This window comes from Pecten maximus, chromosome 11 (genome assembly GCF_902652985.1).
Source record: "Pecten maximus chromosome 11, xPecMax1.1, whole genome shotgun sequence".
Lineage (NCBI taxonomy): Eukaryota > Metazoa > Mollusca > Bivalvia > Pectinida > Pectinidae > Pecten > Pecten maximus.
In genome coordinates, this window is record NC_047025.1 from 2,958,116 (window position 1) to 3,085,920 (window position 127,805).

Here is a 127,805-nt window from a genome sequence, read left to right on the forward strand (position 1 = left end):
GCGAACTTTGGCTTTCACCTCCACTACTTTAAATTTTCACTCCGGAAGAAGTGATACAGCACGGAGATAGCATTCCAGACAGGCCATCGGACAGGTAGCAGTCATAAATGAGAATAAACACCTTCCTTTCTCAAGATGGCTTTATTTCCACTCAATCAAAGGATGACTGCTACATGCAATTAGTTAAATACATACATTGTTAACTCTTTGAAAGAGAAGGTTACTGTAACAATAGATGAAAAAATATCTGGAATATTGTTTAAAATTCGAGTAAATGTTTGACTAGTTTTCTTTTAAAAGTGTTAAAATAGTTGGTTTCCGTGAATTCACGAGGTAAAACATTCCAGTCTTTGATGCTAGATATAATTATATAATTATATTTTCATTAATTAAAATAACATTTACATTTACAGAACTCCTGATACTGAACAGCATGGATTTATGTGGTAGTAATAGTATTATACATTTATGTGTATAGTATTATGATATAAATTGAACATGAGTCGGTAGTAATTAGAACATGGCTGACATGGAATCACACGAGCTCTGTCTGATAGACTCCGGGATCAGCTCCCTACAACAGGTGCCCCTCAGGCCTCACCTCCAGAGCATTAATCTCCATGGAAACTACATCCAAGTTATCAACAATTTGACTCACCTGTACAACTTGAAGCATCTAGATCTGTCATCCAATCAAATCAATTTTATTGCAGGCTTGGAAGGACTGGACTCTCTGAGGACATTAAATTTATCATGTAACTTTCTGACTGATGTTAGAGGCCTGGCTGGACTGAGGTTAGTAAAAGGTTTGAAAAGTAGATACAAACTGAAAATGTAAATATTTCGAGAAATATTGGCCAGGAGATTACAATAATCTCTATGGTGGTCCAATGGCACCATGGTGACACACTTGCCTTCCACCTTGAATTTGCAAACAGGGTTCTCTTCCCTGGTCAGATATGAAAAAGTAAGTGGTCCCCTGCTTGACCACATGGGTTTTCTCCAGGTACTCCAGTTTCCTCCCACAGAAACAGCCCTCGAGCACTTCCATCCGGGCCAACTCGGGTGATCAGTATGCCTTTGTATAGTTTGTTTCACAATTGTTGTAAAATAAAATAAGTTTATTATTATTGTTTCAGAGTTCACAAACTTCAAAGTTTATATTTATCATAATAATCTCTGAAGATTCACCTCCTTTAAATATTCTTTTCTAGATAGATAAATTATATTTTTATTTCTATTCATTTACTGACATTTGTCTTGTTTGATTTTTTTTCTATCTTTAGAAGAACTTTCAAACTTTATTTTCTTTTTTTTCAGATCTTTGGTGAAATTGAATTTGAGCTACAACCAAATAACAGATATTTCTGGGTTTAAGTCTGTGACAGGTCCAAATTTCAAGCTTACCCATATAGAATTACAGGGAAACAAATTGTCATCATCTCAACATGTGTCTGAGTGTTTATCTGGCTGTGTCAACTTACGACAGCTAAGTCTCAACGCTGATGGCTCATCCAACCCTCTCTGTAACCAGGCTGGTATGTGAGAACTGTTAGAAAATTTAGTTTCCCTGTTAATTTTTTTCCTGGTGACACCTATAGTAATTAATGATATCCATAATATCTGGTATTCATCGATCTTTAACACCTGATAATCAGTGATTTATTTAATCTTTAAATTAATTATCTGCCTTAACTTTGATACAAGATAACCTCTGATCTCTTGATCAATTATCTCCCTTTGACACAAGATAATCACTTTATCTTTGTATTAAATATCTCCCTTTTACACCTATTAAACAGTGATTTCGCCATTAATAATCTCCCTTTGACACTTGTTAGTCAATGATTTCCCTATCAATCATCTCCCTTTCACACCTGTTAAACAATGATTTTGCCATTATCTCCTTTTGACACATGTTAACAATGACTTCACCATTGATTATCTCCCTTTGATGCTTAGTAACCATTAACCAATGATCTCCACACTATTTTTCCTCCATTGACACTTGTCTTAAAAAATGTGAATTCCCAACTGATCTCCCTTTGACACATGTTCACCAGTGATATCTCCAGAATTATCTCCCTTTGACACATTTTAACTCGTGATTTCCCTTTAATTAAAATATCTCCCTTTGACACCTAGCATTTCATCAGTGATTTCCCCATAAAATATCTATTTGACACCTGTTTAATCAGTGACTTCCCCATCAACTATCTCCCTTTGATACCTGTTAACCAGTGATGTCCCAAAAATTATCTCCCTTTGACACCTGTTAACCTGTGATTTCCCCACCAATTACTGTATCTCCCTCTAACACATGTTAACCAGTGATTTTTCCCATCAATTATCTCCCTTTTGCACTTGTTAACCAGTGATTCATAAACTATCTCTCTTTGACACCTGTTAACCAGCAATTTTCACATTAATTATCTCTATTTTGACATTCTGTTAACCTGTGATCTACCAATATAATTACAGGTTATCGGGTTAACATCCTGGGCTCACTACCTCAAGTCCAGGTTTTGGACAACATCAGTCGTGATGGTCAGCGAGCAACAGGATTGGACGTCTTGGCAGATATTCCTGGTCAGTAGTCCCAATCACAATATACATTATTGTTCAAACAGACAAAAAGTTCAAAACACACTCCTATTCAGTCAATAGTTGTGCTGTGTATGAATAACAGTCCCCAATCAGCACACGTCCCACGGTGCTCTGCACAGATATAAATTTATTCATGAAATAGTGAAAGTTATATACTTCAGAAATTTTAACCTGAACACAATATAGAATTGTTTTAGATCATGTTGTTTTAATGTAGTCTCTTAGATAGGACTAAAGTTTAAGCTGCTATTTTTGTTAAAAACTAAATAAGAAATAAAAATGTCATAGAGGGAATTCAGGATAAATAAAGCAAAATAAAATTACAAAATATTTTCAAACTTTTCCATCATTATCATCTGTAAAAATTATTGAACAGTGAATTTGTGACAAGGCTATTATATTAGTAATGATACTTTTGACGAGCCCCTTTGATTATTTGATTTAATTGGAAAAATTCTTTTAATTACTCGAGTAATTGTAAAATAGTTCAGTTAGGCTATATACATATTTTACCATGATAATATGTAGGAAAGAAATTGAATGTCTAGGCTTTAATCTGATGCCTTTTATTATTGACCTTTGCACTAAATCATTATTGTCAGTACAATTTTTTCTGATTCAGGCCTTGAAGATTACATGGACTATCTTCTCTCAAACAGCGAATCAAACTCCAACTCATTTGTGGTAAGTTCTCCGTGGTTGATGAACATATTCCTGACATACAATGTATTAATTGTACATTCGAATATAAGATTCCTTTACAAAATAAGTCGCCCCCAAAATATATTTTGGTAATTATAGATACACAATGTATGGATAACAACCTACTTGATGTCCATGACCACTATGCTAATAATGGTCTATCGCCTCAGCCTATTGACCTATCAAATCAAGTGTTTCATAAAGTTATGCTAAAAGTATTATGTAGTTATTCAGGAGCAGTAAGCCATGTCTAGTTATAAGCCCATGTATTGAATAAGCCCATGTCTTGTAATAAGTTCATGGCTGGCAATAAGCCCATATCTTGTAATAAGCCCATGACTGGTAATAACCCCATGCATTCTAATAAGCCCATGACTGGCAATAAGCCCATGTCTGGTAATATAATAAGCCAATGTCTTGTAATAAGTCCATGACTGGTAATAAGCCCATGACTGGTAATTAACCCATATGTCTAAATCTGGTAATAGAATAAGCCAATATCTTGTAATAAGCCAATATCTTGTAATAAGCCAATATCTTGTAATAAGCCCACCTAATTCTCTCTCTGTTTAATAAAATTACCTGCAAATAAGATTTCCTTTTCCTGTAACATGCTTGTACTTTGAGTCAGATATGATGTGATGGCAATCAAGTTAATTCAAGTTGAATATGCTAAATGTTCAATTTGTTTTACTTGTATTGAATTTGAACCATGGGAAGGAAAAGAAACAATTTTTGTCTCCAAATATGGCATGAAGTTGTCGTTTGTAGGAGGGGAGACCACTGGACCTTGTGACACCTAAGATAGACAAGGCCTTAGAACAGTTTAAACGGAAAGTCCTTGCAGTCCAGCTCTGACACAAGTAATGCACCGTTGTCCGAGTCGGAATTTGACAAGAGTACAGACAAACAGGTATATAGATTGACTGTGTGTGTCAAATATTGTGTAGTTGTAGTAGTATTGGTATCTTAAACTACGACTTTTATTGTTACTAAATTACGTCACAATTTTACAAAAATTTGAAAGCATCCTATGAATTGTATCCTACATATACCCTATATGTTCTCGAAAAGATCCCGAAGTTCTGATCTTTGGTTAGTTGATGATTAATTACCTTGAATCACAGTAAAACTTGCTCTAATGACCCCCTGTCTATAATGACCACCTGTCTATAATGATACCCTGTCTATAATGACCCCATGTATATAATGCCCCCCTGTCTATAATGACCCCCTGTATATAATGACCCTCTGTATATAATGACCCCCTGTATATAATGACATCATGTATAACGACCACAAGTATATTTGTTCGTTGTTTGCGCCTCCAACATCAAATGTCAATACATACTATTAGTTGCAGTTAAGATAGTAGCATTTGATCATTTAACAGATACCTCTTCGCTGATGTTTTTCATTTATCTCCTACAATAGGATGTATAATGGAGGTAGACATTGTTATGTCTCAATATCCATATCAATAATTATACCTAAAATGAAATTAAAGGTCATATCTGCTATTTGGTGTGCAATTAGCAAAATTGTTAAATTTTAGTTCCAAGCATTTCAAATAGTTGTCAAAATCAATTTCAAAGTCTTATAATTAATTTTTCTTTGTTTTCATGGAAAATACTCAAATGTGATTGGTCGAAAAATTCTTTTCATTCTTCTATGAAAGAAATTCTGAGAATGGCGCGGAAAATGTGACGTCACAATACGACAATTGACGTTTCGTATTGATTTGAGAAAAAGAATCCCATTTAAAACCAGTAAAATTGTACATAAAACATGTTTTAAATTAGAAAATCATTTTCAAAAATTAATTATAAGCGTTGATGTCAATTTTTTTTTAGTTTCATCGGGGTATGAAACAAATTTTGTTTGCAAACTTCTGTAAGAATCCGCGTCTTAAAAATAGTTGTTGCCTCTATGACTGATTCCAGTTCCATATATTGACAAATCCAAGTCCTGATGAGTATTTACGAATTTCCAGTCTGCAGTATTTTTCTGTAGTTTTTGTGAATTGCCTGTTGTTCTGGCTCCTATATATGGTCAGTTATATACTGGTGGTAATTCTATTGTTATGAAACTTGTTCATAATTTTTTAAACGTTTATTGTATCTCCTCTCCATCTCCTTTATGTAAGTGTTGGGATCCCCAGCTTCTTCAAACAGTCACTACATGATAGATCTTTGGACCAGGAGTTAGCTCTGTCGCCGTTCTCCTCACTCTCTCGATTAATGTCTTTCACCTTATAAGGATTCCATACACTTGTGGCCTATTCCAAATGCGGGCAAACTAATGCCTTGAATAGAATAAAATTATCTATTATTAGTTATTATATAACTATTTGACTTTGCCTTGAATAGTTGTATAAAATTATCCAAGTAGACAAAAGATTTTTGAATCAGGTCAATAACACTATGTGTAAAAATTAAGTCCTTATCAACCAATTGCAAAATTCCTATATATCATTCTCGGATGTTATATTTTCTAATCTCACTTTTATTTCTGTCCACAATGTGTGGTAATCTCCCTTGAAATATAGATTCCCAATATAATATATTCATATCTCAAGGTTTTTTTCAAAAAAGATTTTTTTTTTACAGATATCACCTATTCCATTCATCACTTGAATAGTCTGTAAAAAGTTAAAATTGGATTATCTCCCCTTACTCACTTTTTTTCGGCATAGCCGTATAATTTTCTTTTGGCCCCGGATATGACGCGACAGGTGGCGTTATTGGTCAAGATGAAGTATGTGATTGGTCAATGTAGCGGTAAATGCAAAATGCAGATATACAGTTTAAAACGAAACAAAGATAAGATTGAATGCAAGCTGAATAAGTAGATTATCTTTTAAATGACACATTAATAAAATTATATTCCTGATTCAAATGCAGTCTTATTATTACCAAAAATGATTCAAACTGATATAATTTTGTTATTCGTACTAAAACGCTTTAGTTCGTTAATTTATTTCACCATCAGTTTTACATTATAACCACCAGCATTAAAACTATGCCTTTTTAAAGATATTTCTTGTTCTCACTTATATGTACTATGCTTAATTGATGAATAGCTATATATACATAATAAGTGAAAGTAATTATTACATAGATATATAAATATGATATTATATATAGGGTCTAGTAAGTAATAACCATGGTTTGGTCCAATATAGGTACTGGATCCTAACATAGTGTTGTATAGGGTCTAGTTAGTAGTAACAACGGTACGGTCCAATATAGGTACTGGATCCTAACAAACAGATGTTTGCTGGATGAGTATTACTAATGGGTCTGTAGTAATAACGACAGTACAGACAAGTAAATTGTCAATTTTTTGAGGTGAAGGGACAGATTGCATACATATAAATATCTGCTGGTGGAATAGAATATTTGTACTTTTAATGGCTTAAAAAAATTTGATGAGTATGTACTCATAGTTATAGTTGTGGTAATAATCACAGTCATAGTAAATGAGTTTACAACAGCTTGAACCAAACAAGCAGAATCAGAAAAAAACTGATGTCAAAGTAATGATGTATGACAATCTTATCATACATTGTCACTAAATGGTTTGGAAGTTTTTTTCATTAAATCAACTTTGATCTGATGATATTTAACTATGAATTTAAGGTTAAAGTTTTATTTAGTTGGTAAAATATTTTATTTAATATTGCAGCATGAAATACAGCACAAAACATGAGATGTGTATTTATGAGAAAGATGTTTTCTGAAGGATTTCACTATTTTATTACAGAATACCAGTGCCGTGTCCGAACAAAATCGGCGTCTGATGATCCTGGAACAACAGATTGCGAACCTGCTGCAGCCATCAAGGTCAAAGGTCAGTGTTGCAATGCACTTTAACAAAAACATCTTCCTTAGCAATAGTGAACTTGTATACAGCTGAGAAAAGTTACCATACTAATTTACATAAGAACAAAAAGGTAGTAAAAAGTGGTATATACATTTTTACCAGTGAAATATTGAAAAACATTCATTTTATAAAAGTGATATTTATATTTTTCAAAATATCACTTTTTATATTTTTTTTTCACTAGTGAAAAATATCACCTTTTCTATTATTTTTTTTCACTCGTGAAAAATATCACTTTTTCAGAATTTTTTTCACTAGTGAAAAATATCACTATTCCCGGTTTGACCAATCAAAACACTGCTTTCCAATGACAATGGGGAAAAATAAAAGCTGAACTGGTTTATATTGCTATAAAAATGTAATGAACAGAATATCTAAAATGTCTTCAGTAATACCAAATATATTTCCCTCACGAGACTAATATTTTGATATTTTTCATGAGTGTGCAGCATGTGTGAAAAATATCAAAATTTAGCCCCACTCGTGAAATATATTTGGTATTACTGAAAACACTGTTAGATATCCTCTATACATTAAGACAGTCTATAAACCTTCTCTAGAAACTCTGTTGATAGCTGTTTATTCCTGTGAAGCCATGTTAGATGCTTATCATCCTTTTCTGCTGCCAAAAATGTCTAGTTAATGATGTTATGCATCACCTTGAAATGACATTGAATTTGAAAACATCTTTAATCAATAGCTACATAGGCTAGTTCCCTTTTCTCAGCATACAATTAATAACATCATGATCTGTTAATTTCTCTTTTAAATTACCAACAAAATCCTGTAAAATTCTCACTTAGTCATGTGATAAAGAAATTATTTTATTAAGATAAAAGCATTTTGATGAATGAGAGATTTTTATTGTGTGGGAAAAATGCATGAAAAGTTATTTTCGGCAAATTTTTATTGACTGAATTCTTGTGGCATCCTTCGGAACTGTATAATGAAAATGAAAAAAAAACCAAAAAAAAACAACTTACAAACCTACATTGCTAATTGCAAACAACAGACATTATATACAGCAGAAACATGTTGCTTTAAGTGTTTTTTAATGTCAAGGATTTTTTTTCTCTGAAGTAAAAACCTTTGGTCTCCTGGCTTTATAATGATGATACCAGTTCTTCTTGTGTACATGTACATTGACATATTGACTTATGTGTCACTTTTGGCCTTCGTCTACAAGCGTAGTTAAAATCTTCCGAGCTTAAAACATTCTATGCTTTAACCTCAGTTATTTACAATATAGCTTATGTCATTATATTGCTTACTGTCTGAGTATTGTGTTTCATAATTATGTAAATTATAAAGATTGCTCTGGACGACGGATAGATGATTTTAAACAGTAGTCTGTCACTGCAGAGTAATGTAAACAAGATACGATAAATAAAGATATTATGGATTACGAAACAATGAAATGCATAACAATGAAATGCATACGGTGTATGTATGTAATTTGGTTGGTGCATTACTACAAGCCAACAGAGAGATTTCAATACAAATGCTGTAATTTGGCAATATGGCCGACAAAGGTCACTTCAAGAGGTATACTGTACATCATGTCACTTGATTTTTATTGTCTGGTGATGCTATAGTGATTTCCTATAGTGACACACTGTTTGATATGCCGGAGTCAGATTCAAGAGTCCCACAGTGTCCAAAAGCGTCCAACTATGTTCTGCAGCATTCCACAGCATTTTACAGTGCCCCACATTGTCCCACAGTGCCCTCACAGTGCCCTCACAGTGCCCCACAGTGCCCTCACAGTGCCCCACAGTGCCCTCACAGTGCCCTCACAGTGCCCTCACAGTGCCCCACATTGTCCCACAGTGCCCCACAGTGTCCGACATTGTCCAAAAATGTCCAACAGTGTTCCACGGTTTTAAACAGCGTTCTGCAATGTTCCACTGTATTCTATAGTGTTCAATAGTGTTCCACAGTGTCCCACGAAGTCTCACTGTGTTCCAGAGTATCCTACAGTGTCCCATTGTTCCGATGTTCCATAGTATCTCACAGTGTCCCAGTGAATCACAATATCCCACAGTATCCCACAGTGTCCCAGTGTATCACAGTGTCCTACAATACCCCACACAGTGTCCCATAGTATCCAACAGTATCCCACAGTGTCCCAGTGTATCACAGTGTCCTACAATACCCCAGACAGTGTACCATAGTATCCAACAGTATCCCACAGTGTCCCAGTGTATCACAGTGTCCTACAATACCCCACACAGTGTCCCATAGTATCCAACAGTATCCCACAGTGTCCCAGTGTATCACAGTGTCCTACAATACCCCAGACAGTGTACCATAATATCCAACAGTATCCCACAGTGTCCCAGTGTATCACAGTGTCCTAGTGTATCACAATATCCCAGTGTCCCAGTGTCCCACAGTGTCCCAGTGTGTCACAGTGTCCCAGTGTGTCACAGTGTCCCAGTGTATCACAGTGTCCTACAATACCCCACACAATATCCCACAGTGTCCCAGTGTATCACAGTGCCTTACAATACTCCACAGTACAGTATCCCACAGTGTTCCACAGTATCCCACAGTGTTCCATAGTATCCCACAGTGTCCGACAGTATCCCACAGTATCCCAACAGTATCCCACAGTGTTCCACAGTATCCCAGTGTTCCATAGTATCCCACAGTGTCCGACAGTATCCAACAGTTTCTCACAGTATCCCAAAGTATCCCAGTGTTCCACAGTATCCTACAATATCCCACAGTGTATAACAGTATCCCACAGTGTTCCACAGTATCCCACCGTGTTCCACAGTATCCCACAGTGTTCCACAGTATCCCGTGTTCCACAGTATCCCACAGTGTTCCACAGTATCCCACAGTGTTCCACAGTATCACAGTGTTCCACAGTATCCAACAATATCCCACAGTGTATAACAGTATCCCACAGTATCCCACAGTGTACAACAGTATCCCACAGTGTTCCACAGTGTCCCACAGTATCCCACAAGATCCCGCATTATCCCACAGTATCCCACAGTGTCCCAGTGTATCACAGTGTCTCGGTGTCTTACAGTGTCTCACAGTGTCTCACAGTGTCTTGCAGTGTCTTGCAGTGTCCCACAATTTTCCACAGTGTCTCAGTGTCTTACTGTGTCTCACAGTGTCTTGCAGTGTCCCACAATTTTCCACAGTGTCTCAGTGTCTTACAGTGTCCCTAAGTGTCCCTAAGTGTCTCACAGTGTCTTGCAGTGTCCCACATTGTCTCACAGTGTCTCACAATGTCTCACAGTGTCCCTAAGTGTCTCACAGTGTCTTACAGTGTCCCTAAGTGTCTCACAGTGTCTTAAAATGTCTCACAGTGTCTCAGTGTCTCACAGTGTCCCTAAGTGTCTCACAGTGTCCGACAGTGTCTCACAGTGTCTCAGTGTCTCACAGTTTCTCAGTTTCTCAGTCTCACAGTGTCTCACAGTGTCTGAGTGTCTCACAGTGTCTCACAGTGTCCCACAGTGTCTCACAGTGTCTCAGTGTCCCACAGTGTCTCACAGTGTCCCACAGTGTCTCAGTGTCCCACAGTGTCTCACAGTGTCTCAGTGTCCCTAAGTGTCTCACAGTGTCCGACAGTGTCCGACAGTGTCTCACAGTGTCACAGTGTCTCACAGTGTCTCACAGTGTCTCAGTGTCAGTGTCTCACAGTGTCTCACAGTGTCTCACAGTGTCTCACAGTGTCCGACAGTGTCTCACAGTGTCTCAGTGTCTCACAGTGTCTCAGTGTCTCACAGTGTCTCAGTGTCCCATAGTGTCTCACAGTGTCCGACAGTGTCTCACAGTGTCTCAGTGTAACAGTGCCTCACAGTGTCCCTAAGTGTCTCACAGTGTCCGACAGTGTCATACACTGTCTCAGTGTCACAGTGTCTCACAGTGTCGCAGTGTCTCACAGTGTCCCATAGTGTCTCACAGTATCTCACAGTATCTCACAGTGTCTCACAGTGTCTCACAGTGTCCGACAGTGTCTCAGTGTCACAGTGTCTCACAGTGTCTCAGTGTCTCACAGTGTCCCATAGTGTTCCATAGTGTCACATAGTGTCTCACAGTGTCTCAGTATCTCACGGTGTATCACAGTGTCTCTCAGTGTCCCATAGTGTCTCACAGTGTCTCAGTGTCTCACAGTGTCTCACAATGTCTCACATTGTCCCACAATGTCTCACAGTGTCTCAGTGTCCCTAAGTGTCTCACAGTGTCTCACAGTGTCAGTGTTCCACAGTGTCTCAGTGTCTCAGTGTCCCACAATGTCTCACAGTGTCTCAGTGTCTCACAGTGTCCCTAAGTGTCTCACAGTGTCTCACAGTGTCTCACAGTGTGTCACAGTGTCTCACAGTGTCCGACAGTGTCTCTCAGAGTCTCACAGTGTCCCACAGTGTCCCATAGTGCTACAGTGTCTCACAGTGTGTCACAGTGTCTCACAGTGTCTCTCAGTGTCTCACAGTGTGTCTCAGTGTCTCAGTGTCCCACAATGTCTCACAGTGTCTCAGTGTCTCACAGTGTCCCTAAGTGTCTCACAGTGTCTCACAGTGTCTCACAGTGTGTCACAGTGTCTCACAGTGTCCGACAGTGTCTCTCAGAGTCTCACAGTGTCCCACAGTGTCCCATAGTGCTACAGTGTCTCACAGTGTGTCACAGTGTCTCTCAGTGTCTCACAGTGTCTCACAGTGTGTCACAGTGTCTCACAGTGTCTCTCAGTGTCTCACAGTGTCTCAGTGTGTCACAGTGTCTCACAGTGTCTCTCAGTGTCTCACAGTGTCTCTCAGAGTGTCACAGTGTCCCACAGTGTCCCATAGTGTCTACAGTGTCCTACAGTGTCTCAGTGTCCCACAGTGTCTCAGTGTCCCACAGTGTCTTACACTGTCTCAGTGTCTCACAGTGTATCACAGTATCTCACACTGTCTCACAGTGTCTCACAGTGATTCACAGTGACTCACAGTGTCCCACAGTGTCTGATAACAATTCTTCTGTTGAATCATTTGGGAATCATGCATCCAAAGCGCCCTTTCAAGATAAGAAATACACTGAATGACATGCACGCTGTATCTGTATCTATTATCGAGTAAATATATGTATAATATACAGTATTTATCAATTAAGAGGAGTTACAATAATCAAAAAAGGATTTCAATCTGTTAAAATTCTATTTGAAAATTCAATCAATGATTCAATTCAAATTAAATACAATTCTTATGTAAATGAATTTAATTAAAAATGAATCAATTTAAATCATTTTGAATTAAAAAAAAATAATGATTTAAGAAATTTTAATTGATAAACTTTCAGAAAACTAGATATAACTGATAATTGTAACTGATCTGAGATTCTCATTTAATTCAAGCTTCCTCTGAACTCAACACCAGGTTTTAGACATTATTTTAAATAGATGTCTGATCATTACATCCAGTTGTTGATTCCGTTTAACAACTCATGTGTATGAGAATTTGAGAAAGGGTTATAAATCCTTAATTTTTTTACAGGCTGTATCTGATGGAGAGAATAGTTCATCAGGGACTATCACAAGACTTGTTGCTGAGAGAGGTAAGGATGCAGCTATCGGCTGTTTCTGATTTGACACTTAAACTTAAATATTTAATACTATCCTGCTTTATGTGTGATTAGTATTGATACATATGGTCAACAGGAAATTCAGAATAATTAAATGATAAAATTTCCTGATTAAATTTACTGCAAATTTATTTTAATTCTCTTCGGGAGATTTGATATTGTGTAGTTATCATACATTTTGTATGAAGTTATATTACATGTGATGGAGTGTACTGACTGGTATCATATTACAGAAAATATCCCTGTTCTGGTATTACTGACTTATCTCCCTTGGTTTAATCAGATATATAGTTCAGACTTACTGGTTTCTGTTAATCAGACTTAATCAGATATTTGTCAGACTGACTTTTCTCCCTTGATTGATAAGATATTTAATCAATTAGCGGTAAGACTGACTTATCTCCCTTTATTTTATTAGACATTGGCCAGACTGACTTATCTCCCTTTATTTTATTAGATATCGGCCAGACTGACTTATCTCCCTTTATTTTATTAGATATCGGCCAGACTGACTTATCTCCCTTTATTTTATCAGACATCGGTCAGACTGACTTATCTCCCTTTATTTTATTAGACATCTGTCAGACTGACTTATCTCCCTTTATTTTATCAGACATCGGTCAGACTGACTTATCTCCCTTTATTTTATTAGACATCGGTCAGACTGACTTATCTCCCTTGATTTATTAAATGTTATACAGACTGACTTATTTCCCTAATTTAATCAAATATCAGTTAGACTGACTTATCTCCCTTTATTTTATTAGACATCGGCCAGACTGACTTATCTCCCTTGATTTAATCAGATATCACCCAGACAGACTTATTTCCCTTGATTGATTATTTGTTATACAGACTGACTTATCTCCCTTGTTTTAATCAGATATCAGTCAGACTGACTTAACTCCCCTTAATTTTATTAGACATCGGTCAGACAGATGAAAGTGATGATGCAGGGTCAGGGAACTCTCAAAAAGGTCAAACAAGCAAAGGTCGAAAGGGCAAGAGGTCAAGGAAGTCCCGTATCCCTAGCTACCGTAAACCTACAGCATCATCTCGGGCCAAAGTCGAACCCCCAGAGACATCCAGGTAAGGAAAGTAATAGATTTCTATATATAAAGATGAACTTCCTCAGGCACTGTAGTCTGGCTGAAGTGATTGATAGAGTTATCTGAATTCAATTAAGTTTGGTATGTAGTAGTGTGTCAGCACTGCTGTGTTTCCTATTACCAACCTTTACTATAGAGTATAGGGGGACTTATCCTGTAGCCACTTCTGTTATAATTGGAAATGTTACCATATTGGTTTTAATTTATGTGGGATCATTAAATATCAACCAATTGTTTTCTGCATAATCAAATAGAAGTTACACAATGAGTGGCTGTTGGATATGGAATTTATTTCACACGAGTAAGTTATTTTTTTTATAAGTTACAAAAGACATGAGTTTTAGCAAGTGTCTTTTGTAATTGAAAAAAAAATAAATAGTGTGAAATAAATTCCATATCCAAAAATCAAGAGTCGTGTGACCTGTTTCTACCACAATAATATTGGCTTGATTCAAAGGGAAACGTTGCCAAGTCTTATTTCGCGTATAGAAATAAGTTGTACAGATGATGGCCGAGACCCGGTGATGTGACGTCATTTGATTATTGATGACATCAATTACAACTGCAGCTGGGGTCAAAGTTCGAATTCTTGACCAATCAAAAGACCAGAAGGTCATATTCCACTAGTGGTATATAACATATATTTATCCAACAGTCGGGACATTTATACAATGGCTTGAGAGTGGACTAACACAGGGTATTGTGGTAGAATGATAAGTATTCAGTTAAAAAAAAAAAAAAATAATTAAAACATTTTTTAAAACATTTTCTTTTTAAAAGAGCTGATTTACTGTCCTCTGATTTTGGTTGGCCAATAAACCCAGCAAACAAATTAAACTGTTTTAAAATGATGCTGAAAACAACAAAGGTGCGCCCAGATATACAGCTTCAGTTGTATACATGTATAAAAGTATCGAGGTTGATTGTGAGATTACATGACATTTGGCCATCGTCGTTCACATTGTCATACATTCACTTAAACCGTTTTAAAATTTTCCATTTAGCTATTGGTTGAGCTTAATTTCTCACTTTTTTATGTTTGAAGTAATACATCATGGCAATAAAATCTTTTATCTTTTTTCTCTTTCATATTTTTTCATGTAATAACAACAATGAATATAATAAAATAATGTTGACTAAATCTAAATGTTATGAGAAGCGGAGACGTACGAGACATATACAATTATGTATAATTCTTGTTTGTTAATATTGATTACGGTACATTGGCTGACATGTGATCAGCAGGTTTGATGATACGGTTCTGTATGTAGTATTGATTGTAATGTTGGAACTCGTATTTGCTAAAACCTAAAACTAAACCTCCATTAATTGCGATAATTGTTTATAATTGAATAGACAAAAAAAACACAAGGAAAAAGCGTTTAGCTCTTAAAATAGCAGTTGAAAAATTGCTTCCAACAAAAAAAAAACCCAACAAAACAAAACAAAAAAAAATAACTCTTTAAAACAGCAGTTGAAAAATTGCTTCCGACAAAAAAACCCCAACAAAACAAAACAAAAAAACCCAGAGAGATATGATGTTGTGAAAAAACATGTTAATTGCCTTTGGGTAGAAAGCAGATACATGTACAGCTGTATGTGAAATGTATTTTTAAAGTAAACGTCATGAATGTTTAAAAAGATAATGATGTTGAAGCAGTATCCTGTTTACAAGGCAATGATTTGACGCCTTCCTGTTCTGGAATGTCTGACTTATATCGAGACACCTAGAGACATTTAGACACCATTCTCTTGTTGTTTTATGTTTCTTTGGAAACTGAGAAAGAGGCCGGTCTGTGCTGTCATGGTTGTGTCCTTAGGTAACACGCTTCACCCTAATTACTTTGGATGACAAGCAACATCCCGTATGTTGTTTAGTGAGGTAGTCACCAACTACTACAAGGATACCCTGACTCAAAATGACCCTGGCTGATTAGAGGACGATAAACCCAGCAAACAAACCGTCATTACTGGGACTAGGTAATGCTCTGGATGACATGGAACACCCCGTATGTTGTTCAGTGAGGTAGTCACCAACTACTACAAGGACCCCCCCCCCCCCCCAATTCCAATTCAAAATTACCCTGACTGTTCAGGGGACAATACCCAGAAAACAAACCGTCATTACTGGGACTAAGTAATGCTCTGGATGACATGGAACACCCCGTATGTTGTTCAGTGAGGTAGTCACCAACTACTACAAGGACCCCCCCCCCCCCCCCCCCCCCCCAATTCCAATTCAAAATTACCCTGACTGTTCAGGGGACAATACCCAGAAAACAAACCGTCATTACTGGGACTAAGTAATGCTCTGGATGACATGGATACACCCCGTATGTTGTTCAGTGAGGTAGTCACCGACTACTACAAGGAGACCCCGGCTCAAAATGACCCTGACTGTTCAGGGGACGGTAAACCCAGCAAACAAACCGTCATTACTGTGACTAGGTAATGTTTTTATTATAGACGTCAGCTGTCTTACCTAACTACCTACTGTGTATGGGTAGCATATTTGTCACAGTGCCTGTTTCTGTAAAAGAAATTTTAATTCAACATAAGACATTTAAGAAGATAAATTGATATTGTTTAAATATAGATTGTTTTATGGCATAAAATATGATGAAATACTATATTTATGAGGTAAATAAACTTGTATGAGATATGTATGCACAATATAAAAATTATAATTCAGGGACTTCAAATAAATATTTATGTTCTGAACATACCTTTCAGAATTTAAGAAAATCGTACTGAAAGCTATGGCCTACACAATGAAATACATTGATAGAAAAAGGAGTTCTCTCAAGACCAAGCTTTGAGTGTAATCCACTGCCAGCAATGGATGAGCTTGACTGTGATGCTCTGTCTGATAGCCGTGGTAGATTAACTGGTGCTAGAATGTCACTGTTATAGCAATATTCTCCTTGTGACTTGCTCACTCAGATCCTGAAAATTGATTTAAGTGTACACGTGTATGATATTTCGTCAATTTTGATCAGAATAAAAAAAAATATTATTTATTTAAACATAGCATTGATGAGTATTCAATACTTAAAAATGTGGTAATTATACAATTAATTTGAGGGCCTTTTAACCCGGTGTCTCCTCTTGAGCTCCCTTTCATTCTTGATTTTCCATAAACTGTTCCAAGCTATGACCAGATAAATTGTCATTACGTGTTGACAGCACTTCAACAGCTTTATTTCCATTTTAGAAAATTTGGTTGTGAGTAATATTGTATGGTGTTGTTTGTCTGTGGGATGTTTAGTGTTTGTCTACAGAGATCTTCTCTTTCAGGTTTTGCCTAATCTCTTCATGTAGAACTTAATGTTTTCTTGAACAGTATATTGATGATTTTTTTTTGAGTTTTTGAAATTTTTTTATTTCAATATTTAAATTCTGTTCAGAGATCTTTGTTTTAAAGGAATCTCTATGATTATGAAACTTGGTTGGATTGGATACACTGAGATGTTATAAGCATCATTTTGATTGAAGAATCATTACTGTTAGATATGCAATTTGATGACCATAACTGTCATGTAGGTTATGACCCCACCACAGTAAAGGTCAGGTGTTGGATACAACCCCACCACTGTAAAGGTCAGGTGTTGGTTACGATCCCACCACTGTAAAGGTCGGGTGTTGGTTACGACCCCACCACTGTATACGTAAAGCTCGAGTGTTAGTTACGACCCCACCACTGTAAAGGTCAGGTGTTGGTTACGACCCCACCACTGTAAAGGTCAGGTGTTGGTTACGACCCCACCACTGTAAAGCTCGGGTGCTAGTTACGACCCCATCACTGTAAAGGTTGGGTGTTGGTTACGACCCCATCACTGTAAAGGTCGGGTGTTGGTTACGACCCCATCACTGTAAAGGTCGGGTGTTGGTTACGACCCCATCACTGTAAAGGTCGGGTGTTGGTTACGACCCCATCACTGTAAAGGTCGGGTGTTGGTTACGACTCCACCACTGTAAAGGTCAGGTGTTGGTTACGACCCCACCACTGTAAAGGTCGGGTGTTGGTTACGACCCTACCACTATAAAGGTCGGGTGTTGGTTACGACCCCATTACTGTAAAGGTCAGGTGTTGGTTATGACCCCACCACTGTAAAGGTTGGGTGTTGGTTACGACCCCACCACTGTAAAGGTCGGGTGTTGGTTACGACCCCATTACTGTAAGGTCGGGTGTTGGTTACGACCCCATTACTGTAAAGGTCAGGTGTTGGTTACGACCCCATCACTGTAAAGGTCGGGTGTTGGTTACGACCCCATTACTGTAAAGGTTGGGTGTTGGTTACGACCCCACCACTGTAAAGCTCGGGTGTTGGTTATGACCCCACCCACATGTAAAGCTCAGGTGTTGCTATGTAGAGTTAGTAATTCACTCATTAATAGTGATAAAGTGTTTGATATGAAAGGGAAGAGACATCAATATTGTACGAATTGGATTTATTTCGACATTATTAGCTTTTGACGATGTCTGAAATTTTGTGTGTAGCTCCATTTCCATCAGAGCAGGACACGGGGCTAACATTTTCTTACAAACATATATTTCTAACCATACTAGTATCTATATGTCACATTAACATCAGACAGGCATGCATCGTTACACCTTGCGATACTCGTGTGATGTCGTAATGGATTTTTCCATCCTTCTGTTCGGCTCATCCCTCAATGTATTTAACAAATATTTCGCTGTTACATTAACCATCCCATAATTCTCTTATGTGAGGATAACATAGTTTGATTTGTGTGGCAGGTCTTCTGTGTGAACAGTAAATGACGTTAGCCATAGCAGTGGAGGACTTTATGTCGCTGATTGATTGGGAGGTGACGCCCGAGTCCGTACAGTAATCGGGTGTAATGGCATTTACTTATAACTCGGCCTCGGCCTGTTGTAAAACATCCTTGTTCGGCGACATTTGATAGGATTTGTTCATAAATACTCGTCATATGAACCATATGAATTAAATATAGTGTAAGGCATATTCTCATTCTGACCGCTGACAGACCGATGGCTCTACTTCACCCGACGGAGGGTTTGACTATACAGACTCAAGAACCTTCCTGGTACTTCTCTCTACTCGTACAACAGCATGATTCTATAAACTGTATATCCATGCTTATTGTGTTATCATAATGAAAATGTGCTTTTCAGTTCCAGGACTTTTAATCATGTCCCTAAAATTAACGATTCAGTGACTTGAAATAAGACTAATGTCTGCGGGGATTCCACTTAATGTAATATTCTACTAGTCTGAGAAAAATATCATAATACCAGGGATATTATAATAACTTGTCAAGCAATTATATATACATGTATACCCCAAGAACCGAAAGTCCGAATACCATCATTGTAAGAAGAGATTGAAAAACACGGAATAACACTACGAAAAATGTGTGTTACAACTGAAATGAATATGTGAACAATTTGGTGTTTTATCTAGAAGTTGATTACCAGTAATTTTGCATTTTGTCAGAATCACTACAATGTAAGTTTCAGCAAATTTCTACTTTCACTTTTATAGTCTCCTTCAGATATGACATTAAAATGAAGTCAGCGAGCAATTGTTATGTAATATTCAGTTGAACTAATGAATACCGAATAAAAAGATGCACAAATTATCAGATTGATGATTTGTTGAGTTTCCGACTAAAATATCTAGATCTGTTACCATGCTCTTATAAATAGGATCATTAACTTAAGGATATAAGAGTTTAAATTTGATATGACAAAACCACACACTATTTTTAACAGTGTTAGACAAGATTAGCTTAGAATTACAATTCTAGTTTCTTGTCTCTGATTGAAATGTACAAAGTTGATTAGTTCAACTATTTGTTTAGTTGATTATTTCCATGTACCTGGTAAACAACAAGTTTTTTGTTATAAAGTAAAACTACTGGTGAGCGATGCAGGCCCTCTGGGCCTCTTGTTATATAAAACTTAATCCTGGAAATGAATTAAGCAACAGTATTCCTGTGAATACTTTAGAGTAGAAAATTACTTCCTGAAGAAGTGTAATCATTGTTCGTAAATCATAGAGAAAACTCAACTGCCGGAAAATGGATGTGAAATCTGTATACTCGGTGTTGTATATCTGTCTGGGAAACCTTATTTGGGAAATGTTTATTATCTCCGGGATCAAGTGGTTGGCTTAAAGGGACAATGCAATTGAAACATTTGATGTGAATGTCTCATAATGGACAGAATTGTGATAAAATTATATTGTTGAGAAAGTACATAGCTTCTGTCTGGTTTAATCAACAACCAATCATGTTGATAACTAAATAAATGTACTTTCAAAATGTGAGAATTTTTGGTATTGTAAACAGTTCATAGAGTTAACCAACATATCACTTCATTTTATTCATTCCACTTTCTTCATTACCTTTTATTGATTCTTCATTTATGGAAATTTTAAAAGCTGAGGTTTTGGAATTGTCATATGATTTCCCCAAAGTTGTTGATACTAAGATTAAAGTTTGATTAAAACATATCCTCAGCCGTACCCGCAGAACTATCGTGAAATATCACTCCCTTAAAAAATTATATGTGATGGGGAAAACATACATGATCAGTAGATGATGAAGAGCATGGATTTTATGATGGCAGCAGCCGTACCAGGCACTGAAAACAAAGAATAAGAAAGTCCATTATTGTTATTGCTTAACATGTGCTTCAATAAATTCTGTACCAGCCGTCAAGGAGTTTCCTATTTAATGTTATCAGTTATGACTATTGTGACAGAAATGTTCAAGCGTCGTAGAGTTTGATCAATGTTATAACAGTTATTGCATTATTTGTATAAAACACTCGTCTGGGGCAGGTGGCTGTCACAGTGATGCTGAGACAACAGAAAAAACAACAATTAAAAAGTAATTATTGGTATAGCCAAGTTATCATTAGGGCGTAAGAGTTGTACCTCCTACTCTGTTTGCATTATCGTAGGAGGCAGCTAAATTTGGGCTCTTATCTTTTTTCTCTTTCTTATACAACTTTCTCTAATCTGATGTCTCCCTTGACATTGCCTTACTTTTGGCATTTGGTGAAGTGTTTGCCCTGTGATGAAGGCTTTGTTTTATGGCCCCTGAGCAAGAAAAGTCTCTAAAAATGGTAGCTTCTATTCTGCCTAATGCTCAGCAGGAGTGGGATGACTGGTTCGCTTATCGTCTGCATGATTGAGTATAATGTAACAGAATGGAGTGTCCTGCTGGGTGTCTTCAGCATGTGACAGGATGGGGTGTCCTGCTGGGTGTTTTCAGCATGTGACAGGATGGTGTGTGTCCTGCTGGGTGTCTTCAGCATGTGACAGGATGGTGTGTGTCCTGCTTGGTATCTTCAGCATGTGACAGGGTGGAGTGTCCTGCTGGGTGTCTTCATCATGTGACAGGGTGGGGTGTCCTGCTGGGTGACTTGAGCATGTGACAGGGTGGAGTGTCTAGCTTGATGTCTTCACTATGTGACAGGGTGGGGTGTTCTGCTGGGTGTCTTGAGCATGTGACAGGGTGGGGTGTCCTGCTGGGTGTCTTGAGCATGTGACAGGGTGGGGTGCCCTGCTGGGTGTCTTGAGCATGTGACAGGGTGGGGTGTCCTGCTGGGTGTCTTGAGCATGTGACAGGGTGGGGTGTCCTGCTGGGTGTCTTCAGCATGTGACAGGATGGGGTGTCTTGCTCTTTCTGGGTGACTTTAGCAACATGCTTATCAGTTCAATGCTATCACTATGAGGCAAACATACTGCAACCTTCGAAAACACACACATACACTACACATAGTATATACAGCTAACATACGTACAGGGGAGGCCGTCCTTAAATGCCATAGCTGCTGGACATTAAACAAAACACAACTAAACTAAAACCAAAATCAGTTGAGGGATTCAGGCTTAAGTACAATGAAAAAACGTCAAGCCTTTTGACAGACATTTTCTTTTAAACTGCATTCAACTACATGTAGGTGATGCAAATAACATTTCAACACAAAATAGTATATAACACTATGTGTATATGGCATTGAACGGGCGTGTTATCATATTGTTCCGCACCATGGTTACTCTTGTTGTTTCGTGTATAACATTGGGGAAGTTCAAGTATAATCAATGATGTATGAATCTTGATACAGACTATAGCTGCTTTGTAAATTGATGAGGCCATTAAAAATTGATATAAGAATCTTGATAAGACTATAGCTGTTTTGTATATTGATGAGGCCATTAAAAAGAATCTTGATACAGACTATAGCTGTTTGGTATACTGATGAGGCCATTATAAAGAATCTTGATACAGACTATAGCTGTTTGGTATACTGATGAGGCCATTAAAAGAATCTTGATACAGACTATAGCTGTTTGGTATATTGATGAGGCTATTAAAAAGAATCTTGATACAGACTATAGCTGTTTGGTATATTGATGAGGTCATTAAAAAGAATCTTGATACAGACTATAGCTGTTTGGTATATTGATGAGGCTATTAAAAAGAATCTTGATTCAGATTATTGCTGTTTTGTATATTGATGAGGCCGTTAAAAAACTTAATATATTGACAAAGTACATTCATTGTGTTGATGAAAAGTTCATGGCTTTACACAAAGCTGTAAACAGCACAATAAATAAATGCACAAAATCAACACAAAGTTTATGATATTGTCATACAATTTACTCAAGCTCAAATTTAATAAATATGTTATTTTAACTTCAGCATGGATACAATTACTGAACACTGATAAGTAATTTGTCATTTGTGGTGTGGATACATACTGAACACTGATAAGTAATTTGTCCTTTGTGGTGTAGATACATACTGGACACTGATAAGTAATTTGTCCTTTGTGATGTAGATACATACTGGACACTGATAAGTAATTTGTCCTTTGTGGTGTAGATACATACTGAACACTGATAAGTAATTTGTCCTTTGTGGTGTAGATACATGCTGGACATGTACACTGATAAGTAATTTGTCCTTTGTGGTGTGGATATATACTGAACACTGATAAGTAATTTGTCCTTTGTGGTGTAGATACATACTGGACACTGATAAGTAATTTGTCCTTTGTGGCGTGGATACTATTACTGAACACTGATAAGTAATTATATATAATTTGTCCTTTGTGGTGTGGATACATACTGAACACTGATAAGTCATTTGTCCTTTGTGGTGTAGATACATACTGTACACTGATAAGTCATTTGTCCTTTGTGGTGTAGATACATACTGGACACTGATAAGTCATTTGTCCTTTGTGGTGTAGATACATACTGGACACTGATAAGTAATTTGTCCTTTGTGGTGTAGATAGTAGATACATACTGGACACTGATAAGTAATTTGTCCTTTGTGGTGTAGATACATACTGGACACTGATAAGTAATTTGTCCTTTGTGGTGTAGATACATACTGGACACTGATAAGTAATTTGTCCTTTGTGGTGTAGATACATACTGGACACTGATAAGTAATTTGTCCTTTGTGGTGTAGATAGTAGATACATACTGGACACTGATAAGTAATTTGTCCTTTGTGGTGTAGATACATACTGGACACTGATAAGTAATTTGTCCTTTGTGGTGTAGATACATACTGGACACTGATAAGTAATTTGTCCTTTGTGGTGTAGATACATACTGGACACTGATAAGTAATTTGTCCTTTGTGGTGTAGATAGTAGATACATACTGGACACTGATAAGTAATTTGTCCTTTGTGGTGTAGATACATACTGAACACTGATAAGTAATTTGTCCTTTGTGGTGTAGATACATACTGGACACTGATAAGTAATTTGTCCTTTGTGGTGTAGATACATACTGAACACTGATAAGCAATTTGTCCTATAACCTGTGGTGATGTGGATACATATTTAACACTGATAACCAATTTGTCCTTTTACCTACACATGGATATAATTATACGAGTTTAAAGATATTCAGTGAAACAGTTTCACCACAGTGTTTTCAGAGGAAGGTGCTTTCTGTGTCGTAGATTTTGCCGTTGCCGTTGGGTTTTTGCACACCGCCTCCCCGACTATTCATTGTACTTTCATACATGACATATCGGTACTGATTCTTATTTTTCTTGCATGGAATAAACATTTTAACGAAAACGCGACGGAAACGTTTACCGAACAGACAGTATATAACAAAGTTGATGGCAGAGTTGATCACGACCATCAGATTGCTCAAAGTCGTGAATCGGATGTAGTGAAGCGAACAGTTTAATACGGTCACGTCAAAAATAGTCCACAGGATGTTGTCAATTACCGATGGCAACTGACACACAAGGAACACCATGACAACAGCAATCAACATTATAGTAAGGTTTGGCTCCTTGGGGGAAACTTTGGGTGTTTTTGAGTTTCCCACGCTCATCTGGCGTCGATTCAATTGTGCCACTTTGACTGCACGGATAAGCTGGAGGTTAAGAACAGCTAGGAAGGAGAATGGAAGCAAGAACATGATGAAAAGTTGTAAGTAGATAAAGTATACCTCCCGGTAGGCTTTACTTGTCCCCAGCTCCGTTTGTTGGATGTGAGGCTCCGTACGATTGTAGTAATCGTTCCAGACTTCGGTGGTCTCCGACTCAAGGAACCTTGGTATGTTGTATATCACACAACACAGAAATATCAACACTATGACGCGCTTTGTTCGCGACCTGGTGCAGGTATTGGCAGCCTGAAGAGGGTGACAAACGGCGATGTAGCGCTCAACTGTGAACGCCAGGGTGGTGTAGATAGTGCCAGTCTGGGCGACAAGTGCGATAGGGTAGCAGAACGGATGCATGTACTTGTAGGCGTAGTAATAATCTTTGAGAAATCCCTTCTCTAGGTATAGCGTGGGAAGGGCGAGAAACAAGCACATGGACAGCAACACTCCAGTGTCATAGACGGCCAATGATATCAGGTAGATTGATGTTGAGCTGTCCATCATCCGATGTCGCAAGACCAGTATGGACAAGACATTTCCCACAATGCCATACACCGTTATTATATTCGCTAGGACACCCCAGGTGTAGAATTGAAATGTAATGGATGATTCAGTGTCGCAGTCATATTGACCCCCAATGTTTTCTGACCTGTTGAGGTCAAAGATCACCGTTGTGTTGTAATCTAGGTCAGTTAACCCATTGTCGTCCATGTTGGTTTGTTTGGACACCCAGGTTACCAATCTGTAAAAATCCAAAAGGAGAGAAAATTGTCACTGCTCACACACATATGTACAGTAGGGATTGTTTGGATCCATTTAATCATTAATGCATGTATAGAACTTTTGTGATTTCCAAACCTGAATAAGGAGGTGAAGAGCCAGTAAATGTATGCTATTAGGCTATTATTAATGTCAATTCAGGTCGTAAAAACACGGTAAAATCATGCATGTTACAAATAAGTTTGTTGACTTGCTCTATTGCCGTTGTTATCATGAACACTTCTAAGTTTCCAAATCTGCACGCCTACTTTATCAGAATAATAAGCACTACATCAACAGTGTCAGAAGAACCTGGGAAAACCCTCAATTTAAGATTTCTAGGGAATGGTTCTCAACAGCGAAATTTGATTCTTAATCTCCATTAAATGGTGATGACATGAAAAGCCATTGGGATGTTGTAATCATTTAGCATTATACCGAAGCCTTATTGGTTTCCCATAATAAGGCCCGCTGTCAGGCAATACAATACAATTAGCCCTGGGAGCAGGATCATTGTTAATAATAACATTGTCACAAAGTGCTGTAATCACTCGTTAAAATAACCTGCCAGTTTAAAATTATTTTGAATTCCTTTTATTTTTTGTCTGATGATAAACTGGGTGATAATGTGTGATTACTTTCAAACTTAATCTTGTCTATAACCTTTATTAAACTAGCTGGTCTTAATTTTGTTAATCTGGTTTGTGACCTTTGTTAATCTGGTCTGTGACCTTTGTTAATCAGGTCTGTGACCTTTGTTAATCTGGCCATGACCTGTGTTAATCTGGTTTGTGCCCAGTGTTAATCTGGCCATGATCTTTGTTAATCTGGCCATGACCTTTGCTAATCTGGCCATGACCTTTGTTAATCAGGTCTGTGACCTTTGTTAATCTGGTTTGTGCCCAGTGTTAATCTGGCCATGACCTTTGTTAATCTGGCCATGACCTTTGTTAATCTAGCCATGACCTTTGCTAATCTGGCCATGACCTTTGTTTATCTGGTCCGTGACCTTTGTTAATCTCAGGTCTGTGACCTTTGTTAATCTGGCCATGACCTTTGTTAATCTGGTCTGGGACATTTGTTAATGAGGCCATGGCCTTTGTTAATCTGGTCTGTGCACAGTGTTAATCTGGCCATGACCTTTGTTAATCTGGTCTGTAACCTTTGTTAATCCAGCACGTGACTTTTGTTCAACTGGTTTGTTTGAAATTTGTTGATCTGACCTTTTTGAATATAGCTTAAGTGACCTTTGCTAATATTAACAGTGACATTTGTTAAAAGTTTTTACTCTTAACTGGTAAACATTTTATTATGACAAAGTATGCAAAGTTGTGGAAGGTCAAAATCTTTGGATCAAAGGTCAAGGTCACTGGGTCAAATGTCAAGGTCAAATTTTGTATCTTTCGCTAGGTCAAATGTCAAGGTCAAATTTTGTATCTTTTATACTGATTAACTTTCTGTTATAACATTTTGAAGCAGAATCTGTCAAAATGAAATAAGGAGTCACCTGAGGAAAGGTCAAATTTTGTATTTTTTTACCAGGGTTTTTTCTAAAGTTTTTGTCCCAGGTGCAAGATCAAATGAATTGGTAATGCTGTCAAATGTGAAATGGCGAATAATCGGGCAAAATGAATAATTTGTAGATTTTTCAGTTTCTCTTAAAAAATTATTTATTTAAATTTTACCTGTTATTTTGAGAAATTGTGTTCTTTGAAATTCGATTTTTTTTCTCATAGCCTAGGACTAGCACATAGTTAAAACTTTAGTACATCTAGATGTATAGCTTATAGTACAGGCTTGTTAAAAATTCAAATAGTCAGAATGAATTTTTACTAGTTTATTATACTACTGTATATCAAATATGTAGCTAAACAAAACTTTGATTTAATTTTGAATTCAATTACCTACCTAAACCTAATTTAGTGTGAAAAGAGAGAGAAAATAATCTAATTCAATAAGCATACTAATGACCAACACTAAAAATGGTAACAGTGACCTTGACCTTGACCCTAAAATACTGAAACTTAATGACCTTGTCTGAGAAATTATGGTCTTTTTATCTTCTGGGAAGTTTGATTTTTATCTTCTGGGAAGTTTGATCTTAATCTCGGTGAAGCGTCTCATACATACAAGATGGATGGATAGAGAAAACCTAATGTCCACTAAAAGGGGACAAATAGAAATAGAAAAATAAATTTTAAATTCTGGATTCTATCTTTGGATGTTGGTCCTTTTAGAAAACAAACTTGGTAAGAATGGCATCATTTTTGAAGGATATGTCAACTTCAGTACTTTACCAAAAAATCCTACATGAAAAAAAATATATTGAATGGGTGACAAAGATTTCTACAGTGATGGTTATTTATCACTTTCCAAGTGATACATGCTGTATATTTTTTTTTCTTCTGCCTTGATCACGGTCAAGCAACACAACAACTGTTACTAAAAATAGCGATGTTTTACGACCTCATTGCAACAGAAAAAACCTGATAATATTCTGATGTACACTTTGGAAATTAAATTTTGAAAGGATTTAAATATTCTTTTTACAAGTTTTCTTAATTTTCACATTGAGCATAATTAAATGTACATCTTGCAAAAGCAACCATCCAATTTGGAAGTTTTCGATTTATATTATATCATTGGCAAATTTGATATTTTAGCAAGATTTTCAGACATGAATATGTTTGGTTCATTATTCAGCACCTGTTTCTACTGTAGGGAAATATCTAATGAACATTTTATAAAGAAATTATGAAGCAAATATGGTCAAAACTAAACAAGAAGTCAGCTTTTCAAAGATCAAGGTCACTGGGTCAAAGGTAAAGGACATTTGGTTCCAAAGGTCAAGAAGTACAATGAACGATTTTTTTACTATGACCCTGATTCTTGGTGGGGGAGGTGTTTAGAATTTAAATAAAATAAATTAAATCTAACAATTAGAGTTTGATACTGGTATTTTCATTTCTGTTAGCACAGCCGGATCTGATGTGTATGATGTAAATTTTGCTCCTTTGCCTCACGACGGGGTCCTTGACGACTATCATTGTCTGCTCATCTGGCCAGTGACTATATTGTTAAGGTTAATCTTGCCAGTTACCAGTTGCTATGGCAACATTTTTTTTCTTATAATTTTGGAAACAAAATGAATAATTATGAAAAAAGTTTTCAATTAATTACACCTAATGTATAGTGACTGATTTTGCTGATAAAATAATGTTTATTGTAGATAATGTTAAATGTTTCACAAAAGTTTGACGAATTGTCAGCTGAGTTCTAGGTGAATTTGTTATAACTCGGGCAATATTTGTATTTATAGGAGTATAATCATCTAAAATAGACTATTTTATAACATATGAATAATTAATTGCTCATTTTAAGATGTATATAAAAATTGCATCTAATACAAAACAAATGAAAATGAAAAAAGCCCTGAATTGAAAGAAAAAAATCTGATCTTACCTGTTAAGAAAAATTGATGTCTCTGCAGATCACAATTAAATGTTAAGATGGCATATTCCTCACAGAGTAGTGACACAAATTTTGTAAGTAGGCTCCTGTAAGTCTAGACACAGTTTGAGTGAGCTGCTCTGAGTCTAAAAGACACTTTGAATGAGCTCCAGTTAACCTTAAGACACATTCAGTGAGCTTCTATAAGCCTAGGCTTTATAAGCAATGTCCTGTAAATCTATCCAAATCTGGTGAGCTTCCATGAGTCTAGAGACACTTTGAGTGAGCTCTTGTGAGCCTAGTGACACATTTTGTGTGCTAGGTACTTTATGATTGAGCTCATCATATTATATAATGAGCCTGGAGACTTTTGTAAGCGAGCTCAGATTTTATGTGCAAGTTTCTATACCTGTAAATCTAGAGACACTTTGAGTCATCTCCTGTGAGTCTAAAAACACTTTGTGTGAGTTTCTGTATTCCTGTGAGTCTAGTAACACTTTGAGTGAGCTCCTGTACCTGTAAGCCTGGAGACACTAAGTGAGTTCCTTGAGTCTAGTAACACTTTGAGTTCCTGTATTCCTGTGAGTCTGAAGACACTAAGTGAGTTCCTTGAGTCTAGTTAAACTTTGAGTGAGCCCCTGTACCTGTATCTCTGGAGACAGTGAGTTCTTGTGAGCATGTAAAGTTGCTCTCTTGTCATGACAGCTCCTCTGGAACAACCCTACCACATCTCACTAAGCTGTCCACCAGCTCCTAATTCACGACCCTACCACATCTCAGTAAGTTTGTGTATGCTCCAATCTGATATAAAGTTTGCTAGGTATGATATTAAGGGCACTGACCAAATCCTGGCAAATCTTACTGACCAGTCTTACTGACCAATCACAGTGCTGTGCCTTGCCTTAACAGCTGTCAAATGACAACAAGCTCTCTTGTAATATTGATCGGATCAGGGCCAGTAAGTGTAGAAGTGTGTCCTTATTGCCTTCCAATGCGCTACATTGAGATATTTGTGTATCCTCCCTCCTCTCTATCTGTTATTATTATTGGCCTAACCTCTATGTATCGTAGGGATTGGTCCGTAGGGTTGCTGGGTCAGAGTTGGGTGCTAAGAGATAACAAGCAACTTTAACAACAGTGATACATTGTATTGCCGTTCATTCACACTTTCCTATCAATGAAAAAAATTGTTTATTTACTATTAGTTGGTACTGACAGAACATCGATGAACAAATAGTTATTAGAGCCCCCGCATCTCACAATGTCCAATTCTCTATATAGTAATCAGGCTGTCTGTCTGTCCAAATACATTTTTGACTTTTTCTCAATAACCAAACTAGCTATATATACAGAGGCCCATGATATTAGACTAATAACATGCTTGGATGAATGGCTACCAAGTTTGTTCAAATAAATGACCTTGACATACTTTGAAGGTTACAGGGGTCAACTGTGTTAAACTCTTTAAACATAAGTTCTTCTCTATAACCATGTGACCCAGAGTCATGATATTGTGCTAGTAGCGATGGCTGGGATGAAGTACTGCCAAATTTGTTCAAATGAAAAATCTTGACCTTTAATATATTGGTTTAAAGTCAGAGGGGTCAAATGTGTTCAAATGTTTAAAAAAGTTCTTCTCAATAATGAAGCGACCCAGAGTCATGATATTGTGCCAGTAGCGATGGTTTGGATGAAGGGCTATCAAATTTGTTAAATTAACCTTGACATGTACTTTCAAGGTCATAGGGGTCAAGTTTCCTTCTTCTTCCCTATAACTAATGGGCTTTAGAGTATTGATATTAAGCTAACATCATGCTGGGATGAATGGCAGCACAATTTGTACAAATTGATGACCTTGACCTACTTTCAAGTTAAAAGGATTCAAATGTGTTGAAATATTTAATTGTCGTCTTCACAATAACCATTAAAAGGCCTATAGGGTCATGATATTGGGCAATTTACATACTGGGTTGGATGGCTACTGAAATAATTCAAATAAACAAACCTTGATACACTAAAGTCACAGAGGGGAATTTGTGTTAAATCTAAGTTTAAAAGCAGAATATCAGAACTGAGGTGACATCACCTGAAGGCCCATTAGGCAGTGAGGTTCTTGTTCGGTTTCAGCACAATATGTCAAGTTTGTGTTCAGGCTGTTGCACTCATGAAGACACTTTCTAGTGCTTCCTTGAAGAAAGTGCTTACATGGAGAAGCTTTACGTGCTCTGAGGTTAAATGTCAAAGGTCAAGGTCACTGTTAGTCTTTTGTTGTGAATACATAAACAGTTAAGCATGCTATCTTGAGGTATGTTACAGTAAGTGATAATTGCACATTAAGCCTTGATCAAGTGCAAAGAAAGAAAGTGTTTTTTTAAGGATAGCTTTTCAGACTGGAAGGTTAATTAAGTGTCAATGCAAGCCACGTTTAAGATCATGGTTACTGAAAATACTGAACCCGGAGGAACATGCTGTCAAAAATACATCTTATAAGGCCTTAACAGAGGGCCAAACATTTTGAAATTTCTTGAGGGTGTCACCGTGATATACAGATGTACAATAGGTCTTTAAACATGTAAACCCTATCTGTGATTTTTTTCCCTCACAAAAACATTGTCTGGGTCGCAAGTTCAAAACACATGAGGCAGTTGCCTGGTACTGACCATAGGCCGGTGGTGTTCTCTGTGTACTCCGTCTTCCCTCCATCTCCAAAACCTTGCAGGCACATCCTTAAATGATCATGGTTGTTGATAGGACATTAAACAAAATAAACAAAATAAAAATAAAAATGACTCTGGTTGTGGATAGAACATTAAACAAAATAAACAAAATAAAAATAAATAAAAAAATAAATAAAAAAGATCAATGGTATTGTTGAGTTGTCCCCTTTAATTTCTCTTCTTAAAGGAACATGTTGTCAACAATTCTACGACAGAAATATTAAAAGTTCGAATCAATATCCTGATACCAGGTTAGTGAGGGTATCAATTGAGGCTCCTCGATCCATTACTGGTTATAAGATGACGTGGTACTATTTTTGCGTGATCATTAACTGCTCGGAGTGTACGTGACAATCAGTGGGCAGTGTAACTGAGACATAGCACCTGAGGAGATACTGGCTAATTGTATATGTTCATATAATGGATCCAGTTTCTATAAATCTCCACGTGTTTCAGAGAATCGGATAATTGGATTCGCTCATTTCACTGTGACATTGTATGTAAAGAACCATATACATGCTTTCTAAAACATCTGATAAGGACCGTTGAAAATGTTTATGGCCGTACTGATTTGCGACAGATTTCTCTGCTTTCTGATAAAGGATACCATGCCAGGATATTCTGCACCCAGCTATATATAGCTAGCCACATCATGTTTGCGAGGTCGTCAATAGATGGCTTTCTTTTTCTGTTGTAGTTTTCCTTTTAGATATATCAAACAAACTTTACATATATGGTGCTGTGTGTTAAATATTTGATGTAAAACTCAAGTCCTCAGGGATGGAATTTTGAAATTTTGATTAAAAAAATCTCCCTAATTTTTACATAAGAACTATTAACAAATTTGGTATTCCTGTCAGTGCATAGAAAATGTGCATATGTGATAATAAAAATTCTGAAGCAAAAAAAAATCTGTCAGCTACTAACTTAAAATGATTACAGAAGGGATTCCAACAATAAAAATGTAATATTACTGTCCAAAGGAAACTGCATGGCTGATCGCCAGATTGTTATGCTGTTGTAAATATGCTGTTGTTACCGTTTTACTGGACATTACTGGACATTATGGACATTACTGGACATTACTGGTATCAGTTAGGTGTGGTTCGATACCTGTATGATAGTGAGCTTAACACCCACAGTCCAGCTATCATTATTGAAGTAATAGGAACAGCAGGATTTTTTTTACCTCAGTTGTTTACACTCCAGAAACAATAGGAACGACAGGCACTTATTACCTTAGTCACTTACACTTCAGAAACAGCCAGAACACCTGAAACTTCTTACCTCCGTTGTTTACACTTCAGAAACAACGGAAATAAAATACATTTCTTACCTCAGTGACACTCGATCCAGAAACAACGAGAACAACATACATTTCTCACCTCAGTCGTTTACACGCCATCAGAAACAACGGGAACAACAGGCACACATTTTTGGCAATCTAACCTCAGTTGTTTATTTTCTCCAGAAACAACAGGGACTAATTAATTCTTACCTCGATCAGAACATGGAATGTTAATTGGTGATGTTACAGGCCAAAGTAATCAAAATAGACATCAGAACCGGGAGTGTCAATGGGTCATTTCACAGGCCAAAGTAATTAAAATATATACATCAGAACTTGTAATGTTAATTGGTGATGTTGCAGGCCAAAGTAATCAAAATATACATCAGAACTTGTAATGTTAATTGGTGATGTTGCAGGCCAAAGTAATCAAAATATACCTCAGAACTTGTAATGTTAATTGGTGATGTTGCAGGCCAAAGTAATCAAAATATACATCAGAATTGTATTGTTGATTGGTGATGTTGCAGGCCAAAGTAATCAAAATATACATCAGAACTGTATTGTTGATTGGTGATGTTGCAGGCCAAAGTAATCAAAATATACATCAGAACTTGTAATGTCAATTGGTGATGTTGCAGGCCAAAGTAATCAAAATATACATCAGAACTTGTAATGTTAATTGGTGATGTTGCAGGCCAAAATATGTATCATAACCTTAATGCTAATGGGAATCTGGTACTGTAGGATCTAAATTCTGGGATCGCTGTACATATTAATATAGCCAAAGACAATACTGATTTTATAGCTGGTAACAGTTTTTGTTTATAACCATTTTATCTGGTATCATAAAGAAAATTGAATATGTGTGTATATGGATTCAAGTTTCATGGCAGAGACAATTAAGGAACAAAAGATAATGAAAAACCCATATATTTTTACACATCTCATTAAAATGTGATGGAAATTTTATGGTATTTTACACTTAATTCTTATCATGGAAGTGTGGTACATGCTGTATTTTATGGCTTTGTCCTTGTATTTTAAAAGTTTATCTCCGATTCAGTATTCGTAACACCTAGTACGACAAGAGAGTCGGTAAATATGACAAAACCTAGCAGGGATATGTCCGTCAAATTCTCCGTCAGTACGGAGTAGGAAATATCTTTCCAAGGTCAACTCTCCAATTCCAATATGTCAGACTTCTTTGCCTCCAGTAGCATTCTGGTTCCAAACACTGATCGTTTGATACAAGAAAAACGTGATTTGAATTTTCTCTGGACATGCCATTCCGACACTTGCAAGGGTAAACTGGAAATAATGGAAAACTGAACTCAATTCCAATCTGCCAAATAAAGAGAATCAGACGGAATTTAAGAGAAACCCTAGCCTTTAATGGTGATATGTGTTTCAGATCAGGCTTCTCATATTCTACATAGAAGTTATAAGGACCCGCATCAGTGATATGGTTGCCCTTAACTGATATAGTACAGGTGCCCTAAACTGATATACAGGTGACCTGTGACCTATAGTAATCACTCTTTCTGTCCGTCCATTCATCTGTTCATTCGTCCACACATTATATTCCCAGCTGATAATTTAGGTATTTATATGTTGACCAATTTACATGGAATGTGGTCAAGAAGTCCAGTTTGAAAAAACAAATATGTACTGAGGTCACAAATCAAGGTTAAAAGTCAAGGTCATTAGATCCAAAGGTCAAAGATGAGCATTTTGTTATGACCATATGAACGTAAGAATTAAACAATTCAGGTAATTAACAACTGACTAAAGGTCATGATCACTGGGTCAAAGGTCAAGGCCAAATTTTGATTTTTTTTTTTACTGATAAACATTTTATTATTATGACATTATGAATCAATGTTGGTCAGTATTGATTAGGGATGCTTGAAGGAAAAGTGTTACCTTGGACTGTTATGGTTGGGGGGTTGGGGGTTGGGGGGGGGGGGGGTTGGGTTCGTTTGGATGGGGTTTGTTGAAACCTGTCAGTGTGGTTGTACAATATCAGTATGCGGTGTTCATGAGTAAAAACATAAGGGGAAATCTGTCAAACCAAGGTTGAAATAATTATGTGCCAATTTCTTCCATCACCAGAATCTATATAAATGTGTTCTATAGTAAGGAAATACAGGAATTATCAGGTTACTGGCCATCTCGTCCAATTACTGGGGGAGGGGGATTGCTTGTGTAGCCAGATAATCAGCTGTTCCTGGTGGATCATTAATAATTGTCCAGGCAGACTTACCCTCCAGCATGTAGATACAATTTTACTGATGTACTTCATAACCCCAGACAAAAAATAGAGAAGAGAGTGATGGGGTAAAATATATCATTTGCCCCTTATACCTAACAGGAGTTAAGACAAGCTGTAGGTGGGAGGACTGGACTGACGGTAAAATATATCATTTGCCCCTTACTTAACAGGAGTCAGACAAGCTATAGGTGGGAGGACTGGAGTGTACTGAATCAACTTAAAAATTCACATGATTTCAATATTCTTTTTATTTATTTAAAAAGCCATAGAACAGATGCGTGATACAGGCCCATTGGGCCTCCTGTGTTTAACTCTTTCCGTACTTTGTGTTCCTTCCGGGTTCCGTACCCGAAGTAGTTATTAGGCTCGCCCCCAGAAGTTAAAACAAAATGGCAGACTACATGTGCATATTTGGTGTGTTGTTTTTATGTAGAAACCCAAAGTGTTACATTTGTATAAAATTAAGAAATATTTAACTCAATAAGATCTAGATGTCAGATTGAACATTTTGAAACATCCTAGACACTGATATCTAAAATGCAACTGTAGGAAGCCGCCATATTGTTTACATCAACAACATATTGAGAAAATATCACATATTACTCTTAACGGAAAAACATGTAACCCAAACAAAATAAAAACAAATTTATCAACCAAAATGTTTGTTTCAAAACTTTTGAACACTTTTTATATGTCATTGCATTGGATTATTGTATATGTATGGTGATGTTTTCAACAAATCAACACTTCAATAACGTCAACCAAGCCTGTCGACTATAGTCGACAGTGAGGAAGAGGGAGCTTAAATTATGTCGACTATAGTCGACATCAGGGAAGAGGGAACACATTTTTATGTTGACTATAGTCGACAACGGTACTGAAAGAGTTTTGTTTGTCTAATATGGCTGAATGTCCTAAACTTTATTTCTGATTGGTTACAGTGGTACGGGAGTCGAGGACCAGATAGGACCGGCCACACACCAGGCTATCCTAAAGCAGCCTTCAGCCTACTGTATCACAGAGGGTCAGATGAGGGAAGATGTCCAGTCTACATATGTGGTAAATTAAGTCTTTGACCACACTGACCATTCAATTTTCCATAAACTTTAATTGACCATTCACCACACAGACCATTGGCCTTCTGGATACTGACCCACCCATAAAGTTATATAGTTCCCAATAACATTGATTTGCCTTCAGGACAATTTCCCTCAGTATTTTAGTCCCATACAACATTGGCCCTCTGGATATTGGCCTATACACTTACTTCGATCAGCATTGACTTTCAGGATACTGGTCCACAAATACAGTCTTAATTAGTCAACCCACAACATTGGCCTTAAGGATACTGACCAACCAATACAGACTTCAAAGTCCCCCACAACGTTGGCCTTCGTGATACTCATTGGCCCACCCATAGGGTTTTAGTCCCCAACAACATTGGCCTTTAGGTTACTGGCCCACCCATAGGGTCTTAGTCCCCAACAACATTGGCCTTTAGGTTACTGGCCCACCCATAGGGTCTTAGTCTACCACAACATTGGCCTTTAGGTTACTGGCCCACCCATAGGGTCTTAGTCTATAACACAACATTGGCCTTTAGGTTACTGGCCCACCCATAGGGTCTTAGTCTACCACACCATTGGCCTTTAGGTTACTGACCCACCCATAGGGTCTTAGTCCCCAACAACATTGGCCTTTAGGTTACTGACCCATCCATAGGGTCTTAGTCCCCAACAACATTGGCCTTTAGGTTACTGGCCCACCCATAGGGTCTTAGTCCCCAACAACATTGGCCTTTAGGTTACTGGCCCACCCATAGGGTCTTAGTCCCCAACAACATTGGCCTTTAGGTTACTGGCCCACCCATAGGGTCTTAGTCCCCAACAACATTGGCCTTTAGGTTACTGGCCCACCCATAGGGTCTTAGTCCCCAACAACATTGGCCTTTAGGTTACTGGCCCACCCATAGGGTCTTAGTCTACCACAACATTGGCCTTTAGGTTACTGGCCCACCCATAGGGTCTTAGTCCCCAACAACATTGGCCTTTAGGTTACTGGCCCACCCATAGGGATGTCTTAGTCCCCAACAACATTGGCCTTTAGGTTACTGGCCCACCCATAGGGTCTTAGTCCCCAACAACATTGGCCTTTAGGTTACTGGCCCACCCATAGGGTCTTAGTCTATAACACAACATTGGCCTTTAGGTTACTGGCCCACCCATAGGGTCTTAGTCTACCACAACATTGGCCTTTAGGTTACTGACCCACCCATAGGGTCTTAGTCCCCAACAACATTGGCCTTTAGGTTACTGACCCATCCATAGGGTCTTAGTCCCCAACAACATTGGCCTTTAGGTTACTGGCCCACCCATAGGGTCTTAGTCCCTAACAACATCGACCTTCAGGTTACTGGTCCACCCATAGGGTCTTAGTCTACCACAACATTGGCCTTTAGGTTACTGGCCCACCCATAGGGTCTTAGTCCCCAACAACATTGGCCTTTAGGTTACTGGCCCACCCATAGGGTCTTAGTCTACCACAACATTGGCCTTTAGGTTACTGGCCCACCCATAGGGTCTTAGTCTACCACAACATTGGCCTTTAGGTTACTGGCCCACCCATAGGGTCTTAGTCCCCAACAACATTGGCCTTTAGGTTACTGACCCACCCATAGGGTCTTAGTCTACCACAACATTGGCCTTTAGGTTACTGACCCACCCATAGGGTCTTAGTCCCCAACAACATTGGCCTTTAGGTTACTGACCCACCCATAGGGTCTTAGTCCCCAACAACATTGGCCTTTAGGTTACTGACCCACCCATAGGGTCTTAGTCTACCACAACATTGGCCTTTAGGTTACTGGCCCACCCATAGGGTCTTAGTCCCCAACAACATTGGCCTTTATGTTACTGGCCCACCCATAGGGTCTTAATCCCCAACAACATTGGCCTTTAGGTTACTGGCCCACCCATAGGGTCTTAGTCTACCACAACATTGGCCTTTAGGTTACTGGCCCACCCATAGGGTCTTAGTCCCCAACAACATTGGCCTTTAGGTTACTGGCCCACCCATAGGATCTTAGTCCCCAACAACATTGGCCTTTAGGTTACTGACCCACCCATAGGGTCTTAGTCCCCAACAACATTGGCCTTTAGGTTACTGGCTCAACCATAGGGACTTAGTCCCCAACAACATTGGCCTTTAGGTTACTGGCCCACCCATAGGGTCTTAGTCTACCACAACATTGGCCTTCAGGTTACTGGCCCACCCATAGGGTCTTAGTCCCCAACAACATTGGCCTTTAGGTTACTGGCCCACCCATAGGGTCTTAGTCCCTAACAACATTGGCCTTTAGGTAACTGGCCCACCCATAGCTATAGGGTCTTAGTCCCCAACAACATTGGCCTTCAGGTTACTGGCCCACACATAGGGTCTTAGTCTACCACAACATTGGCCTTCAGGTTACTGGCCCACCCATAGGGTCTTAGTCTACAACAACATTGGCCTTTAGGTTACTGGCCCACCCATAGGGTCTTAGTCTACCACAACATTGGCCTTTAGGTTACTGGCCCACCCATAGGGTCTTAGTCCCCAACAACATTGGCCTTTAGGTTACTGGCCCACCCATAGGGTCTTAGTCCCCAACAACATTGGCCTTTAGGTTACTGGCCCACCCATAGGGTCTTAGTCTACCACAACATTGGCCTTTAGGTTACTGGCCCACCCATAGGGTCTTAGTCCCCAACAACATTGGCCTTTAGGTAACTGGCCCACCCATAGGGTCTTAGTCTACCACAACATTGGCCTTTAGGTTACTGGCCCACCCATAGGGTCTTAGTCCCCAACAACATTGGCCTTTAGGTTACTGGCCCACCCATAGGGTCTTAGTCTACCACAACATTGGCCTTTAGGTTACTGGCCCACCCATAGGGTCTTAGTCCCCAACAACATTGGCCTTTAGGTAACTGGCCCACCCATAGGGTCTTAGTCTACCACAACATTGGAGTTTAGGTTACTGGCCCACCCATAGGGTCTTAGTCCCCAACAACATTGGCCTTTAGGTTACTGGCCCACCCATAGGGTCTTAGTCCCCAACAACATTGGCCTTTAGGTTACTGGCCCACCCATAGGGTCTTAGTCTAACACAACATTGGCCTTTAGGTTACTGGCCCACCCATAGGGTCTTAGTCCCCAACAACATTGGCCTTTAGGTTACTGGCCCACCCATAGGGTCTTAGTCTACCACAACATTGGCCTTTAGGTAACTGGCCCACCCATAGGGTCTTAATCCCCAACAACATTGGCCTTTAGGTTACTGGCCCACCCATAGGGTCTTAGTCCCCAACAACATTGGCCTTTAGGTTACTGACCCACCCATAGGGTCTTAGTCCCCAACAACATTGGCCTTTAGGTTACTGGCCCAACCATAGGGTCTTAGTCTAACACAACATTGGCCTTTAGGTAACTAGCCCACCCATAGGGTCTTAGTCCCCAACAACATTGGCCTTTAGGTTACTGGCCCACCCATAGGGTCTTAGTCTACCACAACGTTGGCCTTTAGGTTACTGGCCCACCCATAGGGTCTTAGTCTACCACAACATTGGCCTTTAGGTTACTGGCCCACCCATAGGGTCTTAGTCTACCACAACATTGGCCTTTAGGTTACTGGCCCACCCATAGGGTCTTAGTCCCCAACAACATTGGCCTTTAGGTTACTGACCCACCCATAGGGTCTTAGTCCCCAACAACATTGGCCTTTAGGTTACTGGCCCACCCATAGGGTCTTAGTCCCCAACAACATTGGCCTTTAGGTTACTGACCCACCCATAGGGTCTTAGTCCCCAACAACATTGGCCTTTAGGTTACTGGCCCACCCTTAGGGTCTTAGTCCCCAACAACATTGGCCTTTAGGTTACTGGCCCACCCATAGGGTCTTAGTCCCCAACAACATTGGTCTTTTTTTTACTGGCCCACCCATAGGGTCTTAGTCCCCAACAACATTGGCCTTTAGGTTACTGGCCCACCCATAGGGTCTTAGTCCCCAACAGCATTGGCCTTTAGGTTACTGGCCCACCCATAGGGTCTTAGTCCCCAACAACATTGGCCTTTAGGTTACTGGCCCACCCATAGGGTCTTAGTCCCCAGCAACATTGGCCTTTAGGTAACTGGCCCACCCTTAGGGTCTTAGTCCCCAACAACATTGGCCTTTAGGTTACTGGCCAAACCCATAGGGTCTTAGTCCCCAACAACATCGGCCTTTAGCTTACTGGCCCACCCATAGGGTCTTAGTCTACCACAACATTGGCCTTTAGGTTACTGGCCCACCCACAGGGTCTTAGTCCCCAACAACATTGGCCTTTAGGTTACTGGCCCACCCACAGGGTCTTAGTCCCCAACAACATTGGCCTTTAGGTTACTGGCCCACCCATAGGGTCTTAGTCCCCAACAACATTGGCCTTTAGGTTACTGGCCCACCCATAGGGTCTTAGTCCCCAACAACATTAGCTTTTAGGTTACTGGCCCAACCATAGGGTCTTAGTCCCCAACAACATTGGCCTTCAGGTTACTGGTCCACCGATAGGGTCTTAGTCCCCAACAACATTGGCCTTTATGTTACTGGCCCACCCATAGGGTCTTAGTCCCCAACAACATTGGTCTTTAGGTTACTGGCCCACTCATAGGGTCTTAGTCCCCAACAACATTGGCCTTTATGTTACTGGCCCACCCATAGGGTCTTAGTCCTCAACAACATTGGCCTTTAGGTAACTGGCCCACCCATAGGGTCTTAGTTTAACACAACATTGGCCTTTAGGTTACTGACCCACCCATAGGGTCTTAGTCCCCAACAACATTGGCCTTTAGGTTACTGGCCCACCCATAGGGTCTTAGTCCCCAACAACATCGGCCTTTAGGTTACTGGCCCAACCATAGGGTCTTAGTCCCCAACAACATTGGCCTTTAGGTAACTGGCCCACCCATAGGGTCTTAGTCCCCAACAACATTGGCCTTTAGGTTACTGGCCCACCCATAGGGTCTTAGTCCCCAACAGCATTGGCCTTTAGGTTACTGACCCACCCATAGGGTCTTAGTCCCCAACAACATCGGCCTTTAGGTTACTGGCCCAACCATAGGGTCTTAGTCCCCAACAACATTGGCCTTTAGGTTACTGGCCCACCCATAGGGTCTTAGTCCCCAACAACATTGGCCTTTAGCTTACTGGCCCACCCATAGGGTCTTAGTCCCCAACAACATTGGCCTTTAGGTTACTGGCCCACCCATAGGGTCTTAGTCCCCAACAACATTGGCCTTTAGGTTACTGACCCACCCATAGGGTCTTAGTCCCCAACAACATTGGCCTTTAGGTTACTGGCCCACCCTTAGGGTCTTAGTCCCCAACAACATTGGCCTTTAGGTTACTGGCCCACCCATAGGGTCTTAGTCCCCAACAACATTGGTCTTTTTTTTACTGGCCCACCCATAGGGTCTTAGTCCCCAACAACATTGGCCTTTAGGTTACTGGCCCACCCATAGGGTCTTAGTCCCCAACAACATTGGCCTTTAGGTTACTGGCCCACCCATAGGGTCTTAGTCCCCAACAACATTGGCCTTTAGGTTACTGGCCCACCCATAGGGTCTTAGTCCCCAACAACATTGGCCTTTAGGTTACTGGCCCACCCATAGGGTCTTAATCCCCAACAACATTGGCCTTTAGGTTACTGGCCCACCCATAGGGTATTAGTCCCCAACAACATTGGCCTTTAGGTTACTGGCCCACCCATAGGGTCTTAGTCCCCAACAACATTGGCCTTTAGGTAACTGGCCCACCCATAGGGTCTTAGTCCCCAGCAACATTGGCCTTTAGGTAACTGGACCACCCATAGGGTCTTAGTCCCCAACAACATTGGCCTTTAGGTAACTGGCCCACCCATAGGGTCTTAGTCCCCAGCAACATTGGCCTTTAGGTAACTGGACCACCCATAGGGTCTTAGTCCCCAACAACATTGGCCTTTAGGTTACTGGCCCACCCATAGGGTTTTAGTCCCCAACAACATTGGCCTTTAGGTTACTGGCCCAGCCATAGGGTCTTAGTCTAACACAACATTGGTCTTTAGGTTACTGGCCCACCCATAGGGTCTTAGTCCCCAACAACATTGGCCTTTATGTTACTGGTCCACCCATAGGGTCTTAGTCTACCACAACATTGGCCTATAGGTTACTGGCCCACCCATAGGGTCTTAGTCCCCAACAACATTGGCCTTTAGGTTACTGGCCCACCCATAGGGTCTTAGTCCCCAACAACATTGGCCTTTAGGTTACTGGCCACCCATAAGATCTTAGTCTAACACAACTTTGGCCTTTAGATTACTGGCCCACCCATAGGGTCTTAGTCCCCAACAACATTGGCCTTTCGGTTACTGGCCCACCCATAGGGTCTTAGTCTACCACAACATTGGCCTTTAGGTTACTGGCCCACCCATAGGGTCTTAGTCTACCACAACTTTGGCCTTTAGATTACTGGCCCACCCATAGGGTCTTAATCCCCAACAACATTGGCCTTTAGGTTACTGGCCCACCCATAGGGTCTTAGTCCCCAACAACATTGGCCTTTCGGTTACTGGCCCACCCATAGGGTCTTAGTCCCCAACAACATTGGCCTTTAGGTAACTGGCCCACCCATAGGGTCTTAGTCTACCACAACTTTGGCCTTTAGGTTACTGGCCACCCATAGGGTCTTAGTCCCCAACAACATTGGCCTTTAGGTTACTGGCCCACCCATAGGGTCTTAGTCCCCAACAACATTGGCCTTTAGGTTACTGGCCACCCATAGGGTCTTAGTCTACCACAACATTGGCCTTTAGGTTACTGGCCCACCCATAGGGTCTTAGTCCCCAACAACATTGGCCTTTAGGTTACTGGCCCACCCATAGGGTCTTAGTCCCCAACAACATTGGCCTTTAGGTTACTGGCCCACCCATAGGGTCTTAGTCCCCAACAACATTGGCCTATAGGTTACTGGCCCACCCATAGGGTCTTAGTCCCCAACAACATTGGCCTTTAGGTTACTGGCCCACCCATAGGGTCTTAGTCCCCAACAACATTGGCCTTTAGGTTACTGGCCACCCATAGGGTCTTAGTCTACAACAACATTGGCCTTTAGGTTACTGGCCCACCCATAGGGTCTTAGTCCCCAACAACATTGGCCTTTAGGTAACTGGCCCACCCATAGGGTCTTAGTCCCCAACAACATTGGCCTTTAGGTTACTGGCCCACCCATAGGGTCTTAGTCCCCAACAACATTGGCCTTTAGGTTACTGGCCACCCATATGGTCTTAGTCCCCAACAACATTGGCCTTTAGGTAACTGGCCCACCCATAGGGTCTTAGTCCCCAACAACATTGGCCTTTAGGTTACTGGCCCACCCATAGGGTCTTAGTCCCCAACAACATTGGCCTTCGGGATAAGGTACCTATCAGGGTGCCATGTTCAAAGTCATATAATATGATCATATAATAAAGTGTGCTTTGTAACTATATATATAATGCTGAATGTACAAGTGAGTCTGTCAGTGTTAGAAAGTGACCTTTGATAACATTAACTTGGCCCTGGTATGAAGTGTGAGTGAATGTTTTGTAAGCCCTTGCCTGTTGATTAGCCCATCCTTATACATACATAAAACAATTCAGTGGAAATGACAACTGATGTCACTTATTTGTCCTGCAATAAGCTGATTTGGCCCCCGGAGCTTATTGCCTGATGATTGTGGCAAGTTTATATATTTGACAGTTGAGGGGATTTCTATCGATTGTAAATTAGCCTGTAGGTACAGTACATCAAATTTAAGTTTAGAATGAGTGATCTTGTTTGACATATTTGAGAATTATTTGGTTGAGCGAGTTTTTTTCTCGTGAAAGTGCTAGAAACAAGATAAAAATCAGAATCCTATATACCCAAGTAGTTTGCTTTCAATTTAGATTATTTTCTGGGTGCCGATAACTGAACCATACCTTAAAGTAGAAATGAAGTTGAATAATTAAATTACTCAGCTTGGAAAATCCTGTTTAAATGTGCAACAAATCAGAAGGCTGCCCTAGGGGAGAAATGATGTAACCTTTTCTCTGGTGATCGCTACAGCTATCTGATCTTTCAGCTAGTACAGCAAATCAAATTCCGGCTACAAATCTTCTAATTTGTGTTAGATAGATATTTATTGTGGTGTTTAGATTAACACAGAGATCATGCTATCTTCCCGGTACCTGGTTATTTGTACATTAGATGGATAAAGGTCACAGAGTGGAGAACCTTGTACCAAGTTAACACTGTGGTCGATCACTCTCAGACAACCAGAGTCGGACAACCACTCTCGGACAACCACTCTCAGACAACCACTCTCGGACAACCACCCTCGGTCAACCACTCTCAGACAACCACTCTCAGACAACCACTCTCAGTCAACAACCACTCTCAGTCAACAACCACTCTCAGACAATCACTCTCAGACAACCACTCTCGGACAACCACCCTCGGTCAACCACTCTCAGACAACCACTCTCAGTCAATCACTCTCAGATAACCACTCTCAGACAACCACTCTCAGACAACCACCCTCGGTCAACCACCCTCAGACAACCACTCTCAGACAACCACTCTCAGACAACCACTCTCAGACAACCACTCTCGGATAACCACTCTCGGACAACCACTCTCCGGCAGTCACTCTCAGACAACCACTCTCAGACAACCACTCTCAGACAACCACCCTCGGTCAACCACCCTCGGTCAACCACTCTCAGACAACCACTCTCAGACAACCACTCTCTGACAACCACTCTCAGGCAGTCATTCTCGGACAACCACTTTCAGACAACCACTCTCAGACAACCACTCTCCGGCAGTCATTCTCAGACAACCACTCTCAGGCAGTCATTCTCGGACAACCACTCTCAGAAATCATTCTTGGCAACCACTCTCAGGCTCATTCTCAGACAACCACTCTCAGACAACCACTCTCGGACAACCACTCTCAGACAACCACTCTCAGACAACCACTCTCAGACAACCACTCTCAGACAACCACTCTCGGATAACCACTCTCGGACAACCACTCTCCGGCAGTCACTCTCAGACAACCACTCTCAGACAACCACTCTCAGACAACCACCCTCGGTCAACCACCCTCGGTCAACCACTCTCAGACAACCACTCTCAGACAACCACTCTCTGACAACCACTCTCAGGCAGTCATTCTCGGACAACCACTTTCAGACAACCACACTCAGACAACCACTCTCAGGCTCATTCTCAGACAACCACTCTCAGACAACCACTCTCAGACAACCACTCTCAGACAACCACTCTCAGACAACCACTCTCAGGCAGTCATTCTCGGACAACCACTCTCCAGCAGTCATTCCCAGACAACCACTTTCAGTCTGATCCTCAGACAACCACTCTCAGACAACCACTCTCAGGCAGTCATTCTCAGACAACTACTCTCAGGCTCATTCTCAGACAACCACTCTCAGACAACCACTCTCAGGCAGTCATTCTCAGACAACTACTCTCAGGCTCATTCTCAGACAACCACTCCCAGGCTCATTCTCAGACAACCACTCTCAGACAACCAGTCTTACCATTTCTAATTATTTCATAGTCTTAATACATGTATTAGGTATCATAGAATCACTGGAGATTTATACTGGAAATATATATTGGAGATTTATACAGAGATTCATACAGAGATTTATACTGGATATTTATACAGAGATTTATACAGAGATTTATACATGAATTTATACTGGAGATTTATACTGGATATTTATACTGGAGATCTATACAGAGATTTACACTGGAGATTTATACAGAGATTTATACTGGAGATCTATACAGAGATTTCTACAGATCTATACAGAGATTTATACTGGATATTTATACATAGATTTATACTGGAGATCTATATAGAGATTTCTACAGAGATTTATACTGGAGATTTATACAGAGATTTATACAGAGATTTATATTAGAGATTATACTGGAGATTTAAACAGAGAATTTTACAGATATTTATGATGGAAATTTATACAGAGATTTATACTGGAGATTTATACTCAAGATTTATACAGAGATTTATACTGCAGATCTATACAGAGATTTATACAAAGATTTATACTGGAGATTTATACAGAGATTGATACTTGAGATCTATACAGAGCTTTATACAGAGATTTATACAGAGATTTATATTGGAGATCTATACAGAGATTTATACTGGAGATCTATACAGAGATTTATACTGGAGATTTATACAAAGATTTATACTGGAGATTTATACAGAGATTTATACTGGAGATCTATACAGAGCTTTATACAGAGATTTATACTGGATATTTATACAGAGCTTTATAATGGATATTTATACAGAGATTTACACTGGAGATTTATACAGAGATTTATACTGGAGATCTATACAGAGCTTTATACTGGAGATTGATACTGGAGATATATACAGAGATTTATACTGGAGATTTATACAGAGATTTACACTGGAGATTTATACTGGAGATATTTATACAGAGATTTACACTGGAGATATATACAGAGATTTATACTGGAGATCTATACAGAGATTTATACTGGAGATCTATACAGAGCTTTACACTGGAGATTTATACAGAGATTTATACTGGATATTTATACAGAGATTTACACTGGAGATATATACAGAGATTTATACAGAGCTTTAAACTGGAGATCTATACAGAGCTTTACACTGGAGATTTATACAGAGATTTATAGAGCTTTATACTGGTGATCTATACAGAGATTTACACTGGAGATTTATACAGAGATTTATACTGGAGATCTATACAGAGCTTTACACTGGAGATTTATACAGAGATTTATACTGGATATTTATACAGAAATTTATACTGGAGATCTATACAGAGCTTTACACTGGATATTTATACAGAGATTTATACTTGAGATCTATACAGAGATTTATACTGGAGATTGATACTGGAGTCTGCAATACTTTAATTGGTCTGAATACTGCCTAATTATAGAAATACATCCTTATAAGGATGGCACGTTTATGTTAGCTTTAAAATGCCCCTGGAATTGAAGCAATTGTTTTAACCTTGGAATTTCAAGGATACCAATAATCTCAGTAAATTGGATTCTTTGCCTTTTGATGAGATGGGATTGCTTTTTTGTGTGAAATACACATTTTAACTGTCTATAGTAAAGTGGAAGTAATTAGCTTGAAGTCAATTTTAGGTTCTTGTGAATATTTCAGGAACCTAAGTTAATGGTAATTGAAGAACTGTAATGTAATTGTTGAGGTTAATTGTATCATTCATAGTCATCATTGTCTTTGTAATCGTGTATTGATTCCTCACATCTCAATAATGATACATTTAATTAGTCTTACACAGCAGAGGTTGATAATAGTCAACAACACTGAATGAAAAATAAAAATATAAAAATCTTTTATTTCTAAAATCTAAACAAAATATTTAATTAGTCTTACACAGCAGAGGTTAATAGCTAGTAGTCAACAACATCGCAGGAAAAAATAAAATTTAGAAATCTTTTATTTCTAAAATCAGAACAATACATTTAATTAGTCTTACACAGCAGTAACAAGTGGAAAGCTTAAAAATTCATTTAATTGATTTTCCTTAAGATTTAGGCCCTTTAAAACTTCTCTGTAACAAATTTTAGATACAATGGTTTATAATGGATCTGATGCAATGCCTTTGTTTATGTATATATAGTATACTTATGTGCAGAACAAAATAATTATATTCTTAATTAAGATTTAAATTGATTGATAAAGACAAGCAATGGTTTCTTATTTTATGCAGCACAACATGTATTAGGTCTAGTTAACATTAATAATGATAAATATGTATATCAATGTAAAACACTTGTACATTATCCAAACCTTGGCTGAATGTTGTTGTAACCTCTGGAGGCTGATTGATAAGATGTCTATTACAAATTGTAATGTTTATATATGCACAGATGTATAAATGTCATCTTCATTCTTGATGCAGAATACAATAAATGCTTTGCTTGTCTCCATAGCAACTGATGAAAGAGCTGGAAAATGAACGAGAGAGAAGATGGAAGTCCGAGCAGGCAAGCAAGAAACTTGTGGACCACATCAAGTCTCTTCAGACCAAAGGTTAATATTGTCTTAATTCTCAAGGCCTAAGTTTGATATTGTCTTAATTCTCAAGGCCTAAGTTTGATATTGTCTTAATTCTCAAGGCCTAAGTTTGATATTGTCTTAATTCTCAAGGCCTAAGTTTGATATTGTCTTAATTCTCAAGGCCTAAGTTTGATATTGTCTTAATTCTCAAGGCCTAAGTTTGATATTGTCTTAATGCTCAAGGCCTAAGTTTGATATTGTCTTAATGCTCAAGGCCTAAGTTTGATATTGTCTTAATTCTCAAGGCCTAAGTTTGATATTGTCTTAATTCTCAAGGCCTAAGTTTGATATTGTCTTAATTCTCAAGGCCTAAGTTTGATATTGTCTTAATTCTCAAGGCCTAAGTTTGATATTGTCTTAATTCTCAAGGCCTAAGTTTGATATTGTCTTAATTCTCAAGGCCTAAGTTTGATATTGTCTTAATGCTCAAGGCCTAAGTTTGATATTGTCTTAATTCTCAAGGCCTAAGTTTGATATTGTCTTAATTCTCAAGGCCTAAGTTTGATATTGTCTTAATTCTCAAGGCCTAAGTTTGATATTGTCTTAATTCTCAAGGCCTAAGTTTGATATTGTCTTAATTCTCTACAGACTTAAAGTTAATATTGTTTTAATTCTCTCCGCCTAAGGTTAATATTGTCTTAATTCTTTACAGACCTAAGGTTAATATTGTCTTAATGCTCAAGGCCTAAGTTTGATAAAGTCTTAATTCTCTACAGACCTAAGGTTAATATTGTCCTAATTCTCTACAGACCTAAGGTTAATATTGTCTTAATGCTCAAGGCCTAAGTTTGATATTGTCTTAATTCTCTACAGACCAAAGGTTAATATTGTCTAATTCTCTCAGCCTAAGATTAATATTGTCTTAATTCTCTAGACCTAAGGTTAATATTGTCTTAATTCTCTACAGACCTAAGGTTAATATTGTCTTAATTCTCTTGGCCTAAGTCTGATATTGTCTTAATTCTCTACAGACCAAAGGTTAATATTGTCTTAATTCTCTACAGACCAAAGGTTAATATTGTCTTAATTCTCTACAGACCTATGGTTAATATTGTCTTAATTCTCTACAGACCTAAGGTTAATATTGTCTTAATTCTCTACAGACCTAAGGTTAATATTGTCTTAATTCTCTAGAGACCTAAGTTTGATATTGTCTTAATTCTCTACAGACCTAAGGTTAATATTGTCTTAATTCTCTAGAGACCTAAGTTTGATATTGTCTTAATTCTCTACAGACCTAAGGTTAATATTGTCTTAATTCTCTACAGACCTAAGGTTAATATTGTCTTAATTCTCTACAGACCAAAGGTTAATATTGTCTTAATTCTCTTCAGACCTAAGGTTAATATTGTCTTAATTCTCTACAGACCTAAGGTTAATATTGTCCTAATTCTCTACAGACCTAAGGTTAATATTGTCCTAATTCTCTACAGACCTAAGGTTAATATTGTCTTAATTCTCTAGAGACCTAAGTTTGATATTGTCTTAATTCTCTACAGACCTAAGGTTAATATTGTCTTAATTCTCTAGAGACCTAAGTTTGATATTGTCTTAATTCTCTACAGACCAAAGGTTAATATTGTCTTAATTCTCTTCAGACCAAAGGTTAATATTGTCTTAATTCTCTACTGACCTAAGGTTAATATTGTCTTAATTCTCTAGAGACCTAAGTTTGATATTGTCTTAATTCTCTACAGACCAAAGGTTAATATTGTCTTAATTCTCTTCAGACCAAAGGTTAATATTGTCTTAATTCTCTACAGACCTAAGGTTAATATTGTCTTAATTCTCTACAGACCAAAGGTTAATATTGTCTTAATTCTCTTCAGATCAAAGTTTCATATTTTCTTAATTCTCTACAGACCTAGGTTTGATATTGTCTTAATTCTCTACTGACCTAAGGTTAATATTGTCTTAATTCTCTACAGACCTAAGTTTGATATTGTCTTAATTCTCTACAGACCAAAGTTTGATATTATTTCAATTCTCCAGACCTAAGGTTAATATCGTCTTAATTCTCTTCAGACCAAAGGTTCTTAATTCTCTACAGACTTAAGGTAATTAATAAATATTGTCTTAATTCTCTGCAGATCTAAGGTTATTATATTTTCTTAATTCTCTACAGACCAAAGGTTAATGTTGTCTTAATACTCTACAGACCTAAAATTGATATTGTCTTAATTCTCATCAGACCTCACTAAGATAAATTTTCTTCAGAAATTATCTTGCTACACTCTTATCCCTCCAGCGAAATCAGGTTGTTTATTTTGTGGCATTTTTTCAATGTCATCTCAACACGGATATGTCGTAATTGATTCCAAATTAATTCCTTTGATTTGGAACCAGGCCATGTGAAAGAGGAAACGGTAAATTGGTATCTTAATAGGCCTGGTGCTCCAGCTAAATGTACACTCTGCTGGGTAGGAAAAGGATGTTTGTTTGGCTAATGTGTACACACAGTCCTTCAATGTTTGTTATTGGTGATGATGTGTGATGGGTAGCCCTATTGGCCAACGGAATGGGGGACAAAATGGTCATCGCAGCTCTATTTGTTGTGTAAATCACGACATTCTGGGTGAGATTGTGACATAGTCAACAAAAAGAAAGTTCGTGTCAGAGCTAATGTAGATTTATCTTGACCATGAGTGACCAGAAGGGTCAATCCACGCTAATAGATTAGCGGTATTGCTTTCTGTGTCACGCTTGGCTTCCTATAGTATGAACGGATCTGATGAAAGGTACGGAGAGTTCAAAAGCCGGGGTCGGTATTGATGACCCCTCACTATAGATTAGCTACCAAACAATTGATTTTGACAAGAAAAAGAAACCAAATTTCTGAGTTTTTAGATTTGTAGCCTCATTACAGGAGCACGCACATGCAATCAGGATAGCTGATAAAAGTAATGTTACAGATGACACATGTATATGTTTGTGACGTTAATAGGATACAGATTTTTTCTCAGTTTGTCTGAGAATCTTTTTGTGCATAATTTAATATTCAATGTTGAGAGATATGAATATAAGCAATTAACGAAGCTTTGTTATCACAATGACAATATTGAGGCCTTTGATGTTAATGACAATATCATTTATATTTCCAAGTGAGAGTTAAATATTTATTGGTCAAGTTCAACTTTGTAGAAAAATAAATGTATGCTACATGCATACTTGTTTAATTATCAATCTGTGTGACTAAGGACATCATTGAAGTTGCAAATTTGTTGTTAAAAATGCCACTACAAAGTAAATGGTCATTTTAAAGTTTAAATATTACTACAATTAAAATGGTCATTATAAGTTAAAATGCATTACAAATCAAATGGTCATTAAAAGTTGTTAAAAAATGTCACTGCAAATCAAACTATCGTTAAAAGTGAAAATATCACTAAAATTTAAATGGTCATTAAAAGTTAAGATATCACTACAAATTAAACTGTCATTAAAAGTGAAAATATCACTAGAAATTAAATGGTCATTATAAGTTGAAATGTCATCACAAATTAAACTCATTAAAAGTGAAAATATCACTAGAAATTAAATGGTCATTAAAAATTAAAACATCACTACAAATTAAACTGTCATTAAAAGTGTAAATATCACTAGGAATTAAATGGTCATTACAAGATAAAACATCACTATAAAATGAATGGTCATCAAACTTTAAAATGTTGCTACACATTGAATGGTCCTTACAAGCTGAAGTCACTGCGTATGTGTATAATGGTCATTAAAAATAAAAAGGTCATTACAAATGAAAATATAAAAAATCATAACAATGAAAATGTGCTACTTAATTATACAATAACTTTATGTTTGTACAGCGAAGGACGGTGACCAGCTCAAGGACACGGCTATAGAGGCCACAACACGACTCAAGCAAGCCTTGACCAATGAAAGGGAAGCAAAACTAAGGCTGCAGGATGATCTTGATAGGGCAAAGGTCAGGTTTATTAATTATTTGAGATATTCATCAGTTGTTGCATGACCTCCCAGTAAGTTGAGTGGAGTTTTTTTCCATCTGTACATTTTCCATGTCCAGTTCATTAATATTTCGAATTACCCTGGTACATTATAATTCTTCGCTACTATAGTCAACAATATACATGTATATGAATATTGTTGATCATGAATCCTATAACCGGCTCAGATTTAAACTTTAAAAAAATAAAATGTGTTCATCAATCATAAAGCACTCTGACATATTGATCAATCGCTATGAAAACGTTTTTTTAATGAACACCACTTTTCTTTCAGATTCATCTACAGGAAGAGTCTAGACAGCTCTCAGTTGCCAAGGAAACGGAAGAAAGCTTGAAAAAGAGTCTCCGTAACTTAGAGGAAGTCACTGCCAAAATGGAACGCGAAAAACTGCAGCAACAGACACACGAGGTAATTAGTGGGATATCAGTTTCAAAGTACTGTATGTTTAAAAGCATCAACAAATTACCGTCAACAAAGTGTTTGTTGGTACCTTTAAATATTGATTCATAGTTTAAAAAATCATGTACATAGATAAGAATTAATTGAGAACACAAACATTTTTAAACAGATATTAATTGGATTAAGGAGGAAAAAATGTTTTGATAATTTGTGTTGACACCAATTTGAAGATGTGTTGTGATGTCACAGGTTCATTAGGGACTTCTGCTGTACTTAGTTTAGTGACAGGAGATACGGTAATGTGTCCGTCCAACACAACAGAGGCGGTAGTTTAGTGACAGGAGATACGGTAATGTGTTCGTCCAACACAACAGAGGCGGTAGGGGATAGTTAAAATCATAGCCTATAGGCTTGTGGCATATCAAATTATTGAGCTGGTTTGATGAATTCCATATGACATAGCCACTCATGTACGATCCTCTATATCTAAAATGGACAGTTCTGTAGGGAGATAGTTATAGCTATCTACAGAGGACAGTAGGGGGATAGTTATAACTATCTACAGAGGACAGTAGGGGGATAGTTATAACTATCTATAGAGGACAGTAGGGAGATAGTTATAACTATCTACAGAGGACAGTAGGGGGATAGTTATAACTATCTATAGAGGACAGTAGGGGGATAGTTATAACTATCTACAGAGGACAGTAGGGAGATAGTTATAACTATCTACAGAGGACAGTAGGGAGATAGTTATAACTATCTACAGAGGACAGTAGGGAGATAGTCATAACTATCTACAGAGGACAGTAGGGAGATAGTTATAACTATCTACAGAGGACAGTAGGGAGATAGTTATAACTATCTATAGAGGACAGTAGGGGGATAGTTATAACTATCTATAGAGGACAGTAGGGAGATAGTTATAACTATCTACAGAGGACAGTAGGGAGATAGTAATAACTATCTATAGAGGACAGTAGGGAGATAGTTATAACTATCTATAGAGGACAGTAGGGGGATAGTTATAACTATCTATAGAGGACAGTAGGGAGATAGTTATAACTATCTACAGAGGACAGTAGGGGGATAGTTATAACTATCTATAGAGGACAGTAGGGAGATAGTTATAACTATCTATAGAGGACAGTAGGGGGATAGTTATAACTATCTATAAAGGACAGTAGGGAGATAGTTATAACTATCTACAGAGGACAGTAGGGAGATAGTTATAACTATCTATAAAGGACAGTAGGGAGATAGTTATAACTATCTATAGAGGACAGTAGGGAGATAGTTATAACTATCTAAAGAGGACAGTAGGGAGATAGTTATAACTATCTATAGAGGACAGTAGGGAGATAGTTATAACTATCTACAGAGGACAGTAGGGAGATAGTTATAACTATCTATAGAGGACAGTAGGGAGATAGTTATAACTATCTACAGAGGACAGTAGGGAGATAGTTATAACTATCTACAGAGGACAGTAGGGAGATAGTTATAACTATCTATAAAGGACAGTAGGGAGATAGTTATAACTATCTATAGAGGACAGTAGGGAGATAGTTATAACTATCTACAGAGGACAGTAGGGAGATAGTTATAACTATCTATAGAGGACAGTAGGGGGATAGTTATAACTATCTATAGAGGACAGTAGGGAGATAGTTATAACTATCTACAGAGGACAGTAGGGGGATAGTTATAACTATCTACAGAGGACAGTAGGGGGATAGTTATAACTAACTACAGAGGACAGTAGGGAGATAGTTATAACTATCTACAGAGGACAGTAGGGAGATAGTTATAACTATCTATAGAGGACAGTAGGGAGATAGTTATAACTATCTACAGAGGACAGTAGGGGGATAGTTATAACTATCTACAGAGGACAGTAGGGAGATAGTTATAACTATCTACAGAGGACAGTAGGGGGATAGTTATAACTATCTATAGAGGACGGTTCTGTAGGGAGATAAGTTTTTGTATCTTAATCAAAATATCTTTAGTCAGGACTAATTTGTTGATGGCTGTACTGTGTACAAACCAGTGCTTGACAGATCTCCATACTTAAGGAATCCATTACCGGTATGAGACATCCCATGCTTTTGTCTGGCAACAGCTTGAGACGTTTGACGTCTTTTTCTTTGCCAACAGTTTGAGACACTGTTTCTTGTCTGCCCAGGGTCATTACTCACAAGTATTGGTAGATAATGTTTCATTGTCCTGCGATATCTTGTAATTGTAAATGGCTGTCGGTCAGTATGACTGATGACGTTATGCCGGCCAGTCCTGGTGTAAAGCCCTTAAGTAGATAATTAGTGTGAAGCGTCCCAGCTGTTACGTCAGGCTATGGGTACTGGTTCATAGATTAAGCTTAATCTTGGCTATGTAATCAGATTTCCTCTTGGAGAGACTTACTGCATTTGTCTGCGATTTTAATGTTGCCATTTACTAGCCGCAGCGTACTTTGTGGGAGAGAAACATATTTGAATAACGACCATTTCCTACATTTCCAGATTTCATAGCCATTAATTGTCTGGGATTCATACTCCTTAAATTGTCAGATCAGGAGATTGTGCAAATAAAATGACAGTTAATCATGGGCTGTCGATTAGGTCTGGAATTCCGTCATACTGCATGGAAATACCTGAAATTCTTTCATTAGAACTACACAGCAGTTATCACTAATACATATATAGATGGACCATGACATTCACAAATTAAACTGTAAACTGAATTGTTACTAAAAATTTAGCATTTCTAAAGAATTATTTTCAATTTTATTACCTTATATCTGGCTCAAAGGGCCATATTTCTTTTCCTTTAAATGACTTCCTCTTTAAAACCAAAAGGCCTATAATCATTTTTGGCTGGTTGGTTCCTGGGATGGATCCCCAAAATTTGCGAAAAAATAAATGACCTTGATCCATATGCAAAGACACAGAGGTAAACAACTTCTTATTTACTTAAAGGCATAGAATCATTAAAAGCATATGGTTGGTAGGTTCCTGGTGACACCCAAAAAAGTTTGTTAAAGTAAATCAGAACTTGACCAAGGATATATAAGTCATAGGTATCACATTTGTTTTTCTGATTATCTGAAAGGCAAAGAATCAATATAATGATTGAAGTAATATTTAAACATTGATGGGGCATCATTTCTTTGTTTGTAATGGATTAATGTCCTCACAGTAGCCAGGGTCATATGAGGATGTTTAAATTGTCAAGGACGGACACCAACAGCAAGGGTCATGTGGTGACAGTTAATCTGTCAAAGAGATACCAACAGCAAGAGTTATATGGGGACAGTTAAAGTGTCAAGGAGACACCAATATCCAGGGTCATATGGGAACAGTTAAATTGTCAAGGAGACACCCACAGCCAGGGTCATGTGGGGACAGTTAAATTGTCAAGGAGACACCAACAGCCAGGGTCATGTGGGGACAGTTAAATTGTCAATGAGACACCAACAGCCAGGGTCACATGGGGACAGTTAAATTTTCAAGGAGACACCAATAGCCAGGGTCATGTGGGGAAAGTTAAATTGTCAAGGAGACACCAACAGCCAGGGTCATGTGGGGACAGTTAAATTGTCAAGGAGACACCAATAGCCATGGTCATGTGGGGACAGTTAAATTGTCAAGGAGACACCAACAACCAGGGTCATGTGGTGACAGTGAAATTGTCAAGGAGACACCAATTAACAGCCAGGGTCATATGGGGACAGTTAAATTGTCAAGGCGACAACAATAGCCAGGGTCATATGGGGACAGTTAAATTGTCAAGGAGACAACAATATCCAGGGTCATGTGGGGACAGTTAAATTGTCAAGGAGACACCAACAGCCAGGGTCATGTGGGGACAGTTAAATTGTCAATGAGACACCAACAGCCAGGGTCACATGGGGACAGTTAAATTTTCAAGGAGACACCAACAGCCAGGGTCATGTGGGGAAAGTTAAATTGTCAAGGAGACACCAACAGCCAGGGTCATGTGGGGACAGTTAAATTGTCAAGGAGACACCAATAGCCATGGTCATGTGGGGACAGTTAAATTGTCAAGGAGACACCAACAACCAGGGTCATGTGGTGACAGTGAAATTGTCAAGGAGACACCAATTAACAGCCAGGGTCATATGGGGACAGTTAAATTGTCAAGGCGACAACAATAGCCAGGGTCATATGGGGACAGTTAAATTGTCAAGGAGACAACAATATCCAGGGTCATGTGGGGAAAGTTAAATTGTCAAGGAGACAACAATATCCAGAGTCATATGGGGAAAGTTAAATTGTCAAGGAGACACCAACAGCCAGAGTCATATGGGGAAAGTTAAATTGTCAAGGAGACACCAACAGCCAGGGTCATGTGGGGACAGTTAAATCGTCAAGGAGACACCAACAGCCAGGGTCAGGTGGGGACAGTGAAATTGTCAAGGAGACACCAGCAGCCAGGGTCATATGGGGACAGTTAAATTGTCAAGGAGACAACAGTATCCAGGGTCATATGGGGAAAGTTAAATTGTCAAGGAGACACCAACAGCCAGGGTCATGTGGTGACAGTGAAATTGTCAAGGAGACACCAACAGCCAGGGTCATGTGGTGACAGTTAAATTGTCAAGGAGACAACAATATCCAGGGTCGTATGGGGAAAGTTAAATTGTCAAGGAGACAACAACAGCCAGGGTCATATGGGGACAGTTAAATTGTCAAGGAGACAACAACAGCCATATTTAAGGTTATGGAGTCAATGTTGTTTAATTGTCAAAGGAACTTGTATTGATCTTTGGCTTGTACTAGTGTCTTAATGCTTCATACAATGCAAACAAAGTTGTTTTGAAGACAAGATTACTAGAATCAAACACAATTCATTGTAAATGTCATGAATGTGGTATTTGTTTGGAAACAGCATTAGCTGTTAAGTGCAAAATCTTGCTGAAGGTGTATTTTGATGTGTATATTGTCTAAGTAACTGTAACATAGTTACACAAATGACAAAGGAAAACAATTTTATGATATGGCATGCCCTCAGCTGCCTGGCCGGGCCTCCAAATGGCGATCTACAGTACTTTATCGCCTAGCCAGAAATACCTGCAGCTTATACCACTGTGTCACATCCAATGCAGTATTAGACAAGAGTCTGCATGAATACGTCCCTCCCTGGCTATTGAAATTTGCAAAAATGTGCAACAAAATGCTGTTTCATTGTTCTGTAAGAAAAGCCCACCACTAGCTTTCTCAAAATGTATATACACCCTTTGTTCTTCTATGATAAATACGGTATTACTCATAATCATATTGGGAATCTACGTTATAACAAGTTAAAACGAAGCTCTTCTGAAATTAGAATCGAGTTATGACAGATTTATTGAGTCATTAAGTATTCATAAAAACAAATGTACATGTAGATTTTAAAAGCAACAGCAAAATTAAACTGAATTTACCATAAGGAATCAGAAACAGATACAAACTTCAATTCGAGTTAATGGTTTAATGTTGATTTGAAATTGATTGATGGGTGTAAATTTGAATAACGTCACTACATCCGTGGGAATGGATAACTATAAATCATTGAAAGCCAATGTGCATTTAAAACAAAACCTGCCGAGTAAGCAATTAAAACAGTGTGGTAATACCCTCCTAAAGTTGGACCAAAGGCGACATCATCATATGTGTGGGATCCTCTTCAGAATTTAATCGCTTTGCATTACATGTTTGCCAGATCTCCTGGGGTCTATGACCAAATGTAGAGGACATTGATACTTTAAATAGCTGCCGTTACAGGAAATTGAAAAACTGTTAATGCTATATGATCAAGTCCTCAGACGTGAGCATCCAGTCGGATCTTTGTAAACATGATTATAGCCATATATAATTCTCATATTATTTATTGACAGAACAGTTAATTTTGTAAGTTGCAAATAAAATTTTGCAGTCGTTTGGGTTCTTCTAAAGTTCTGTATCTGATGCTCAGTTCACTTTGCCTTCAAGTCCTTTATCTCTTGAGATGTATTGTTTAAATCTATTTATATTGTTTTTGGACGTGAAGTGCTGCTTCAGCTGCTGTTATTTCTCACCTGAAAAGGTTGTACACTGTGTAACGGTCCAGGTGAAAAACTGTTCAACATTAGTCTAATCGGAGTTCAGGGGAGACCACTCATACTAGAGGTCGTGAAAACTCCAACTCTTGCCATTTTTAGGTCACCTGAGACAAAGTCAATTAACCTATTGCAATCACCTTTTGTCCAGCGTCGTGCGTCATAAACAATTTACGTTTTCAACTTCTTCTTGATAACCAAAAGGCCCAGAGACGCAATATTATGTCTGTAGCATGCTGGGATGAATGGCTACCAAGTTAATTCAAATGGATGTCCTTGACCTTCATTCAAGGTCCCAGGTGCCAAATGTGCTAAAATATATAAAAACGTTGACTGTTAATTAAGGCCCATGGGCCTCTTGTTATTCAAGTCTCATAGGTTCTGTGACATTAACATGAAGGTGATAAGATAAATTTGAAAAATATATTTCATTTTTTTTGTTTTCATTCTCATAACTATAATTAATATTGACAATTGTTTTCTGCCAATTCATTGTCAATGATTATCGGGCAAGTAGTCACCAATATTTAATTATCCTGGTGTTAAGAGACCAAAATCTACTGGCCCTAGGTCATCGGATCTGGGATTTTTTTTTGCCCAACTTCACACTTTCTTCAAGATAAAGTTGGACCAAGGAATTCTTTTGGAACTTGAACTGAGAGAATGTAAGTGATTTCATATTTCATCATTTTTTTTTTTTTTTTTTTCCGTCACAGCAAAAGAAGACTCATGATGCACAGATGCGAGCATCTGCTTTGACTCGTGAGCTAGAGATGTTGAAATTGACAGCAGAGAAACAAAAAGGACAGATACACCAACTCCAGGAACTACTGGCTGGTCGAGAACAGCAACACAGGTAAGGGTCTGAGTGGTCAGTACAGGTAAGGGTCAGTGGTCAGTACAGGTAAGGGTCAGTGGTCAGTATAGGTAAGGGTTTCAGTGGTCAGTGCAGGTAAGGGTCAGTGGTCAGCACAGGTAAAGGTCAGTGGTCAGTAGAGGTAAGGGTCAGTGGTCAGTAGAGGTAAGGGTCAGTGGTCAGTAGAGGTAGGGGTCAGTGGTCAGTACAGGTAAGGGTCAGTGGTCAGCACAGGTAAAGGTCAGTGGTCAGTACAGGTAAGGGTTTGAGTGGTCAGTACAGGTAAGGGTCAGTGGTCAGCACAGGTAAAGGTCAGTGGTCAGTACAGGTAAGGGTCAGTGGTCAGTACAGGTAAGGGTCAGTGGTCAGTGGAGGTAAGGGTCAGTGGTCAGTACAGGTACACTGTAAGGGTTTGAGTGGTCAGTTCAGGTACACTGTAAGGGTTTGAGTGGTCAGTACAGGTAAGGATTTGAGTGGTCAGTACAGGTAAGGGTCAGTGGTCAGTACAGGTAAGGGTCATTGGTCAGTACAGGTAAGGGTCATTGGTCAGTACAGGTAAGGGTCAGTGGTCAGTGCAGGTAAGGGTCAGTAGTCAGTACAGGTAAGGGTCTGAGTGGTCAGTACAGGTAAGGGTCAGTGGTCAGTACAGCAGTACAGGTAATCAGGACCAAATTAACATTGCGGGTGCCCTATAGTAAAGCACAGTGTCTGTTAGTCGATCTCCAGACAGCTAATTTTTTTTTGAGACTTAACAGTGTTATATTATGTTGTTCGATAGTGGTATAAAAAGTTCCTATAAGTGTCAAGTTCAAGGTTGCTGTTACTAAAGATAGAACTGGGTTTGTAAGGGTCAAGGTCGCTATACTAAAAATAGAAATAGGACTATATTGTTAAAAATACAACATGTTCACTGTGTATATAATGCAGATATTTCTATCACTTTTATAAATTGGGGTGGGTGTCCTTCAAGGTTAAAGAGTCAAAGGTCACACAAAAAGAATTCTTGATTTCTTTCGCCATGATTTGTTAACATCAAAATAATATGTATGTAGGTAAGTAGAAATTAAATATCATTGTAACAGTCAGGGTAAGTCAGGTCTTCAGACGACAGGTGACGGAGCAGCCACACTGCTGTGTCAGTTAAATCTGAATTATAAGGGTCACGGAGGGTCGGCAGAGGTCTATACAGGAAATGATAAGATTTGTGATACGGGAAATGTTGGCCACTGATTGATTTAAGAGGAATACTGATAACCTCCAGTTGACCACGCCCCAAGTACAAGTTTGTGCCAAGTATCGGAATAATTTTTACTTAAAGGAAACATACATTTTCATTATCTTTAAAAGTTTTCTTTCTGATATTGATCGAGTACGTCTGGCCACCTACGTATAAATACACAACACTAATAATGGATGTTTGCCGTGGATGTACATATCATTAATCTTACAATATAAAGTGCTGAAATGCTGAAATATTAAAATTGGATTTTAGCTGATTTTGGCATTCTTATTATTGATCGCCTACTGGTGAGACTGTGGGGGACTATAGGTTCCTGTACTTGACCATCGACTTACAGTCAGTACAACATCAAAGTTTGTCAGCGTTCTAGCAGCTTCATTCCTTGAGGGATTTTGATAAAACTTCACACAATAATAAAGAACTGTCTGGTACAGGTTTTGAGTTTCAGGGATTTGGGGGTCTAGGTCAAGGTCACTTACTATTTTTAGCATGGGCTGGTAGGGGATATGTGTTGTTTTAGAAATACTTAGTGTGCTTGGATATCCGCAATTTTTAAATAATTGTACAGTGTAACCTGTCTAAACCGGATGTCACTGTGACCAGACAATTTGGCCGGTTTACACAGGTATATATTATAGAGATTGGTATAATTATACCACAATTTAGTATATTTTAGAAAAACTATTGGAATTTCTCTATCTGATCTTTATATAGATGCTGTTCTCTGTGATTTCTTTCCTCCCTCGCAGTTTTTTTGGTTGCTCGATGCCTGAAATTTAATGGTTTTGTTTAACGAGAGGGACGCGTTATTACAACTGATATCTGTCAGGATACAGCGCTACAGACAGATTTCTATTACAAAATCTCACGGAAGAATGCAACTGGAAAAAAAAAAACATTTCTTAGATTTAAATACTTCACTCATGTGAAAGTTTTGGTACAGAAAAAAAATGGGTTGGGAAATGGATTCATTCAGTGTCAAATGAGTTTGCATAGGAGTAATGGGTTTGTGAAACATTATAGCTTGAACACAGTGTGTGTTCATTAAGTCAAAGTACCACCAATCAAAAATAGATACTGTAAACCAGCCTTTTTTCACGTACCATTTATTTTCGAGAATTTCAAAATCAGGACAAATTTGCGAAAATTAATCGCTGTGAATTCAAAAAATTTTTTTTTTTTTTTTTTTTTTTTTATTTTATTTTTTTTTTTTCAGAAGTTTTCATACAGTGTAAAGTACATAGTATACAACTGTACTCAGAAGTAATAATCATTATTACAGTATCATAAAATTGTAGAAGATCTAACACACATACACACACACCTTACTCCACATTCATAGAATCATTGATTATCTTTTGATGAATTTTCCAAATATTACATTTACACTATTTAAAGAGAGGAAGAAAGCAGAAAAGAACATGTTAAGCAAAGAGAAAAATTATAACGATAAAGAAAAAAAAAAACAAAAAAAAGCCTGACCTTGAGTAAGGTGACCTTTACTCGCAATCGTTTAAATGATTTCGTAATCAATTGCTAAAAAAGCATTAGTCTATTTTTCAACAAACTTGGTATATTATATAGATCACATAGTCGACATCTCAACACAACCTTCATTTATGGAAAATCAGTCAAAATCTATGGTCCAGCAGCTCTGGCTGGCACAGTTGACGTCTTTCACTTCTGTGGCCTGGGTTCGATTCCCCAATTGGACATAAACAGGTTTGGGGTCACAGGAATCGCCTGACTTCCTGTACTCCAGTTTCCTCCCACAGAAAGACACCTTCATACACTTCCATCATGGTCTCAGCTTTGCATCTGATTATAATAACTAGCCCTCCTGGCCCCATCATCAGCTGTGATAATGACCCCCTATGTATTACCAGCATGACTGACATGTAGGAATTATGTATATGAGCTCAGATGATTTAATAATGCTGTTAAGTTTGCTTTTATATAAACTGTTTCATCACAAGTTAGGAGGGATCAATATTTTATGGGGTAGGTCATTATTTTATGCATGAAATACTGACACCCTGGTCGGTATTTTATTAGGGGTAAAAAATTTATATGACACCGACCATCAAGGCTGCATGGTCGATATAAGTTAAGGTATAACTTGAATTGTGTCACAATTGTTGTAAAATACCTTACATAGGCATTTTTATTGATGTTTAGCTCTCAATTTCGCAAGAAGTATATACTGTATATACATGTATATATATGTATAACATAGTAACAAAAATGAAGAAGGAAGGCATCTTTTTGGCTCGTGCCCTGACCGGGCCTTGAATTCACGATCTACAGCACCCAAACGCCTAGCCAGAAATACCCGCAGCTTCTACCTTGCTGTGTCATATCGGCGTTATTAAAAAGAACGTTTCAATGGCGCAGTGATGGTCGGCCCGATACCCTGACATGATCATTGTGGAAGTAAACCAAACAGGTGTTTCATCATGGGTATGAACCCTCTTAACTTCTGATCAACATAAGGGAGATTTGGAAGTCTTAAAGATAAATACTGAAATAATTAAAACTGCAAGAAAGGTGGATTTTGGGAGTTAGCAATCGTTTGAGCTATCATATTTAGTTTCCAATCAAGGATTTCTAATTGCATGTGTGCAATCTTCAATAATCAATGTACTTTAACACAAAGTTGTTTCATATATGGCTCATTCAATTATTTTTGCTGGAATTTTTATATGTTTTATGACTGGGTCATTTTTTGAAGATTAAGGGGACGACAGCGAGACGTACTGTGCTATGGAATTCTTGTTTGGAAACCCCCAAGGGCTTTCTTCTGAATAATTACGAGATCTGCATGAAGTTGTCGTATTTATTCTGTGCTTTGGTTTGAAAGATTACCCATGTAAAATATCAGCTTTTCTCATTTATTGATCTTTTAAAATCATTTAAAATCACCAGTCTGCGGATGATGCTTGCATGACATCCTTCGAATCTTTCCCTGTAGGTTCGATTAGTTGACACTAGTAGAGAAACCAAACGTAAATAGCTTTCACTTAATTCTCCAATTTCCATTTAAAATATGAAATTCCTTAAATAGTTTTTTAATTATGATATTTAGCAGTTTTCTGCCGACAGTCTTATGGCGATAAATTTGCTAGAGTTTCTATAGTCATCATAATTATGATCATGTGATCATATTATCCTGCATGATCATGTGACAATTATATATTGAATATGTACAGTATGTACTTCTACAGTTGCAAAATTGACAACTGACTAGTATTTATTTTTATTTTTTTCCTTTTAAAAATTCAGTAGCAATCAATATTCGGTATGAGTTGTGAAGATATATATAGAGGTTACACAACGAGTGGTTGTTGGACATGGAATTCATTTCACACTCGTAAGTTATTTTTTTAAAAGTTACAAAAGACACGAGCTTTAGCTAGTGGTATATAACATATATTTATCCAACAGTCAGGCCATTTATACAATGACTTGAGAGTGGAATAACACCGGGTATTGTGGTAGAAACAGAGATAATATCACCGTGCCTGGATAAATCCTTCTTTTTGTCTCATGTGAGTGCTACTATTCCAGCGTCGGCCACGTCAACATTTCCATTAAATTTTTCTCTAAGAACATATAAGCTATCATAATGGCACCTGTAATACACTTGTATCTATATAAAACCATCTAACACATTTCACATTCAGAATTTCAATTAAAATCTTGTTAATTGGACTTTGTTAATTAATTTGGCCATGTTAAAGTTTCCGTTTAGCAAGCTTGGGGTTTCTCACAAAGTAATTGTGCTGTCATTATTAAATCTTAGGTCAATAATGCATGGGTATCCCTATAGACACACAGTTTACCATTAATTGCATGGACTTCGTTAATTAATTGTGCATTATATGTTAAAGTTTTCTGATTAGCTGGGAGTTGAGATTTTTTATAGGACTTCTCAATTTTTTAGCCCACCATCATCAGATGGTGCATGCTATTCAAATCACCCTGAGTCGGTGGTCCGTCATCCGTCCGTCTGTCCATCCCTTCATAAAAAAACTCTTGTTATCACTATTTCTCAGAAAGTACTGGAGGGATTTTTTAAAATTTCATATGTAGGTTCCGCTTCAGATGCAAGGCAGCCATCTTGGATTTTGGCAATTGAAGTTTGTTACAGCTATAGTTTTCAGAAAGAACTGAAGGGATCTTTCTAAAATTTTATATGTAGGTGCATGGTCCCCTTGGTACCCAGTTGTGCATATTGCATTTTGGGACCAATCAAAAAACAACATGGCTGACAGGCAGCCATCTTGGATTTTGACAATTGCTGATTGCTCCAGCTATATAAAGTTATATAAAGTTATTAAATGTTTTGAAGGAAGGGATGAAAGAAGGGAAAAGAATAGAAAAGATCAGTCTTTCATTTGACTGATATGGATCATTCAATGGTGGGGCGCCAAGATGGATCTCTTGTTATGTACTTCAGGAATGAGTTGTATGTATTTTGGGGATGACGTTAAAGTAACTTTGTTTTTCAGGGATGAAATGAAGCTGTGTGTCCGTCCAAACAGTCAAGAGATGGACAGTCTCATACAGCAGGAAAAACGCCGGGCCGAGAAACAGTATGAGAGTGAACTCCGCACCCAGCAAGACAAGTAAGCTAGCTATAGGTTTACTTTGAAAGTTAACTCGTTTCTAACTTTTCTACAAACTTCGAGACAAACTCATAGCATCTGATCCTCGGTGACATGATTACCTGGGACTTGATACAGCACAGCTAGCTCCTCGTGAGTGTCAAGTTGTCTCCCCTTCTCTCAGTCTGGACATCATGCAGTAGCTAGCTATATATAAACAGGACTTATTCTGAGGGCTGTTTGGGACAGATAATGGGCCCCATTCCTACTGAAATTATTTCATATTTAAACCAAATGACCCAAATTTGCAGCATACTCCCACAAGTGATTCCCAATTACTACTTTTCTTTTGAAAATGAGGCTCCGTGTACCCTCACTACAACAGCAGAATAAATTGAACTTCGTCACTGCCGAAAGACTTGAAACAAGTGTCTACAGTACAGCTGTTTGTATCTTCTATATATACATAACAGTGATGAATTTTTATGAGACTTGAGAGTGTTGTAGACCCTAACTTCAGAAGTTATTTGGATGTGTCTACAATTTACTGTAACTATTTGCTAGCCAACATATATTGATTCCCCGTGGTATGCGGTGGAAAATGGTGATCAATTCTTAAAGTTCAATAGGGGGTACATTGTTATGTAGCATGGATTTAAAAATATATTTCTCTTGTCTACAGGAAGATTAAACATTAAGTTCTTGTACGTGTGGAAAAGTATTATTTCTTAGACCCACCCAAGTTATTCCCTAGAGAACAACATTGTTAGAAAAAATTCAACAAATATGAAGAATTTTGAGCAAATGCAAGTATAAAAATAAAGATGTCGGAAATTGTCTGATTATTTAATTCGAAAGTAAAAATTGTCTCTGTGCTGTAAAGTGTAAAAGTCTGGCTTCCACTATAAATGTTTGGATTAAGTGGACCTACATCCAATAAAATGTCTGATGACTGACACTGTATCATTGCCAACTTTAACCCACAAAGTTGATGGACACTCAATTTTATCAATGGTGCAGTTGGCTAGTGATACTGGACTGACGAGTCATGGTCAAGATTTATGCTGGTGCTTTTACGATTCATAAAATCGTAATACAAAAATTGGCCGTTGTATCAATGGTCTCAATTTGTTCTGAGTTTACACGGCTTTTATCGTAAATTATGACACACATTCAGAGAAAATCCTGCGTGCAGCAGACCATTTGGATTAGAGGAATGGGACGGCTATGATTGGTAGAAATAGAAGATATGGAAGGAAACGGAGAACTTCCCATCGGAAATAGGACAGTTTATGTAGAACAGTGGATAGACAAACCTAATTCAGGAGACAAAAGTCTGGAAATACAGTTCACTTTTAAGGCAATGGAACTGTGTGACTATATAAACAGTTTACGAATTATTAGATAATTCTTTTTATTAATTTTCAAGTACTTATGATGGATGGGGCTGTGATAGCTCAGCCGGTTAGAGTGCAGGATGGAGCTCTGATAGCTCAGCCGGTTAGAGTGCAGGCCATGTAACTTCAGGTGAAGATCTGAGGTGCCTGGTTCGATGCTCCCTACCTGTGTTGGATTCTGTTTCTCTGGAAGTTGAGAAACAGGCCGGTCTTTGCTGTCATGGTTGTGTCTTTCGGCTTTACCCTTATAGCTTTGGATGGCATATCATGGGTCGCCCATATGTTGTTCAATGAGGTAGTCACCAACTACTACAGGAATACCCCCACCTCAAAATGAGCTTGCATGGCTGTTCACATGGTGATAAACCCAGAAAACAAACAAACAAACAAACTGTGTATCTTATAGTCTGCTAGAAAGCATACATTTTAATTAGGAGTCTGTTTTTTGTGTGAAAAGTCAACAAAGTTTAAGAAAGTGAAGACCACATTTTTCCTATTGCGTTGGTACCAGACCAAGAAAATTTTAAACTGATTCACACATGTTAAATAGTCTTGTCCCGACATATATTTTTATCTGTATTATAACACTGGCATCCATCATTTGCCTGTTAATTCTTCAGACTACAAAACTGTGCTGTTGTAGTTGTTTTAATGGAAAAAAAATTAACTGTCAGAAAATTTGTCGCACATTCCTTGCCATTTAATATGAAACTGCAGCAAAATTTGAAATGCATTGAAGTGATGTTCTGATCTTTGACGACACATTAAACCTGAGGGTTCAGAATTTTCGGCAGTCACGGCCACAGGATTGACAGGATTGACAGAGGAATATGACAAATGGTCCGCCTACTTCTTCTGCATCGTCAAATTTGACCTAGTTAAAGTTGATTGACAGACAAGATTTTTATTGCATTGTCAAAAAGCCAAAATCAGAACCTGAAGACAGGTCTTGACAAAAATTGCCAAATTCAATCAGGTCATTGTGGAAAATTTTAGACTTTGATATCATGTGGAAAATTTTAGACTTTAATATCATGATAGAGCAGAAATAATCCTATGGAACTCACAATAAATACATCAAAACTATATAGTCCATATTCCAACAGTGAAAGACAGTATTTTATATCCTTTAGGATGATAATCATCATGTGTTCTTTTGAGGTAAGTTATAAAGGATTGTCTAAAAAATGAAAATATATAATGAATATATTGAATTTTGACAGTATGCCTATCAATATGTATAGACATAAAAAATTTTTTTTTAGAGCAAACTCAGGTTAACAAATGCAGCACTTACATTTGCATGCCCACATGTCCGTTTTTGGTCGATATATCTACAGACCGATTAAAGGGTAATTATGTATCAACTTCAAGCTTAATCATAATTCAATTTACTAAAATAGAAATCTTAAATAAATATTTGATTGACAACTTAACAGCCTGAATTTGTTTTTCTGTGGTACAGTATCACAAGGTTATATTAGGTCATCTGATTTGTTAAACAGGCCTCTGGTACATGTACTGACCAAAGGCCGGTGGTTTTTCTCCGAGTACTCCGGCTTTCCTCCGACCTCCAAAACCAGGCACGTACCCCTTAATGACCCTGACTATTATAGGACTTTAAACAAAATAAGCCAAAATGTTGAACCAGTTTTTTTTAAACAGGAGTTACTTAACAGAATACAGGAGATGAAATGTGACCTAGGTTAATATTTTTAACGGGTAATTATATACCGTTAAACCATTGATTAAAGTGTATGGATGTGTGGCATGATCTCCCTATGATACTAGTAATTAATCCATGCACTGTAATCACATAATTATTAGCGAGACTCCACTGAATAATAAAATCAGTCCAATATCTCAAGCTATTAGTTCTCCCTTAATTTGGAACTTACAAGATAACCTGTGACTTTTTGTATCGCCATGGCAACAAAATCCCTCACGGATACCAGTGTCATTATACAATCTACCTGAATGGCTACGACACTGACAGATAGATCTAGGAAAATTAACTGTATCCTCCTCCTTTCAGATTGGAATCTGGGTCAGTTGTTAATTAAGTGGACTTACTTTTGTCCTCATTTATGACTGGCTGTGACACTGTTCAGGTGATGTGGAACGTGTCGAGAAGGTGAGGTCATGTATTTGATGTCAGTCCTGTCACTTAACTGTTTTCTCTTTAGTTCACATGTTGTGAGAAAAGGGAAGTTCAATGAAAGACATCACTTCAGCTTCTGATCATATATGTTGTTAAAAGTGTGATAAAATTTCCATAACACTAGTATGATAAATCTAGGGTAAAAAAAGGATTAGGTATAGACAAAATAGTTGTGTACACCCTCACTAGTTAATGGTACAACCCCACCCATTAATGGTACTCCCTCACCAGTTAATGGTACACCCTCACCAGTTAATGGTACAACCTCACCAGTTAATGGTACAACTCCACCAATTAATGGTACTCCCTCACCAGTTAATGGTACACCCTCACCAGTTAATGGTACACCCTCACCGGTTAATGGTTCACCCTCACCAGTTAATGGTTCACCCTCACCAGTTAATGGTACACCCTCACCAGTTAATGGTACACCCTCATCAGTTAATGGTAAACCCCACCAGTTAATGGTACACCCTCACCAGTTAAAGGTACACCCTCACCACTTAATGGTACATGCTCACCAGTTAATGGTACTCCCTCACCAGTTAATGTTACACCCTCACCAGTTAATGGTACACCCTCACTAGATAATGGTACTCCCTCACCAGTTAATGGTACACCCTCACCAGTTAATGTTACACCCTCACCAGTCAATGGTAATCCCTCACCAGGTAATGGTACACCCTCACCAGGTAATGATACTCTTTCACCAGTTAATGGTACACCCTCACCAGTTAATGGTAAACCCCACCAGTTAATGTTACACCCTCACCAGTCAATGGTAATCCCTCACCAGGTAATGGTACACCCTCACCAGGTAATGATACTCTTTCACCAGTTAATGGTACACCCTCACCAGTTAATGGTACACCCTCACCAGTTAATGGTAAACCCCACCAGTTAATGGTACACCCCCATCATGTTAATGTTTCATCCTCACCAGTTAATGGTACACCCTCACCAGTTAATGGTTCAACCTCACCTTTTAATGGTATACCCTCACCAGTTAATGGTACACCTCACCAGTTAATGGTATACCCTCACCAGTTAATGTTATGCCCTCACCAGTTAACGGTACACCCTCACTAGTTAATGGTACACCCTCACCAGTTAATGGTACACCCTAAACCAGTTAATGGTATACCCTCACCAGTTAATGGTACACCCTCACTAGATAATGGTACTCCCTCACCAGTTAATGGTATACCCCCATCATGTTAATGGTACTCCCTCACCAGTTAATGGTACACTCTCACCAGTTAATGGTAAACCCCACCAGTTAATGGTATACCCCCATCATGTTAATGTTTCATCCTCACCAGTTAATGGTACACCCTCACCAGTTAATGGTTCAACCTCACCTTTTAATGGTATACCCTCACCAGTTAATGTTATGCCCTCACCAGTTAACGGTACACCCTCACTAGTTAATGGTACACTCTCACCATTTAATGGTACTTTCTTGCCATTTAATGGTACACCCTCACCAGTTAATGGTAAACCCCACCAGTTAATGGTACACCCTCACCCATTAATGGTACACCCTCACCAGTTAATGGTACACCCTCACTAGTTAATGGTACACCCTCACCAGTTAATGGTACACCCTCACTAGTTAATGGTACACTCTCAACATTTAATGGTATCCCTTGCCATTTAATGGTACACCCTCACCAGTTAATGGTACACCCTCACCAGTTAATGGTATACCCTTGCCAGTTAATGGTACACCCTCACCAGTTAATGGTACACCCTCACCAGTTAATGGTATACCCTCACCAGTTTATGGTACACCCTCAACAGTTAATGGTACACCCTCACCAGTTTATGGTACACCCTGAACAGTTAATGGTAAACCCCACCAGTTAATGGTACACCCTCACCCATTAATGGTACACCCTCACCAGTTAATGGTACACCCTCACTAGTTAATGGTACACCCTCACCAGTTAATGGTACACCCTCACTAGTTAATGGTACACTCTCACCATTTAATGGTATCCCTTGCCATTTAATGGTACACCCTCACCAGTTAATGGTATACCCTTGCCAGTTAATGGTACACCCTCACCAGTTAATGGTACACCCTCACCAGTTAATGGTATACCCTCACCAGTTTATGGTACACCCTCAACAGTTAATGGTACACCCTCACCAGTTAATGGTACACCCTCACCAGTTAATGGTACACCCTCACCAGTTAATGGTACACCCTCACCAGTTAATGGTACACCCTCACCATTTAATGGTACACCCTCACCAGTTAATGGTACACCCTCACCAATGAATGGTACACCTCACCATTTAATGGCATCCCTTGCCATTTAATGGTACACCCTCACCAGTTAATGGTTCACCCTCACCAGTTAATGGTACACCCTCACCAGTTAATGGTACACCCTCACCAGTTAATGGTATACCCTCACCAGTTAATGGTACACCCTCACCAGTTAATGGTACACCCTCACCAGTTAATGGTACACCCTCACCAGTTAATGGTATACCCTCACCAGTTTATGGTACACCCTCAACAGTTAATGGTACACCCTCACCAGTTAATGGTTCACCCTCACCAGTTAATGGTATACCCTCACCAGTTAATGGTACACCCTTGCCTTTATATTTCTCACTCATTGAATTGCGCCTAAAATGATCAGTGATATTACATGTATCTAAATATTGAGCCGTAAGTTTAACAAAATCTTTCTCAGTGACAATTTAACAAGACAGACGTGATTTAAACAGTTTACATCGAGAATATTGACATGATATATCTCCTGGGCACGAATACTAGATGAATTGGGACATTGTATGCCATCAATGGTAAGGCTTCTAGGATTAATTAGCTAGCAGTTATAGAGGGCTCTATTTATTCTGTCTGGTGGAAGTGATGAACACCGTTGATAAAAACCTCCTAAAAACATCAATTTAGTGTCGTGATTACATTGAGGCAACTGTCGAAACTGGACTAGCTTGACCTACATCTGTAGTGTGTCAGTGAGACTTTACTATCATGTAAAGGAGTGTTAACGATGGAGGATATTGTGATTGGACAATCTACCGTTTTACTGGTGCCGGCTCATCCTGGTTTCAGCCAATAATACGAAATGTTACATAGTCTGGTACGAATCTTAATTAACCTACTTCACATTAAGTATTTTCCCCAATGGGAATTTTCTGCCTGAACATCAGTCTAAATCACTTTACTGTCTCGGTTCACTGAACATTATTTACAGCCATATAATGTGAAAAAAATTTCCAATTCTTTTTCCTGGAAATTGATTGAGAGTCCTATAACAGCCAGACAAGGTTTAAGCTCATACCGATGATTAATGCACTGACACTAATCTGCCTCACAGCTCCCTCATTCAGGTTGATAATCTTTTATTTCTTTGGTTTGGTTGTTTTTGTTTAACGTCCTATTAACAGCCAGGGTCATTTAAGGACGTGCCAGATTTTGGAGGTGGAGGAAAGCCGGAGTACCTGGAGAAAAACTACCGGCCTACGGTCAGTACCTGGCAACTGCCCCACGTAGGTTTCGAACTCGCAACCCAGAGGTGGAGGGCTTAGTGATAAAAGTGTCGGGACACCTTAACCACTCGCGGCCCCAATCTTATATTTCATGGACAATAAAAACCACAATAAATCCCTTACTGTCAACATGGTTATTTTTGCGTGGGATTAATTTCCCGATTTCAATATGTAAACTTATATACGTGTGGGGGTATTTTTCGCGATCAATCCACTTTCGCATGTAGTTCAAGATTACGTAAATTGATATCAAATGATACGCATGAGGGAAATTTTCGCGAACTATTACGGAGTCCATGTAATTAGCGTAAATTTCCCCCTCACTTAAATTTCAATGTTTACAGTATTAGGGTATTGTGGTAAAGATATTCTTGTCTTTGTCTTGTCCTTGCCTAGGTTTTGAGTGGTAATTACATTCTGCCAAATGACTGTTTCCTAATTGTGTTTCATAATTGTTTTTCATAATTGTGAATATTTTGGATAAGTTCTAACAATTGGCTAAAAAAAAAAAAAAAAATACAAAGGACATTCAATCATTATATTCCTTTGGCTGTTTTCCTATTTTTTTAACAGGAGCGTACCAGTATAGATGTGTTGTTAAATAAACTATATAAACATGAGATCTGTCGGAAAGAAATTTGGATTGGCGGCCCCTAGAATTAATTGATTCAGGGATTAAAGTCTCTGAAGTTTAGCTCAGGGATTGGCCTCTGGAGTTTTCAATGGGCCCTAGGAGTTTTGTCCAGGGATTGGCCTCTGGAGTTTTACCTAGGTATTAGCCCCCAAAGTTTAGCCCATGGATGCAATGGGCCCTAGGAGTTTTGTCCAGGGATTGGCCTCTGGAGTTTTACCTAGGTATTAGCCCCCAAAGTTTAGCCCATGGATGCAATGGGCCCTAGGAGTTTTGTCCAGGGATTGGCCTCTGGAGTTGTCTTCATTGAAGAATATTACTCCTTTGGTAACAGCTAGCACAGTTAAAATTCCATCATGCATGCATGCACACATAAAAACACTACTTAATAACCATGCATGTGCAATTGATGGACATGTAGAGATGAATGAACTCATGCTTTCACTAGATTATCTTCAGTCAGTGGGACCTGCAGAAATGGTGTATATAATTACTAGACAAAACTTTATTCATGTTATCACCAGATTTGCTTCCTTAGACAATATGTCTACATAAAATTGAAATCCCATAGCCCAAGTCATTTTTCCATAGACCTGTTTTGTAAACATATTGTTGAAAGTAGCATAACTGTCACACAAATGCTTGCATCATCCAGTAATAGCACGCCATTATGGGTAAAAAAAACCTCTATTGTAAGCTCTGATTTTATATGATCATTTGTCAGAAAATATTGGAATGTTGTTTACATGAATTGTAATGTATGTCAGGACTCAAACTTTTCATAGCCAATGGGGCAAACACTTTTTACAAATTTAACATAGACCTACTAGGTGTTCTATAGCCTCTGGCCATCGGACCACCTTTACTTTCGAATACTGCCTCCATCCACCATATATCAATGAACTGGATGCTATATATGATTACCCTGAGATCCTTCCTAGCCTGACGACGACCCTCAAAGACCCTTCTTTGCCTGAGGTTGACCCGTAGAGACATTTCCTTGCCTGATGGCGAACTTCAGAGACCTTTCCTGGCCAGTGATGACCCTCAGAGATCCTTCCTGGCCCAGTGATGACCCTAAGGTATTTCCTGGCCCAGTGATGACCCTCAGAGATCCTTTCTGGCCCATTAATGACCCTAAGGTATTTCCTGGTCCAGTGATGACCCTCAGAAATCCTTTTTAGCCCATTAATGACCCTAAGGTATTTCCTGGTCCAGTGATGACCATCAGAGATCCTTTCTGGCCCATTAATGACCCTAAGGTATTTCCTGGTCTGTTGATGACCTTCAGATCCTTCCTAGCCCGGTGATGACCCTGAGATCCTTCCTAGCCCGGTTATGACCCTCAGAGATCCTTCCTGGCCCGGTGATGACCCTGAGATCCTTCATGGCCCGGTGATGACCCTGAGATCCTTCCTGGCCCGGTTATGACCCTCAGAAATCCTTCCTGGCCCGGTTATGACCCTAGAGATCCTTCCTGGCCCGGTGATGACCCTGAGATCCTTCCTGGCCCGGTTATGACCCTCAGAGATCCTTCCTGGCCCGGTGATATCCCTGAGATCCTTCCTGGCCCGGTTATGACCCTGAGATCCTTCCTGGCCCAGTTATGACCCTCAGAGATCATTCCTGGCCCGGTGATATCCCTGAGATCCTTCCTGGCCCAGTTATGACCCTGATATCCTTCCTGGCCCGGTTATGACCTTCTTTCCTGGCCCGGTTATGACCCTGAGATCCTTCCTGGCCCGGTTATGACCCTGAGATCCTTCCTGGCCCGGTTATGACCCTCAGAGATCCTTCCTGGCCCGGTTATGTCCCTGAGATCCTTCCTGGCCCAGTGATGACCCTGAGATCCTTCCTGGCCCGGTGATATCCCTGAGATCCTTCCTGGCCCGGTTATGACCCTGAGATCCTTCCTGGCCCGGTTATGACCCTCAGAGATCCTTCCTGGCCCGGTTATGACCCTGAGATCCTTCCTGGCCCGGTGATGACCCTGAGATCCTTCCTGGCCCCGTGATGACCCTGAGATCCTTCCTGGCCCGGTGATATCCCTGAGATCCTTCCTGGCCCGGTTATGACCCTGAGATCCTTCCTGGCCCGGTTATGACCCTCAGAGATCCTTCCTGGCTCGGTTATGACCCTGAGATCCTTCCTGGCCCGTTTATGACCCTGAGATCCTTCCTGGCCCGGTTATGACCCTGAGATCCTTCCTGGCCCGGTTATGACCCTCCTTCCTGGCCCGGTTATGACCCTCAGAGATCCTTCCTGGCCCGGTGATATCCCTGAGATCCTTCCTGGCCCGGTTATGACCCTGAGATCCTTCCTGGCCCGGTTATGACCCTCAGAGATCCTTCCTGGCCCGGTGATATCCCTGAGATCCTTCCTGGCCCGGTTATGACCCTGAGATCCTTCCTGGCCCGGTTATGACCCTCCTTCCCGGCCCGGTTATGACCCTCAGAGATCCTTCCTGGCCCGGTGATATCCCTGAAATCCTTCCTGGCCCGGTTATGACCCTGAGATCCTTCCTGGCCCGGTTATGACCCTCAGAGATCCTTCCTGGCCCGGTGATATCCCTGAGATCCTTCCTGGCCCGGTTATGAACCTCCTTCCTGGCCCGGTTATGACCCTCAGAGATCCTTCCTGGCCCGGTGATATCCCTGAGATCCTTCCTGGCCCGGTTATGACCCTCCTTCCTGGCCCGGTTATGACCCTCAGAGATCCTTCCTGGCCCGGTGATATCCCTGAGATCCTTCCTGGCCCGGTTATGACCCTGAGATCCTTCCTGGCCCGGTTATGACCCTCAGAGATCCTTCCTGGCCCGGTGATATCCCTGAGATCCTTCCTGGCCCGGTTATGACCCTGAGATCCTTCCTGGCCCGGTTATGACCCTCCTTCCCGGCCCGGTTATGACCCTCAGAGATCCTTCCTGGCCCGGTGATATCCCTGAAATCCTTCCTGGCCCGGTTATGACCCTGAGATCCTTCCTGGCCCGGTTATGACCCTCAGAGATCCTTCCTGGCCCGGTGATATCCCTGAGATCCTTCCTGGCCCGGTTATGACCCTGAGATCCTTCCTGGCCCGGTTATGACCCTCCTTCCTGGCCCGGTTATGACCCTGAGATCCTTCCTGGCCCGGTTATGACCCCGAGATCCTTCCTGGCCCGGTTATGACCCTCAGAGATCCTTCCTGGCCCGGTTATGTCCCTGAGATCCTTCCTGGCCCCGTGATGACCCTGAGATCCTTCCTGGCCCGGTGATATCCCTGAGATCCTTCCTGGCCCGGTTATGACCCTGAGATCCTTCCTGGCCCGGTTATGACCCTCAGAGATCCTTCCTGGCCCGGTTATGACCCTGAGATCCTTCCTGGCCCGGTGATGACCCTGAGATCCTTCCTGGCCCGGTTATGACCCTGAGATCCTTCCTGGCCCGGTTATGACCCTCCTTCCTGGCCTCAGGACTCATGAGATAGTTCATGAGACATCAGCTGAAGTTATTGAGATTACAAAAGAATTAAGACATATACAGGCCCTGTAGACCTGTTGTGTATATTTTGACACTTTGTAAGCTTTCAAGGTTGATTAATGTCTTTAAGTTTTATAATGAATTTTTTTATAGTTATCAAAGAATTCAATCTCTCCAAAATTGCCTGTTCGGTATTCTTATCTGTCAGTGAAAAGATCCTATCTGTGTAGAATTGATGATGGGGAAGAGTTTCAACACTGACCAATAGATAAATGACCAATGTGTCATTCCAGAGCGGTTTGGAGGCTTTCAGTGGGTCTAATAATTGACCATGGTGGTGATGGAGTAGATGTTTCTCTACTCTTTCCATATGGCCATATGCTGACTGGCAACTTAGACCCAGCTTATCAATCAATGAGATCATTACAGGGCAGAGTGGATTTTGAAATTTTTCAGATTGAACATCTATCAGACGCTAAAATGCTCTACTGACGGGGTGTCTAGGGCTAGCTGCTTCTAAACCTCGTTTCATTGTGGCTGCATGAGACACCTACTAAATCAAAGTCTCCGTTTGTGTGTGAAAAACGACAAGTTTTCGGGAAAGTTTGCAAGGTAGACTTATGTCATTGTTAATTTCTCAACCATAATTGTTTACGTGTATGTCATGCAACTGACACAGTACTATAACGATTGATACTGACACAGGCCATGTGAGGCCAAACCAGACAGAAATGTGATGTCATTTCTGCTCCGTAAACAGAATTCTGGAAAATTGGCTGTCAGATCCAGGCCTTATCTGAAACATGTTCTGGTATTCTATGAATAGACATTTGTAAAGATATGTCTGTTTTCTGTGGTCAAGAAGGTCATGGGATAGCTTGGTCAGGCTTTATTATTGTATTATATGTAGATGTGTTTTATTGAGCGACATTTCCTTTTGACAGTTTTTTATGTCTCGATCCGCTATGAGATGGGGGGGTGGGTGGGGTGTGGGCTTATAGTGTTACCTATGTCTGTCCTGTTGTGTCTTGCACCGCGGCATCCTGTCCAGTTCGGATGCAATGTAACTAGCTTATCTCGGGAACTGCTGATGCATGCATGCTATCCTCACCAAACTTTCCAGGGTGTCAAGTGGCAGAATTAAGGACATCTATGTCTTACAGACATTTTTTAGTTTTTAATCTCCATGGCCATTGTTTCATTATTTCAGTCTTGTCCTTAGATCTCAGTTTTTAACCAATCCTGTTTACACCTTAAGACTTTTTACCATCATGTTGTGTTTTCCTGAATGGCATTTTCATTTCAATATTTTTAAAAGAATTATTGCTCTTTGTTGATTTTAGTATTTTAATCCTGTCCAGAATGAGATCAGGGCCCAGTTGTTCAAAAGGTGATTACCTTAATTACTTCATTAGTGAAAATCTCATTTTGCCTTAATTTCAAATCCTCCGTGTGTCTATTCCTTAAAATATGCAGATAGGAAGAAACTGAGGAGTGTTTTAGTTTCATAAAATGTGGTCATATTAATTTTACCAGAAATGATTTCATCGGGATTTTTAAATCATTGTTAAACTGTGATTATAAGCTTAATCAGACCTTTTGAACAACTGGGCAATGCTTTTGTTTTAAACTGATTTCTATGGAACTTGGTAGGATTTGAAACCATGATAAATAGTTTCTAAGCCAGCTCTTTTGATTGAGCTATTCATCTTTGTCATATTTCTATTTCTTTTGCACTTTGCTACAAGAAACTATGTGACTTTGGCATCAGATGGACATGTGTTGGGGGCCGCGGTGGCCGAGTGGTTAAGGTGTCCCGACACTTTAACACTAGCCCTCCACCTCTGGGTTGCGAGTTCGAAACCTACGTGGGGAAGTTGCCAGGTACTGACTGTAGGCCGGTGGTTTTTCTCCGGGTACTCCGGCTTAAATTTCCTCCACCTTTAAAACCTGACACATCCTTAAATGACCCTGGCTGTTAATAGGACGTTAAACAAAAACAAACAAACCAAAGGACATATGTTGTTCCGCTCTGCGTACTCTTCTTACTGATTCCTTGAAGCTTAATGAAGGACTTGACTGAAATCATAAAGCTATACACTATCTTTTGACTTGTTTAAATATCATAATTTTAAGTGCATCACAAGCTTATACTTTGTTATTTCATGAAGATCATTAATTTGTCAGTATCAAATAATGACAGATTTTTAGGAAAATAACCTATCTTCCCAAAATGCATATCGGATAACCTTTCTTCTATGATATCTTTCATGGTTCAAAGGTCAAGGTCGATCACCTTTACACTTAGTTCATACACAAATATACAAAGTGTTGTCAAATATTGATACTTTTGGTGAGAATTTGAATGACATCTTAGAGTTCTTATAAAATATGTATGTATTAAGATGTTCCTGATTATAAATCTGATAAATCATTTCTGAGAAGAAAAAACTAAAAGATCAGTGAACTGAAATCATTTCTAAGAAGAAAAATAAAAGATCAGTAAACTTATATATCCAATCAAACCAGTGAGTCTATTCTAACAGCTGATTGGTCACTTCATATGATGTCAATGACAGTTCACAGCTGTAGTCTGATTAACCTCGTTACAAAGTGCTTGTTGTAGCCAAGACTATAACATTAAAGCGAATGGCGCCCAGATTGAGACACTTGTGGGAATCCCCGTTGTGTGGGTTTTAATTTTATTGTGTCCCTACCTAAGGTCAGTAACTGGTCAGTAACTGGTCAGTCATATCAGGTTTCACTTGTTTTCTGGAAATAAACACCATCAATGGCAAATTACTTAAAAATAAATCCGAAATATCTCATAATTTTACTGCATTGTAATGATTATGTTCAAGTTTATTTCTAGAACATCATAATATAAAAGAAATGTAAAATTTCTTATTAGTGCTATAGATACAGTTGAAAATATCAATTTCTAATTGTAAAATATTACTAGTTTCACTATACAAAGTCATAGAATTATTTGAATTGTCAAATGTTATAGTTTAGAATATTAAAAGGTGTACAAAGTTGAGTTTTAATTGTCATTCAAGTATCAAAGATAAAATTACCAGATATCACAGTTTGAAATGAGAAAGGTTGAAAAAAGATTTCTGATGATTCATTGTTCATGAAAATAGTGAATGCAGTAATCTACGCAATAAACTTAAAATTGTTTAACTTAATTGTAAAAATTGTTAATTTCATTGTTAGCTAATCTCATTGTTAAAATTGGCTTATATCATTGTTAAATTGGTTAATGTAATTGTTAAATTGGTTAATGTAATTGTTAAATTGGCTAATGTCATTGTTAAATTAGTTAATGTCATTGTTAAATTGGTTAATGTCATTGTTAAATTTGGCTATAATGTCATTGTTAAATTGGTTAATGTAATTGTTAAATTGGTTAATGTCATTGTTAAATTGGTTAATGTAATTGTTAAATTGGTTAATGTCATTGTTAAATTGGTTAATGTAATTGTTAAATTGGTTAATGTAATTGTTAAATTAGTTAATGTCATTGTTAAATTGGTTAATGTCATTGTTAAATTGGTTAATGTCTTTGTTAAATTGGTTAATGTCATTGTTAAATTAGTTAATGTCATTGTTAAATTGGTTAATGTCATTGTTAAATTGGTTAATGTCATTGTTAAATTTGACTATAATGTAATTGTTAAATTAGTTAATGTCATTGTTAAATTGGTTAATGTCATTGTTAAATTGGTTAATGTCATTGTTAAATTGGCTAATGTAATTGTTAAATTGGTTAATGTCATTGTTAAATTAGTTAATGTAATTGTTAAATTGGCTAATGTAATTGTTAAATTGGTTAATGTCATTGTTAAATTGGTTAATGTCATTGTTAAATTGGTTAATGTCTTTGTTAAATTAGTTAATGTCATTGTTAAATTGGCTAATGTCATTGTTAAATTGGCTAATGTCATTGTTAAATTGGCTAATGTCATTGTTAAATTGGCTAATGTCATTGTTAAATTGGTTAATGTCATTGTTAAATTTGACTATAATGTAATTGTTAAATTAGTTAATGTCATTGTTAAATTGGCTAATGTCATTGTTAAATTGGTTAATGTAATTGTTAAATTGGCTAATGTAATTGTTAAATTGGTTAATGTCATTGTTAAATTTGACTATAATGTAATTGTTAAATTAGTTAATGTCATTGTTAAATTGGTTAATGTAATTGTTAAATTGGTTAATGTAATTGTTAAATTGGTTAATGTCATTGTTAAATTGGCTAATGTCATTGTTAAATTGGTTAATGTCATTGTTAAATTTGACTATAATGTAATTGTTAAATTAGTTAATGTCATTGTTAAATTGGTTAATGTAATTGTTAAATTGGTTAATGTAATTGTTAAATTGGTTAATGTCATTGTTAAATTGGCTAATGTCATTGTTAAATTGGTTAATGTCATTGTTAAATTTGACTATAATGTAATTGTTAAATTAGTTAATGTCATTGTTAAATTGGCTAATGTCATTGTTAAATTGGTTAATGTAATTGTTAAATTGGCTAATGTAATTGTTAAATTAGTTAATGTCATTGTTAAATTAGTTAATGTAATTGTTAAATTAGTTAATGTAATTGTTAAATTGGTTAATGTCATTGTTAAATTAGTTAATGTCATTGTTAAATTAGTTAATGTAATTGTTAAATTGGTTAATGTCATTGTTAAATTTGACTATAATGTAATTGTTAAATTGGCTAATGTCATTGTTAAATTAGTTAATGTCATTGTTAAATTAGCTAATGTCATTGTTGAATTTGACTATAATGTCATTGTTAAATTTGGCTATAATGTCATTGTTAAATTAGTTCATGTCATTGTTAAATTAGTTAATGTCATTGTTAAATTGGTTAATGTAATTGTTAAATTAGTTAATGTCATTGTTAAATTAGTTAATGTAATTGTTAAATTAGTTAATGTCATTGTTAAATTGGTTAATGTAATTGTTAAATTGGTTAATGTCATTGTTAAATTAGTTAATGTCATTGTTAAATTAGTTAATGTCATTGTTAAATTAGTTAATGTAATTGTTAAATTGGTTAATGTCATTGTTAAATTTGACTATAATGTAATTGTTAAATTGGCTAATGTCATTGTTAAATTGGTTAATGCCATTGTTAAATTAGCTAATGTCATTGTTAAATTTGACTATAATGTCATTGTTAAATTTGGCTATAATGTCATTTTTAGCTCACCGGTTACGAGTAACCGAGATCTAATGCTGTCACCCCGCGTCCGCGTCCGCGTCCGCGTCCGCGTCCCACCCCAAAACTTTAAAGTTTTTGGGGTAAGTTTTTGGAAAGTTTGTAAGTCCAAAAGTATACACTTCATGCCCTTCTAAGTTGGTTTATACATTCATTAGAGGTCAAGGAGTGATGTTATGGCAAAATCATGCAGAAAACAATTGTGATTTTTTCGCATTTTACCATTTTGTGGACTTCACTTTTTTGGCACCAAAACTCACTTTAAAGTTTTGGGGGTGAGTCCAAAAGTATACACCTATCACCTTCTAATTTGGTTCATACATTCATTAAAGATCCAGGAGTGATGCTGTGGCAAATCATGCAGAAAAAAAAATAGCATTTTGGCATTTTACCATTTAGTGGACTTACTTTTTTTGACACAAAAACTCACTTTAAAGATTTTGGGGGTTAGTTTTGAAAGTAAGTCCACACCCTTCTTATTTGGTTTATACATCCATTAGAGGTCTAGGAGCGATATTATGTGACATACAATTTCAAAATGATATGCTTATACATACATAAAAAATGAATGCATAGTGTGATTGCTGCCGCCAGTGAGCTTTGGCAATTATTGATTGCATGCAGTTTTTAAATTTGGCTATAATGTCATTGTAGAGATTATGAAATGCCATACAATGTATTTGGAATTTTATATTTATAACGAACAAGTTGTAATATGTCAGTTTCTATATATTCCCACAGATTGCTTAAAATTAATTTTGTTTTAAGAATCAGTGCATTACTAGTACTTTATCAAAAGAGATTGAAGTTGACGTTATTTTGACACTTTTTGTGACGAGTCTTAATCATTTGGGGGTTGATGGTGTCATAAACAATCTCCATCTTAACTTCATGATTTGCAAATGAGAAATTTTCTAGGTTATTCTAATTGACCAATCAAATTCTAGGTTACATCTCCTTAGAGACCAATCAAATTCTAGGTTACATCTCCTTAGAGACCAATCAAATTCTAGGTTACATCTCCTTAGAGACCAATCAAATTCTAGGTTACCTCTCCTTAGAGTAAGGAATTACACGACATACTAGTGAGAAGTACGATGGCCGATATCAGCCGTCACGTTACTCGCATTTATGTGATGCGAGTAACCTGACATAGTAAAAATCACATGACGGGTTACTAGCATGTGACGCGAGTAACTGTACACAGTCGCGAATGAGATGACTGTACACTTACAAAACCCATTAACATTCCAGAGTATAGTTTTACTAGACCTTTCAAAAGAGGTTATCATGGCAACTGTAGAAAATGGTTTTATAAGCCAAGGTGTGGCATGTATATATAATGGAGCTCGTGTAGTCTTGTCAATTCATTATTTGACCACACACTAATTGCAACAGATTTTTTTTAATTTTTCCTGTAGATTGGTATATTTATGTGATAGAAAAAAAATGCCCTAAAATCTAAATTGGGGTAAATGGTTTTATTCACCAAATAGAATTGAGGAAATAAGAGAAATTGACCAATAAATACACTTGAGTGACATTGGACGAGAGATTTTGTATGCAACACAAATAGACTAAAATAGTCAATTGGAACCATATGTACTATACTGTACAAAGCCACCTGTCATGTGATTTTTACTATGTCAGGTTACTCGCATCACATGCTAGTAACCCGTCATGTGATTTTTACTATGTCAGGTTACTCGCATCACATAAATGCGAGTAACGTGACGGCTGATATCGGCCATCGTAGAGAAGAGATGTCATTGCTATATTCCGTGAAGTCTGTAATTTTAGATGTATAGATATTTTTATGTATACTTCTGTGGACCATCTACCTTAAATTGGGTGGAAACATATTACTCACATGACCGACTTGATGGCCCTGCCCCCTACACCGAAAAAATGATATAAATCTGTGGTGCCAGGGTATATAACCAGACACTGTAGTTCTCTGAGATATTAATGTCATACGCATCGTAATGTAATCACTGGACATGAATTCTCTGTGAGGTGGATCAGGCCAGATCACCATTCTAGGTCATACGTCACCTTAAACGAGGGGTCATATGTCACCTTAAGCAAGTCTCCCGTGAAGGCGCCAAGAGACGGACAAAAGTGCACAATACTTAATACCAAGTTGATAAAAAAGCACTCTGATCAACTTGTAGCTTCCGTTATTCAGTTTGTATTGTTTTGCATTGTCAGCTTAACAATATAATCCGCATGTTTATGTTTGATTCATCCATCAGAAAAGTACTTATACTGATAATGTTCTTTTATTTTCAAGTTTCTTTTGAAGAAAATTACAGTTCATTTGAAGAAAATTACAGATATCTTTTTAAAAATGTCAGAAATTTTCTGGAAAAAAGATTTTGTGATTTAAGTAAGTGAAGTTGACAATGCTTTAACAAATGATTGGAGCTGGATTTTCATTAATCAGAATTATTGCTACAAGTCCATAACACAAGAGTGATCTGACCCAGGCTGCGGCCATCATATCATGGGATGTCTGTCATAGCTATCTTAGAACTCACATCAAGAGTCTAGAGGTCTAGTGTCTTCGGAAGGGGGGGGGGGGGGAGGTAAGGTCCTCACATCTAGTGTATGGGAGGGGGGGAGGTAAGGTCCTCACATCTAGTGTCTGGGGGGGAGGAAGGTCCTCACATCTAGTGTCTGGGTGGGGGGGAGGTAAGGTCCTCACATCTAGTGTCTGGGAGGGGGGAGGTAAGGTCCTCACATCTAGTGTCTGGGAGGGGGAGGTAAGGTCCTCACATCTAGTGTCTGGGAGGGGGGAGGTAAGGTCCTCACATCTAGTGTCTGGGGGGGAGGTAAGGTCCTCACATCTAGTGTATGGGAGGGGGGGAGGTAAGGTCCTCACATCTAGTGTCTGGGAGGGGGGGGGTCCTCACATCTAGTGTCTGGGAGGGGGGTCCTCACATCTAGAGTCTGGGAGGGGGGTCCTAACATCTAGTGTCTGGGCGGGGGGGGGGAGGTAAGGTCCTCACATCTAGTGTATGGGAGGGGGGAGGTAAGGTCCTCACATCTAGTGTCTGGGAGGGGGGGAGGTAAGGTCCTCACATCTAGTGTCTGGGTGGGGGGAGGTAAGGTCCTCACATCTAGTGTATGGGTGGGGGGGGAGGTAAGGTCCTCACTCTAGTGTCTGGGTGGGGGGGGAGGTAAGGTCCTCACATCTAGTGTCTGGGAGGGGGGGGGGTAAGGTCCTCACTCTAGTGTCTGGGAGGGGGGGGTAAGGTCCTCACTCTAGTGTCTGGGAGGGGGGAGGAAGGTCCTCACATCTAGTGTCTTCGGAGGGGGGAGGTAAGGTCCTCACATCTAGTGTCTGGGTGGGGGGGAGGTAAGGTCCTCACATCTAGTGTCTGGGAGGGGGGAGGTAAGGTCCTCACTCTAGTGTCTGGGAGGGGGGGGAGGTAAGGTCCTCACATCTAGTGTCTGGGAGGGGGGGGGGTCCTCACATCTAGTGTCTGGGAGGGGGGAGGAAGGTCCTCACATCTAGTGTCTGGGAGGGGGGGAGGTAAGGTCCTCACATCTAGTGTATGGGAGGGGGGAGGTAAGGTCCTCACATCTAGTGTCTGGGTGAGGGGGAGGTAAGGTCCTCACATCTAGTGTCTGGGTGGGGGGGAGGTAAGGTCCTCACATCTAGTGTATGGGAGGGGGGAGGTAAGGTCCTCACATCTAGTGTCTGGGAGGGGGGGAGGTAAGGTCCTCACATCTAGTGTATGGGAGGGGGGGAGGTAAGGTCCTCACATCTAGTGTCTGGGAGGGGGGAGGTAAGGTCCTCACATCTACTGTCTGGGAGGGGGGGAGGTAAGGTCCTCACATCTAGTGTCTGGGTGGGGGGGGAGGTAAGGTCCTCACATCTAGTGTCTGGGAGGAGGGGAGGTAAGGTCCTCACATCTAGTGTCTGGGAGGGGGGAGGTAAGGTCCTCACATCTAGTGTCTGGGAGGGGGGGAGGTAAGGTCCTCACATCTAGTGTCTGGGTGGGGGGAGGTAAGGTCCTCACATCTAGTGTCTGGGAGGGGGGAGGTAAGGTCCTCACATCTAGTGTATGGGTGGGGGGGAGGTAAGGTCCTCACATCTAGTGTCTGGGTGGGGGGGAGGTAAGGTCCTCACATCTAGTGTCTGGGTGGGGGGAGGTAAGGTCCTCACATCTAGTGTATGGGTGGGGGGGAGGTAAGGTCCTCGCATCTAGTGTATGGTAGGGGGGAGGTAAGGTCCTCACATCTAGTGTCTGGGAGGGGGGAGGTAAGGTCCTCACTCTAGTGTCTGGGAGGGGGGGAGGTAAGGTCCTCACATCTAGTGTCTGGGAGGGGGGAGGTAAGGTCCTCACATCTAGTGTCTGGGAGGGGGGAGGTAAGGTCCTCACATCTAGTGTCTGGGAGGGGGGGAGGTAAGGTCCTCACATCTAGTGTATGGGAGGGGGGGAGGTAAGGTCCTCACATCTAGTGTCTGGGTGAGGGGGAGGTAAGGTCCTCACATCTAGTGTCTGGGTGGGGGGGAGGTAAGGTCCTCACATCTAGTGTATGGGAGGGGGGAGGTAAGGTCCTCACATCTAGTGTCTGGGAGGGGGGGAGGTAAGGTCCTCACATCTAGTGTATGGGAGGGGGGGAGGTAAGGTCCTCACATCTAGTGTCTGGGAGGGGGGAGGTAAGGTCCTCACATCTAGTGTCTGGGAGGGGGGGAGGTAAGGTCCTCACATCTAGTGTCTGGGAGGGGGGAGGTAAGGTCCTCACATCTAGTGTATGGGAGGGGGGAGGTAAGGTCCTCACATCTAGTGTCTGGGTGGGGGGAGGTAAGGTCCTCACATCTAGTGTCTGGGTGGGGGGGAGGTAAGGTCCTCACATCTAGCGTCTGGGGGGGGTCCTCACATCTAGTGTCTGGGAGGGGGGGTCCTCACATCTAGTGTCTGGGAGGGGGGAGGAAGGTCCTCACATCTAGTGTCTGGGGGGGGTCCTCACATCTAGTGTCTGGGAGGGGGGGTCCTCACATCTAGTGTCTGGGAGGGGGGGTCCTCACATCTAGTGTCTGGGAGGGGGGAGGAAGGTCCTCACATCTAGTGTCTGGGAGGGGGGAGGAAGGTCCTCACATCTAGTGTCTGGGGGGGGTCCTCACATCTAGTGTCTGGGAGGGGGGTCCTCACATCTAGTGTATGGGAGGGGGGAGGTAAGGTCCTCACATCTAGTGTCTTGGTGGGGGGAGGAAGGTCCTCACATCTAGTGTCTGGGAGGGGGGGGTAAGGTCCTCACATCTAGTGTATGGGAGGGGGGAGGAATGTCCTCACATCTAGTGTATGGGAGGGGGGAGGTAAGGTCCTCACATCTAGTGTATGGGAGGGGGGGAGGTAAGGTCCTCACATCTAGTGTCTGGGAGGGGGGAGGTAAGGTCCTCACATCTAGTGTCTGGGAGGGGGGAGGTAAGGTCCTCACATCTAGTGTCTGGGAGGGGGGAGGTAAGGTCCTCACATCTAGTGTCTGGGTGGGGGGAGGTAAGGTCCTCACATCTAGTGTCTGGGTGGGGGGGAGGTAAGGTCCTCACTCTAGTGTCTGGGTGGGGGGAGGTAAGGTCCTCACATCTAGTGTCTGGGAGGGGGGGAGGTAAGGTCCTCACATCTAGTGTATGGGAGGGGGGAGGAATGTCCTCACATCTAGTGTCTGGGAGGGGGGGAGGTAAGGTCCTCACATCTAGTGTCTGGGGGGGGAGGTAAGGTCCTCACATCTACTGTCTGGGTGGGGGGGGGGAGGTAAGGTCCTCACATCTAGTGTCTGGGTGGGGGGGGAGGTAAGGTCCTCACATCTAGTGTCTGGGTGGGGGGGAGGTAAGGTCCTCACATCTAGTGTCTGGGAGGGGGGAGGTAAGGTCCTCACATCTAGTGTCTGGGAGGGGGGGAGGTAAGGTCCTCACATCTAGTGTCTGGGAGGGGGGAGGTAAGGTCCTCACATCTAGTGTCTGGGTGGGGAGGGAGGTAAGGTCCTCACATCTAGTGTCTGGGGGGGGAGGGAGGTAAGGTCCTCACATCTAGTGTATGGGAGGGGGGAGGAATGTCCTCACATCTAGTGTATGGGTGGGGGGAGGTAAGGTCCTCACATCTAGTGTCTGGGGGGGGAGGTAAAGTCCTCACATCTAGTGTCTGGGAGGGGGGAGGTAAGGTCCTCACATCTAGTGTCTGGGAGGGGGGGAGGTAAGGTCCTCACATCTAGTGTCTGGGGAAGGTGTCCTCACATCTAGTATCTGGGGGATGTGTCCTTACATCTAGTATCTGGGGGATGTACCCTCACATCTAGTATCTGGGGGATGTACCCTCACATCTAGTATCTGGGGGATGTGTCCTCACATCTAGTATCTGGGGGATGTACCCTCACATCTAGTGTCTGGGGGATGTGTCCTCACATCTAGTGTCTGGGGAAGGTGTCCTCATATCTAGTGTCTGGGGGATGTGTCCTCACATCTAGTGTCTGGGGGATGTGTCCTCACATCTAGTATCTGGGGGATGTGTCCTCACATCTAGTGTCTGGGGATGTGTCCTCACATCTAGTATCTGGGGGATGTGTCCTCACATCTAGTATCTGGGTAATGTGGCCTCACATCTAGTGTCTGGGGATGTGTCCTCATATCTAGTATCTGGGTAATGTGGCCTCACATCTAGTGTCTGGGGATGTGTCCTCATATCTAGTATCTGGGGGATGTGTCCCCACATCTAGTGTCTGGGGGATGTGTCCTCACATCTAGTGTCTGGGGGATGTGTCCTCACATCTAGTATCTGGGGGATGTGTCCTCACATCTAGTATCTGGGGGATGTGTCCCCACATCTAGTATCTGGGGGATGTGTCCTCACAACTAGTGTCAGGGGGATGTGTCCTCATATCTAGTATCAGGGGGATGTGTCCCCACATCTAGTGTCTGGGAGGGGGGAGGTAAGGTCCTCACATCTAGTGTCTGGGAGGGGGGGAGGTAAGGTCCTCACATCTAGTGTCTGGGGAAGGTGTCCTCACATCTAGTATCTGGGGGATGTGTCCTTACATCTAGTATCTGGGGGATGTGTCCTCACATCTAGTATCTGGGGGATGTACCCTCACATCTAGTATCTGGGGGATGTACCCTCACATCTAGTATCTGGGGGATGTGTCCTCACATCTAGTGTCTGGGGGATGTGTCCTCACATCTAGTATCTGGGGGATGTGTCCTCATATCTAGTATCTGGGGGATGTGTCCCCACAACTAGTGTATGGGGGATGTGTCCTCACATCTAATGTCTGGGGGATGTGTCCTCACATCTAGTTATGTAGGATAAATAAGACTTATTTCCAGATTCATGTTTTTGTCTGTTAATTGATTTTAAAGTTCTGACTTCAATCTCGTATTTGTTAGAAATCTTAAGATACATATTTGATGGACTTTATCTCTGTACCTTTAATCAGATTGCTCTGTTAGATATAATAAAATATCCCTCTTAGACAGTGCTGCATTGGATTCTTAGAATTCTTCACCTTTGACCTTTCTCATTAGCATAGTAATCAATGTCATGTTTTATTACATCATATTCTGGATAAGTACCATACATGCTGATTCAAGGAAAATGTTATAAATCCATGGTGCCAAGGTATACAACTAGACACTATAGTTCTTCGATAGTACTAGCCATATCGGAGACTTTCTCGCCTAAGATGTTATTTTTTCAAGTCAAAAACTTGTATTTACTTCACATGTTGAATTCCTTCTGTACCATGCAATTTAATGTTATTTATAACTAAAACATGAATTTAAATTGGTTGATATTTTTTTTATTTTCTCAAGTTTACCATTTAAATTGTAGCCTTAGCAGCTAAAGTAAATAGGATTTGGTGGCAATTCCATTACAGCTTTTCACTTTGTTTTTCACATACAACAATTAACCTCCATAGGTTATTTTTGTTGCTTCTGAAATATAATGTTGACTGGTAAAAAAGACATTTTGTTGGAACTCAGCCAAAGGATGTAGTAAAACATTTTACAAAAATGGAATATTTTTCACCTCAGGTTGTCGAAAGTGTCATATTGACAATAGAAATTCTTTGTACATCTCGGTGCAGTTTTAAGAAGATGCACTCGCGATCGTCAAAAGAGCCATCACAAATGTACCTTCTGTTGTAGGCCTTGCCTAGAAACAATCATAAACACAAAAATGTCATATAGATTTTCAAATCTGAGCTGAATGAACTGTAAAATGTACATCTGTAGAAATAAATTGTTTCTGTCTTTGACAGAATATTTTTTTTACGATTGTATATCTGCAATGAGCTCACTGGATTAGGAAAATTCCCTTAGGATGAATAAAGGCACTTTTTCAATTAAGGTTGGGTAAATGTTTTTTGAGGGTATGGCAGTAAATTCAATTTCGTCTTTTTAATGGATGCGAGGTTTACTAGTTATGACACATGAGATTAAATTCTCATTATAATTGTATTATGATAATGATGGATTCTCAGGATGACATATATCCTATTCCCACTGGGAGAATATACAGTACATATTTAAAAAAAAAAAAATCACATAGCTGTTATTGAAATATTCTTGTCCAGATTCTGATCTAACATTTAAATCTTCTATAATGATAAAAATTTCAGAACAGTCAGAACAACCAATCAGCATGCTTGTAACAGACTAAATTTTGAGCAACTAATCAACATCCTTGTTACAGACTCAATGTGGAACAACCAATTAGCATGCTTGTAAAAGACTCAATTTTGAACAATCAATCAACATCCTTGTAGCAGACTAAATGTTGAACAACCAATTAACATTCTCTAAATGTTATAGACTCATTTTGGAATTAAAGTAACAATCAATCAACATATTTGTAAATCTGTGTAAAATGCAATTCCTTAAATCAAGATGTTTTTAATTTTTTTTTTTTTTTTTCTTCAGAGTTGACCAATTGACCAAACAGTACTCGGAGTTAGAGGACGAGTTCCGGATAGCTCTCCAGATCGAAGCCAACAGATTTAAAGAGGTAAATATCAAACACCAATCATTGTGTCTTAATAACCTGAATAGAACAGGCTAATATGCACAACTGGAGAAGATACAGAATCTTTATCTAGAAGTCAAGCATGGTTTACATGTAACATAAGCTCTGATTTAAAGAAAAGATTGTAATCGACATAAAAACTTTAATGTTTGGAATTAAAAACAGCAGAATTAAAAGTTATATATGGAAATACATTGTATTTCTGGAAATTAAGCTTCAAGAAGGAAGTTTGTCTTCTCAGTTTACATTTAATGTTTTGGTCCATAATAGACTCTTTAAATAAACATTTCAATCAATAATGTTATAGATACCATCATATTAAGTAATGGAGCGAATGTGGCATCAGTTTTTGTCACTACATCAAACTCACAGATAATTACATAACGGATTTACAGGTTCAAGATGTCTTCCAGCGGGTGAGCGAGGAAAACGCGGAGAACAAGCAGGCATTGATGGTTGCCCAAAGGAAAGATGAGAAAATGTCAGAGATGTTTACTGAGCTTACAGCTGTTAGTATAGAAATATTACAGTGGATCTTAATCGGTAACACGAAATACATAATCAGTTTGGAACAGGAAGTACAAAGTCTGATATTAAAGCCCTTTATGTATACTGACCTGGCCCCAGAAGCATGAAACTGTCTTCAGTCTAAAATTGTCTTACATTATTACAATAAGCCAATCACAGATACACAATGGGAAATGACATCAAATGTGATTGGATTTGTCTGACTGACAGCAGTTTATTGCTAGATCTACTGAGCTTACGTATTGTCAAATGAAGACACCAACATTTTCATGAAATCTGGTTAAGATATATATGTTAGCATCAAAAATATTTCTCAGACTTTTTCCAGACATTTGACCTCAAGGTCAAGGTCAAAGTTGCTTAAAATTGAATTTTAATTGTCAATGCTATGCATACATATAAAGTGGAACTTCCCTAAATGGATCATGCACGGTACATGAGTATTTGGTCGGTTTAGAGAGGGTTCGGTTCGGAGAAATGATCCTTTTTGACCGGTCAGGATCTGGGGATAATATTGATGATGAGATGACGTTTTCGTATCTTTGAAGCAGTCTTAATATTATGGATGTAAATGAATACATAGAATGCAGAATCAAGGAAAATTAAACTTATTGAGTAAGTTCTAGAAATGATTGCAAACATGTATACCATGATTATTTCTTTTCACTTATCATTTCACAATGCTGTTATCAGCACAGACCTGCATCCAGCCTGTCGTCACACCTCTAGATCTGTGCTTATATGGGACACGATGTAGTGTATTTATTTCATTCCTAGATTCAGTAGAATGGTTTTACAAATAGAAATATGAACAATAATTTTAAACATTTACCAGTTCCTATCGATATTATTCAGGAAATTGATATTGCTTAAAATGAAGCCTGATATACTATTATAGCTTCCTTACCGTATTCAAACTTGTCCGCTACAAAAATAACCCCTTTGGGGCCTCATGTGAGTTGATGCAAAACCGGCCAACTTTCTTGCTCCTATGAAAAAAGACTGTACCACTTCGATGATAAATGGTGATTTGGTTTCATCTTGATCATTTTTAGCTCACCTGGACCGAACCTACTAGTCATAAAGTTATGAATGGATTTGAACCCAATTTAGTCAGAAACATCCTTGGGGGAAGGGAAGGGGAACAGATTTTGCATAAATGGTGACTCTGATCCCTGAGGGGCCAAAGGGGTGGGGCCCCATAGGGGAAATAGGGGTGGGGCCCCATAGGGGAAATAAAGGTAATTCCTTTAAATCGCTACTAGTCATAAAGTTATGAATGCATGTTTTTGTAAAAACAATTCTTGAGGTCTTTCAGACCGTTTAGAGAGTCTGGACTTTGTTATTTCTTTAAAGCAGTTGGGATCCCCACACTATTACCATATATAGCATTGTTTGAGATTGACAAATAAAATGAATTGAACATGAACATTATTTTGACATTTGGTCAAATCCAACCAGGTGAGCGATACAGGACTCATGGCCCTCTTGTTATTAGTATACAATTAAATCATAATACTCCCCTAGTGTTATGTAACAATTTTATACCGACTACACGCGTATGCCAAAGACAAAACTTACGGCAATTATACGCTATCATCACAGGTGTTGATTTTTCAGTCGCTCCAATTTGCTCTGGCACCGGTCATATTTGCTTAGGTACGGCCAGTTTATAAAAGTAAATTTGTGTATATTTTAACTGTTCTGGACACAAAATCAGTTCAGTATTTGAAAAACAGAGGGATAAGTATTGGGAAGTATTTTTATTTTATAATAAAGAAGGATCAATTCCGACCATATATATAAGGCCATGTCGATCAGTATCGAGAGATGATCGGTGTGGAGAAAGATCAATTTTTGGGAAGTTGCACTGTTAATTTTGAAGAAATATGTTCGTGTTGGTCAGGATAAAACAGAAGTTGAATACAAAGGTCAAGGTAACCAAGTAAAAGGTCAAGGTCACACATTTTTTGTCTGAACTCTTAAGATTGTTTATTTTGACATGCTGAAACAAAGTAAATATTCAGAGTTTAAAAAGAATCAATGTGATTTAAGGTCAAGTTCCAAGGTCATGTTTCTTTGTAAAGATAATCAGTTGCAAGGATTTTCTTTATGCCAACTATATGGTTAGGTATGTATTGGTAAACAGTGGTTATGACATTGATGTGGCATGTATAAATGGCATTCTGCCTCTTAATGTGGAGCTGGGAGTTGTGCCCCCTTTTTATCGAGATATCCTTAACCCTACATGACAGGACAACTATAAGTAAATGTTCATTCTATGTTTTGTTAAAGTAAGATTTTATGAAACTAAGAATGGGTTCTATGCAGTTGATTGAGATGTTTTGTAAATGCATCAACATTCACAACTGTCTATAATGTATACAAGATGCTTCCATTACTATTGTGTATAAGGCTTTTTGGTTGTTGTTGGAAACAATTTATGTGAATTTTGGAATTAGCTTAAAACTTGATATATTGACAAAGCATAACAGGCAAGACATATATAAGGCCAGCTTTAAACAAATCTTGGTTGCTGTAACCCGACCAGGGTGTCTTACATATGGGTGGGTAGGAAGATAGGGCTGAACTTTTTTTTTATTCAGTTCTGAAACAAATTTTCAACCTTTTATACAAAAACAAACCAGAATATTGAAATCATTATTTTTTTTTTTTTAAATAAATTTTTTTGAGTCGGGCGGGTTACGCCAGACCAAGATATTTTTATTTTGGCCTAATTATGTGTGTAACTCTGTATTTCATTATCATTCCTTCATAGTGGGTAATTCAACCGTGAGAAAAATCAACAGCAGTTTTTTATGGTATTTGTCAAACTTTATTTTTTGCATCCAGTTGGTGAAAGAACAGAAAGGAAGAATAACAGAACTCTCTAAATCTAAGAATGAGCAGACCGCGGAATATAAGGTAATTATCATGGCTGTCCTACCTCCCTCTCCTTGTAGAATATTGTTCTTACATATTATGAAGGCCTATAGCTCACCAGAAAAAGACTGAATTACTTTTGGTTTATGCCAAAACATTTATATATTTTAATACAACAAAAGCATCTTTTTTCTATGAAGTTAAAATTGTAGATTTTAATACTTATCAGTATTATTCTTGTTAAGTAAAACATATTTATTTATTTATTTTTTTTTTTTTTTTTCTAAGGAACGGATTCTAACACTGGAGAGTCATGTAGAAGAAGCAAGGAAACGTATGTTACAGATGGAACTCCTAAAGCAGGTCAGAGTTGCCTCCCCTCATCTACTGGAGATAAATGAGTTATTACACTTGCCTTCTCTATAAAAAACATCACAAAAAATTTTGTTTGTTAGAGAGCATTAATAGTCATTGGAGGTTCATGTTTTCTTTTTTTTTTCATTTTGTGGTAACCAACTTTTTGAGTTAAATTCCCAATTTTTTTAATTTTCTTGTGTCATGTTTTAGACATTGTTTGAATTTTTTTATTTCAGCTCAAGCAATAGTGTAGTCACATTTTCACAAAGATACTTAAGTTATACTATTATTATATATAAATCTTTATCTTTGTAATTTTGTAACAAATATGTTTTATATTATCTTTTCAGGATAAGACAAAGCTATTGGCTCAAGTGGAAGCTCAAGAATCTGTGATAAATGGTTTGAAAGCAGAGAGAAAACTGTGGGGACAGGAACTTGCACAGCAAGGTAGGTAACTCTGGTAGGACTCTATGGACAGCAAGGGAGGTAACTCTGGTAGGACTCTAGGGACAGCAAGGGAGGTAACTCTGGTAGGACTCTAGGGACAGCAAGGAGGTAACTCTGGTAGGACTCTAGGGACAGCAAGGGAGGTAACTCTGGTAGGACTCTAGGGACAGAAAGGGAGGTAACTCTGGTAGGACTCTATGGACAGCAAGGTAGGTAACTCTGGTAGAAGTCTAGGGACAGCAAGGTAGGTAACTCCGGTAGAAGTCTAGGGACAGCAAGGTAGGTAACTCTGGTAGAAGTCTAGGGACAGCAAGTTATGTAACTTCAGGAACATCAAAGGACTTAACTGTGCTTGAACTTTTGGGACAACAAGGGAGGTAACTCTGGTTGAACTTTTGGGACAACAAGGGAGGTAACTCTGGTTGAACTCTAGGGACAGCAAGGTACGCAACTCTGGTAGAAATCTAGGGACTGCAAGGGACATAACTCTGGTAGAACTCTAGGGACAGCAAGGTACGCAACTCTGGTAGAAATCTAGGGACTGCAAGGTACGCAACTCTGGTAGAAATCTAGGGACTGCAAGGTACGTAACTCTGGTAGAACTCTAGGGACTGCAAGGTATGCAACTATGGTGGTAAAACTCTAGGACAGCAACTTGTGTAACTCGGGTAGAATTCTAGGGGCGGCAAATTATGTTACTTCTAGGAACAGCAAGGTAGGTAACTCCAGTAGAACTTTAGGAACAGCAAGGGACTTAACTCTGGTAGACTTCAATGTACAACTAGGTACTTTACCCTGGTACAACTCCAGGGACAGCATGGACTGCTAAGTTACCCTATCAGAGCTAGTAAAACAGGATATTTGCATATGGAATGGCAGCATTTTGTGAACTTACATCACAAGTTAGACAACTCTGAAAGCAATGTACATGTGTGGATCGGGACTTTCAGAGTAAGCATGTATGTTAAGTTTAATGCCTCCATCCTCTTCATCGAAAAATAGTAAGTTTTCAGAGGCTCATATACATTCATTAAAAGTGAAAGGGTGCTGATATCTGGGTGATAGGGTGCTGATATCTGGGTGATAGGGTGCTGATATCTGGGTGATAGGGTGCTGATATCTGGATGATAGGGTGCTGATATCTGAGTGATAGGGTGGTGATATCTGAGTGATAGGGTGTTGATATCTGGGTGATAGGATGCTGATATCTGAGTGATAGGGTGCTGATATCTGGGTGATAGGGTGCTGATATCTGAGTGATAGGGTGCTGATATCTGGGTGATAGGGTGCTGATATCTGAGTGATAGGGTGCTGATATCTGGGTGATAGGGTGCTGATATCTGGGTGATAGGGTGCTGATATCTGGGTGATAGGGTGCTGATATCTGAGTGATAGGGTGCTGATATCTGGATGATAGGGTGCTGATATCTGAGTGATAGGGTGGTGATATCTGAGTGATAGGGTGTTGATATCTGGGTGATAGGATGCTGATATCTGAGTGATAGGGTGCTGATATCTGGGTGATAGGGTGTTGATATCTGGGTGATAGGGTGCTTACTGAGGGATAGGGTGTTGATATCTGGGTGATAGGGTGGTGATATCTGGGTGATAGGGTGCTGATATCTGAGTGATTGGGTGCTGATATCTGGGTGATATGTTGCTGATATCTTGGAGATAGGGTGCTGATATCTGGGCGATAGGGTGCTGATATCTGGGTGATTGGGTGCTGACATCTGGGTGATAGGGTGCTGATATCTGTGTGATAGGGTGCTGATATCTGAGTGATAGGGTGCTGATATCTGGGTGATAGGGTGCTGATATCTGGGTGATAGGGTGCTGATATCTGTGTGATAGGGTGCTGATATCTGAGTGATAGGGTGCTGATATCTGGGTGATAGGGTGCTGATATCTGGGTGATAGGGTGCTGATATCTGGATGATAGGGTGCTGATATCTGAGTGATAGGGTGGTGATATCTGAGTGATAGGGTGTTGATATCTGGGTGATAGGATGCTGATATCTGAGTGATAGGGTGCTGATATCTGGGTGATAGGGTGCTGATATCTGAGTGATAGGGTGCTGATATCTGGGTGATAGGGTGCTGATATCTGAGTGATAGGGTGCTGATATCTGGGTGATAGGGTGCTGATATCTGGGTGATAGGGTGCTGATATCTGGGTGATAGGGTGCTGATATCTGAGTGATAGGTGCTGATATCTGGATGATAGGGTGCTGATATCTGAGTGATAGGGTGGTGATATCTGAGTGATAGGGTGTTGATATCTGGGTGATAGGATGCTGATATCTGAGTGATAGGGTGCTGATATCTGGGTGATAGGGTGTTGATATCTGGGTGATAGGGTGCTTACTGAGGGATAGGGTGTTGATATCTGGGTGATAGGGTGGTGATATCTGGGTGATAGGGTGCTGATATCTGAGTGATTGGGTGCTGATATCTGGGTGATATGTTGCTGATATCTTGGAGATAGGGTGCTGATATCTGGGCGATAGGGTGCTGATATCTGGGTGATTGGGTGCTGACATCTGGGTGATAGGGTGCTGATATCTGGGTGATAGGGTGCTGATATCTGAGTGATAGGGTGTTGATGTCTGAAAGATAGGGTGCTGATATATGGGTGATAGGGTGCTGATATCTGAGTGATTGGGTGCTGATATCTGGGTGATATGTTGCTGATATCTTGGAGATAGGGTGCTGATATCTGGGCGATAGGGTAATGATATCTGGGTGATTGGGTGCTGATATATGGGTGATAGAGTGCTGATATCTGGGTGATATGTTGCTGATATCTGAGTGATATGTTGCTGATATCTGGGTGATAGGGTGCTGATATCTGGGTGATAGGGTGCAGATATCTGGGCGATAGGGTGCTGATATCTGAGTGATAGGGTGCTGATATCTGAGTGATAGGGTGCTTTTATCTGAGTGATAGGGTGCTGATATCTGGGTGATAGGGTGCTGATATCTGGGTGATAGGGTGCTGATATCTGGGTGATAGAGTGCTGATATCTGGGTGATAGGATGCTGATATCTGAGTGATATGGTGCTGATATCTGGGTGATTAAGGGTGCTGATATCTGGGTGATAGGGTGCTGATATCTGGGTGATAGAGTGCTGATATCTGGGTGATAGGATGCTGATATCTGAGTGATAGGGTGCTGATATCTGGGTGATAGGGTGCTGATATCTGAGTGATAGGGTGCTGATATCTGAGTGATAGGGTGCTGATTTCTGGGTGATTAAGGGTGCTGATATCTGGGTGATAGGGTGTTGATATCTGGGTGATTAAGGGTGCTGATATCTGGGTGATAGGGTGCTGATATCTGGGAGATAGGGTGCTGATATCTGGCAATTGACATTGACTTTTTCGAGGACAAATGCTGTGTAGTGAAACTGACTTCTTTGGGGGGGGGGGGGGGGGGGGGGTTCATCTTTGTTATTCACACTACAGATATTGAAAATATTAGTACTCTGTTTGATTTAACAGTACCACCATAATGAAGACTGATTGTCTTGTTCAGGTTCATCTCTGGCCCAGGATAGAGGCCGTCTGGAATCTAAGATAGAGACCCTCAAGTCAGATTTGTCAACAACCAAGAAACAGCTGGATGTAAGTACAGGTGACAGCCAGGTTAATTAACACCTAACTTCTGTATTCATACAGATGATTCTTTAAAATAGGTCCAGTTTTGCCGTCAGAAACTGTAACCCTAGATTGTTTTCCTTCCTGCTCGTTGTGTCTGTCAGAATTGAATTATGGTGTTTGTCAGGGTTTGGTAATTCAATCATAAATAGCTGTAGGATGTTGATATTTTTCATGACATCTCTTTTGAAGTCATTTATTAAGGCTCTGCAGTAAAATTGTCCCAAATGAAAATTATTTTTTTTACCAGCTTTTAATTTTTGTTGGTTTGCATTTAGCTCCAGTTTCATCAAAGTGGGAGCAAGTGTTTTCCTGTTTATTTTTCTGTTACTACAAGTTTATATGGTATTGTAAACAATAGTAATTTGTGGTGACAATAAAGCGTTTTATGATGTAAATCCCTGATTCGATCATGTCACACTTGGTGGATGATATAGTCATGTACATTCACAGAGGGAGGCGGACGCCCTGAAGATCAAAACCAAAATGTTGGAGGACCAAACGGAAACCATCAGGAAACTCAAGGAGGTAAGTCATGTGTGTTACTTAAATTAAGATAGAAATGGAAAAAAACAAGGATATGAAGAAAAGATCAGTGGGAAAAAGGGAGAAAGAATTACAGACAGTCAATCAAATAATGGTGAAATATTGTCTGGCTATGAGGATCTTGTAAAATATTGTCTGACAGTGAGGATCATGTTAAATATTATCTGATCGTCAAGATTTGTGAAATATTATCTGACAGTGAGGATCTTGTGAAATATTGTCTGACAGTGAGGATCTAGTGAAATATTTGATCGTGAAGATTTGTGAAATATTGTCTGGCCATGAGGATCTTGTGAAATATTGTCTGACAGTGAGGATCATGTGAAATATTATCTGACAGTGAGGATCTTGTGAAATATTGTCTGACAGTTAGGGTATTGTGAAATATTGTCTGACAGTGAGGATCTTGTGAAATATTATCTGACAGTGAGGATATTGTGAAATATTGTCTGACAGTGAGGATCTTGTGAAATATTGTCTGACTGTGAAGATCTTGTGAAATGTCGTCAGGGTGTGAGGATCTTGTGAAATATTGTCTGACAGTGAGGATCTTGTGAAATATTTTATAGCCATAAAGAATATGTATAGTATTAGTTTAAAGTGTTTCTTTTCCTTCAGATTCCTTTAAGAAGATGCCTTTTGTTCAGTTTCTCACCAAGTCTGAGTACTATGACAACATAATTCAGTATAAAGTTAGATCCTAAAGCATACCACTCAAATCAGGTCAAACATGAAGATTTTATTGATATTGTGAAAAACATCAAATGTTTTTTTTATTTTAGATTGCCCTGAAATTTTGTACACAATATTATGTTTACTTATAACCTTACTTGTATGGCTATAGGGCCTGTTGGAGCGGGATGAGGAGGTGAAGCGAGCTAGAGACGAGGCACTGAAGATACAACACAATTTGGAGGAACAGTTGACTGAGGAAAGGGCCTTAACCCAGGATAACCAGGTAGGCTCTAAAACATTATACAGGTGTTTAAAACAATTGTTTCAATGATAGGCTCAATATTTATTTTTATGAATTAATGGACACAAGCTATAAAAGGTTCTATGTCCATATCAGTAAATATATCACAAAACCATTATGTAAAATCATATTATACAATGTTATGATGTTATTTTTTCGGGTTTATGGTCCTTTACGACGATTAAGCAGTTTTATTTTAATGTAACACACAGGACACACTGGAGAGACTGAGAGACAGGAAACAGGAACTTAAACAACAAATATCGGAGCTCCAGGGAGAACTGGACGAGTCCAGGAAGGCTCACAGGTTTGAACTTGTTTTATCTTTCACTAAAATAGGATGTTGATATCCGGACTTGTTATTCTATCTGGATCAATATCTGATTAGATAGTTTGTGTTTCTACCGAGATAAATGTAAGATTTGCCTTATCATTACAGCATCCTTAACAACAAATGGAAGGAGAAATCACAGTTGATTGGTGGGTTGGAGAAACAGGTTACGGAGATGAGGGATACCTGGGAAGGAAAAGAACGAAAACTACAGGACGAACGTGACAAGGCCATCCATGCTGCAAAGTAAGTTATGGGGGCTATAAGTCAGTCACAGGACAAGGTTGTGTCATCCATGCTGCAAAGTAAGTTATGGGGGTTATAAGTCAGTCACAGGATAAAGTTGTGTCATCCATGCTGCAAAGTAAGTTATGGGGGTTATAAGTCAGTCACAGGATGAAGTTGTGTCATCCATGCTGCAAAGTAAGTTATGGGGGTTATAAGTCAGTCACAGGATGAAGTTGTGTCATCCATGCTGCAAAATAAGTTATCAGGGTTATAAGTCAGTCACAGGACAAGGTTGTGTCATCCATGCTGCAAAGTAAGTTATGGGGGCTATAAGTCAGTCACAGGATGAAGTTGAATTGTGCCATCCATGCAGCAAAGTAAGTTATGGGGGTTACATTGTATAAGTCAGTCTTAGGATGAAGTTGTGTCATCCATGCTACAAAGTAAGTTATAGGGGTTATAAGTCAGTCACAGGATGTTTGAAGTAGGTAACTATTGGGTCGCTGTGATATATGTGGTGTTTTTTCAGACATTTTTATCATTGAAATATTATACACATATAGTGCATTTCAAAATTAGAACAATAAAATTCATCTTCAGTAAAGACTGTTTCCTTGTGAGTTGATACCATAAATTTTGTATTGACTTCTCCATCAGAGAAAAATTGCATCTGGGTTAATTTTCTAAACATTGTTGGAAACTTATGTAGCCTCACCTGTAATTTCCAGTGTCGCTATAGAGAAGCTACGGAAAGTTGATAATACGTTCAGGGAGCAGCTGGAGACGAAGGAACAGCGACATCAGGAGGACATTCTGGTTCTGGAGCAAGCCAAGCAACAGGAAGTGGACCAAGCCTACCAGAGGGTGTGTATTTATAGCTGTACAGGCTAATATACCACTTTGTAGGTTTATATTTAACCGTGTTCCAATCATAGAGGGATCGATACATATTTTTTTTAAACGTTCTCGCCTTTTTAAAGGAAATCAGATTTCAATAATATCTTTTGTATACAATATTTGCATCAATGAATTCATTTTCATTGGTGAAGTCACAATATTTTCGTGAGTTAAGTCCTGAAAAATCTTCATGGGTGTTGTGTAAATTTTATGTCAGCTTTGACAAATTCTGAATTGACCTATTCTAATCGCCTTTTTGCCCGTCAATGTCCATTATGTGCAGTCCGTAGTGGGTCTGTAAACAATTAACATTTTTTCAATTTCTTCAGAAACCCTTGAACCAATTTTGCAGAAACCTTCCATAGCCATAGGTCAGTCAAAATTGTGAATTACCTGTAGTGTGTTTGGTTTGAACAGATTTAACCAGTAATGTGTTTGGTTTACCAGGTATACTCTGTGGAGGAGGAGATGAGAGAATTGCTGAAGGAAAACCAGATGAGTAAGAAGGCAATGGAGGACAAGTTTAAACGACTCACCAACGCCATGTCCGATATCCAGTCCAACTTTGTGTCATAGATTTTTTAGGAAAATTATATTGGACTGACCAGCGGTCAGTGTTGGACCAACTGTGTCTTAGACACACTCCAGATGAACTACCCAAGGTATCAGACTGACTAGGGGTCAGTGTCAAACGTTTTGTGATATGTGCTGAAACATTTTACTTAAATCTTGGAAGGAAATTTCTTATCATTATAGTATATACATGTATATATATATTTATAAATTATGTATTGTACAACATAATTATATGAATGGAAGATGAAATAAAATTTGTGCTGAAGACAAGCACAGATAGATGTGTGATTTGTTGGGATTTTATCATTGTTGTTTACTGTCTTGGGCAAGTAGTGTTAAGAAGTTGTTACTGAAGTACTGGTAAGCTTATGCCATGTCATGGCATCCTTCGTCCGTCCACCAACTTTTCCTTTGAATCGCAACTAGTCATAAAGGACTGAATAGATTTTTCAGCAAATTGGTAAGAAGCATCCTTTGGGGAAGGGGAACACATTTTTGCATAAATGGTGACTCTGGCCTTAGGATCGACAGGGTTCAATAGGAGAAATAGAGGTAACTATTACTTTAAAATGTTAATAGTGAATATACTCTGGTATATATCACAACCAGTGTATGATTTGAGTGTTTTGGTTACAACTCTGTCATCTTCACCAGAAAAATGACCTGTCATAGACTCTGGTATATTTCACAACCAGTGTATGATTTGAGGGTGACGTTTTGGTGACAACTCTGTCACCTTCATTAGACATGACCTGTCATAGACTCTGGTATATTTCACAACCAGTGTATGATTTGAGTGTGACGTTTTGGTGACAACTCTTTCACCTTCACCAGAAAAATGACCAGTAAACAGCAGAGTACACTGTGCTGTTATTCGTACAGGGTTGTGATCAAATAAAAAAAGGTCTTCGAATCTACACTATAATCTATTATCACCAGGTATCTAATCTGAAGCGCCAAACAGTATACAAGTTAATTCGGCTACTCTGAGAAGAACTCATAACCTCGTCATAGATGTGAGATTTTAAGGCTCCCTCGTCCCGCTTAAGAACTGGCCAACGGTGACGTATCATTAGTGAGGGGAAACAATACAAAAGTCTTAAAGAAAAGGACACACATACTTCGTTTTCTGTGTCGTCTGTTCAAACAAAGGTATTACAACAGCACTGTAAGGTCCATACAGATGTATATAACCAATTGTTGATGTCCTATTTATTTACAGCCAACACAACATTCTGATGGATCGTCGTCCAATCTATGGGACAGGATATGGTGATGATATCTTGGAAGAAGTCAAGAAAAGTGTGGTAGGCAACCTTACTGGGGCCTGAAATAAGAAGAAGTGTCAGCTAGACAGATTCCTTTCCTTGATATCCTGATTGAAAGATAATCTGATGGGTCCATCAAAATATTGATGTACTGGAAATTGACGTAAACAAGTACCTTGACCTTAAGTCCATTTCACAAGAAGTTTGGTTTGTTTTTAGCTCACCTGCCCGAAGGGCAAGTGAGCTTATGCCATGGTGCGGCGTCCGTTGTCCGTCCGTCCGTCCGGCCGTCCGGCGTCAACTTTTTCATTTAAACAACTTCTTCTCAATAACCAAGAGGCCCAGGGACTTAATATTGGGCCTGTAGCATGCTGGGGTGAAGGGCTACAAAGTTTGTTCAAATAAATGACCTTGACCTTCATTCAAGGTCACATGGATCAAATAGGCTATAATCTTCAAACAACTTCTTCTCAATAACCAAAAGGACAAGGAACTTGATATTGGGCCTGTAGCATGCTGGGGTGAAGGGCTACAAAGTTTGTTCAAATAAATGACCTTGACCTTCATTCAAGGTCACATGGGTCAAATAGGCTATAATCTTCAAACGACTTCTTCTCAATAACCAAGAGGCTCAGGGACTTGATATTGAGCATGTAGCATGCTGGAGTGAAGGGCTGCAAAGTTTGTTCAAATAAATGACCTTTACCTTCATTCAAGGTCACATGGATCAAATAAGCTATAATCTTCAAACAACTTCTTCTCAATAACCAAGAGGCCCAGGGACTTGATATTGGGCCTGTAGCATGCTGGGGTGAAGGGCTACAAAGTTTGTTCAAATAAATGACCTTGACCTTCATTCAAGGTCACATGGATCAAATAGGCTATAATCTTCAAACGACTTCTTCTCAATAACCATGAGGCCCAGGGACTTGATATTGGGCCTGTAGCATGCTGGGGTGAAGGGCTACAAAGTTTGTTCAAATAAATGACCTTCACCTTCATTGAAGGTCACATGGGTCAAATAGGCTATAATCTTCAAACGACTTATTCTCAATAACCATGAGGCCCAGGGACTTGATATTGGGCCTGTAGCTTGCTTGGGTGAAGGGCTACAAAGTTTGTTCAAATAAATGACCTGGACCTTCATTCAAGGTCACATGGGTCAAATAGGCTATAATCTTCAAACGACTTCTTCTCAATAACCACGAGGCCCAGGGACTTGATATTGGGCCTGTAGCATGCTGGGGTGAAGGGCTACAAAGTTTGTTCAAATAAATGACCTTGACCTGCATTCAAGGTCACATGGGTCAAATAGGCTATAATCTTCAAACGACTTCTTCTCAATAACCAAGAGGCCCAGGGACTTGATATTGGGCCTGTAGCATGCTGGGGTGAAGGGCTACCAATTTTGTTCAAATAAATGACATTGACCTACATTCAATGTCACGGGTGAAATTTGCGATAGCCAAGAGCCTCCAAGACCTGATATTAGGCCAATAGAATGCTGGAATGAAGGACTAGAAAATGTTTAATATGAATAAAACTAGCTTACAATGCTATTTGAATAAAGAGGTAATCAACATAGTATCTTTAGAAATGACCTCATCAACTTCAAAGTTGCTGTAGAGCCAGGTGAGCGATACAGGCCCATTGGGCCTCTTGTTGTTTAACGTCCTATTAACAGCCAAGGTCATTTAAGGACGTGCCAGGTTTTGGAGGTGGAGAAAAGCCGGAGTACCCGGAGAAAAACCACCTGCCTACGGTCAGTACCTGGCAACTGCCCCACTTAGGTTTCGAACTCGTAACCCAGAGGTGGAGGGCTAGTGATAAAAGTGTCGGGACACTTTAACCACCCGGCCCCCAAGAAGTTTTTAGTTGTAAGCAATCCTTTGATAGTTGCAGTAACATCGTAAATAAGTAGAACATAAGACGCCTCATATAAAGCAGATTCTTGTATATGGTTATCCAGAACGGCCGATAAAAGAGGTTGAGAAAGAAAATTAACAAATTAATAAAACGCAATATCAGAATGCAATAGAAAAGTGACAGCTCAGAGAAAGAAATCAAACGATATGATCAATGTCATACAACAAAGGCATGTCGAAGGGTATTGTTAAAACGTCAAATCATTAGTACACCAATGCGACCACAAAAAAAACAGGTATCAGGACAGTGGCAAAAACAGATAAAACGGGTGCACATGGTTTCAATTCCGTAGCTTCAATCGCAGTTACATCGGTGGAGTTGGACGTAGATTTGGGACACGCGTCAAGGAATATTAAAAGTGGAAAGCAAAGTATACAAAAACAAAAACAAGACATACAACTGATATCAGATCAGCAATCACCGACAACCTACATCATAGACTGAGACAGCTCCAACGTACTAGAGAGGGAGAACTGGAAACTGAAATAAGGAGCGAAGGTAAATTGACGAGAGTGCACCAGCTCGGTCATCTTATGACCCTATTGCCTGAAACATCCTTTAGTTATTAGTGTGTTTTTGGGACAAATGTGCGGTTTGATAACATGAAAACTGACTTTACTCATTCGTCACATCGCTAGATCATTGAGCTGTCGTCAACACTCCGGCATTTACACTTTCTGCTTGACAAGGACGCTTTCAAGAATTCATAAAGCACAAACAAATTTCCAATCGCAATTGTATAAAGATGCTACATGGCCGACGCCGTCAACCCCGCTCATTACAAAATGCACAATACATGAATATATCTTATTCAAACAAGCAGATGCAAAACTACAGCGTCCAAAAACTGACTGAAAGCTACATACCGAATACAGAGGCGGTTCGTTATATAATTCTTTTGAGTGGCAGTTCATTATTTGTTTACTAAGAAGAAGTTCAGCTTTTTGAGGAAGGCAATATCGTAAAGTAACTTCTGGTATTCTTGTATTCAATTGATCGTAATCACTCCAATCGGAGATGTAACATCATATTGTATGAATACTAAACTAGCGAATCACATTCTAAACAGTTGAGAATTTATCCCAAAAGTTTACCTGAAGGCATTCCCACCGATTATATTTTATGAATATCAATTGAGAAAATGTAGCGGTAGTAAATCTTCCCTTTTTTAGAAGATTGTAATATTAATTCGCCATGGTTCCCAAAAAGAATCATTTCATAAAATATCATATAAAATGAAAACTTATTTAAAATTCGTAAATATATATTGCTCTTAGATTTTATATTTAACCCAGTTTTTATCATAATGTTTCACAAACATGTTCCTACTGGGTTATATAGTAAGCATTTTTATGATGGTAGGATAGCCGTATCATATATAAACTGTTTTAACATGTCAGATATCTAAGGAAATATAGTAGTCTGTTGTGAACGACATTCTCCATTGTAGGAATGTGTCAGCAGACGTTTTATCTCATACAGGGACTAGATGACAACCACCTTGTACAATCTGATCTCTCTGTTTGATTTGGCCAGGTTTAAAGACTTGCTACTCGCTGGCACATTTTCTCCGGTGAAATGCAACAGGGAGCAGTTTGGTTTGTTTTGTTTAACGTCGTATTAACAGCCAGGGTCATTTAAGGACGTGCCAGGTTTTGGAGGTGGAGGAAAGCCGGAGTACTCGGAGAAAACCACCGACCTACGGTCAGTACCTGGCAAATGCCCCTCGTAGATTTCGAACTCACAACTTAGAGGTGGAGGGCTAGTGATAAAGTCTCGGGACACCTTAACCACTCGGCCACCGTGGTCACAAACAAGGAGCAGTACCGTCGTGTAACATAGTAACCAGGCCACAAGGTTTAGTTTGACAAAAGTCGCTAGCTGAAGTAAGAATTAAAGAAAATTATTATATTAAATGTTTTACTTTTAGATGTTTCCCATTCCTAGTCTTTACCCTTCTTTGTACAAGTAGAATCAGACAAGGACATACAATTCAGGCTGCATACAGACAACATAAATCCTTTTTCCAAAGAGACTTTTTATTTCCCTTGCTCGCTATTACAGGAATAAAACATGAATTATAAAAAGCATGTGTTGCCCCGACAAAACGCACTTTACCTTTAAAGAAGGAATTAAATGTTGATCTGATCTTAGTAGTCGGAGAATGCAACTGACGCTTACCTCCAACGAACAATTAGAGAAAAGAAAATGGATGATTTTTTGTTTTATAAGATATCGCTTTATGTCACATTCTGTAAACTTGTCTTTTAGAGCATTTTCCCTCTTGATAATTCATATGCTCCATCACCTCTTTTTCGTTTTTTATCTTTACAGAAATACTATTCGCACATCCGGGTTCTAATGTCTGCAACATAATACAATCAGGAAACCTTCACACCATGTTCACCTACAGTTAACTTCCTTTTGTACTCTTCAAATATTCAAAAGTGGAAGATTCGTTCTGGAATATCATTTAGGAAGGAGCACGTCAGAGAAGTAGAAAACTCCGAGGAAAGTTTGTATCAACGGTCAATAGACTCAAATCTGATGCCTTTCCCAACGATGGTTGCTGATGGAAACATACGGGTCAAGCTACATGAACGGACAAAGCGGAAGTCACAGATAAAATTTTTAGTCTCTTTTGTCTTTGAAACAAATGACCTGCCTCTGAAGAAGGCTTCCCTTCGCTGGTATTCTCGTACATCAAACACCACGTGACGCCTGTGGATAGAGTCGTGGAACTTCCGGCAGTAGGCACAGAAAAGAACCTTGCAGTTCCGACACCAATCCGAGGCTACTACGTCATCATCCCCTTTACTCTGACACGGTAGACACATTGGGACACCTGAACCAGGACATCTGTCCTTCTGGACATTTGTTTCGGGGAATTGCTCCGCCCAGTAGCCTCGATTTGAGTCAAGACGCATTGGTCTGGTTATTCGGTCACACTTGGGACATGTGAAGGCTACGGATGCGTCCGAGGTTTTCCGATAGATGTAGGAGTCGAGACACTCGAGACAAAATCTGTGGGAGCAGGGTAAAGCTCTGGGACGGAATATGTCGTCCTGGCATAGGGGACATGTCTCGGCCAGAACCTCCTCAACACAGCCATTGATCAGGCGGTCATTCATAACTTAAGTTCTGTAACAAATAATTAAATTAGGCTGTTATTTAAGATGTGTATTAACATTTTAAGCTGGAAGGTTACAAAATAACTGCCAATCAGTGATTTTCTTCAGTGAATCTATTATACTAAGTGAACTTAGCTACTACTGCTTCTCTACACTGAGTTGATAACAAAGCAATGTATGAGTTGTGTCGGCCATTCAGTTTGCACGGAGGTTGCTCTCTTAAATAAGCATCTTTATTGAGTCTACATAGCATCTATATAGATTCTACACGTGGTATGAACTCTACTATGAGTTCACACGTAAAATATGAGCTACTGATACAGGAAGATATTGCCGTCTCGTGCGAAAGGGACATATATAAAATCGGTCATTTAAGCTAAGGTACACTACGTTAAATTATCTCTTTACGTTAACTGTGGCATTTCGAGTTTAGTAACCATGCCGACGTGAGGGGGGCGTGGCTAGGATAAACAGGAAGTCTAATGATTAAACATCAAGCGGGATCGCGTGTATTGTGTATAAGGCAGTTTTATTTCTGTAGATCGAATAAATCAGTAGTATTGTAAAAGGTAATCCTTATAGTTTTTCTGAAGTCAATTTTGATTCAACCAAAGGAAATTTAGTTCAGTCACAGCATACTGTACAGTTGTTTATTTTCACCGGGGTTTTAATTTCGCTATATTCGCGGTTCTTAAACTAATGCGAAAATTAATACCAAGTAAATATTTTTATATCCACAGAAATGGATAAAGTGTTCACTGTAGAAATCCTACTCGGATACAATGTGGCGCTGCGTGACATGTTAACAACCGCGAACTAGTTAAGGTTCAGACACCCTCAAAATATAAGACACGTGAAATTATCAATTTTACAGGAACACAATGTTATCAGGTCGGAACGGTATTTTATTGTTGGGAACTATTTTTAATTGCTTGAGACTGGGCATTAGTTACAAAAAGCATGTTGATGAGGATAATAATAATTATATGTAACGATGGAATACGGATCGATGAGCAATGATGATGATGATGATGATGATGATGATTGATGCTTTTTCAACATGTCTGAATTTGAGTGTGTATGCAGACTTTTGATTTTTCGTGTGATGGAAAATTTTGAAAATTGAAAAATACATAAGAGATGTTATTGCTTTGGAAAGAGGTCATTATTTGGGAACGACTTTTCATTGCTTGAGACACACCATTATTTACAAAAAGCATGTGGTTGTTATTGAACGATATACCATTATACGGGAACGAGAGTGTATGACTTGAGATGATCATATTGCTTGAAAGCTAACTCGCATATCCCGATATCTAGATGTTATTGATTAGTATAGATACGTTTTGGGCACAGATGCTTTTATTTATAGGAGTGAAATATTGGCATGTGATGAAAACAAAATCTCATGGACCTGCTAGGTCTGCAACTGCAAAAGGTATGTTATAATCTCCGTTAAGGTACTTTGTAAGTAGGAACTAATTATGGTCAGAGTATCTGTGCCTTCCTATAACATTGTTATTTGACCGATGATTTCCTCGACGACATTTTGTGGTAATGCTAATTGTTTTTTTTCCTTCTGTTGTTGTTTTTTGTTGTTTTTTTTGTTTTTTTTTTTTTTTTTTTGCTTTTTTTTTTTTTTTTTTTTGCTTTTTTTTTTTTTTTTTTTGCTTTTTTTGTTGTTTTTTTTTTTTGCGGAAGACAAAATAAACTAAACATTTGCTGTACACGGTCAACTAAAAATGCTATGCGGTAACTGATTGAACGATTATATGTTATATGGAATAGTAGGGGGTAGAAAAACAGACTTAATATACGTGTCAGTAGCACAGCCTGGCTGACAACTGTACTTGTGTATAGCGGTGACATTCTCGGCATGTAGAGTACGTCCGTCTGATAAATCTACTTCGACATCTACAGACATACACGTAAAGCACGCGCATCCTCCGGTACTGCAAAAAGGCCATATGTTGATATCTGTCGGAATGAAATTCCGGTATTAATATCGGCCGCCTAGTGTATAGGGTACACGGTGCATTGGTTATAGCGAGATGGCATCTTCATCATAACTGTGGCATGGGGATCGTCGCCGGGGGGTGGGGGGATATGTCGAGGGGAGGGGGTTAGACGGTGGGGAAGTATACGAAGAATGGTTACACCTGGTGATGGGGAACTGTGTTATTGTGTGACTAATGGGTTGGGTAAGTATGGATAATGGTTATTTCACCGATAACATTCTGCTATTGTCGGAATGCCAATACAAGTCTTCTGATGAAAGGACAAAACACATTTGACATATTACTCTTTTGACGGAAATCGAGCTGAACGGAGAATGTAACGAAGGCAATGCTGTTGAGAAGCTTGGGGGTGGGGGGTCCAAAGTAAGTTACAAATGATATAATAGAGGTCATGTTGCTCTGAACTAGATGAATGATTGAACCGGTGATTTGTAGACTAATGTACACTCGAAACAAACTTCAAAGTGGTATACGTCAAGTGCGAATTTCGGTCAAGTTAGCGATTGGATAATTAATTTTCCCGTTTATTAATGATAATTTTTTTTTTAATTGAAATAAAGTATTAAATTAAAAAAAACTTCGTTTTATCAATAATAATTTTATGTTTTATCGATGGCGCATTGATGAATTTTCGTTGATTTTTAATCTTGACCAATCAGATAGTAGTTTTTATTATCCGACTAGCAAGACTATGAACAAGCCGATCTGATTTCTTAACAAGTCATTGTCCGTCTGGTTTCCTAACAAGTCCATGTCCGTCTGATTTTCAAACAGGTCAATGTCGGTCCGATTTCCTAACAAGTCAATGTCAGTCTGATTTCCTAACAAGTCAATGTCCGTCCGATTTCCTAACAAGTCAATGTCCGTCTGATTTCCTAACAAGTCAATGTCGGTCTGATTTCCTTACAAGTCAATGTCGGTCTGATTTCCTAACAAGTCAATGTCTGTCTGACTTCCTAACAAGTCAATGTCGGTCTAATTTCCTAACATGTCAATGTCTGTCTGATTTCCTAACATGTCAATGTCTGTCTGATTTCCTAACATGTCAATGTCAGTCTGATTTCCTAACAAGTCAATGTCAGTCTGATTTCCTAACAAGTCAACGTCGGTCTGATTTCCTAACAAGTCATTGTCCGTCTGATTTCCTAACAAGTCATTGTTCGTCTGATTTCCTAACATGTCAATGTCCGTCTGATTTCCTAACATGTCAATGTCGGTCTGATTTCCTAACAAGTCATTGTCGGTCTGATTTCCTAACAAGTCAATGTCCGTCCGATTTCCTAACAAGTCAATGTCGGTCTAATTTCCTAACATGTCAATGTCCGTCCGATTTCCTAACAAGTCAATGTCCGTCCGATTTCCTAACATGTCAATGTCGGTCTGATTTCCTAACAAGTCATTGTCGGTCTGATTTCCTAACAAGTCAATGTCCGTCCGATTTCCTAACAAGTCAATGTCCGTTCGATTTCCTAACAAGTCAATGTCAGTCTGATTTCCTAACAAGTCAATGTCCGTCTGACTTCCTAACAAGTCAATGTCGGTCTGATTTCCTAACAAGTCAATGTCCGTCCGATTTCCTAACAAGTCAATGTCCGTCCGATTTCTTAACAAGTCAATGTCCGTCCGATTTCCTAACAAGTCAATGTCAGTCTGATTTCCTAACAAGTCAATGTCCGTCTGACTTCCTAACAAGTCAATGTCCGTCTGACTTCCTATCAAGTCAATGTCTGTCTGACTTCCTAACAAGTCAATGTCGGTCTGATTTCCTAGCATGTTCAAATTTATCCTTAAACCCTATGTCAATGTCCTTTTAAACTATGCTTTGTGGAATCATTTGACGATAAAGTATATAAATGGAATTACACTGTAGTAATTTATGTATGACGTCACAACAACATTTTATTTATTCTGTCAATTACTGATAGACCTAAAACAAACAAATGCAAAAATCGTATAACAAGCGTAACTTATTATTATGTAGATGCATATAGATTTATAAATAGATCTAAAAACAAATTCACCAACAGGAAAACACGGTCGACATACTACACTTTGTGACGAGATAAAAATATCAAACTTTGACATGCACATTATTAAATTGATAAACATTTTTTAAAAGAGGTCCATAATTAATTAAGGTTGTTTACCTCTGTGATTTCAAACAATTCCTGCATTATACTTTTTTTCTCATAATTTTTTGATAGCGGAGTAAATGACAAAAGCAGAAAATGCATACAGAATTATATGCCGCGTGCTGGTGTTTGTGCTATGACCAGGTAAGAGATACCAATTTGACATACAATGTAATATGTTATTTTAAGTGAAGTTTGCTTTTTTGACATTTGACAGGACAGATCCATATGATATCTTCCATATCTGTTGTCAGATATATATGGATGTTTTCAAAACTGACAAATATAGTATTTTCTGTTAAATTATGGAAGTTTAATTTCTTTAACCTGTCTATTTAAATCATAATAGCAATTTAAGTTACGCCTACCCCTTAATTTTTATTGGCAAAGTACACATTTTTCACCATTGTTTGCAGATTTAATGCTTTAGATAAAAAAGTTGTTCTATTGAACTTTTTGAAGTATTTAGCAGATCAAAAGAAAACAAGTTACTCTTTCTGAAACAGCCATGAAAATGGAAGGTCCGTACGCTTCTTTTTTTTTCCCCCATTTTTATTTGGGTTATTTTTCAACATTTCGGGTTCAGAAATCTTAAGTGCTTACTTACATCAGAAAAACATCAAAAATGTATTACTTGCCACATTGTTGGATATTATTTTCAGCAAGTTGTATAGCAAAAGAGAATTTGCTACATTTAAAAATGGCCACACACTGATAATTTGAGTAACCAATCTTGTGTCAAATAGGTGAAATTTGGGCTTTTTCTGAATGGCAAGAAATACAAATGTTAAAAATGGCTACGAATTGGTAATTATTAAGAAAACAACACACGTTTAGATATTTGACAATTTTTTTCAGATTCGTATTTGCTTATAACATTGGCCATATTTTGGTAAGTATTACAAAAAAAAAAAAAAAATACACAAAATCAACACGAGACAGCAACCACAGGAGAGTACATCCTTAAGATACTTGTGTATACGAAAAATTAAATATTAAAGAAATTCGTGTGCATTATTATAGAGAGTAATTATTTCACAAGGGTTAAAGTGAGGTCTAGCACATGTGATGTATTTTAAAACTTACCAATAAATCCACGAGAATTGTAAGGTTTTTTCAAAAACTGCGAGAATCAGCCGACGCATTCATTATCTGTGACTTCTGTGAAGGCAGTAATTGTAGGTACCCTCGTCTGACACATTACGGCCAATTGTGTCGGTATGGCAACCCGTAGGGAACATGTCGGCTAACTGTTGACATACTTACACAATTATTTTGTGTTGCGACTCATTGGATAACCAGTAGTGTGATAATTAAGGATTTCTGTAGAAGTTGCCAAAATACACGAAAAACATAATGGTCTAAAATTGGAATTGAAAGCTATGATCATTTTAGAAGAACTTGAGAGGTGTGTATATCATGAAGCCTTGCTAGCACGTATAAGTATCTAGACGTAGGGTAAGGATTCACCCCAAAAAACTAAAATATCCCCCAGAAGACGATCAGATGCCTGCTCTGTGATGCTTTCACAAGGCTGCAAAAACATAATTTGTAATGACGTCATAAAGCTGTCAATTGCAAAATTTTTATCACATCAACGCTGTAAACTTTACCAATAATGATGTAACCACGAAGCTGTTAAGTATGGAATTAATGATGACGTCACGAGGCTGGCAAGTAAGTGATTTATGATGACGTCACGAAGCTGCAAAACGAATAATTTACAATGGCATATGAAGCTATCAAGTATATAATTTGTAATGACGTCACCAGGTGTTTTTTTTATTTATAATAAAGTCACGAGGCTGTGCATATGTGGCTTATGGTGACGTTATCAGGTTATCAAGTAAAGGATTTACGATGACGTCACGTGATTTATGATGATTTCACGAGACGGTAAATTACGCAATTAATGGTGACGTCACGAAATTGTTAATTATAAAATTTTGATGATATCATCATGAGGCTGACAAATACATGATTTGTTATGAGCATTATGGCGTTGTCATCCTTCCGTACTCACTTGTTCAGATGCTATGACTGGAACAACAGGTATGCCTGGATACATTCGCACAGTAAATCATTTGTATAATTAATTACATAATCCTCAGACATGGAGAACCTGAGCGACAGCCTATACGATATAAAGGGATTAGTCCGCCATTTTGATTACCGATACTGAAGGGGCGCGTGCACATTATTTACACATGTCCCGTGAATAACACAGGATACATTGACTACGCATACTTGACCTAAATTCACAGGAAATATAATTGATGTACGGATGCTTCTGCTGAAAGTCGGTCAAATTAACCGTATCTGGCGATCAGTTTTGTTATTGGGGGATCCAGGTTTGATATTATCCTGATCAGATTGACTTTTATCACTTTTATTTATGCAACAAACAATGACTTATAATAAGGAAGTTTAAATAGTGTCATTTGACCTTCATTCTAAATGTTGTCACTTGACTTGATTCTAATTGTTGTAACTTGACCTTGATTCTAATTGTTGTAACTTGACCTTGATTCCAAATGATGTTTCTTGACCTTGATTCCAAATGATGTTTCTTGACCTAGATTCCAAATCTTGTCATTTGACCTAGATTCTAAATCTTGTCACTTGACTTAAATTCTAAATGATGTCACCTGACCTAGATTCTAAATCTTGTCACTTGACCTTGATTCTAAATCTTGTCACCTGACCTAGATTCTAAATCTTGTCACTTGACCTTGATTCTAAATCTTGTCACTTGACCTAGATTCCAAATGTTTTCATTTGACCTAGATTCCAGATGTTGTCACTTGACTTGATTCTAAATATTGTCACTATCTTGATTCTATATGGTGTCATTTAACCTTGATTCTAAATGTTGTCACTTGACCTTGATTCTAAATGTTGTCACTTGACCTTGATTCTAAATGATGTCACTTGACCTAGATTCTAAATATTGTCACTTGACCTATATTCCCAATGTTGTCACTTGACCTATATAAACTCATGTTATCATTAATTGTACTTCTAAACTATTCAGCCTTAAATTTACGTATATATAATAAGATAAACTTATTGTTATTTGAAGTAATTGAATAACCGCCAAAAAACCCTTATGCTTCTCAGAGTCTGAAATAACTCCTCTAATACAATAGTTATTAGGGGAACTCAATGTGGGGATCTTTACTACTTTGTGTTAATGTCCTAGAGACCAAAATTATACGGATGTGTCTTATTTAGGATTTTAAATTTTAATAATCTAGAGACATGGGTCAGTGTAATGCTTTCTTCGTATTTTTTTAGAAATAGATCGATTTTCGTCTTTGACCTTGCGATTTTTGGTTTTTGATTTTTTGATTTATTTATTTTTATTTATTTATCTTTTTTTTTTTTTTTTTTTTGTAGTTGTTTTTATTATTATTATCATTATTTTATTTTACATACCTCACATGTGCATAAAACATACAGTCCATTTTATCAGAAACCATATATAGCCATTGTTTACTAGATAAAACAAGGGAAACCGTTAAGCGACAAAGGGTCATTCGATATTCATTTGACCACAATATCTTTTATTATGGGAAAAGGATAGACTTGCTAATTTTTAAGATATTCAACACGTCGATGGTTTCAGAGTGTCTAGATCTATACAACATGTATGTCATGGGAAACATAAGGGACAGGATATGTGTATTTCTCTGTTAACACAAGGGCAATGAAGCAGAACAGTCGTGGATTTTATTCTGAATCCGCCGGAAACAGGTCTGAATAAACACACATGTGTTTGGAAGAAGATTATTACGTATACCTGTATTGATAAAATAGTGTAACCACACTGCTTTAAACTATCTAGAAGGAACAATGTGAAGTCGACCGCTGTGGAAGGTGTATTCATATATGGGGAAACTGTACACTACTCCCCATATGGACCAATCTAATTAAAATTGAGAGGGTCATTCTCACTACGTTACATGAACATCTAACAACATCCCATAAGGGGTAACAGTTGGCCCAAAGATGCCGATGAATGGGTGACCAGACCCCGCCTTCATAACTGGCCAGATCAAACATTGAGAGATCAGATAGTACAAGGTGGTTGTCATCTTGTCCCTGTAGGAGATAAAACGTCTGCTGACACATTCCTACAATGGAGGATATCGTTCACAACTGCGGAAAGGAAACTTATATATTCTCTCACTTATGTACAGTTTTTAGTATACGGACTTCCTCAAACAGATATCTTGCATGTTGAAACATTTAGTAGGAGATATAGATCATATCATCATATATTATAAAAAATGTTATTTTCCATGCAGTAGAAAGTGCACCAGATTCGTTTTGGAAAGAACAACACACATTTCTCTGTTTCATATTTTTCTAAACATGCTGATAACTTGGGTAAAGGCAGGATAGTGTCCAAATTACTTCATTAAAGGAAACAGTATGTTTCTTGGCAAAGCATGGTGAAAAACAGGAAAAACTTTATTATTTTCTCGTTGATCTCCACGATAAGAAATGGGGATGTCTTTCGGTTGGAACAGTAATAACGCCATCCATAGGAGGGGTTGTCAACAGTATGCTAGGTAAGGTGTATGGACGGGTGTTACCACCGCCAACACGATTAGAACGGGAAAGAGATATGGAGATTCTGGCGAGAATGTGTGCAATTGTAAAATATCATGATGCAGTTCGTATGACACGTACACTCCTATCAAAATCAAAGTCGGAGTTATAGCTTACACCACTACACCACAGGAACTGTCGTACAAAGGAATGCAGACATTCGGTAAACACGAATTAGCTAGAGGAAATAAGGGGAAGTACAAATATTCGAGGAAATGTAAGAATCTTATGACACCGCTTGCCTCTGTGTTCAAGTCCAAGGCAGTTGACTTTGGCAACATACTTCTACTATACGGGGAATTACAGTAAGGCCCTGGAACTTTGTGGACACTTAATTTCTTCGTTTAAAGTTTATTCCGATAACCCTACACATGTAAAGAACTTGGACATGTATGAGCATTACTATTGCGGTCGTGGGTACACTCTACAACACAATTTCCATGGAGCTTGTGTGCTGAACGCCATGTTCATGCAGAGTGTCTCACAGTTCTGCCCATCACAGCTAAATCATAAGATCAGAAAACTAGCCCAGGATGAATTTCTTTTCATGCCTCCGCTCCCCTACGCCGTGTTTCTATCTTTCTTGTGTTACCATAAAGTCGGCGATACCAGGAGATGCGACAGAGCATTGATTCACATGAGGACTTTTGAAATATGATGCTGAACAATGGTGCTCACAGCACTGGGTAGGTCACAGACTCGACGGGATCTGCTATGAAATGGCCGGAGACACACGCAAGGCTAATCGGGAATACAAAGATTCTCTGGGCGTCCGAAATCTTAATCAATTCGCTAACTCTGCCTTGGAGAGGATAGAACACCTAAAACATTTATAGAAAGAAATGTCATCAGCAGATTCCTTGCTTATTGAATTAAGGAACTCCTCATCCAAATTTAGATATTTCTTTCTACCAATTTTGATTTTTAGCTCACCTGGACCGAAGGTCCGGTGAGCTTATGTCATGGCGCAGCGTCCGTCGTCCGTCCGTCGTCCGTCGTCCGTCAACATTTGCTTCAAATCGCTACTAGTCTAAAAGTTCTTATTGGATTTTGACCAAATTTGGCCAGAAACATCCTTGGCAGAAGTGGGACAGATTTTGCATAAATGGTGACTCTGACCCCCGAGGGGCCAAAGGGGCGGGGCCCAATAGGGGAAATAGAGGTAATTCCTTTAAATTGCTACTAGTCATAAAGTTATGAATGGATTTGAACCCAATTTAGTCAGAAACATCCTTAGGGGAAGGGGAACAGATTTTACATCAATGGTGCTTCTGACCCCGGAAGGGCCAAAGGGGCGGGGCCCAATAGAGGAAATAGAGGTAATTCCTTTAAATCGCTACTAGTTATTAAGTTATGAATGGATTTAAACCCAATTTGGTCAGAAACATCCATGGGGGAAGGGAAACAGATTTTGCATAAATGGTGACTCTGATCCCAAAGGGGCCAAAGGGGCGGGGCCCAAAAGGGGAAATAGAGGTAATTCCTTTAAATCGCTACTAGTCATAAAGTGATGAATGCATGTTCTAAAAACAATTCTTGAGATCTTTCAGACCTTAGAGAGTCTGGACTTCATTAATCTTTAAAGCAGTTCGGATTCCCACACTATAACCATATATAGCATTGTTAGAGATTTACAAATAAAACAAATTGAATATGAACAATATTTTGACATTTGGTCTAATCCAACCAGGTGAGCGATACAGGCCCCATGGGCCTCTTGTTCCCCGTTGCCTCTAAGGTATCGATTCTTTAAGCCCAGTGAGTCCTGCTGAAAGAACGAAGTAGCTGTTTTATGTAGTTTAATTCATTGTCTGGCTCAAATGTTTCTAATTCTCAGTTTGTTTTGAATGGTGCTAACATCTTGTATGTCTCTTGTAGAATTTGTTGAAAACTCTACGTGTTCTCCTGTCATATCCTTTCTCTTAACGTGTACTTTGATAAAAAGGGCCGCGGTGGCCGAGTGGTTAAGGTGTCCCGACACTTTATCACTAGCCCTCCACCGCTGGGTTGCAAGTTCGAAACCTACGTGGGGCAGTTGCCAGGTACTGACTGTAGGCCGGTGGTTTTTCTCCGGGTACTCCGGCTTTCCTCCACCTCCAAAACATGGCACGTCCTTAAATAACACTGGCTGTTAATAGGACGTTAAACAATAACAAACAAACCAAAGATAAAAAGATAAATTATTTTAATGCTATAGAAACATTTTCGTTAAAAATTCATTTATTTAAATTCTAACTAGTTAGATTGAATTCAGATTTTACAAAGTATGCGATAGATAAAAAATATTGTGTACAATTAAAGTGTACACGTGTTGTTGTTGTTGTTGTTGCAACATTCTACACTACACGTTAATACGAGAACTTCCAGTCACCAGAGACTTTGTCCAGCTGACACGAGTCTTGACTCTGTACACTGTTTAGGGTCACAGTTCACCACTTATATACATATATACTTATATCCATTATCATAATACTTCAAATCTTCCATTGGTCTCATGTTTTGGTATCGCTTTAAATAAATCCTTTAGACTAATTAACTGGGTCAATACGTGCATTGTATATATATACATATACGTTGTGTATATATATGTGTGTGACATAGTGGTGGTATACACGCACAATAATGGTCCTATATATAGTTCTTGAAAGTCAAATATCCTTTGAGTAAAAAAAATATTCGCAACAGAGGTTTCGTGTAATCCATAATAATGTATGAAAATAAGAAATGAAACCATCTTAACCAAAGGAAGATAACTCGAAATTGCATTCTATCACTCAAAATCGAAACCAAAACCATTGTTATGCTTTCGGAGAATTCCTCGTTCGGAAGTTTCTGACTTGTTCCTTATGTTTTGTTGACTACAAACGACACGTCACATAACCAAACCAGACTAACTTCATCAGCCACATCAGTCAGATCGGTAGGTACTACAACATCTAATGATACACTGTGCTCAATATCGCACGGCTATCTTATCTGAGACGTATGTGTGGGGTAATAGTATAATTGTAGATTGGCCGCCTGGATTGTGGAGTGATTATATATGTGTAGACAGTGGGGTAGCCATACCTAACAGGGTTATACATATATGGGCGGCCATTGCTGTTAGTGTTAATTGTTGCATATCGCGTTACATTATTGTCAAATCTGTAAGTTCGATAGATGAAACATTTAAATACACAAGTGTTCTTTAACGAAATATCTAAATTATTTACAATTCTCGATACACCAAGCAAATAAACATTTTATTCAATGTGCGACGGACCTGTAGAATCCAATTGAACTATTAGACATTTCCAACATAGCCGACTCCGACTATTTGAGGGGTCATCTCAAAATACTCAAACAACGAATATCATAGGATTTTGTCATATTTGTACGATCATCAAAAAATGAATAATAACTAAATCGATAGATAAATTCCAATATATAAAGATAGTTTGCATGTTTTATTCACTTTATTTACTTTCAACATTTTAATAACATAAGTGTTATTGTCAGTAGGATTTTGAAGACAGTCCGGGGGGTATGCCATTGAGTCACTGAGCAAGAGGTGCAATACATTCTCAATCAACTTTACATGTATTAATTAAAATCAGAATAAAATTTGCATGATAAGTCATATAATAATGATGGACATAGAAATACGCTGAATGTATGTTTTCGAGAGTGTTGAAATTCGCATTGAATGATTAGTTAGAAGGTCCTGACTAGATATTTGTATTCATTAAGTGAAAATAAAATTCAAGATGGCTGCCATGATCGCCATCTTTGAAATTATGTTTTTCCTTATAACTCCAATATTATTTGCTTCGTAGTAATAAGACTTTCTAGGAATGTTCTAGTGACATTTCTGAATAAGAGGTGTTGTTTCAAAAACTCATTGAATTTACAAGATGGCCACCACAGCAATTATCTTCTGATGAGCTATTGAAAAGTACTTTATTTTTTGTTTGTGAACAAGATATCTAATGACTGGAACATCATTTAGAGTTGATTTTCAATAACAAGGTTCAGATAGTGATGATAAAGAGACGAGTTTAATTTGGAGTATGTATAATGAATGGTTGATTTTTAATTACATTTTTTGTAATTTAATTGTATGGTATGTACCTGTCTGTATACACTGTATATATCTTCAGTGTGAACATTGCCGCTAGGTGTCCTTAATGGGGGAACTGGCAGCCGACTAGCTTGGCTGCTAACAGCACCAACTGTATATCTCCTCAGTGTGAACATTGCTGCTAGGGGTCCCAAATGGGAGGTTCTGTAGAACATTTCTTTGTTTAAGATAACTAGGCTTTTGGATTTTCTCCTGTCTGATACCAATTAGTTTTGATGAGAAAACCTGTTAGCTTAATCTCTGCATGAAACCATAATATTGCTGGTTTAGGGTCACACAGGAAAACAATAAAATTAATTAGATAAAGGGCAGCAGAGGTCTGGGAATGGAGCCTTATCTCTAGCTTTAATGTGTAAATATGGCAAAGATCAGAAAACTTCTGATAATTTAAATGAGAGAGTCTTAAGTTTTCTAATTGATTAGTCATATACATATATATATATATATTATGTAGTGATACTGTGCAAGTGGAAAACATGTCACATTGATACTATTTATGTCTTTACATTGCTCTAAGTAGGAATAATAATAGGACAACATTATAGGACAACATCAACTGACATCTAAGATGATAATTGCATGCTGATAGCAACTATTGCAAAATTAGGTCACTGTGACCTACTTTTTCAATTATTACATTAGGGCAATAGAAATGGACATCCAGGATGAGAAAGGCATGCCGATAACAAATATTGCAAAATTAGGTCACTGTGACCTACTTTTTCAGTAATTATGCTAGGGCATTAGAAATGGACATCTAGGATTAGAAAGGCATGCTGATAACAAATATTGCAAAATTAGGTCACTGTGACCTACTTTTTCATTAATTATGCTAGGGCATTAGAAATGGACATGTAGGATGAGAAAGGCATGCCGATAACAAATATTGCAAAATTAGGTCGCTGTGACCTACTTTTTCAGTAATTATGCTTGGGCAATAGAAATGGACATCTAGGATGAGAAAGGCATGCTGATAACAAATATTGCAAAATTAGGTCGCTGTGACCTACTTTTTCAATTATTACATTAGGGCAATAAAAATGGACATCTAGGATGAGAAAGGCATGCCGATAACAAATATTGCAAAATTAGGTCACTGTGACCTACTTTTTCAGTAATTATGCTAGGGCAATAGAAATGGACATCTAGGATGAGAAAGGCATGCCGATAACAAATATTGTAAAATTAGGTCACTGAGACCTACTTTTTCAATAATTATATTAGGGCATTAGAAATGGACATCTAGGATGAGAAGACATGCTGATAGCTAATATGGCAAAATTAGGTCACTGTGACCTTTTTCAATAATTATATTAGGGCAACAGAAATTGACATCTAGGATAAATGCATGCTGATAACTGATATTGCAAAAATAGGTCACTGTTACCTACTTCTTCAATAATTATATTAGGCAATTATTTTGTCTAGATTGCCTCGATAAGTTGACAATATACTGTAATGTCACTACTTCAACTTAATATGTATATGTATATCGAAATATTGCAAACATGCCATTCAACATTTTGATGATGAAAATGATTATATTTTGATATTTTATTACAGCACGATAGCTTTAAGTCAGATGACCTAATAACAATACTCATTATTTACCACTCACGCGAAAAACCGAAATGTCAAAAATAATTTCTTATTGATGCTATTGATTGCCAAGATGAAATATATGGTTAAGATTTGAAGAATATACTACAGAACAATTGATAGGGATTTAATATCGCTGCCAATACATTTTCAATATCATAATAATTATCTGGGTCATTTTTATAACTATTTGTTATAGTTTATTTCATTTAAAAGTCGAATTTTTATTTTGTAGAACCTGAAAAACGTACAAGGATATCATGGCTTCTTTTTTGGAAGATGAAAATCTAAGACAGGACATTAAAAAGTTTCCGTCAAGCTTTGATGTCAATTTAACAAATCCGTCAAAAGCCCGAGTTGAAAACCTCATCAGAAAGCTCAATGATGACCTTGGAAACACTACAAAGTCTAAAGATGAAGATATAAAGATAACTAACTATCTGTCATATTTGTATTTTCTGCTTGATGACCAAGAACATGCCCTACAGCTTGTTGATGACTCTCTTCAGAAGGATCCTGATAATATCATAGCCAACGCAAATAAAGCCAGAATTCTACTGGAAAATGGAGAAATTTCTGAAGTGGAAGAATTAATATCAAAACTCCAAGAATTAGAAAAACGAAACGATTACGAAAAACGGAAATGCTATGCGGAAGCAGACTTGGCATACGCATTGTCAAGGTCGGGTCCTTGGTACCATCAAAGGGCAGTAGAAATGTTCCGCAAAATTGTCGAGGCATATCCCACAGAATATGCGTGGCAGTTCGGATTGGGCTTGACTTTATTCAGGCAGACCCATGATTTTATAGCACTGTCAGATGACAGATTCAATTCTAAACAAAAAGAAAAAAATGTGGTACGCGTCGCAGAGCTTTTTCTTTCTGTTGCAACACAATCAGATGACACCATTTTAAGTGCAAAAGCATATGCTAGACTTGGAAAAGCTGTACACGGTATTAAGAAAAATCGGTGTTGGAATGTACCAAAGAATATAAAGGATTTAGATTATCAATCGTGTTATGAAAAGGCAGTAGCAAAATGTCCAGAAGAACCATCAGTATTACACATATGTGGTCGACTCGCTCGTTACAAAGGGGATATAGAAGCTTCTGAGAGATTCTTAAGGAAGTCAGTTGAAATCAACCAGACCTGTCAAGGGTATCATCATCTTGCTCTGACACTAATGAGGAAAGTAGAAATGGGTAGAGGACACTTAAATGAAGACCATTTAGGGCCTCGACAGAACCAAGAGTCTAAGAAACAATTAGATGCCACAGTAGACACCTCGCGAAATCATCAGGCCACAGAGAGGAGGAAAACCGGCAGATGGTCAGGCTGTGGAAGGGGACAGTTTCACCACGATGAATATCGACCTCAACTCAGAACTCATAACGATCGTGACTATCCCTCACAGTGGAATCGTCAAGAACGTTGGAATGGGCGCATGCAAATGGGTCGGCGGCAGTACCACTCGGATGGCTATGGAAATTATTGGTGCTATGACTACGACAAGTGGAATGATGGCTATAATTTCACAAGCAATGCTTATACAGGCGACGGGTATGGTAACGTCAACGGCTGGTATTACAACAGGAAGGCAAGCTTTGACTGCAATGTCGGTTGGGATTGTCATGGACATAGTAGGAATACAAGCTGTTGGGACGATAATGGAACCTTTCCAGGAGATTGGCATGGTGACAGAAACTTGAATGATGGTTGGTATGGTAACGACGCCTTTCACGCAGGCTGGAATGGTAATGGCCCCTTTCGTGGAGGCTGGAATGGGAATGGTGGCGAACAATGGAGAAAGGAAAGAAACAATAATAGTTACGTAAGGAGACAAAATACCGGAAGAAATAGGAGGGCTTCAGGCGGACGTTACAATACAAACAGAAACCGAGGACTATCTCAAGTTCACCTACCTGATCAGTCACAAAAATGGAGACAGCAAAACCTTCGCCGAGTAATAAATTCACCGTTAAAAGTTCAAGTTTATCCTGAAAACCAGCTGCTTGTCGAGGCGATAGAACTACTGGAGAAAACAAAGGAATTGGCCCAGTACCCTCTGAATATTGAGTACGATAAGGGAATCGTATATAGAATGCTGGGTCAGACAGGAAAAGCCGTCGAGGTTTTCAAACAAATAGTCTCCAAAAGGAAATATCTCCCAACACAAACTTTGATGACAAATGTTTATGAACAGCTTGGACTTTGTCTATTAGAATTAAGCGAATCTGAAGAGATACCTCCAGATGAGAAAAAGAAACACAAGAGAGATGGTCAAGCACATCTTTCTCGGGCTGTTCAACTTCAGTCGGGTATAGTAGCTAACGATCCGGAATTCAAAGAGGGATGGCACTCCTATTCGACTCTCAAAGATCTTTGGAATGATAAACGTGATAGGAAGCCGAAACAACTGGCATTTCTCCACATGCTCATGGGGGATCATGGAGACTCCATCGCCATATACAAGGAATTATCCTTGACGGAGAACGGACTTACGGAACCAGAGGACTGCAAAAACATGCTCCAGTGCTACATGGAAGTTGGCCAGTTTGAGGAATGCGTTACTCTTTTAAGTTCATGGGAGTGTACAACAATTTTTGCGAGTCTTCCTGAATCTTTGGTCTTTGATGTGTATATCAATGGCGCATTTCACGCCTACTCTACGGATAACGCACAACTAGCGTACAAACGCTTTAGATGTGCCTTTCAAATGTACAAAATGTTCGACATGGCCATTACTAACCAAACTGATGCTGACGAAGAGGAAGATACAAAAGATATATTAATATTACACTCTTGTTCACAAGACTGGAGATGCGAATTTCCAAGAAATCTCGGAACGATTCTAGGAGACTGTACGGGATTACGGTATACCATTAATACTGACGACGTCCTCGGGAATGCGATCACTACGGAATCCATGGTTTCCATGATAAAGAAGATACCGTGTGTTATTATCATGACCCACGACAGTGATGACAAATATAACAAAATCTATGTCAACTACGCTGTCCAAAAGAGCACAGATAAAGGTGGAGTTTTGGTAGTGTCGGACGACAAATGCAATGTGCCTGATATTACCAAAACAATGCCTTTCATTCAGATGCCGCTTCTGTTAGATGACATTGCCATCCGGACGCTTCCTCCGTTAGATGGCGCCAAACAACCGAACAATCAGATATCAAATCAGACACCAGCGGAGCAGAAAGAATGGGTTAAAGAGTTCATCTATCTACTGAAGGATCAGCACCGTAAGTAATGAACGCGTCATCACTAATAAAAACAATGACGTCACTCAACACATCAGTGCAAACAACTACGACCTACTCTATGTCTAAGCTCAAAGAAATCAGGTCCTTAATGCGCGGTCATATCAAATAACGAGTGTGATGTGCCTGCCAGATATTGCCAGTATCTCTTCAAAATTGTATCTTAGAAATGATGCTTATCAGCACCTGCCCGGAATCATCATGACTCCAGCAGACCGCGGGCATGTTTAACGGTTGACATCATCATATCATTGTATGACAAACTAAGAATGCTGTGTAGATGTGAATAAATTTCAAACTCTTCTGCAATAAGAACGAACAGTCTTTAACATCTTTGTGCAGTGGTGAACAGCTTTAATTCAATGCCAGTGTTAGCATTCGCTCCGACCCGTGGTTTACCAGCAAAGGTCTCCGCCATCACTTCATACAAATGTAAACAGTCTTTCACCAATCAGCACGTTACGCCAGCTTACCACTCTAATCGCGGGGATATTTTCACCATAACAGTTTTATAAATTTTTCACTGTGAACAAGCCAACATACGTGTTTAATTTCACATGATTACTTTTAACACAGTTAACAGTTCTTCCGCTTCACTTCCTCACTTTTCATCAGTGAACAGTTTCGCGTCCTCACTCTTTATCAGTGAACACTTTCGCGTCCTCACATTTCATCAGTGAACACTTTAGCGTCCTCACCTCCAATCAGTGAACACTTTCGCGTCCTCACTCTTCATCAGTGAACAGTTTCGCGTCCTCACTCTTTATCACTGAACACTTTCGCGTCCTCACATTTCATCAGTGAACACTTTAGCGTCCTCACCTCCAATCAGTGAACACTTTCGCGTACTCACCTCTCATCAGTGAACAGTTTCGCGTCCTCACATTTCATCAGTGAACACTTCCGCGTCCTCGCTCTTCATCAGTGAACACTTTCGTGTCCTCGCTCTTCATCAGTGAACAGTTTCGCGTCCTCACATTTCATCAGTGAACACTTCCGCGTCATCGCTCTTCATCAGTGAACACTTTCGTGTCCTAGCTCTTCATCAGTGAACACTTTAGCGTCCTCACCTCCAATCAGTGAACACTTTCGCGTCCTCACTCTTTATCACTGAACACTTTCGCGTCCTCACATTTCATCAGTGAACACTTTAGCGTCCTCACCTCCAATCAGTGAACACTTTCGCGTACTCACCTCTCATCAGTGAACAGTTTCGCGTCCTCACATTTCATCAGTGAACACTTCCGCGTCCTCGCTCTTCATCAGTGAACACTTTCGTGTCCTCGCTCTTCATCAGTGAACAGTTTCGCGTCCTCACATTTCATCAGTGAACACTTCCGCGTCATCGCTCTTCATCAGTGAACACTTTCGTGTCCTAGCTCTTCATCAGTGAACACTTTCGCGTCCTCACCTCCAATCAGTGAACAGTGTCGCGTCAACTCCTCTCATCAGTGAACAGTTGTGTGGCCTTACACTCCATCAGTTAGCAGGTTCATATCCTCATTTTCATTAATAAGAAGTATCATGTCTTTATTAATCAAAAGTTTCACGTCCTCACTTTTCATAAGTGAACAGTTTCATAACCGCCTGTGAATTACAATATTATAGCAGAACAAGATATACTTTTTATAATGGAAT

At 38.9% G+C, this 127,805-nt stretch overlaps 3 protein-coding genes across 4 annotated transcripts; 1 reads left to right on the forward strand and 2 right to left on the reverse strand.

Moving 5' to 3' along the window:
• Positions 1-4,080: 4,080 nt before the first annotated feature.
• Positions 4,081-102,362, forward strand: LOC117337448 (leucine-rich repeat and coiled-coil domain-containing protein 1-like). The gene is made up of 22 exons (XM_033898436.1): positions 4,081-4,222; positions 7,075-7,161; positions 12,684-12,744; positions 13,695-13,860; positions 35,738-35,855; positions 47,889-47,988; positions 51,837-51,955; positions 52,270-52,404; positions 59,212-59,351; positions 65,103-65,219; positions 90,542-90,626; positions 91,040-91,153; positions 94,026-94,097; positions 94,344-94,418; positions 94,763-94,862; positions 98,402-98,490; positions 98,977-99,051; positions 99,914-100,027; positions 100,258-100,352; positions 100,485-100,622; positions 101,333-101,468; positions 101,949-102,362. Exons 2-22 carry the CDS (start codon positions 7,111-7,113, stop codon positions 102,075-102,077), a joined length of 2,229 nt encoding a protein of 742 aa, XP_033754327.1. The 5' UTR covers positions 4,081-4,222; positions 7,075-7,110; the 3' UTR covers positions 102,078-102,362.
• LOC117337449 (FMRFamide receptor-like) lies at positions 23,190-28,876 on the reverse strand. Its single transcript, XM_033898437.1, has 2 exons — positions 28,529-28,876; positions 23,190-25,049 (listed from the first exon to the last, which is right to left on the reverse strand). The coding sequence occupies exon 2, from the start codon at positions 25,016-25,018 to the stop codon at positions 23,840-23,842; it is 1,179 nt and encodes a 392-aa protein (XP_033754328.1). The 5' UTR covers positions 25,019-25,049; positions 28,529-28,876; the 3' UTR covers positions 23,190-23,839.
• Positions 102,363-107,298: 4,936 nt separating the features above from the next.
• On the reverse strand, positions 107,299-114,271 carry LOC117338651 (zinc-binding protein A33-like). Of its 2 annotated transcripts, none has more exons than XM_033900012.1 (2): positions 114,166-114,271; positions 107,299-108,412 (listed from the first exon to the last, which is right to left on the reverse strand). In XM_033900012.1, the coding sequence occupies exon 2, from the start codon at positions 108,400-108,402 to the stop codon at positions 107,794-107,796; it is 609 nt and encodes a 202-aa protein (XP_033755903.1). In that variant the 5' UTR covers positions 108,403-108,412; positions 114,166-114,271; the 3' UTR covers positions 107,299-107,793. The 2 variants fall into 2 exon arrangements, with proteins under 2 accessions (XP_033755903.1, XP_033755902.1); XM_033900011.1 differs by lacking the exon at positions 114,166-114,271 and adding an exon at positions 113,639-113,864.
• Between the last annotated feature and the right edge of the window lie 13,534 nt (positions 114,272-127,805).

Excerpts from the sequence above, each read along its gene's own strand:
- LOC117337448 (XM_033898436.1), top strand. The coding sequence starts at position 7,111 with ATGATCCTGGAACAACAGATTGCGAACCTGCTGCAGCCATCAAGGTCA. Across the intron at positions 35,856-47,888 it reads ATGTCCAGTCTACATATGTG|CAACTGATGAAAGAGCTGGA; the intron begins GTAAATTAAGTC and ends TTGTCTCCATAG. Across the intron at positions 94,419-94,762 it reads AGATGGAACTCCTAAAGCAG|GATAAGACAAAGCTATTGGC; the intron begins GTCAGAGTTGCC and ends TTATCTTTTCAG.
- LOC117337449 (XM_033898437.1), bottom strand. The coding sequence starts at position 25,018 with ATGGACGACAATGGGTTAACTGACCTAGATTACAACACAACGGTGATC.
- LOC117338651 (XM_033900012.1), bottom strand. The coding sequence starts at position 108,402 with ATGAATGACCGCCTGATCAATGGCTGTGTTGAGGAGGTTCTGGCCGAG.